General features: G+C 32.5%; 3 protein-coding genes across 4 annotated transcripts; 1 reads left to right on the top strand and 2 right to left on the bottom strand.

The window, feature by feature from the left end:
- Nucleotides 1-2,124: 2,124 nt before the first annotated feature.
- On the bottom strand, nucleotides 2,125-31,245 carry LOC148602252 (acetylcholinesterase-like). The gene is made up of 5 exons (XM_088552737.1): nucleotides 30,990-31,245; nucleotides 18,611-18,706; nucleotides 8,407-9,981; nucleotides 6,384-6,586; nucleotides 2,125-2,991 (listed from the first exon to the last, which is right to left on the bottom strand). The coding sequence occupies exons 3-5, from the start codon at nucleotides 9,954-9,956 to the stop codon at nucleotides 2,873-2,875; spliced, it is 1,872 nt and encodes a 623-aa protein (XP_088408863.1). The 5' UTR covers nucleotides 9,957-9,981; nucleotides 18,611-18,706; nucleotides 30,990-31,245; the 3' UTR covers nucleotides 2,125-2,872.
- An 11,117-nt stretch (nucleotides 31,246-42,362) lies between these two features.
- Nucleotides 42,363-61,857, bottom strand: LOC148602251 (CCR4-NOT transcription complex subunit 9). The gene is made up of 9 exons (XM_088552258.1): nucleotides 61,721-61,857; nucleotides 55,734-55,879; nucleotides 55,083-55,203; nucleotides 53,667-53,754; nucleotides 51,560-51,666; nucleotides 48,033-48,128; nucleotides 46,743-46,841; nucleotides 45,292-45,383; nucleotides 42,363-43,240 (listed from the first exon to the last, which is right to left on the bottom strand). Exons 2-9 carry the CDS (start codon nucleotides 55,859-55,861, stop codon nucleotides 43,072-43,074), a joined length of 900 nt encoding a protein of 299 aa, XP_088408384.1. The 5' UTR covers nucleotides 55,862-55,879; nucleotides 61,721-61,857; the 3' UTR covers nucleotides 42,363-43,071.
- Nucleotides 61,858-65,535: 3,678 nt separating this feature from the next.
- Nucleotides 65,536-91,220, top strand: LOC148602250 (autophagy-related protein 9A-like). 2 transcript variants are annotated; one of them, XM_088551747.1, is made up of 21 exons: nucleotides 65,536-65,605; nucleotides 66,807-66,970; nucleotides 67,846-67,954; nucleotides 69,205-69,348; nucleotides 71,622-71,757; nucleotides 72,796-72,898; nucleotides 73,416-73,515; nucleotides 74,431-74,480; nucleotides 74,856-74,940; nucleotides 76,784-76,883; nucleotides 77,737-77,777; nucleotides 79,027-79,089; nucleotides 79,631-79,705; nucleotides 80,526-80,635; nucleotides 81,525-81,565; nucleotides 82,618-82,752; nucleotides 83,775-83,954; nucleotides 84,934-85,017; nucleotides 85,566-85,632; nucleotides 86,504-86,625; nucleotides 87,107-91,220. In XM_088551747.1, exons 2-21 carry the CDS (start codon nucleotides 66,859-66,861, stop codon nucleotides 87,542-87,544), a joined length of 2,295 nt encoding a protein of 764 aa, XP_088407873.1. In that variant the 5' UTR covers nucleotides 65,536-65,605; nucleotides 66,807-66,858; the 3' UTR covers nucleotides 87,545-91,220. The 2 variants fall into 2 exon arrangements, with proteins under 2 accessions (XP_088407873.1, XP_088407874.1); XM_088551748.1 differs by lacking the exon at nucleotides 65,536-65,605 and adding an exon at nucleotides 65,734-65,873 and having other exon boundaries at nucleotides 87,107-88,322.
- The last annotated feature ends 30,676 nt before the right edge of the window (nucleotides 91,221-121,896 follow it).

Genomic DNA, 121,896 nt, shown 5'->3' with positions numbered 1-121,896 from the left:
GTCAATTGATTTTGAATTACCAGTTACCAGGGAGGACTGCAAAATGCATGGGATAACAGACTAATAAGCAAGACTATATTTGTAGGGATTCTATGAAAACACAAACTGGGGAAGAAACCGTGAAAAATCAAAGTACCAAGAACATATCGATGGTTTTCCAACTTTCCGGTTTTTGCCCTGATATTTGTTATACCGGACTGAGTTCTCCACGAAGACATTAAAATGAAAGATTTCAAACAAAGAAATTTACCCCTAAATAAAGTGCACTTTCCATAATATTTGATTTAATGTCAATCGTTTGAAGAATTTCTCCTTCCTTTCTGATTTTTTGGCTCTGTTTTAAGTGCTTTACTCGTATGATTGCGTCAGATAGCTACAAGAAAAAGTAGATCCTCATGATAAAACATCTACATGATTGGCAAGGTCTGGCCGGTAGACAAAAGTTGCATTACCCGGATGATGAATTGGTTTTCTTTGGGTTCTTCGTTCTGTCTAAAGAGGATATCCTTTCGATCATTTTCTCATTTTATCTTAACCTTTCATTTTCATGATGGAAGTGAGGTCTGACATTAGTAGCCTTGTTCTGAATGATGCATTGCTTATGTAAGCAATGATAAGTGCATTTATTGGACCGTGATATTCGTCAGGAAGAAAGTTTGACTAGTTCCATATTCTACATACATTGTCGAATAAAAAATGAATGATTTCTGAATACTTTCAACGGAACATTTTTAAATTAAGTTTTTGAATTATTATATTTTAATAGACTTGATAAAAAAGAGTAATCAAAGGAACCAAGATTCTAGCGGAAATCAAAAGAATCTAATCCAGGGACAAAGACCTGGCATGGAAAACAAACACAACAAAGAACATAAAGTAACTAAAAAATACATACGAAGTAAAGAAAGTAAATGAGCAACTCGGACTCCACTAAAAACTCGGAGCATGGACCAGGTGCACCGGAAGGGTAGTCCGAGGTAGACTAATGAGGAAAGGAAAACTATGACACGTTGAACAAATACGTTTTCATGGTGCAGATGGATACACCGTAACGGTCCATGAGTTCATGATGACCGTAAAACTTCTGTAGTGATGATTTCGATCTTACAGTAACATAACCCTGTTCCAGAAGTCTAGCTCGATACAAAAAGTCGGGGGACTTAAGACAAGCTCTGGAATAACGTATGAGTTGTGATATGAAAACTCCATACGCAGGTGTTGAAGGTATGTTGCGACGGATGAAAGGAAAGTTGACAATTCTGAATGAAAGGTTATCACGCTTGTCGTAAAGTTTGGACAATACTTTTCCTTTACCATCGATCTGTATCTGTAGGTCAAGATGTGAGGCTGTTAAAAGCTTCTTTGTAATATATGTATTCTTTAAAATTAATATCAATATATACTTACTTTCATTAACTATACTAGTTCATCTATGCTGCAGTTGGCATTGAATGCATACTGATAGTAGTGATATTATATAAAAAACACATATATAACAAAGAAACGTTTTGCAAGTCTTATATTTTAATAAAGGGAGGGAAGCCATATGCATTTCAAAAATGTAAATATGATTTGCATACCTTTTAATGAATACCATAACCGTATAGCGGGTACTTTTTGCGGTTGCAAAATTTTGCGATGTACTCTATGAACAGAGGGGTATTATATTTTTACAGTCTTTATTTTCGTGTTTAGAGATTAAATGGAATGAAAACTATGTAAAATATCTGGACATATATTTAGCGAGTGCTTATTTTCGCGATTCTCCTAACCTCGCGAATATAGCGAGGCTTCGAACCTTTCCAAACTTTTCCGCTATACGGTTTTAAGTATATACAAGAAAAAGTACTATATTTAAAAAAGATACCCAACGCAGTAAGATTTTGTTCTTTTCACTTATAAGGTTCTACATTTCATTCAAGAAAATAGCACATGGCACGCAATTTCAATTATCGATAAGGTCAAAGGGTAAAAAGCGAAACTGTACCGACTGCGTCGAAAAAAAGGTTTACAAAACGTTGGCATTCTATTCGGGTGCATTTTTATGAATTGGCCGACCACATAACAATAGGAACCTTTCACAACTTTCACGCAGCAATAGATCTAAATAATGAAAGCAATTAATTGGTTGGTTTGATATTTTATTTTATGAAAATGGTTTAGTCACAACTATATACAACGCTTTTATCATTGGATGATTTGATATTTAAAGTTAAACATTAATGATCATTGATTCCACGAGTTTCTCTTTATACCAACATTTCAAATGATATCTATGCGTGTATATGTTTCATACCGGATGATTTGTTTTTATATTATAAAAAGTGGTTATAAGAAAATAAGATAGAAGTCAGAATATTGTTTAACCGTTAGGGTCTCATCAATCTGCTACAAAAATAAATATAACTTATGAGCTTATGACAAATTGTAAAAAAAGTTTTATGCCTGTATGAATTCGCTTCTATCATGCCTTTACTATGATTACAAATAATATAAATTTTGCTTTTCATCATTTTGGGAACTAAACAGTTCGATTTAGCCATTTACAAAAACGATCAAGGCAGAAGAATCTGTCGGGACCCCCCAGATCCGATTCAAAAATTTTAACTCCACTGTTAAACCTTTTATTATGACTTTTTTTTCTTCCTCTAACGTTGGCGCATGGAAATGTAGACTTTTTAGTGTCCATTCTGATTTTGTTAGTGATATCAAATTATACATTTACATACAACCAAAAGGGAAGAAAACACTTAGTCAAAAATACTCATAGTTTAAATTTCCGACAAATATTATGAATAGACATTCTGTAGTTTACTTGGTCAAGCATACTAGTAGTTCCGATTGTTTTGAAACAAATCGGCATATTCCTTCCTCAAGGTATTGTATTGCAGGATTGTAATCTGTTTTCATATGATATAATAAAGTTGTCAAAATGATCTGACCAGTCTGCAAATTTGACCTTCCACTGCTTTTCTACTTCTGATGTTTCAGCTGAAAATAAAAGTAGATATATTTACACTTTTATTCAACACAAAGCTTTTAACTACAGAGAGATGAACAATTTGTGGGTAGTGGTCATACAGTAGTCATACAGTGGTCATACAGTAGTCATACAGTGGTCAGTAGTCATACAGTGGTCATACAGTAGTCATACAGTGGTCAGTAGTCATACAGTGGTCATACAGTAGTCATACAGTAGTCATACAGTGGTCATTAAGTAGTCATACAGTGGTCATACAGTATACTTACGGTGGTCATACAGTGGTCATTAAGTAGTCATACAGTGGTCATACAGTATACTTACGGTGGTCATACAGTAGTCATACAGTGATGGGGTTTAATTGATAGAGTTGGTCTTCCAATTATTAAAAAAACAATAACCAGAAAACTTGCCTGAATACCTCAACAATCCAGAATGGATTAGACATTCTTTCAATATTTATTGTATTGTCTGATCCAATAATTGTTTAGGTAACTACAGAAAATTTTTCAGATACGAGTAATTGTCTTGTCTTATAATTTAGGAAAAGACAAACTTTACCCATTGGACATCATCACTGTATGCGCTATGAATCATTACATGTCTTTACATGTATAATATATCTAGATGGTAACACTTGTTATGTTGTGCTTTATAAAAGGTTTTTTTTTCTTTGACGAAGCATTTTGTTTTCATATAATAGGATCTTATTGCCAAGTGCATATATCATCTTTAATCATTTTTTTTTACCAAAAAACAAAGCCTTCTTAACTACAATCTTTCAATAATCAAACTGAAACTTTTATAAATTATTGAAAAGTTCATATATAAACTTAATGAAACAGTCAGACAGCGTGTTTTAAATTGACTTATATGTACTCTGATTTCAAGACTGATCTGCATGTTTCTTTTTGAAATAAGGTGAAGACTGTCTAAACTGAACATCTTTTGAACTTAAATATTGGTTTGGTTTGACTTGTTTTGGACGTTATACCAAATTTGAAGACACATTTAAATTGGTGTAAAGGAAATGTGAAAAGTGTCTGGTTTAGAAGGATTCGGATAATTTACTCAGATCAGTTTCAGCAGATAGCACCGTATATTTAATTTACACATAAGAACACTTAACCTTCTGGTAGTTCATAACTTGAAAAAAAAAAGAAAATGCTAACAAAACTGATAGATCTAGATATATTAAATGATATTACATATAAAGTATTGAGGTACATGTGTTTCGACATTGTCTCACTACAAGATATATATGTTTGGTCATATGTATTCTGTTTCTATTTGGTTTGTTTTCATTAATTTATTAAGGTGACGACCAAGAATCAAACTCCGTTGAAATCGCTAGACAAAGATGTTCGAGCAATTTGGCCGAAATATTTGATATGCTTACCGGAAAGAATTGGAATTATTGATCTAGTTTTTAATGAGGAATTAAGTAACTCACTCTGTTGAGAGTGCAAGGTGTCGGCAAAACAAATACCGAAGCATCAGTTGTGGGAAGATTCAAATACGTCAAAATTCCAAAACATGGCCTAAACGTGAATACATAAAGACGATCTTGTGAGATAAGGATACCTAACATGGCTTAAAATCACAAGATGAAGTCTCAACCATGAGCGAAAAATCCCGCATCGCTTAACATTGGAATATCCTTGTCTCAAAAGTGAGAAAGGTAGACTTAAAGACAATCCTATGGTCATTATGCTACTTTCGCATGAACTCGGTATCGGTATCAGATTTTGCACATGAACTATGTAGAATGTGTTTAAAACCTTAAACCTTTAGTGCCTCACTAAATTAATGTATTCTTTTTCATGACCATCTTACCTTGTTGTTAATCTAGAAAGCATTCACAACTGCTAAAACTGTTAGTAGCAATTATCACACACGTCAAATAGCACAAAAACATGATGTTAGTGGTTCGCCTTCACAAGAGGAAAACTGCAGTTATTAATCTAGCTAACTATGTCATCAATGCTTTTCATCAGCGTCACAACATGCACGGAATCGCTCCTCTGCGGTGTTTAGATGCCATCACAAGATGCAAAATTACACGTACTATACTATTTGTAACTGCTTAATCACATGTTAATAAAAATAATAATATATATTTAGAAAACAAGAACATTTACAATATATGCCATGATTCTTATAAACTTTGAAAACTTCGTTTGAATCACTGTACACGAAGTTAGTGGTCTTATGAGCCATATATGCTTTTGATAAAGTACTACTTAATATGAGTTAAACACAGTTTACAACCGAGCACCGCACGTATACATTTGGTTTTACATTTGTTTTGTCATTGAGAAAAGGACGATAGCTGAAAGGAGAGAGATAGAATAGATAAAACGGTTGTCCATCAAAAAAAGACAATTAAGCGTTCCAGATCAAAATACGGTGAACTATTTTTTAATTATATTTTGCCTTGTTCATGAACTGCATATTTTAATTTTAAATCAATTTAAAGGCTACTTTCACTTTGAATTTACTTCACTGGTTCATATCTGTGGACCTATCTGATACGTATTCCGGTTGGTTTTACTTATATCCGATGCTCGGTATTAATAAATTAATACTCCAACAACTTGTTTTCATAAAACGGTTTAACTTGGCTTACGTCAGTCAATATTTTATTCATAAATGAATTCAAGTAACAACTTTTAGACGGATGTGGCCATTAAAACACACGCAAACACGTTATTTATAGATATTAACGTTCAACCGAATATCCGAATAAAACATATCGGAACTGTTTCCGTATTTACCGTGCATCCTTCAAGATGCAAACAACCAAAATATCACCACGTATACTTTATGTAAATCAGAGCACAACTATTATAGTTTGAGACGCCCTCAAAAGAAATCGAACACCACCTAAGAACTCACTTCAGGACAAGATTCGAGGAAAAAAGCAGTTCTACAACGTGTTTCCATGTTTTATTCATGCAATGGAAAGGCATATGATAGAAGTGGCACAGACGTTCCATACATATTTTAATTTATCAAACCCATGCAAACTTATTATAGGACAAGAAGAAAGTCTGCTCTAATGGAACAAAAAAAAACTTATAAACTAGCAACCAGAAATGTATTCCGCTCGACAAAAGTTATTCACTGAAGAGTCTGTTAAAATTATATTAATTAGTTACCCAGTCACAGCAGGACAAAAAACGTTTGAACAACAATGCCATGTAGTCTTTTGTAGCCAATTTAAATTGGGAAGAGTGATCAAGGGAACAAAGGTTCTAGCGGAAATCCAAATAATGTAATTCAGGGAAACTATCTAAAGAGAAAAATGTACATATAGTCAAATTTTTGTGACTGTGTTTTACTGAAATCATTCTTCGGAAGATCTTTGTTTTAAACATAAACGATGACAATCTTAACATACCTGTTCCACGGATTAATAGTGGTAGATATTCATTCCAGAAAGCACAGTCTTGTAATTTTGGTCCAATGCCTATTGATTTTTTCTTGTTATGTCCATGGACTAAATTTGTTTGTAGTCGGAGGTACTTCCGATCTTCAATGGTGTAAACCGGCCATTCATCCAAGAGCATGATTTCACCGTTTACCTGCTCCTTGTTAGGGTCCCTTAAATGGTATACAATTCGTACAATAAAACGCATAAAATGATTTTTATAGAGATGTTGTTTATATTAATGGATTGTAAGAAGGGACACAACAAACAGTTGTCGAACTTATTTTTGCGTATACTACTTTTGGGGTTTCAGGATATCAGTTCTTTTTCAATTCTATTTATATTCGAAACTATTTCCCGGTTAAATGCGTATACCTAGAGAAGGAACTTATTATTATTATTACATAATATTTTATGTGTCTCTGAAGTGCGAAAAAACCATAAGGTCATGTGATTTTCACTGCTACAAAAGAGTTTAAATTTTACATGCACAATAGTTCGGTAGTTTACTCTTACTTTTCGTAGACTCTTTGAAAGATGTAGTATTTCAATGAAATTTTTTTTATTTGACAAATTATGATTATGATCATTTTGTAACTTAAATTTATCTCAATGATAAACAAAATCAGATCCCTAAAAGGGAAGAGATAAATATATATTTCAATCGACAAAAGAACAGTTATAGAATTTTTCTTTAAAGGAAAAGGAAAAAACGCAAATTAATTTTGTATAAGTATATGTTGGTTTCTTTTTCTAAAGACTAAGTAGGAATTAACTTCGTCTCCATGTAACATCCATTTTGGCCATTAATGGTCCGTAGTTCGGTATTCAAATTATTCTAATACAATGTTAGCCAATAGAAAATTCAATCTTCATAATTTTACAAAAAAAAATCTTTACTCTTTATCGAAAAAATCTGCTTTTCGAACGTGGATCGCTACGGTGTATCCATCTGCGACATGAAAACTGATATGTTCCACGTGTCATAGTTTTCCTCTCCGCTTTAGCCTACCTCGGACTTGACTTTTTATGAGCAACTCGGCGAGTGTGTTTCTAGAAAAGCAGAGGACGCTTACCCTACCGGTGCACCTGGTCCATGCTCTCAGTTTTTAGTGGAGTCCGAGTTGCTAATTTACTTTTGTTACTTTGTATGTATGATTTTAGTTACTTTGTGTTCTGTTCTTTGTTGTATAAGTCTGTTTTCCATGCCTGGTCTTTGTCTCTCGATTACATTCTTTTGATTACCACTATAATCTTGGTTCCCTTAATTACTCTTTCAAATGTTGACAACAGAATACGAATAAAAAATAAGTCTTCGGTGACTGCGACTTGAATAAAAATACTATTATTACATGCAAACATGATAGTTATCAGGGTAAAGAGTTCCCTCGAGTAAATGATTACCCACTGGGTTATAAACTGTACAATTGAGAAGGAGATATAAGCTTTCTATAATTCTATACAATTTATAATTATGTGTCTAATAGAAAGTTCAAATACCCAGTTAAACTTGAAGTAATTCATCTGGTAAGTGTATAATAAGACCGACTATATCGCTTAAATATCATCATTTAATGTGCTGTAATTTGGTTATTTTGTGACTTGATATGAAAATCCTAAAATTTGTGAATTTGATGTGGTTGTTAACAATAACTTCTTTGTAAACGCATTATTTGTAAGAAACCGATATATGAATAATTTTCTAGTATTTTCAGATCAAATCAGTTTCATTGTCAATATCATGTTAATCATATTGAATTTTAAAAATACGACATAAATGCATGAATAAATAGATAAAAAAAAGTTAGCATAAATTAACTGAAATAAAAAGCCCAAAAGCGTTTATTTATATTCTTATTTTTAATTGAAAAAGTGCATGAAATATGCTTTTCCCAAAATCCATTTATATACAAACTGTTTGTGAAGAAAGAGAAAATATGGCCCTCCAAATAACAAATAAAGTCATATTCTGTATACAATTAACTATACATACCCTGTTTTTGCAAAATTGGACCAATACTTCATTATTTTTTTACTTAGTTTTTTCTCTATATGTGTATAATTTTTGGAGCGGTCTAATGGCTCGCCAAACACATAGAATATTTCGTCTCCATGTAATACACCCATCCATTTCGGCCAATAGTGGTTTGTAGTTCTATGTTCAAATCTATAGTGATAAACAGGAATTCCTGACATAGCATATCTATCCGCGAACTCTATTGTTGGGCATGCAAAGTTTTGATCTCCAACCGCTTGATCTATCGCTTCTGCATTTAAAATTTGATTATGAGGGTTTTTCCAAGGAGTGTATTGAAAAAGAATCGCTTCGATTCCAAATGAATTCAACTTTTCCGGAAACTGTGGATAATATTTAAAAAATTTTTTTATATTTTCGTAAAATTGTATTCTACTGATATTGAGAGTACTGGTTGACGGTTCTATTGGAAAGTCAGCACTACCGTAAACCAAGAAATAACTCCCTTCATTCAAATTTGTTCCAATTAGCAATGGAGTCTTTTTAAAATGCTTATTTCGAAACGCCATTTCCGGTGATTCTGGAATCAATACGCCATCTATCATAGCAACAAAAGGAAATTGTGTAATGCCTATAACTATCCCAGGACTGAAATCTTTTAGAGGAAAATCTGATGCATTTTTACTCCGCAAACAGCTGAGTTTTTCACTAACATCGGAAGATTTGCATTTGAATACATTAGCAAGACCTGTTGCGCGGCGGATAGCTTCTGTTCGTGTAACAGTGCCCCATATTGCTTGAGGAGCCCCACTTTGCATGATGGCTCTCTGGAATTTTCCACGACTTAAAGGTGAAAGCAAGTGAAGTCCAACTGAGGCTGCTCCTACGCTTTCACCAAACAATGTAACGTTATGGCTATTGCCTCCAAAATTGTGAATATTTCGTTGGACCCACTCAATGGCGGTAAGCTGGTCAAAATGCCCAGCGTTTCCTGGAGCATCCGGTTCTCCAAATGACAAAAATCCCAGAGAACCCACACGATACTGCATAGATACTACAATGATGTCATTTTCAGCTGCTAAATATTTTGCATTATAAACATCTAAAGAAGAAGATCCGAAACTATATGAACCGCCATATATCCATATCATAACCGCCTTATCATTAAAATCAGAGGTTCGAAGAGGGGCCCAAACATTGAGATATAAACAATCTTCACTGATCAGTGTGTTCGGATTCCACATTTCAGAACCCTTAAAATCCTTAAAATAAGTATCAACGGCTTGAATACAGGCATTTGGAAGTCGAGTTGCATCATAAACTCCCTGCCATTCATCTATTGGTAGAGGATGTTTAAATCGGAGATCCCCCAAGGGGGGTTTTGCATAGGGTATTCCATAAAAAGCATCGACTTGTTTCCCATCATGCACATGGAGACGCTTTCCCTGTATAAGACCTTTGTCTGTCTGTACGATGGGGTTTGTGGACTGGCCCAGATTAAAGGACAAAGTAACTAAAAGTGTCCATATTAATGGACAAGTTACTTCGAATGAAGACTTAAACGTCATGTCATCACTCTGCCAATCAGTAGCTCTAAAATAAAGGTAACAAATGATTACTTTGGCAAATGTTGATATTTTTCCCCACCCCACAAGCACTTCATTTAGTCTTTCACCGAGTTGTCTACCTTATTTTTACAAATTTTAACTTTTTCTATGCACAACACAAAGGAACTCTTACGGTCACTATGGAAACGGGAGGTTTGGTTAGCCAAAAAATGTGGTTTTCTCACCATTCCTCTTTTTCAAACTAGGAACATACCGGTTATGAACTGTTTTATATTAAACATGTACTATTTAATATTTTCTGCTGTTAATTATAATTAATAGAGTAATCAAGGGAATCAAGGTACTAGCGGATATCAGAAGAAAGCATTCCAGGGACAAAGACCAAACAAAGAACATTACATAACTAAAATAATACATACAAAGAATAATCAAGGGAACCAAGGTAAAAGCGGTAATCAAAAGAATGTAATCCAGGCACAAAGACCAGACTTGGAAAACAGACATACACAACAAAGAACATGAAGTAACTAAAATCATTCATACAAAGTAACAAAAGCAAATTATCAACTCGAAATCCACTAAAAACTGGGAGAATGAACCAGGTGCACCGGTAGGGTAAGCGTCCTCTTCTTTTCTAGAAACATCCACCGAGTTGCTCATAAAAAGTCAAATCCGTCGTAGACGAAAGGGGTAAGGAAAACTATGATACGTTGAACAAATCAGTTTCCATGGATACATCGTAACGATCCACGAGTTCGTGATGGCGACCGTGACACTTCTGACTTCAATATAGTCCTTTCCAGAAGCCCGGCTGTAAGAAGTCTTGTGGGATACAAAAATATTGCGTAGTTACGACAAGTTCTTGCATAACGTAGTTGTGCTATAAAAGCTCCATACGCAGGTGCTGAAGGGGTGTTGCCACAGATGAAAGGAAAGTTGACAATGAAAGGTCATCACGTTTGTCGTAAAGTTTGGTCAATAGTTTTCCTTTACCATCGATTTCTAAGTGTAGGTCAAAATATGAGGCTGACTTCACAGTGTCTGTAGTATCTTTTATCTCAAGTTCTTTTAGGTAGATGCGAGGTATCAAGTCTCCGATACTAGGATTGTTTAACGATAGAACGTTACCTATATAGCGGTAACTGAGATTAAAGGATATAGCTTAACGATATTGTTTCCTTCAAATCAGCTATAAAGTCAGCCTCATAAGAGTGTAGGAATATGTCAGCAAGTAGAGGAGCACAATTTGTTCCGTTTGCCGACCGTTTGTTGAAAATCGCGTCCACCACACTGAACAAATATGTTATCGATAGAAAATTTCAGCATTTGAAAACATCTTCTGTATATCTGGAATATGATTTGGAATTATTATTTACAAAGTATAATTAATCTCTACCATAAACTATATAATTATATCTAGGTGTACCATCTTTTTTTTTGAGAAACAACGATGTGTAAAGTTTTCGGGATTTTAACTGACTATGACGAATAGAAGTATACAGTGTTGAAAAATCATAGGTTGTAATGCTATTATATTCTGATAATAATCTTGAATTAGTAGTCTCCAAAAGATCTTTCGAATTTTTCAGGATCCACATTGAATTAATACCACGGGAGTAACAAGTGTTGTGGTAAGACTGGAGACCCTCTTTGACAGCTGTGAGTATAATTGATGGTGCATTTTGCTACGTAATGTTGTATGTATAGATTCTTGTGGAGTCTAGTACATAGACGGTTAATCACAATTATCCAAAAGAGGATAGCGCAGATTTATGGTTAACTATTAACTCTTCTTTTGAGAGTGTAGTTCCAGTATAGGTCTTACCACTGCTATCATTTTCTACCTCTACCTCTAATAATAAGCATTGGATGTAATACGTTTTACAGAAAAAAACAATGTTGTTTTGGGCTTTGTCTGCTGGATTACAACATATCTGTCATATATAGTAGACATATTTTGCTACATCGGGGTCAATGAAAACTGATGTAACATTGGCACTCATTGACCTACTTAAAGCTTTCATTCGTTTCAAAATTAAAAACCCCACGGTCTTTATCCACTCTGACAGAGAATCAATGTATTCTTGTTCTCGTTTGATCCATTTTCTTGCGTAGTCCTCCAATGCATCCATAAGAACTTATTTCCAATTTATGAAACGTGGTTCACGGTACTTGGGATCTTTAGAAAGGATATTACGCAGAAATTCTTTTTCGATGATGGTTAAATCTCCCGTAATGACGTGACCGGAAGGACCATATTTGAATGGAGAGTTTTTGCAAGAACAGTCAGGTGGTTTAGCCTAGAAGTCCTCAATCTAGAGGTTATTCAATAGCCTTTTATAATTAAAAATTTTGGATGCATTGGGTGAAGTACAGGAATTTGAAATAATTGGCGTTGATTTGTCCTTGAAATATGGGGGAAAGTTTGTTGGTTACGTTTTTGTGATGGAGAATGTTAGCCAAATTAATTGCATCTATACCTTTGTTGACAAAGTAAAAGGAATGATCGTTTTCCTTCATCTTGACATTTTATACAAACTGATTTAAGAAATCTGTGGAAATCAATATCCAAAATGATGGCAACAAGTCTGTATAGAGTTGAAGTAGGTTCAGAAACAGGTGTGTCAAGACTTGTTTTGTAAAAGGAGTGTAGTAGAGTGAGCGGTATAGAGTAGAGTTATGTTCGAATGTGATGGTCCAAGAGGTTTTTGTATAAAAGGAAGAAGACTATCTGGAGACATCACGCATCCTAGGTGAGGTACAGTGGCGATGGCCATGACTCCTTTTCCCTTCTTGGACTTTTGTCAAATAAATTCATAACATTTGTGCAACTGTTATATTGGCTTAAAAGGTTTCCTATAATTTTGATGTTGTAATTTCACCCGTAAAGTATTGCAGTACCTAGCCAGCGTATCCAGTATGCTTGATTTTAACAACGATAGTTTTTACTTACAACGGATAATTCTAACAGGTAAAACATGTCAACCGAAACTAGAATAATCCGAAAACATGTCTAAACCAGACACTTTTAGATGAATTTTCATATGAACTTAAGGAGGTAGACCTAGGATAAGGGACACATCTATAACTAATCATTGGAACGTTTGTATTTAGCATTTGACATCAATCTCGTGTAAGCATCAAAGTGACATGGATAGATTTAATTCTGTTTCAAATGAAAGCTTGATAGGCTTTGTTGAAATTGAATATGATACAAACATATCACTGATTTCAAGAGTTATGTCCCTTTCCCTAGGTCTACTTCCTTAAATGTATTTTCAATCTTGGTAACACAAACAACTGCAATCACGGAACTATTTTAAAGCCCAAAAGTGGTTCGGTTTAGAAAGAGTAACATTTGTTGCACCGTGAATTGCATCGAATATTGCTAAAATTTCAGAGTGTCAACTTCACGATCGACATTCTGTTCTTACGCATGCACGTACCTTATATTTACAATTCTTAACATTATCACATGGGAATTATTAATTGTCTTAATTTGGAAGCGTTTATTGTGTATTTCACAGTTACAAACCTAAGTAAACGCTTCTAAACTTTCAAATACAATAACTTTATTTCTTAACTCAATTTTTCTTCAGCCAAATTGAGTGTAAACTTCAGGAGGATCGCAATATTCAAATCAGTGTGAGACCTGATGTAATTGTTATACAAAATACCAGAACAATTCTCCATTTATTAAATCTTGTCCATAAGAAATGGATTCTAATTTGTGTTCCGTTGAGAGAAATAATAAATAGAACATTGGTTGTTGCTGTTATGATGTAGATAGAAAATATCTGAAGTTGTTGTTGACTGCAGAGAAGTAACAACTGTCTATTTGTTATAAATCACTGCGGGAAACATTAACTGGTGAAAGAGATAAGCCACTTCTTGTTATATTAGTGCGAAATTGATTATTGTTACTGATGCTTTGTTAGATATAACTTATTATGAACGTTGGGCAGATTGCAATAAAAGAAAAAAAAGAAGTTTATTGTCCGTTGCTTGGCTTTTGGTGGATGACTGTTTCATTGGCAATCCTACCACATCTCCTATTTTATATGTAGTGGTTAAATGGTTATATAACGATGCTTTGGTAGGTATAACTCGTCATGAAGTGCAGGAAGAATGCAATTAAAGAAATAACAAGTGGCGACTATGTACTGATGCTTTGTTAGGTATAACTCATCAAAAAGTTTAGGCAGATAACAATTAAAGAAAAATAAAAATGCAAGCAGTGACTTTATAATGATGATGTGCTAGATTAAACTCATCATAAAGTTAAGCTAGATTGCAGTTATAGAAGTAAACAAGTGGGAATTATGTACTGATGCATTGGTTCGTATAACTCACCATGAAGATAAGTAATATTGCAATTAAAGAAAAAAAAACAAAAACAAACAAACAAACAAACAAACGAACAACAAATAGTGACTATAATTACTGACGCTTTGTCAATAACAATTCATCATAAGGTACAGGAAGATTGCAATTAAAGGAAAACAAAACAAGTGATGACCATGTCCTGGTGAATTGGTACGTATATCTCATCATGAAGTTTAGGCAGAATGCAATTAGACTAACTATATACTGTTTGTTTGTTAGGTATAACTCATTATGAAGTTCAGGCAGATTTCAGTGAAAGATGTAGTGGTGATCTACGTGCTAATAATTTGTTATGTATAAAAAAAGAAGGCAGACGATGATTTAAAGTTAGAGATAAATAGAAACTTTATATGTAACAGGTTGGGAAAGTATGGAATATCTCCGTCAGTGTGAGGAATTCAGTCGGTTTGAGAGTGAAGTGCAACGGTTAGTATCGACTCTTTGTTTACTTTGTATGTATTATTTTGGTTATTTTATGTTCTTTGTTGTGTTTTTTTTTCTATTTTTTTTTTTTTTTTTGGTTTTTGTTCCTGGATTACATTCTTTTGATTTCCGCTATAACCTTGGTTCCCTTGATTACTCTATGTCACAAGGATAAATCGTACATTATTTGTCTGACTTGATATATGAAGTATGTTTGAAAGCAGTCTATAATTATTTATGATAATTTTTTAAAAAAAATTAGGAAACTGATGTTTAAAGGATGGACATTTTAGCATACTTCATTTTAGTAAAAGAGAGATAAAAAGAGATAAATACAAATATTTGTGTTGGCTGGACGTTAGCCACGCACCGAAACTCGGTATAAATAAACTACATGTTAAAACATCTAATATCAGAAAAGTAAAGAAAAGTAAATTGCTATACCCTATTTTCGAATATGATAAAATTCGGACTAGCAAAAGTTCAGATCACGTTATTCTACAAGGCGCTGGTTCAAATGAAACAGATATAATACATTGTTATACAAACGTCTTTCATCATGTTTCTTAATTATCAGAGCCTATTATTATTGTCACGGCCTATTGTACTAAAAAAAATTACAAATGTAAAAAATTGTGAAAATAATATTTTGATGTAATTAATTGAATCCAATACAATTCTAAATTAATGGTTAAAATATACTTATCTTATTCATTTTACTTAAGTTTAAATCCAAAACTGTACATCAAACTTATATCCATTATTCCTCAAAAGTGTTTTCTTTGTGAAATATTCATATCGTATGTAAAAGGACAGATAGATAGAACACAAACATCAATTATACTCGATTCATTTATCGTGGAACCTGTCTAAACCGAACCCTTAATAATCCAGTTACTTGTCTAAACGACACACAATAAAAATGGCTTCTTGTCAATTAAAATGTACTTTTAACCTTGGTAATTTACGCATATTTGTAAATCGACCCTATTTTAAGCTGGTAGACCTGTGGTAAGGGACATAACTCTTGAAATCAGGGATATGTTTCTATCATTTGCAATTTCACCAAAGCCAATCAAGCTTTCACTTGAAAAAGAATTAAATCAATTTATGTCACTTTGATGCTCACATGAGATTGATGTAAAATGCTGAATACAAACGTTTCAATGACTTTTAAGAATTATGTCCCTTACCTCAGGTCTACTACCTTAAAGTCCAAAATTGGTTTTAGACAGGTTTTACTATACTTGTTTCATGAATAGTTGAGAAAGTCATATTATGGGACTAACAATTATAAACCTACTTAAAATATATGCATTGTCCAAGTGTCATAATATCAATCTCGTTTGTTTTCTAGATAAAATGCTAGCCTAGAGCAACACATTGTGTTTTCAAATTGATAAAGAAATAATTCAAGTAGAAAATTAATAATCTTTATAATCATCAATAAGTTTAATTTGTATCCATAAAAGTTCCACCGTAAATTGAAATGAGTTTTTATTAAAATATTGTTTCGTTTTGATTTTAATCGAAATTTAAGGAATAATTAAATTTAAAGTTTCAATGTGTAAATATGATTTAAAGGTGAAAACGACAAAGATTGACAATTTGATCTACATTTAGTTATTTGTACAGGGAAACTTCATGCTCCACGCAGCAGTGTCGTTCGTGTCCTCTCTTACTAACCACTGCAGACAAGCCTAAAGAAATTCTCTGACATTATTCAAATCAAATGTCCTTTGACAATCGGATAACGTTGTGTAAAATCATTCACATTTTCTAGACTTTGCAAGATTCTTGCATTTTCTGAGAGGGCTGACTGCAGCGTCTAAAATGAATTTTGAACGTCAGACGCTGTTTTGGAGCTTTTCTAAACTGAACGCCTTTTGACTTTACAAATGGTTCCGGTCAGACACGTGTTCTGTTTACCAAGGTCCAACCTAAACCGAACCCCCTTTTTACGGGCAAATGTGTCTGCTTTAGACAGGTGTTCGGTTTACCAAAGTCCAAAACACATTTAAATTTATATAAAGGGAGTTTGAAAAGTGTCAGCTTTAGACAGGGTTTCGGATTATACAGCGCTTTGTTTAGAAAGTTTTTTTGTAGTGTATTTTTCGTATACTACCTTTTCCATATTCCTGATTGTGCTTAGTTCATTCACAATTCCATTTTTGACATTACAGCATTCATACATTTTCTTATTCATAACTCGCTTTTTTAACCTTAATAGTTATGCTGTAAGGCCAAGAAAAATATATGTCTTTCAGGTTACATTGGATGAAAGAGTAATCAAGGGAACCAAGGTTATAGTGGTAATAAAAAAAATGTAATCCAGGGACAAAGACTAGACATGGGAAACAGACATACACGACAAAGTACATAAAGTAACTAAAATCATACATAAAAAGTAACAAAAGCAAGTCAGCAACTCAGACTCCACTAAAAACTTGAAAAATGGACCAGGTGCACCGGTAGGGTAAGCGTCCTCTACCTTTCTAGAAACACCCGCCGAGTTGCTCATAAAAAGTCAAGTCAGGGTAGACAAACTTGGAAAGGAAAACTATGACCCGTTGAATAAATCAGTTTTCATGGTGCAGATGGATACACCATAACGATCCACGAGTTCATGATGACGACCATAAAACTTCTGCAGTGATGACTTCAATCTTGTAGCAACACAACCCTGTTCCAGAAGCCTATTTGTTAGAGTTCTAGTGCGATACAAAAAGTCTGGGCAGTTTCGGCAAGCTCTGGCATAACGTATGAGTTGTGATATGAACACTCCATACGCAGGTGCTGAAGGAATGTTGCCAAAGATGAAAGGAAAGTTGACAATTCTGAATGAAAAGTCATCACGTTTGTCGTAAAGTTTGGTCAATAGTTTTCCCTTACCATCGATTTCTAAGTGTAGGTATATTAGGCTGACTTCACAGTGTCTGTCGTATCCTTTATCTCAAGTTCTTTTGGGTATATGCGATGTATCAAATTCCCGAAATTAGGATTGTTTAAAGATAATGCGTCATCTATATAGACGTATTACCTACCTACCAACCCTATTTGAAAAAAAAATGGGTTGGTAGGTATGTAAGATCATTCTAACTTTAAAAATAATTTTCTAAAGGTATGATATCTTACTTTGATAGTGACCAAATAAAAAAAATGATAGTTTAGCGGCATTTCATACAAGGACCAAGAAAATATGCTGAGGTAGGTAAAAAAAAAAGTAAGTTTGGCAACCTAAAACAGACATACTCTTTTGTCATGGTCTTACAACCCATTAGTCATTCCTTGTTAGAAAAAAAAATCCTTAAAAATTACAATAACTCAATAGCTATACGCTGCACAGGAACAATTCCAACTTATGAAACCACTAAAGTTTACGACTGATTTAGAAAAATATGTTTTTCTGCATATATATTTTTTTCATATTCCTTGGAAACTATTTAAACCGAACCCTGAATTTAAAAAAAAAATTCTAAAGCTGACTTTTTAAAGTTCCAAAAAAGCAGACTTTTTAAAGTTCCCCTATATCAATTCAAATGTATTTTGAACCTTGATAACCTGATCACCTGTCTGAAACGAACCAAAAAGAAAGTTCAAAATAGGTTCGATGTAGACAGAAAATATGAAACACATGTACAGAATATCGAAATTTGAAATATATATAATTGGTATGTTTTTATTCTAAAATTGATCGAAAACCATACTATTATAATATAGCGAATCCTATGGTAAACATAGTAACCATTTTGAATTTTGTTCATGAATATATATTTTTTTAATATGATTTTCATGTTGTGGTGTGTTTCAACCCCTATGTTTACTTTTGGGATAAGTATACATACTATAGAATGGAAAACTCCACAGTGTTAGCGGACTTCTCATTCCATGCCAAAACTGTGATATCGATGTAAACAATGAGCATTGATGATACCCGATACCTGAAACGAAAATTGAAACGGAAAAATATTACAATTTGTCATTGGGTGGGGAAAAAGTTTCTACTTAAACAATTAACAAAGGTTAGTAAAACGTTTCTTCTGCACATGAACATGTGTTATCTATAAGGTGTTTGTATATTGTACCTGTTGTAAATGTCAAAAATTACAATCGACTTACAAAATTAAGGTTGAAAAAAGTGCTAGTTGGTCTTCTTCTGATTGAATAGCCCTATCCCGAGGAACTACAATTAACTGGACAACTGGCAAGACACATAAACTTTCCAATATTGCACAGATATATAAGTTTGAAAGAAAGTTGAAATCTTTTAGTCATTTTAATTACTTAACATTATTCAACAAATAATTCAATCAAGGTAAGACCAATTCGGAAGTTAATTGTTTTACTCCCTAGTATAAAGACGTCTCCAAATGTTTGATAGCATTCCATATTTTATTGAGAATTCAGAAAGTATGTATTTTATTTTCACGACGTAATGAAAGAGTTTGACATAATAAATTTGTAACATTTAAAGCATTGTACACTGGAGTCTTCAGTATTACATTGAACCACCACCAGTGGAGACATATTTATGCAACAATAGAAAATTTATTTAATGCCTTGTAATGTTCATTGATTTGAAAGGAAAAAAGAAATTAAATATGTCAGCAATTCAATAAGTTAACTCTGATATATTCAATACTTCCGGAATAAAAGCGCAGACAACAGGTCAAATTAAAGACCTCTTAAACACGAATACAGTATTAACTAATTGTATTTTTTTCAATTTAATTTCTCCCGGATCTATAAATATAACAAACACCAAGGAGTTAAGGATTTAATGTCGTTTAGAATTTAAATATTGAGTCAAACTTACGTTGTCTGTCAATATTTTTCAGGGTTATTTAAGTAAAGATCAATATTTTTTATTTCTTTTCAAACGATTTTTTGTTTTTCGCATTGTTCGTTTTACTGGGTTTTAAGTTTGTTTCTCGAAATCCCGCGGTGGTATATTAACGGTAAATTATTCAATCTGTCAGGTGACCAGCGTGGATTTGCTACCATGATGAATTGCCACAGCATCCCGTGCTTACGTCAGTAACGGAATTGGTCACGTGATATGAAATGAAACTTATTATGACTTAAGCGTTTTTGTGATTTCATAAACATAAGATGTTTTCTTATGATGTAATAATCGTATCAATTTCAATAAAAGGAAAATATACGCGGTTATAATGTACGCCATAAAAATGGAATTAATTATACTTTGTTCAAATAAATAATAACTTATTGACTATACATGCCAAATCGAACCTTAAATAACCTGAAACCTGTTTAAATCGTTCACTTTTTATATTAGTTAGAATATATTTTAAACCCTGGTAAATAGGATATACACTGAGCACACTTTAAAAACCAAATATGGGTTCCTTTTGACAGGTTTCAACTGTATATGTAACTGATTTGAGTAATGCAACGGTTCATTTTTACAATACAGTTCGTACCAAAAGTTAAATGTCCATGACAAACATCTACTGAATATTAATGACTAGTTGTTTACCAGGTGTTGGTCCAATGTCATTTGTCTTTCTCTGATTTAGATATAGTAGACATAAGAAACATCTGACCGGATGTACATTTATTACAAATAATGAATCAATTCCCGCGGGTGTAAATCAAAGGGAGTTAATTTAGTATTGGCAAATGAATTTATCGCTTAAGAGATATAGTTGGATTTAATTATTCATTATAGCTTATTTCTATGACCTTATCCTCATGCAAACATCTTAACGTTAATAGAAGTATTGGAGATAACTGTCTTATTCATGAGAAGTGATGGACGGGGAAACGATCTGGCCATATAGATTAATTATCCAGTACACAGTTGATAAACAGGTCTATTTAGTAGTTCGGTTACTAGTCTATCAATTTCAAGTGTTTTCCACAAATTGACATTTTGAAGAGAGTGAAGCACTGAGTATATTATATTTAGGAAATAATCGGCATAAGAGGTAAAATAAAAAAAAAAGGTCAAATTGCTCCTGGACAGACTCTCAAAAGACATCAGTTGAACGCAGAACACATGAGTTCAATATTTTATTTGATACATTTTAGTTAAATATCGACACAACAATGGGCTATTGAAATACGTCAAAATTACATGGCACGAATATGGAAGAGTAATCAAGGGAACCAAGGTTATAGCAGTAATCAAAAGAATGTAATTCAGAGACAAAGACCAGACATGGAAAATAGACATAAACAACAAAGAACATAAAGTAACTTAAATCATACATACAAAGTAACAAAAGCAAGTGAGCAACTCGGACTCCACTAAAAACTTGAAAAATGGACCAGGTGCACCGGTAAGGTAAGCGTCCTCTGCTTTTCCAGAAACACCCGCCGAGTTGCTCATAAAGGTCAAGTCCAGGGTAGACAAACAAGGAAATGAAAACCATGACCTGTTGAATAAATCAGTTTTCAGTGTGCAGATGGATACACCATAACGATCCACGAGTTCATGATGACGACCACAAAACTTCTGTAGTGATGACTTCAATCTTGTAGCAATATAACCCTGTTCCAGAAGCCTATTTGTTAGAGTTCTAGCGCGATACAAAAAGTCTGCGTAGTTTCGGCAAGCTCTGGCATAACGTATGAGTTGTGATATGAACACTCCATACGCAGGTGCTGAAGGGATGTTGCCACAGATAAAAGGAAATTTGACAATTCTGAATGAAAAGTCATCACATTTGTCATAAAGTTTGGTCAATAGTTTTCCTACGTTTTTCTAAGTGTAGGTCAAAATATGAGGCTGACTTCACAGTGTCTGTAGTATCCTTTATCTCAAGTTCTTTTGGGTATATACGATGTATCAAGTCCCCGAAATTAGAATTGTTTAAAGACAATACGTCATCTATATAGCGGAAATTGAGATTAAAGGATCTATCCAAATGATATTCTTTCTTTCGGATCAGATCAGCTATAAAGTCAGCCTCATAGGAGTGAAGGAATAGGTCAGCAAGTAATTGAGCACAATTTGTTCCCATTGGAATGCCGACCACTTGTTGAAAAACACGTCCACCACACTGGACAGATATTTTGTCGATTAAAAATTCCAGTATTTTGTAAACATCTTCCTCTGTATATTTGGAAGATGTTTTGAAATTATTTCTTTCACAGTATGAGGAATCTCTACGAAAAATATATATTTATATCTAGGTGTACCATCTTTGTTGGAAAAACAACGATGTATAATGTTTTTAAGTCGGGGTTTTAACTGAGTGTGGGGAATAGAAGTATACAGTGTTGAAAAATCATATGTTTTAATGCTATTATATTCAGATAATAGCCTTGAACTGATTGTCTCCAAAAGATCTTTCGAATTTTTCAAGATCCACATTGAATTAATACCACTACGTAAGTAACAAGTGTGGTAGGACTGCAGACCCTCTCTGACAGTTGTGAATATAGACGTTAAAAGTTTTGAAAGAGGTTTGTTGGTACATTTTGCAGATCCAGCTATGAAACGTTGTTTGTATGGATTTTTGTGAAGTTTAGAAATCCAGTACATAGACGGTAAATCGCAATCGTCGTCCTTGGTAGAGAGACCAAAAGAGGATAGCAAAGATTTATGGTTTTCCACAATCTTTTCTTTGGAGAGAGTGGTAGCAGTATAGGTCTTATCACTTAATTTATTTTCTACGTCTACCACAGATAACAAACATTGGATGTAAAACGTTTTGCAGACAAAAACAATGTTGTTTTGGGCTTTGTCTACTGGTACGACAACATATTTGTCATGTATAGTAGACAATTTTTTTGCTACATCAGGGTCTTCGAAAACAGATGTAGCCTTGGCACTCATTGACCTACTTAAAACTTTAACATTTTAGTTACAACTTTAATTTTGTTACTCCCACTTCGACAATTAAAAAATATTTTTGCTTCGCAAAATTGTCAAAGTATATGACTGTTCATTGTTAACTTGTTATATTTATCTACATTTAGCGTTTATGTCAGAACAAATAACCAACAGCTTGAGGAAACATTTATAATAGAATAGCTCAATCAATTATGATTTAAGTACACAAGGGAAAATTTGAGGGTTGAAAAATGAGGGTCTCTATGCTGTTACACCAAATACCAATTCTAAGTTGGAAATTTCGAAAAGATTATTCCACAAATAGTTATACTTCTTGAATAGTGAGAGTGATGTTAACTCTTAAAATATTTTGTGCATATATTGATGTAAATAATTTGGGTGGTTTTGCCTTTTGTAGGTCCAATTCAAAAACTTCACTTGTAAGGATAATTATCAAAATATTGAACAAAACTTTTTTTTAAAATTATAATTGTAGAAGTTGCAATAACTTTAAACCACATGTCTGGAAACTGATTTCCTTCTGAATCCTATGTACAAACACTAAACTACAAATTTAAAAATCTATGAAAACATTTAAAGTTTATTAAATTGTCCTGTACAAGAGGCCGTATGCAATTATGTAGAGAACAAAAATACAAATTTAAGAAATGCAGACATAAATTTGCGCATGACTGTTTTACGTGCATGGCGCTATAAGTCAATATCATACTGTTGAACGCTATGCCATAGATGTGTTCGTCAAAGGCAATCTATGAATTAATTACACTACTTCCCAATGACAATTAATGGAAATGGAGACATATTCTCACTGATTATAGGTGGACGCTTACCCAACGATTCACCTGGTCCATGCTCCCAGTTTCTAGTGGAGTCCGAGTTGCTCATCTACTTTTGTTTCTTTGTATGTATTATTTTGGTTATCTTATGTTCTTTGATGTGTATGTCTGTTTTTCAACCTGATTACATTCTTTTAATTACCGCTAGAATCTTGATTCCCTTGATCACTATCTCCAAACGCAGTCTTTTTTCGAAAAAAATTATCAGATAACATTCGTTCCTAAGGAGGATATGATATAAACTGCTGCGCTCCACTCGTGCAAGTACTGAACACTCTTCTAAGATATCAACGATCTTCAATGGTGATTTGTGTAAGAAACTAATAAATACAAACATGATTGAAAATCCATATAAAAAAATCGAGAAACAAAATCAGGGAAAAAAGCAAATACATATGTATTTTAATTATCTGAAAACATTTGAAAGCATAGATTGTACGACCAAAATGACTTGTTTCTTTTTCTTAAAGAAGTAATCAAGGGGAACCAATATTCTAGCCGAAATCCAAAGAATGTATTCCAAGGATAAAGGCCAGACATGGAAAACAGACACACACAACAAAGAACATGATATAACCAAAATGATACAACTTACGTGAATGAGCAACTCGGATTCCATTTAAAAATGAGAGCATGGCCCAGGTGCATCGGTAGGGTAAGCGTCCTCTTGCTTTATATATAGAGACACCTGCCGACTTGCATTTTCACCTGAAAACGCTTATTTGTTTTCAAACTTTTCACATACAAGGCAGTAAGATCTTACATTGAACCTGCTAACCGCTAATTACATCCACGTACAAACCAAAGATCTTTAGCATTCAAACGTAAGGACGTTATATCGGTTGTGACGCCTTTCTATAGAAAAGGCAGGTAGGCAAACGATATCACTTATATATTGGAGATAAGAGAGACATTAAAGTATTTTTCAGTACTTTATATGTACAAAAATTATTATTTACAAATTCTTCAAAAGATTCAGACTAGTATGAAAATGAATATATCTGGAAATGTATCTGAAAATAATGTTTTAATGAGTACAATTTAATGATATAAAATTATTATTACATAATTGCACAATTTTGCAGATTTATGAGTTTTACTGTGTCTTAATGGTATATGCTATATACCTTTTATTATTAAGTAGCTGTCTTTGTAAGAATCATGCAAAATCTGAAAAATGTGATGCATCCCCAAAAGGCTACATATTTTTATTTTTGTAATTAAGTTGTTTTATGGGTCAATACTATGAAATGTATAATCATTCATTCAAATCTGCCTGCTCGTAGATAATCAACATTGAAAATTCGATAGAATCTATTGTATTTGAGTGTCATTTACAGAGTTATCTCCCTTAATATTGAAATCTACAGTGCATGATTCGTAGCTGGAGTGCTACTTAAATATTGTAATTTTGGTAGTTTATATAGATTTGATCATCATTTGTTTTCTTTTGATTTTTTAAAACTTCGACAATTTAGTTGCAGTTCAACGTTTTATCCTTCTGTCGTATTGCAAGTGTAAACGCCTATTAGACATTACGTGTTATATCTTGATAATAACGTAAACGTTATGTTTATCACGTACAATAAAACTTAAGCATAGTCTTGCCTTAGAATCCAAACAAAAAAAAACTTAGTTGAGTTCTTATCATATGTCATCAATTATTTTGTCTCTACGTTTTACTAATTTAAATCATTATATAGTGGTCTTAATATTTTTTTTTCTCTCAGGTGTACAGTACTAGTGGTAGTTGACCGAAGTATGTAAGTGAATATAAAATTACCTTTCATATAAATATTTCTAAATTCGGTATGCTGTATCAATCGCAATAGAACTATATTCACAGGAAGATCAAAATCCAAAAAAAAAAATAGATAAATGAGTTATATGAAATATTATGACAACAGCATGCAAAAGCTTTTTAATCACCACTGGTATAGTCACGCCGCAATGGAAGAGGAAGGTTTAGCGCGCTGTAAAACCTCGATTTTACCCACCATTCTGTCTGAAATGCCTGTACCAAGTCAGGGCCGTTGCGATACCAGCTGCTCCGATGGTGTAATATCTATTTTGCCAGATTCATTTTTTATTTGACTAGATTATGAACCGGATTAGTGTTCGGTAATTTTGTCGTTACTCTTATTGTATATAAGAAGTACTGAAAACTAAAGAAACATCGAATAGGAAGCCAAATTCTAGAACCCAGATTTTCCGCCATATACAACACAAGTAATGAAGCATCTATGCTGTAGGGTATTTCTTTATTTTGTGATACAACAAATTTTCTACGATATCATTGGGGTCAGACAAGTCTAACGTCAAGGCCATGTTGAATGCTGAATTATCGTTTATGGCTTTCAATTACATTTGCTATTAAAGAGAACATTCCCAGTAGTATTTCTGTTAATGAATAATTATAAAGTATAGAATTAGAATATATCATATGTATACCTTGGCCTCAATTATACAATGAAGACCATGGTACACTTGTCTGTGTCATTTTCAGTGGCACCATGTTGTGTAAAAGAAGGTCAAAGGTAAAAACAGTCAATATGTCAATAAACTAATCTGTTGGAACTTCCAGAAGTTGCCATTTTTATATAAATCCCTTTGATACAGAAATCACTTGAAAATCGGCGAAAGGTACCGAAACATCAAAAGTACAAGAACAAATTAAGAAACATATCAAAATACAAGTACAAAACAAGACAGAACACACAAAACTGGTGTTGTGGACGGGTAAGCAAGTCTTGCTCTGCTAACAGCAACCCGTCGTCACTTTACACGTGTGTAAACTGCGATGTGTCAAGTTCGATAATGGTAAAAATAAAATATTTATATAGAAATATCGTAACGTAGTATTTATCGTGAAGGCAGATTTACAATACCTCGGCTGAAATTTAGGGCGAAATATAATATAATTACTAGCAATGAAATGCCAATTAAGTACAAATATGTATATTTCTAGAACATAGTAATTTATAATAAAATTGCTGAAAACGAGCATTACGTTATTGATAATAGTAAAATTCTGTTGATTTCCGCTAAAATCTTGGTTCCCTTGATTACTCTTTGATAATATTTTAAAATTTGAATCTATAAGAATTTACATTATAAGGAATGTTTTCTAATTCTTGAACAGTCAGTACGAAATATTCTGGTTTGCAGCAGTTTACACTTATTAAACGCGAAGAATATTTGTGTGTGAGTTTTTGTTCCATTTTTACAATATTGGTTTAAATGCACAGCAAATTTTTCCGACTTTTTTAAAATTGAAATATAGTTACCAATTATCTTCCTTTTGTACAGCTATCAAAAATTTGAAAAAATCGACCAGATTCTTGTACAATGACAATACAGAAGAAACATATATTCTTGTCAGTAATGAGTGCTTCAAATTTGGCCATGGATGGTAAATTTGAGATTTTCGACATGCGAGCTTTGGCAAACATGTTAGCTCAGAATTTTACCATAGAAAGTAAAAAGATATAGTTTGAATCAACAATAGGTTGAACGAGAATCGGTTTCTTCCACGCAATCAGAAGACATACCAAGACAAATCGCTCCACAATCCAACTTGAGACCAGAAATGTTTAGGGGTATTTCTTGGCATAGAAAACTTGAAAAATGTAAAATGGCGTGAAAACTCATGCAGACTTTAATCGTCGACCGATGGTTAATGAGCCACGTGCATTTTTAATCAACGGTTAAGAATAGGAGAAATAATGTGGGGGTCTGGAGATTTTGAATAAGGATTCAGGGTATATATTGGTCAATTTTTGCACTAAAAGTGAACGAAACTAACAATTTGTTTATACGAAAATGAGGTTCAATTCTCGGAACCCTCCCTGGTTACACCAATCAATAGAGACAAGTGGATGTAACAGAATGTTTCGTGTTTAGTCGATGAACATGCGTGGTATATACAAGGCAGGGCTTTACCAGAACAAAAGCATTTGCCTAGGAGAAGTAAATATTGGACAAGCTCCATGCATGGTCAACGACTATCCAACTATTAACACGAAAGGGTCTCTTTCAGAATTCATTACGAATGTCAAATATTCTACAACTTTGTGCTGGTTGTAACAAATATCTAATTGGAGAACAAATTGATGTTAATAAAAGAGTTTTTTTTCGAAGGTAGAACATCAAAGACGTTGTGATTTGTAATTATTGACTAATAGCGGAATCATGATATAGTGAAACAATCCGTGATTGTATTTCTCAGAAATTTCTTTGAGATAATAAAAATTGAAACTGGACCGATATAATATTAGCGATCTATTGGACTTCTTTCTTGAAGCGTATTAATTGTGTATCAGAATAAAATGCTTCTAAACAATAATACGAAAGAAAATTGGTATAATAACACTAATTTAGCCTAAATCAAAACATTATTAACTCTTATAGATCTTATAAGCGGCGCTAAATTATCATTTTCTTAGACAGAAATCAAATCTAGCGTAAGAAACAGATCGTTGACACAGATCTTTTGGTTACTAGAAATAAGACCACCGTATTTAAAGTAGTTAAGACGAGTTTATGGTTCTTCCTTGACTGTACAAAGGAAAACATAATTACAATTATGCGTTGTAGTGAAATTGATTAAAATGAAGAGAACATTTGTAAAAGTAAGATTTCAGGCCTGGGTTTCATAAAAAAATATCAAACTAAGAATTTCCTCAAATCGTTGAGTCTGTCATCAAGTCTTTGATTTGAAGCAATCTTAATGGCCACAATTTGAGTTGAAGAAGACAGGACAAAAAAAAACAAACAAACAAAAAAAAAAAAAACAAAACAAAACAAAAAAAAAAAAAGAAATATACGGGGATGGAGCGACAGCGACAGATGTAGAACATGAATGGCTAAAATATTTCTATCGGAAGTGTCGTATAAGGATTTGATTGTTTGAACTTATAACGCAGACGCACGTCATTAGTTAGGGAAGTGTCGCATAGACATCCTCGTAATAATAACATCACATCGCATTATTAGTACAATTAGGCGAAGTCCTTCATAGAAAAAGCCTAAAATAGCAACCAATTTGAAAGTATATTTCAAAATCTGAAGGTCTATGGCACGTATGTGAATGTAATTAGCGGTAAGAATGTTCGTTTGAGATACCTTGATGTGTTATTTGTGCAAAAGTTAAATACAAATAGTCGTTGCGGATGAAAATGAAAGTCTTTTAAGTTCATATAACAATCAAAATAGTAAAGGCAGAGTTCATAATAAATATGTCGTAAATTGCTTTAGAAACACTTCCCTAGACACCTTTTAGTCCTGAGATAGCGTACAAAAGGGAGATAATTGGTAACTATATTTAGATTTTAAAAATGGCGGAAAAATTTGCTGTGCATTTAAACCAGTATTAAAAAAGCAACACACACACACACACACAAACATTCTTCGCGGATAATAAGTGTAAACAGCTGCAAACCAGAATATTTCGTATAATATTCCTTATAGTTTAAATTCTTATAAATTCAAATTTTAAAATGTTATCAAAGTGTAATCAAGGAAACCAAGATTCTAACGTAAATCAAAAGAATGAAATATCAGGGACAAAGACCAGACATGGAAAATAGACATACACAACAACAAACATTAAATAACCAAAATACTACATACAAGGTAACAAAAGTAAATGAGCGACTCAGACTCCACTAAAAATTGGGAGCATCGACCAGGTGCACAGGTAAATGTAGGGTCCTCCGCTTTTCTAGAAACAGCCGCCGAGTTGCTCATAATAGTCAAGTCCGAGCCAATACGAAGGATGAAAGGAAAACTATGACACGTTGAACAAATAAGTTTAAATGGTGCTGATGGATACCCCGTAACATCAACAACGCGTTATTTTGTTAAAAATGACAATGTCATTTATAATGTCATTTTTCTGATCGACATAGGACACGAAATAGTCATGACGTCGTGAAATGTCACTGATTATGGCGGATCACACCTTGGGTTTAAAATGCACTTTCGCTTATCCAACTGTTTGGGATTATGATGTTAATGACGTCACAGCACCAAAGCAAGTTATGCAAAATAAGTTGGTTTGCGCAAATAGAACCACCCAACCAACCAACCAACCAACCAACCAGAAAGCTTTTTTTTTTTTTACATCAAATTAAATCATTAAAAAATTATATATTCCCCATTACATGAATGTTTGTTGTCTAATGAAAGATTAATTTCTCCTTTCAGTTCCAAATCTGTTTTAAAATCAGGAACAGATGAGACAAATGGATCAACAATCCTTAAGATAAATGTCTGATAAAAAGCAAACCAACAAGCGGGTAGTGTATCTATCCACAAGCTGTAGATCGATCTCGGGAGTAGAATACACTTAAAGGAAGGCAAAGGGAAACAAAACCGTACAGAACTATCAAAAATTTGAAAAAAACAAAACAAAAAAAACCCCAATAATTCAAATTAATTACATGTACATGTACGAATCTGCAAGTTGTTGATATACCTATAAAAACGTTGATCGGTACAGGTGTTGGTACACCTAAAAGCTTTCGTCAGGAAAGTATTGGTACTCCGAAGAATTGGGGTATTTCAGCGCTTATTTCAAGGTGGAGTAAGGTTACACGCAGATGCATTTGTTGCGTGCAACCATATCAGTTGTTGGGCATGGCTTTGTGTTGGTACACCTGAAAACTTTAATCGGACATTGTGTTGGTACAACTTAGAACTCATCGTTACTGAAATGCTGTCAACATGCTTGATATACAACTATCTGAGCTGAGATAGCAATATGATTTTAACTGCACATATTAAAACGGCGGGAAAATGCTGTAACTTGCATTCAAACCAAATTTTTAAAAGAATTTTTTTTAACATGCTGAATACACTTTTAACTGTTTAGGAATTATTTCTGATACATATTGAATGTATTTTCAGAAATTAGAAAATCCACATGCTGTTTATGCGTTGCAAATAAAAATGGGAACTGCGTGGCACTTGCATTTATCTGTACTGAAGTTGCTATCAAATCCAAATACCCATTGCCAAATTAAATGCCGAAACAACCGAGAAAGTATTGAAATACAAATCAAGTTATCTTTGAAACAAGAACAGAAGGAGTTAACAGTAAACAGAGGTGAGAGATGTTTCTATAAACAGGGGAGGAAGGGTCTTCTACAAAGAGGGGAGGGAGAGGCTTCTACAAACAGGGGAGGGAGGCTTCTACAAACAGGGGAGGGGGGCTTCTACAAACAGGGAAGGGACAGGCTTCTACAAACAAGAGAAAAACAAACTTAAATACTATGTTGACAATTGAATTTCAAAACACAGATAGAAAGTGAAGAAAGCAGATAGTAACAAACACTTTATAATTTACTGGTATCTATCTAAATTCTAAATAAAAACATAAATATTGGGTTCTTCGTTTTTTATTTAATTTAGAATGCTTTCCTCGATTGAATTCCAAACAAAATGACATTAAACCAATTTTATACAATTAATTCTTTGTAAATGATTATTAACTTAATATTGAAGTTTTAAAGAAATCCATATCCCACAGTACAAAGCCAGATATTAAATAAGTAAACTTACCAGCAGTTAGATATTTACATCATTAGCTAGAAATTCTATCCGTTTAAGAAGTCCTAACCACATATTAATGCACAAAATCTCTCTCTAACAACTTAAGATCGTTCGCAAAGACTTCTAATATAACCGCAATTAATGCCTTCGATTCTCTCTGTATGTTTCTCCAATTAAGTTGGATCAATAAAGAAATAAGAAGTGCATCGAAAGAGGGTCAACGAAATTACAACGCGCTTCAGATGAGAATTTGGCAGTATCTCCCAGAATCTCAATGAATCATATGATTTTTGTGCAGTAATTTACGCAACAGTCTATAAGTAGATGCATTTGTTAGTAAATACACATCCAGATGGTAAACTTCTTAAGAAAAAATCATGTACAATATGTTTATAAATCTAGACGTTTTGTTGTTTATGAGAATTGTTATCGTGCACCTTGCAGTATACGAACAACAGTAATTGTTTTATGTTATATGTTTCAATTTTAAAATAATTAGTAATTGTCATTTGATAAAAGTCTTTATTATAAATATGGCAATTATGAACTATATAATTTAACCTCATGATAAATAATGCTTAGAAAAATAAAGTATACTGCATGAAGATCACATAACCAAAATAAGCCATCGATGTGCATGCGTAAATGTAATATCGGACATGCTTACCTTTCCGGAGCTCCTTATGCCACTCTCGGTTTTGTTTTTGTGGGATTTTGGATTGCAAGAGCTTTAATTTTCTTTGTAGTCTTCAGTATGTATATGTAATTGCATTTTTTGTCTACATTGTGTATGTAGACCGTCTTTGTTTCCTGTTCATGTACATGAATTTTGCAAGCTCCGAATAGCTTCTTACGTCCAAAATTCACTCTAGACGCTGCAGCCAGCACTCTCAGAAAATGCAAGAATCTTGCAAAGTCGGGAATAAATGAATGATTGTACGATTGGCAAATGACGTTTGATTTGAAATGTGTCCGAGAATTTCGAAAGGCTTGTCTGTAGCGGTTAATAAGAGAGGAAACGAACGTCTGTCGCTGCGTAGAGCCGGTGGATATTGATGTTACTAGATTATTATTCTGCTCTGTTGCTTCGGTATTTTTTCTTGTTGAGGTTAGCTACAGGGTTACCGGGATACGATACTATAATGCATTGCTTATGCTAACCAAAGTTCATGGAGTGTAGCATAGTTCTTGTTCCGGTAAATTTAAAGTCTCCGGGATCTTATTTTATAATTGAAGTTCTCCTTTTTTTTAATTATCATAATTCGTGGCCAAAATATGGTGAGGTGTTAAAGGGCTTTACAGACTTCTGAGACAAGTTTTGGTTAGATGGAGCTCTAAAAAGTCCCACATCTTGTTTTTTTTTCTAAAAGTTTTGTTTTGATTTAGAACCAGACGATTTCTGATACAAAACCTTGTGGTGTCTTGTAAAAGTGTAACTGTTTGGATGACTGTCTCATTGGCAATCATACAACAGTACATTTTTTTGTATTTGAACGTTAAAAATGATGTAGAAGTTAAAATACATGATGTATTTCCCATAATTAGAACTCTGCATTCTGTGAAAAGCTGTTCTGCTCTAAAGTAGCATACTTGATTTTAATTTAATGATTATAGCATATTAAACAAGTACAAAGTATTCTGTTCTTATCTAAATCATACTTTTAAGTATAATTCAAACTAAGAAGTATGCAACTGCAGACATTTAGTTTATATATAACGTCTACGACTTTCACGTGGAATGCACGTAACCATGGTAACATATATTTTGTGTTATATATCATTCGAAATTCAAATGAAAACTCAATTTGCATGATTATGTAATTTTTAAGTGAAATATATCACAAATTGTTTTTCCTCAATGAAGGTGAAATCATGTGAAATTTACATCACAATTCATGTGGGATAAATTTGCCCATGCACAGCATTATCAGGAAAAAACCGTTGCAAGGATTATTTAAAAGGTATTTTACACATCAAATGTAAGATTCATACACTTTCATGTTATGAGTCACAGGACCTCTCCTTATCTTTGCTATGAGTCACAGGACCTCTCCTTATCTTTGCTATGCGTCACGTGACCTTTTCTTAGCTTTGTAGTTAAGAAGAATAAGTCACGGGAGGTACAAAATTGTAACAAAAGTGTCATATCATTGAAAAAGATGCATCGACACAATATGCATGGTGATTTTAGTGATAATGTTTCACTTATTACTCATTACAATAATAAAAAAAATTTGTTCATTTACACTTCTGCAAGGGGTTCGTGTGCTTCGGATGGTCAACAGGTCATTTGCATGAAAAAAAAGCCTGAAATTAAAGTTGCGAATTCGTTAAAACACCCAAGCTGCGGTACATCATAGGAATTGTTGTGAAATACATCTTTGTCCATACCCGACAGACACGGGCATATTGTGTATTTACAATATTTCAAATTGTGACAAAATGTGTACGCGCCACCCTCTCGTCAGTATGAATCTTAGATAGATCTGTACTTATTCTTGATATACATGTGAAAAATTGGCGTCATCACGATTTGACAACCATGCATAGTGGTAGATCCTATGTGGTACGTTTGGCTGGAACTCCTTTCTTGTTGGAAAATCTTTGGTAAATTCGTTCATGTTTGGAATAAAATTTACCATTGATAGCCTGGAACCCACCCTCTGTCTGTTCTCTGGATTTTCCCTCTCTGTATCTGCCAGTGAAACGTATCCATTGTCAGCAATCTAAATACAAACATGAATTATTTACAAAAAACAAAATCATTGTCAAGAAAACACACTAAGGAAAAAAAACAATTAAAATCAAATAAAATCAATCATCTGTCCCATTGCTGACGCTTCGGTATTTCTTGCCGATATTCTGTGATGGCGCTCTACTAAGTTTGATTCTGACAATTTAACCCTTTTCTACAACTACTGAATTTTAAATTAGGCAGTAGTAGAAAAGTATTTCAAACTAATTCACAATAATGAATGTAAATACCCTTATACGTGAACAATATTACCAATGCATTTACCATATTTTATATTCATAATCATTTTTATTTTTATATAAAAAACACGAATATGGATTCAAGAATGTGTGTCAATTTGCAGTAGCGGATTGACCGGGGTGGTTACCGGGTTTGGAACCCTCACCTTTTCCCGGAAATTTTGTTAATTTTATGCAAGGACTGGGCAAAATGCGGAACCCCCATTTTTAAATAAAGGATTCTATCCTCCTTTCCGAATTTTCTGTATCCGCTCCAGGTTTGTTATAATTAACTAAAAGGAATAAGGATATTTATTGCCGCGCATGCATAGTGCATACTTCCGCGAGGCAAATGCTAACAGTATTGTGTTCAACTAATGAGTGTGACATTTACCTCGTGGAAGTACTAACAGAACACGCGAAGAAAAATAGAACGAAATAGTCTATTGTTCAGTTAAATAAGGTATTTGATAACCAGAAATGCAACTTCAATATTTAAAACCGGGGCAGAAATAATTTCACATTTTAGGGGTGTACGCCAGGTCCGCTCCCTTTTAATTCACGGTTGCAAAAATTAATTTTAGGTTACTTCAGACTCGGTTAAGAAAGATTTACCTTATATTCATTAGAATGATGCACATGAAACGAATTCAATATTTACGATTTAGCATTTACGAGCCCAGTAGACAGACTTTTATCAAAGATTATTCTCTGCAATTTATATAGTGTGATATCATCCAAACACACTAAACCACAGAGACTTCATTTCAATACACTCGGGGTAGAACTTCTTGTTGCTATATTTCATTGTGGTTTCCTATTACGATGTTTTTGGTTTTAAGAGTTTGTGAGAATCGGGTAAAATGGGAAAAATCAGAAACATGCATGTCAAAAACCCAACGATCTGACATATATGATTTCAGTCAAGGATGCTTTCTATATTTGAAAAGACCAGTATTTTATCTCTGCATTACTGGTTTTGCTCAGAAATTTTTTATAGAATGTTAGAAAAATGAGGTTTTTGACAGAGTTACCTGCCTTGAAATGTTCATTTTCAGTTCATTTCAATAAGATTGTGACTCAGTGGTCCAGCACGATATTGAAAATCTTGTCTGTCTTCCTTGATTTTGATGAGGCAAATAGTAAAATTGCACTTTCAAAATAATGGGTTTTTTCATACCATGTTTCGTCCACTGCCTAATTCTTACAGGGACTGACACTTAGGCACCTCTTTTATACAATTTGTTTTTGGGATTTAGATCACTCTATGCATTTGGTTCTCATGCTGCTGATGAGAGCACCATACCTTAATTTGAAATACTAATATATTAGTATTTTTCCCTTGTGGCTACATTCTAATGTTACAATGGAAAAAACCGATATCAATATTTTGACTAAAAAAAATTGATTTTATATCAATTTTTTTCGTCAAAATATTGATATCGGTTTTTTCCATTGTAACAGAAAATTTTACATAATTTGAAAGACATTTACGACAGAATTGCCATTAGTGATATCATATATACCAATAACTGGAAGATTGTTCACAATATGACACAGTGAGAGACAGTATTCCACAGCAATTGCTTATAGAATTCTCGTTTTTTTTCAACTTGCGTATCTTAATATATCAACTTTTGATTATTTTATTAATATTCCTTTTCTTATTCTATGACAGATGAAATTCTTTTCCCGTAATTGGAACAGATTTCCTGCTACAATCTGCGTCAATGCGACGTTTATCCAATATTTTCTTTGTAGCTGTTTTACAGACGTTTCTAAATTACCAACAAGATTGAACCAATTAAAGACAAAAATGCCGGTCTATAAAGGCCAAGACAAATAGGGAGTGCAGGCCAAGTCAATTAGATGTTGGTTTAACGTGTAAGCATAAAAACACAGCTATTTGCTTTATGATAACCATATTGATTGATTGGTTGATTATAGTTAAACGTCTTATGGCAAACGTTCAATGCCAGGACGACATCAACTGATCCATTGAACACACCCTGCTTTGTACTAGTTCGACACGCTGAGTCGGATCTTCAGTGTGCTATATGATTTTTGTAACTCATAGAAGCAATAGTCCGCAGGTAGACAAGCCACCCCACCTGGACACATTATTACTACTCCGAGCCAACCAGTTGTCACTCTATCGATTTGACTGCCACGTGTTTCAAGGAGAATCAGTGGCTACCAACTTTAAAACCAGAGCGGATCCAGGATTTTAGATTAGGGGGAGCGCACAGTTAAAAGTTAAAAAATTTGTTAGGTTAAATTTTTGAAATATTTTTCTAGAGTAGTGCAATGTAGATATCTTTTGTGGTAAAATTAATGAGAAATTAAAGTTTCAACCTAAAACCGCCTAAATCTACCCCTGACAACTCATGCTTTGCAAATTTTAGGGGGCCGCACGACCGCCACGCCCGGCCTGAATCCGCCCCTGAAAACCTTTGTTGTGACTCGACCACGACTATTACTAGAGTCTCATTACTACCATACAGCTGATCTACATTACAGTGGGAAAGTTACATGTATGATACAGCTGATCTACATTACAGCGAGTAAGTTACAGCTTATATGTTTCCATGTTGGAAATACGGTAAAACCTGTTTTAACAGAACTTCATTTGGACTCTAAAATTTTGATTCGGTTTAGACAGGTGTTCCGTGTACAAAGGATCAAAATACCTACTTTTAAAATTGATATAAAAACTTTAAAAAATGTCTGGTTTACTCAGAATTTCTGATTTTTATCAGGGTTCAGTTGCCGAGTTTTACCGTATAAGTTTATACTTTTCTTAATTTTTTAAATTTTTAATTGACAAAAAACATGAAAATATTCGAATATTATTAAATTTTCCTGTGTATTCAATTGCAATTCTATGGTATTCGATAATTTGAAATAAAATGAAGGTGAGTGTATAAAAAAAGTCCCGAGTGGTATCAAGAAATGTTAAGTAGACAAAAAATACAATCCTGTTTTCAAAGACGAATTAGTAGTCTATCTGGAACTTAATTAGCGGATTAATATTGAAGATTTGTAAATAGGTCAATGGTCGTCCCCTTCTGACTGAATAGCTTTTTATAAAGATCTATGGAAGCTCTCCAACTTTCAGAAGTGGGCTTAGTCTGCAGAAAAAGAAATATTTGAGAAGCTTTGAAATACGAGGAAACGTTGGTCGGCATTTGCCGATATGTCCTTATTAGAATTTCTCTGAAGTTTAATTAGAATATTGACAGAAAACTTCAAAACTCGTCTAAAATCAATGCCCTTCTTTGTAAAATTGTTTTAGTTTTTAATGACAAGGAGTTATCGATAAAATTTTTGTTCGTTATTTCCGAATGATTTCACTTTCTACTCGGAAATCGATGTGCAACAATAATACGATGAACCGTATGTTTAGCAATGCATTTCCTGAAAACGATTCATTAGGTAAAAGATTTCCTTTACGTCTTCGAAGTTTTAGTCATTAGCAAATGATAGTGGAAACTACATTTAGCATGTCATTTTTCTATCTCTCTCTGAATTCATAAAAAATCGGTGCTAAATATAGGGGACTTACACGACATTTGGGGACTCTATAACAGAAAAGAAATTGATATAGCATGATGTAACCATTTTAAAACATACAAAGTTGAAAAACTAAGCGTATTATTATTCAACTCTTCCATGAATCTATGAATGATTTTCAAAGGGAAGTTTTTATACAATACCAGTTGTATAGATGGTGTATTATCGTTAAACAATCTTAGTTTCGATATTTCGCACCTATCCCAAAGAACTTTAGATAAAGGATACTACAGACACAGTGCAGGCAGCCTCATATCTTGACATACGGAAAACTAATGCTTAAACTACTACAAACGCGATGACTTTTCGTTCCATATTGATAGCTTTCGTTTCATCTGTTGGCAACATCCCTTCAGCACCTGCGTATGGAGATTTAATATCACTACTCATACTTTATGCCAGAGTTTATCGTAACTACACAGACTTTTTGTACCGCGCTAGACTTCTTATAGTTAGGCTTCTGGAACAGGATTATGTTGCTGCAAGATTGAATTCATCACTACAGAAGTTTCATGGTCGTCATCATGAACTCGTTACGGTGTATCCATCTGCACCATGAGAACCGATTTGTTCAACGTTTCCATTTTCAATGGGGTCTGAGTTGCTCATTTACTTTGCACGTATTATTTTGGTTATTTTATGTTCTTTTTTATGTATGCCTGTTTTCCCTGACTGGTCTTTGTCCTTGGAATACATTCTTTTGATTTCCGCTAGCGTCCTGGTTCCTTTGATTTCGCTTTTAAAATAAAAGGAGACACAAACAGACGTATTAGCAACCAACATCTCCTGATTATATACAGGTGATTATATACAGGTGCATGTCTGCAGTGTGATTAAAAGCTATGCAGAAAAAAAAATTATTTACATAAAATCGCATAGCATATTTGTTGAGGAAATAAAGAATATCAGAAAAAGTTGTATTATAGCAGGATACTAGAGAGAATCTTGATTGTTATTGATGACTATAATAAATAACCATAGTGTTTTAAGTTTTGAATGCTATTTTTCATTCTTTATTACAGCATTGAATTTTAAAACGTTACAGCAAGGTATGTAATCGAGTGTACTGAAAATTGGACTAGACCTGGCAGTACTAAAAATGACAGAAATATGCATTACTGAAAATGACTGATATATTCAGTACTGAAAATGTCTGAAATTTCATTACTTAAATTGACTGAAAATTAATTGGAATGTTCGAGTCGACAAAATCGTATTATTTCAGACTCAGCGCATTATTGTACAAAATGCTAATTTCGACCCCTCCGACCATCCGCCAGCAGAAATTTCTATTTAGATTTTTTTTGTAAACTTGACTAAATACAATTTTACTCCGTTCATTCAAAAGTAAATAAACAAAAAGTATACATCGAACTACATTATTTCAAACGCTACTCGGTGGGTGTTTCTGGAAAAGTAGAGGACGCTTACCCTACCGGTGCACTTGGTCCACGCTCTCAGTTTTTAGTGAAGTCCGAGTTGCTTATTTGCTTTTGCTACTTTGTATGAATGATTTTAGTTACTTTATGTTCTTTGTTGTGTATACATGTCTGTTTTCCATTTCTGGTCTTTGGCCTTGGATTACATTCTTATGATTACTCCTATAATCTTGGTTCCCTTGATTACTCTTGATACAGCCATTCAGTGCAATCTCCTTCACAGACCTCCTGATTGACTATGTATCACTCCGCTAGCTTATAGGTTCTGATATACCTGATGTGAAAATTTTCACAGGGCATGAGCACTACTCATTACAAATCAGCCAAGCTGTTTCCGATGCATTTTACTAATTTGCATACAGAGGAGGGGTTTAACACTGAGTGTGGCAGAGGTGTAAAGCCTAGTTATAGCGAATATGCACTCTATGCAGGAGATTGATTTCAGAGAAGCAACAATAAGCTTTTTATTAAGTCGTTTGGTTTTACCTCCAGCTGAAGTAACCTCGAACAGCACTGAAACAATGATTTTATTCAAAGGCATTTACTCCGGGAATATGTATTCTGCATGATGTATTGCTCGGTGTGATCAGATGTAGTTTCGGTTTATCGAAATGTTCCCGGATATAATAAGCACTGCATGTTTACCCCCCCCCCCCCCCGACTCAAACACAAATAGCGAAATAGTCTAACATCAAATTGTCGTTTTTTCGCATTATAAGGTGTTAATCATGTATACTAAGCGAACAATCAATACATTTGGGTTCATCCCTGTTTATATACAGACACAGTCACATATTTGTTAGGAGAAAAAAAGATGGCAGGAAAGGGGTTTCCAGCTCGTGAATTATCTCCAACTTCGATACTGAGCAGTCAACGGATCCGGAAGAATGCCGAGACAGCTTTTGTTACCAATATATTTCAGATATATCCTTCTAAAGCATACGTGTACCAGGTAGTGCCTATCTCATGTTATACTGAAAGGACTTAATTGGTGCCCGTTCGAAATGAGATTGTTTGTGAAGTACAATCTTAAAATAACATTAAACACAGAAATCGTGGCGAGCATCAGTTAACAACTATCTCCATTGTAGCTGTTTTTGAAATTATCCCATTTACGTACATAATGTACGTTCATGTCAAATATTGGAACAAATTAACCTGAGCTGTTATTATTTTAAGAATTGTACTTTACCGAATAAAACACAATATCATGATTTCATTTAATTTGTTCTTTACGTATGCCTAATGAATGGTTAACTCGGAGATGAAGATTACACATCACAAAGGTGTTGAGACTCTTTCTTTAAAAAAATAACTATATACAGTATTAAACTGTGAGAATCGTGAATTTTAGCAGACTTTCAGAGCATGTACAGAAACAGAGCCATATACCGGTCACACAAGAACGACACAGCGACACTAAATACAAACAAACGAACAAAAACAAGACAACCGAAAAAAAAAACAAAAAAAAACAAAATAACTAGTTTGCGAAATTAGAGTTGGCTTGAGTTTTAAAGCATGATGCGCCCCTATATTCTACACTTGGAAGTGTTTATTCAGTAACTAATATTTAATATTGAACATCTAAATGGCTGACAGAGCATATTTACTTTAAAAATCTTTCTCGTGTCAATTCAAATTGACTGATGAGACACAATTCAGTTGTCTGACTTCTGAGATTTATTTAGTAATTTTACACTTAGAAAATACGACAATCAGTTAGCCATGTGTCTTTATAGTTATTACCCAAGGGCGGATATCCAGATACTTTGTTTTTTTCATTGAGTTCGTTACAATTTGGCCTTCAAACTGCAATAACTCTTCCAAATTTGTTGGTTCAACTTTTTTTAACAGGTTGTACTTATTTATTAAATGAGGCATTCAAATTGTCAAATTAGAGTGAAATAAATCATTCCTAAGGGCGGATCCAGAGATTTTGAAGAGTGTTCCAGGCTAATATTTACTTATTTTTTGTCAAAATTTGCACAAAATTCACAAAATTTTCCAACATTAAAGGGATTCGTCACCGATTCCTTTCTCTTAGAATACAGGGGGTTCCTATCCCAGAACCCGCCCCCTCCCCTTTTGCCGGAAACGTTTGTTAATATTGTAACAAAAATTTGGACAAAAATAAGCAATCATAGACTTGAAACCTCCCTTTCCAAAATTTCTGGATCCATTGAACTTCCCTAACTTTGAAATAAATAGAGGTCATTTCTATAAACCAAATCTCCTCCTAATCAAACTTTGTTGAGAAAAATCATTTCTTTACTAAATTCAACATTGCAGCTGGTTAAAAAAGAAAATAAAACAAGAGGCTCCCAGGAACCTGAATTGCTCACCTGGTTGAATTTTGTCTTTCAAGGGCAGTAAATTTAAGAAGAATTTCTATCATAGTTTTCAAGATATTACCTGAAAACTGTAAAAAAAAAAAACAAAAAAAAAAAAACTCATTTTTCCCTTTTCAAGGGCAATAACTCTTGCAAGAAATCGTCTGACAATTTTTATCCCTGAAGACTTTTGTAGTCCTCATAATATGGATCATTTCAGCTATTGAAAGAATTTGGCTAAACCTGATGGTTTTGGAGATATATGCGAAAAACTACTTTCTGACCCCTATGTTCTATTTTTAACTGCAGCCATGTTTTTCGACAAATCAAAAAATCCCCACATCAGTTCTATGCAGGATACTCTAAGGAACATTCATACCAAGTTTGGTTCCAACTGGTCAAGTTGTGTCAGAGAAGAAGATTTTTTAAAGGAATAACATAAAAAATAGCAAAAAAAAAAATGTTTAAAAAGGGCAATAACTCCAACATGGCTTAACAGATTGAAATGAAATTTTGACCACAGATAGATCTCATCACGCTGAACACTTTTACCCGTCAGAATATGGCTAAACCTAACGGTTTTGGAAATATATGTCAAAAACTACTGTCTGACCCCTATGTTCAATTTTTAGTAACTGCAGCCATTTTTTTCAACGGAACTAAAATCCCCATATCAGTTCTATGCAGGATATCCCAAGGAAAATTCATACTAAGTTTGGTTCAAATTGGTCAAGTAGTGTCAGAGAAGAAGAGTTTTGAAAAATTGTTAACAATTACGATGGATGACGACAACAACGTACACCAAGTGATGGCAATAGCTCACCTGGCCGAAGAAATTTAATATATATATAAAAAAAAAATCTCTTTTTTTTGTAAATAATTTTAAAATGGAAAAAGAAACAAGCCAAAATCTCTGGTTCTGCTGATCAAAATCAATTTCCTATTTTTTGAGGGACTTTTATATTTTCACTAAATGTGATGTGGGGGGGGGGGGGTTACTTAGCACAATGTGTGTACCTTCCTGTTCCTAACTTTTTTAGGGGGACAAAAAACAAAACAACATCAACATTATACATTTTTATAATTCTGAAATCCTTTCCTGTTGTCACTCATGTTTAGTACAAGTTTACAACAATAGAGACAACATTGACTACATGTATTTATACATTATATTATTTTGCATCCTTTTTCTACAAAATGGACGAAAAGAACCGTGTATTGTTCTATAAATGTCTAAATTAAATTAAATTAAATCCAAGATCCCAAATATTTGTTTTAAATTTATAAATTAATGACTTAATGCAGTAAGTATTTTCTTTATAGGTTTGATCAAAATATGAATATGCCAAAATAAATTGGTAATTTTTCATTTACCATGAACAGTTATGATACAATAAAAAAAAATAAATTTTAGACAAAAATATGGGAGACAATTCTGTCAAAATATTTTTTTGGGTGCAAAATTTCAAATGAAAATTATTGGAAACAAAATTTTCAGTTTCAACACGAGCTTTATAAACACATGCCAAGTGCTTAAGTCCATACACTGAAGAAGTATTGTTTCAATGTTTAGTCACCTGAAATAATTTGATGCTTTAAAAATGTCAAAAGTGAATGTTTTCACATTACAAGAAATTGTGACAGCAGTTTATACAAACCAATGTCACACTCTCTATCAAATGCTGAACCAACAGCGTCTTAAAATTGAAAGCACCATGTTCTAGATTTTGAACTCTGATTCTTCTATGTGTCCAAAATTTAACCTTTAACCTCTCACTGTGGATGTAATGGCATACTCCTGGGGTCTGGGACACCTGGGGCCTCAAGATTCTGTTGTAATTGCATCAGCCATCTTTTGGTGGAATTATCATCTTTAAGACAATTTGAGAATGTGCTGTCTTTCAGTTGGTCTGGTAAGCACTGGCGTAAGGCTTCTCTTGCTCTAGAATGTAATTAATGGTAAAATGAAGACAGAATCAAACAAGAATCTTTGAGCAAGGGAACAATAACAGGCAGGGCTGCCAGCCAGGGTTCCTAAAAAAAGGGGGGTGCTAGAACATTATTTGCCATTTTTTGTCACTTTCACACATGAAACCGACAAATTTTTCCAATAAAAAAGGGGATGCCAACCCCCTTGATCTACAACTAAATAATTTAAGCAGGTGCCATTTGCAACATGTTCAAAGTGTTTTTTTTTTTATTTCCTCTAAAAACAATGCAAATTTTTGTCATCAAATTTAACCCCAAGGCAAAAAGAAGTGTTTTTTTTTTTTTTACATCAGAGAAGATTTTACAAGGACTACAAACAAAGCGGAAATCGGCAAAATCGGATGTCATTATACAGTAAAAAAAAGAATTGTAACAGTAAAATCCGGATTTAAAACAGCGAAATTTCACTAAAAAGTGGAACAAAATCATCCTTGTTACATGTAATTCTATGAGCGTACCATTTATTTTTTCCCAATTGCTAATTTATATACCTGGAAACTACTGGTATTAAAGATATGTCCTTGTGAAAGAAACAAATACTACTGGCTACCAGAAGCTAAAATCGCTCACCTGCTTCATTTTTAGCCTTTCAAAAGCAATAACTCTAGTAAGGAGTCATTGATCGAGTAAAAACTTCTGTATGCCTTACAAGAATCATTTTATCGATTGAATGTTTTTTCTACCTATCATAATTTTCAAGATATTGGCTAAAAACTGTAAAATGCATTATTTTTCACCATTCAAGGGCAATAACTCTAACCATGAGTTGTCCTACAACTTCAACCCAATAAAGAATTTTGTAGTGCTCTCCAAGCTGAAGAAGGGTCTCACTAACCACTTCCTGGTCAAATGGCCACCCCCCTATGTAGTACCAAAAACACACTGAACCTAGACATATGCATTGTAAGTGCATTATTTGTGTGTATTATGATTAAAAGTAGTCAAAATAAAGCTGAGAATGTGTACTTTAAAATCATACATGAAATTAACTACAAAAGTGTATGAATATTGTTTACATGTGTGAGTAATTTGCCTCCATGCTGTCAGTTAGCAGAACAGGTAAAAATGTGGATTTTCAGTATTATTTATTCAAGTAAATTTTGTAAAGAATTTCTACAATCATGGTACAATTAGCATAATGATTTTGGAAGCCTTATTTTCCAAGCTTCGCAACTGTATGCAACTTTAAGATGTCATTTGTCCTGGGAATTCACAGTGAAACTTTGAAAATTACATTTTAACATGTGAAGTAATGGAAATGTTAGAAGTGGTTAGTGAGACCTATGACGGTCACATTTATTCTCCAATATCTGTTCTAGTTTTGAGACATGTAGAAATCGGTGACTTGACACCTGTTGTCTAAACATAGCAATGGTGGCCATGTTTTATGCTTGATCTATATAACTGACACAATTATCAAAGTAGATACCATAATGATGCTGGTGACCAAGTTGCTAACAATCTACTGAATGATTTCAGAGGAGAAGATTTTTAAAGAAAAGTTAATAATGACTGACTATGACAGACAGCAAGTGATGGCAATAGCTCACATAACTTATGATCAGGTGAGCTAAAAACTGTAAGCAAAGCTCAGTAAAGAACATCCCGGTCTCATAGTCGCAAAAATCACAGGACATTGATGTCAATTCAGTTTGAAAATAAATCTCACAAATGGTATACCTATAAACAGCTACTGTCAAAATATCAGAGAAAACTGTAACCAAAAAGGTGCTGACAAACACCATGGATCATATATACCCCCTGCTTTGAGAAGGGGTATAATAATTTAGTTGGAGATATTTTTTTGCCCATTTTAAGGAAAGTCATAACCCTTGGAAATCTTTTGAACACTTGTGTAAACCATTTCACATATACCTCATGTAAGCCTCAGAGCAAATTGGATTGATTTCATTCTGTTTCAAATGAATGCTTGATAGGCTTTGGTTAAATTGATTATGATACAAACTCTTCACTGAGTTATGTCTCTAAGTTAACAGTAGATACCTAGGATTATCTGACAGTCTCAAGTAGCATCTAACAACATGCTTCAGAAGTCTGGCTGAAGGTTCTTTAGATAGATGTAGTACCATTTTCCCCTGTAAAAATTGAAAAAAAAATTATGGGTTTATTTTCATTTGGTGATAACAATGCAAGCTTATATACTAACTCGATTATGTACAATTAGGTGATCAGATTCCCATCCTTCCTTCAAAATTTTGAGAGAGAAAAGGGGACATAACTCAAAACAGTAAACAAATTATACCACATCATTGTAAGGGGACATAACTATAGAAAGGTAACTACAATATACACCATAATCATAAGGAGACATAACTACAGAAAGGTAAATACCATATACACCATAATCATAAGGGGACATAACTACAGAAAGGTAACTACAATATACACCAAAATCATAAGGGGACATATCTACAGAAAGGTAAATACAATATACACCATTATTGTAAGGGGACATAACTACAGAAAGATAAATACAATATACAACATATTCGTAAGGAGACATAACTACAGAAAGGTTAATGTGATATACACCATAATCATAAGGGGACATAACTACAGAAAGATAAATACAATATACACCATAATAATAATAATAAGGAACCACATTTACAGGCAACACAAAAACTCTTGAAAGGCAGTTTTGAAGTCAATCTAATTAACATTAGACCTATCAATTGTTTCATTCAGTCACTGCATGTAGGATCTAACAACACTCCATTCTGCTCTCTGTTCTGATGACATTTTTCTGAATCATGGGGTTTTTCCCTTTGAAATAATGCTTTCAAATTGGCTGATCAGAACAGAAAGTGGAATGAATGTTGTCAGTGACCACATTTACAGGCACCACAAAAACACTCCATTCTGCTCTCTGTTCTGATGACCTTTTTCCGAATCATTGGGTTTTTTCCCTTTCACATAATGCTTTCAAAATCATGAATTGGCTGATCAGAACAGAAAGTAGAATGAGTGTTGTCAGTGACTGAATGGAACAATTGATAGGACTTATTTTGTCTATATACATGAAATTGTTGAACATATTTGATCAAAATGGCAGGTCACAAAGTGAAAAGCAAGAGAGATATTCACACAGGAAATTGTTGTTGATGAATTTAAAAAACAATAATTGACTTTCTTTGTCCCTGGATTACATTCTTTTGATTACCGCTATAACCTTGGTTCCCTTGATTACTCTTTCAGGTAGTAAGAATAATGGAAAAGTGGTTATGTTGGGAATATTAAAAGTGATTTTTCCCATTCTAAGCCTGTGATTAAAAATGCATGAGAAACAGATTCTCCTCCATAGCTCTGCGGGATTACAAGTTTCTCTACTTTTGATACTAAAATTTCAGATTTACCGGTAAGTAACCCACTCGCTAAAGCTCGAATGAAGAAATCCCCTTGAGACTGAAGAAAAATCTATATATAATTCTTACCAATATCATAGCTACGTGTGAAAATCGTTCATATGTCTGACAAATGTAAGAAAGACCAGTCTCATCTAACAAGATCTTCTGTAGAATAAATGTAGCAACCTACAAAATAAATTAATCAACAAAAATAATATTCACTGACATGTATTTCAGAGGCTTTTGCAAGCCTAAATTCCTAACAGGAGCTCTTTACTATATAACAATAAGGACTGAATTCATCTATATATATAAAATTGTGGAACATATTTGATCAAATTGAAGAAACAGTCAGATCCCTAATGTCTTACACAATTGATGATCTTCTAAATTCAGGAAAAACTCATTGACTTTTTTCCCCACTTCTATTAAATATTATTTGGTGTAAAATAGCAGGTCACAAAGTGAAAAGCAAGAGAGATATTCACACAGGAAATTGTTGTTGATGGAGAAAACCAATATATAAAGCCCCAAAAATGCTCTTACTTTCTACAAATAGAAAACTAGGATTCATTTTGAACAAAATTTCAGATAAAAGTCCGGCTGTATAATTCAGGTACAATTACCAATTAGGAAGAAGTTTTGTTCATGAAAAAAATAAAAAAAATGAAAATGTCTATGTATCAGCTTAGTGGCATTGTTTCGGAGTAAAAGATAAAAGAACAATAACTTCAGTGAGATGCCAATGTAAGACAAAACAGAAGCAATTATTGTTCTTTTGATGGTGAAGTAAAACTGTTTTTGACTACTAGTAGTTAAAGAAATATGGCCAAATACTCTATTTATAGCTAAAAAATTACATAAAGTTACAACAAGTCCAATACCATTCATACATATATTTAACTTCATATGTGTCTGTATGATGTGCCATGGCTATTTCAGGCAAGCTTCTGGGTCTGCCTTGATTGTATTCATCACTGCAGCACGGTAACAGAATGATAAAATTTTTGTTCTGGTGTGAGAGCCTGGTGAAAGAGGAAATCAAAAGCCTAAGCCCTTCTCCTTGACCTTACACTAATTATACACTACCAATACTCATTTTTCTAGAGAGTTCACTGGCTAGGTCCATGATACAAATCAGAGAAGTGAAATTGGATTTAAAAGCCTAAGCCCCTCCCCCCCCCAACCTGCCACTTCCTTCAAACTTCCTATACTCAGTTGTTGAGATTTCATTGCCAGACTCGATGATACATTTACCTACATGTAGGTAGAGCCATATGATTCATGTATAGGTGGAGGTAGGGAAAGGAGTGGAATGGAGTATATCTTATTGCCTATGCCCCAACCTGTTACTTACTTCACACTTCCACTACTTACCGTTTTAGAGAGTTCACTGCCAGACTCCATGATACGGAGACAGAGGGGTATGATTTCTGTCGTTAGGAGGAAGTTTATTACTTCCTGTTCATCAGTCTGCAAAACAAATGAAAACAATTTGATGAAAATAAAAGTGAAAACAAACTATCTTCTCAATTCAATTTGACAAAAATAAATATGATATTCTCAAATCAATTTATAAATAATAAGCAGTTAGCACTAATACAAATTTTCATAGAAATGCTGACAATGGTGCGTTTATCTGTCAAAGTTCTATCATTTGATCTGAAAAATGAAATTTTAATACAATTGATTTAAATCCTTTGCTAATAGATCCTTCATCCTTAAAAAAATGAGACAAAAAATATCAAACAAGATTCTATGCTATAATATTGAACTGTGTGAAGTTCCTCTGATCTGACTGGCAAAGTTAGAGCCATTCCTGCTTCTTTGGGCAATATTGCAGGACCCATGACTGCCAGAATTCAGATTTTCATTGATATTGGTAGCCTTTTTCAAAACTACCTCATCCTTCTTTATTGGGAAAATAATTAGGTGTCATATTTTTAATTTGGAAATTAGGAGTAACCTTAAGAACCTTAAATCTAAAGTTCAGATGATTTATTTAATAGAAGAAAAATAATTAATCAGCTATGTTCTATCAATGGACTTCCTATTGGCAAATAGTTTGGATATTTTTGGTAGCCATTTTTTGGACAAATTGGGAAACTTTCATTAGGTGGAACCAGCCTTATTTTGGAGGTAATACAATATAATGTCATACTGTCATATTAACATATCTCAGACTGACAGCGTAGGAAATGTTTTGTTTTTTTTTGCAAACTCTGGCATAAAGGAACCAACATCTATCATTGGTTTGTATTTTCTATACCTGTATAATGTATCTTACCTTGACTAAACCCAGACTGGTCAGATTTCTTACCTTGACTAAAGCACCTATAACACCCAGACTGGTCAGATATCATACCTTGACTACAGCACCTATAACACACAGACTGATCAGATATCTCACCTTGACTAAAGCACCTGTAACACACAGACTGGTCAGATATCTTACCTTGACTAAAGCACCTGTAACACCCAGACTGGTCAGATATCTTATCTTGACTAAAGGTACGAGGACAAAATTAATTTTGTAGTGCATTTCAACAGACCCATCTTGACATATAAAAAAAATTCCACCGCTTCAGACTCAATAAAACTTCACGAAGTTATTTTTTATTTTTAGCAACTTTGCTCCAGAGACCCCGCAGACATGAAAAGTGACCACTGCCAAATGTTCTAAATTTTGACCTTTTTTATAGAACCAAATCACAACTTCCACATAAAATTACAGAATGAAAAAAATCCCTTGTAAATTTGATCTTTGCCCTACATTTCTGCAGTACATACTATGCAATAAAGATTATGGAAGCAAAGAAAAATTCAGGAAGAAACACACTAAAGAAAAGGAACTATATTCGTATACAATAAAAAGTCAAGGGGAATAATTTTGATCTCGTACCTATTAGATCGGCTTATTTTGAAACTGAAATAAAGGCTTCATCTGTGGAAAGCTTATTCATTTCTGAGTCTAACTGCAAAGTTTTACAGAAATTTGTTGAAAAATAAATAATTTATGGCAAATTTTATATCAATGGTATATGTCGAGACTTCAAGTTTTTGCAGATTGGGTGAAGTGTCCTCTAAGTAGCCTCCATTCACATATTTGACAGATTTTCTCTTTTTTTTCTTTATTTCCATTACATTACATGTTCCTGAAGTAGAAAACACCAGCCAGTCAGGTTTCCATCTGATTTAAGACAGAAATATGTTTTAAGACATGACACTGCAGTATTAGAGCATTTTCACCTAGTGCAGGAGTACTTGAAAAAGAATGAATCAACCCAAACTTACTTCCAAAGTACTCTAGACACATTAAATGTACTTTAAAAATAACCAGAGGCAGTGTTTTAGAGTAAACTATCAGATGGGGTAATTAAAATCAAGCCAGGACCAGGGTTGTAAAACTGCGGATTTTGGTAAATATGCCATTTTCACTAAGATTTCACCCCTACAGCCACAAAATAGTGAAAAGATATTTTAACATGCATGTTTTGATGCTTATGTGGTACATATGAACTCATCTGGATGTTTCTTTTTCATATGAAGTCAGGTTTTTTTCTGCTTTGAGGCTTTTTAGTGTATGACCAGCTCCAAAATAAGTGTTTTTGGTCAACTCAGTAGGGGTTTAAGTGGCACATGTATTCAAAATATATGTAAAAGAATGGGAAATCATGGTTGTTTTTACATTTTTAAGACATTTCTCTCTCATAATCCAGAATTTCATACCAATGCAGTGCAAGGGAGTATTCCAAGAGGTTGAGACAATTGACTAACACTGTAAGTTTGCCAAATGACCTTTGCCGCAGGTTAAAAGCAGATTGTAAATGTTAAAATTTTTACCTTTACCCTGTCTACGGCTTATGAATAGTGTTTATTTGCTGTTATTATGACACTGTGTGTGCAAAAAACTCAAAATGAGACAATAATTAGCTCATTTGCCCAATTTTACCCTGATGCCATAAGCAATTACGAGTTTTACATTGAAAATCCCATAGAAACCCATTTTTGGACTAAAATGCAAAAAAAATGAGAAATGAAGTAGGGTTTTTTTGCCACATTTCATGTTTATTCCATGAATTCTGAAAAATAACCCCCAAAACACATAAAAATAGCATGTTTTACAAAAATGTGACCTCTCTTATAGGTACAAGGACACAATTAATTTCGTAGTGCATTTCAATAGACCCATCTTGACATATAAAAAAATTCCACCGCTTCAAACTCAATAAAACTTCACGAATATGGAAACATGTATAAAAGCAGATATCTATAAGAGTACCAGAAAAATTCACCATCATTTTTTATTTTTAGCAACTTTGCTCCAGGGACCCCGTAGACATGAAAGTGACCACTGCCAAATGTCCTAAATTTTGACCTTCTTTCAAAGGACCAAATCACAACTTCCACATAAAATTACAGAATGAAAAAAAATCCCTTATAAATTTGATCCTTGCCCTACATTTCTGCAGTAAACACTAAGCAAATAAAGTTTATGGCAGCGATGAAAAAATTCAGGAAGAAACACACTGAAAAAAAGGAACTATATTCGTATACAACAAAAAGTCAAGGGGAATTAATTGTGATCTCGTACCTAAAGCACCTAGAACACCCAGACTGGTCAGATATCTTACCTGCACTAAAGCACCTATAACACCCAGACTGGTCAGATGTCTTACCCTGACTACAGCACCTATAACACCCAGACTGGTCAGATTTCTTACCTTGACTACAGCATCTAGAACACCCAGACTGGTCAGATATCTTACCTTGACTAAAGCACCTATAACACCCAGACTGGTCAGATTTCTTACCTTGACTACAGCACCTATAACACCCAGACTGGCCAGATATCTTACCTTGACTAAAGCACCTAGAACACCCAGACTGGTCAGATATCTTACCTTGACTAAAGCACCTATAACACCCAGACTGGTCAGACGTAGATACTCAAAAGGTCGTGTTTTACTGACTGTGTGTAAAAATGGGTACAGGAAAAGTGGTACGTGAGCTGAAAAATGGATTCAATATTATTAACAAATTTTATCATACTTTCATCGATGTATGATGTATATTACACTGTCAATTGTAGACCATAGCATGTCTTGTAAAAAAAAGTTTGGATATTTGTACCCCCCCCCCCTCCCCCCCAAAAAAAAAAAAAAAATTATAATTTTCATCGTCTTGTCAAATCCTTTTTTTTCTTTGTCCAATTTTGAATTGACAAGACAAATCATAGTAGTGGAAAAATTTTCATATCCAACAATTTGATGGAGGTATACAGTGATTATGGCATTCAACTGTCCATTTGTTGGTTCATCAACGTTTTCTTGTTTATTTGATATTTTGACCTATATATAGGTATACCACATTATGTGATCTGATTTTATAGGTATGCCATATCATATGATCTGACATCAACTTCCTGTCTGACCACTTTGTTTATATTTTGACAAAGCCTATATAGGTATGCCATATCATGTGATCTGAGATCAACTTCCTGTCTGAAGACTTTGTTTACATGTTGACAAAAGCTTATATAGGTATGCCATATCATGTGATCTGACATCAACTTCCTGTCTGACCACTTTGTTTATACTTTGCCAATAGTAATTATGGGAACCAAGGTTATAGCGGTAATCAAAAGAATGCAATCCAGGGACAAAGACCAGACATGGAAGAGCAATCAAGGGAACCAAGGTTATTGCGGTAATCAAAAGAATGTAATCCAGGGACAAAGACCAGACATGGAAAACAGACATACACAACGAAGAACATAAAGTAACCAAAACCATACATACAAAGCAACAAAAGTAAATGAGCAACTCGGACTCCACTAAAAACTAGGAGCAATGGACCAGGTGCACCGGTAGTGTAAGCATCCTCTGCTTTTCTAGAAACACCCACCGAGTTGCTCATAAAAAGTGAAGTCTGGGGTAGACAAACGAGGAAAAGAAAACTATGACCTGTTGAATAAATCAGTTTTCATGGTGCAGATGGATACACCATAACGATCCACAAGTTCATGATGAGGACCATAAAACTTCTGTAGTGATGACTTCAATCTTGTAGCATCATAACCCTGTTCCAGAAGCCTATTTGTTAGAGTTCTAGCTCGATACAAAAAGTCTGTGTAGTTTCGGCAAGCTCTGGCATAACGTATGAGTTGTGATATGAACACTCCATATGCAGGTGCTGAAGGGATGTTGCCACAGATAAAAGGAAAGTTGACAATTCTGAATGAAAAGTCATCACATTTGTCAGAAAGTTTGGTCAATAGTTTTCCTTTACCATCGATTTCTAAGTGTAGGTCAAGATATGAGGCTGATCTTACAGCTGACCTTACCTGACAAAAGCTTATATAGGTATGCCATATCATGTGATCTGATATCAACTTCCTGTCTGATGACTTTGTTTATATTTTAACAATATGGCTACTAGGGAAATGGGGTAACTTGAAAAAAGCTTTGCTTTCATGTTTTCTAGTTATGTAGTAAGTTTAGTGCTCCCTTCTCAAACTAAAATTGACACACAACAAAAATTTGTGTTAACTGCACAACAAATCATAATAAGTATTTAAGTGAAGCTACTCAGTGTATTAACAGTCAATAACAGTGCACTAACTTTCTATAAAACTGGATGAAGCTTAGAATGTGGGGAAATGTGAAGCCAAACATTTACACAGGTTCTAGTAGAATTCATACATCAAAGTTGTTTTCAAGTAAGTTGACTGTTATTGTCTTTATACCAAAACAAAAGAAACATTTCATTTTAAGCAAGTAAGTTCAAAGCAGGCAACATTTTTGTAACTTCAAGCAGGCAACATCCTTGTAATTTCAAAACACTGTAATGTTACAACAGAAATTCCATTCAATCCGTGACCATGTATTACTGTAAATTGAAGGTTAGTGCACTTTGACAATTTAATTAGAATATTTTCTGTATAAAATCTCCCATACAGAATCATTCAAGCCTAAACCTCTCCACTTTACCTACAGGTTTTAATCTTACCTTGCAGGAATGCTGAGCGAGTTTCTGGATGTGATGCTACACACTGCAGTAACGCCAGGGCATTACATACTCTGTTGGATTGATGTGCCTACAAAAGAACATAACCATATGATGTACGTTTCACATGTATTGTTAAAAATTGAAATTCATCTTTTTCCCAGTTATATTTGTTTCCCCTAATGAAAGCTGCACACAATGATACTGATATAAAATTTCATATCAATCGCTTTGTTCTTCAGGCCTGGGTTTTAGAAGGTGAAGTGAGCAAAAACTTCTGATGTCATGATATGATGTCACAGTTAATAAAGGTAACAATAAAATAACTGAACACTAATCCTATTTGTAATCAAGTCAAGTCCAAAATAAATCTGACAAAATAGATATTACACCACCGGAACAGCTGGTAACACAATGGTCCTGACTTGGTACAGGCACTATAAATGAAATGGTGGCTTAAATCTAGGTTTTACAGCATGCTAAACCTCCCTCTTAAGAATACTCTCAATTCATTTTTTGTTTTTGGTACTAGGGCCAGATGTAAACATGCAATCATACACACAGTTGTAATGTGTTACTATCTAGCTAAGTTGATGAATTTACAACTGTGACTAAGTCTAAAGGACTGTACAATGTTACAATTTTATTTTTGGCAAAATGCACAAAATCTTAACTTAAGAAATGTAAAAAAAAAATGCAAATTGTATTCCTTTGCATCATAGCCCAGACACAATTTAAAAAAAAAATTATCACTACCATTTGAATGAAATAACGCTATAAAGAACTGATATGTCTTCTTTTTGTTAAGACAGAACAGTTATAAGCATACATGTACATGTATAGCAACTGATTTTATTGTATGTGCAATTCATACCAAGTTTAATTCCAATTGGTCAAGTAGTGTCAGAGGAGGAGATTTTTGAAAGAAATAACATTAAAAATAGCAAAAAAACGTAGAAAAAGGGCAATAACTCCAACATGGCTAAACAGATTAAAATGAAAATTTTACCACAGATAGATCACATCATACTAAACACTTTAACTCCAGTCACAATTTGGCTAACCTAACAGTTTTGGAGATATACCAGGTATGCAAAAAACTACTGTTTTTGTAATGGCTGCCATGTTTTTCAACATATCAAAAATCATGATATCCTAAGGAACATTCATACCAAGTTTGGTTCTAATTGGTCAAGTAGTGTCAGAGGAGAAGAGTTTTGAAAAATTGTTAAAGACGACGGATGCCAAGTGATGGCAATAGCTCACATGGCCTTTGGGCAAGGTGAGCTAAAAATGCTGTAAGAAGAAGAAAACATTTTTTGGTTGGGCGATGGTTTGAATATTTCTTTGTGTGTAGGTAGGGAAACTAACACTATTCTTATTTAGGACTTAGGATCACAAACTAATGTTTTAACTTACAGTGAGGTGTGGAGGGTTAATAGCAGGATATATATTGACAATTTCCTGAAGCAATGCTGCTACTGTTCCAAATGAGTGCCATAGCATAGGAGCAAGGTCTGGCACTACCTCTCTCTTCTTACTGTAAAGAAAGGACAAAAAGGTGTTTTAAAACTAAGAACAATGCACATATGTGTAAAAATGTGGTTAAGTGAAATTGTCAAAGCCCTAATTTGTTTAAATTCCTGCAGAGAACTCTCATTTACATGACTTCATATAAACACTGCAAGTAGTTAAAATACATAAAGTTACATGCAAAAATAAAATACAGACTTAAAAAATGATTGATTTTTCATCTTGAACTTGATGTACATGTACCATCACAATGATCAAGATCAATATTGAAGGGCACCTTGTCTCTGTGATCAGCAGTTGTCAGTTTTCTCCTCAATACTTTATGCCCCTGACAAATGCCATAAATAGAAACTTTGGGTCCATATTATTTCACTTTTTCCGTTTTATTTATATTTTATTTGTATGTAGTTCCTTTTTACCTTTTCAGCATGGCTATTGTTCACTTATTCATTATTCTTAAAAACTGTACGGCTATTGAATTAAACTGACTGCAAGCCAAGGCATTTTCTGTGGTACCAGGGTTAGTAAGTTACAAACCTCAATTCCTGCAAGGCATTTTCTCTGGTATCAGGGCTGGTAAGCTGAATAATCCATTGAAAGATTTTCTCTCTATCAACTGGGGTAGCAGTATTTGGGGTAGAAACAGGGGCAGCAGTGGTGTTCATTTGAAACAGCAGCTGTATCTGAAATGAAATTATTGTACAAAAATATACATTGTATGTAGTGGAACTATAATGTATTTCTGCAAACCAAATTGTGCTGTGTTAACTACTACAGGCCAACAGTCACTATATAAAAATTTCTGAAAAATGTATTTTGGGCCTATGAACTTGAAAGTTAGTTGTGAATACTGTTATTGACTGGGTAAACATGAAATACATGTTATAAATTTATGACATGTAACATTGAACTACCTGAAAAATACCAGGACACAATATCCAAAAATGATAAACCACAGCAAGGAAACTAAAATTATCAAAAGTTTAATTTAATTTAATTTTGTTGTAAGTGAATATAACTGATCTAAAGTAAAGTGGTCCTCTAAAGACAGTAAACATACAAATTTGTCTTTAATATTTGAAGCTTAAACATTTTTTATATCTAATGTTTATAAAGTCTAAAAACTATTTGTAATATAATGAAGTTTGTTACATTTCATCAAAAAGCGGATTTCTTCTCCTGTTTCTGAAGAACATAGTTAACCAAGTTAATGTTGGCCTGAAGACCTACATAGTGTTCCTTTTCTATTTCAAGATCATGGTCACTGATTGTTAATTTTGTTATTGTTTTTCATTTTTTATAATATCCCCTTACTCAGTGTTCTCCCCATGTTTTTCAGATAGCGCTGTATTCAGCGGGCAAGACACTGCGTTAATATGTCTCGTGTCGAAACATGCCACTTTGTATTTACTGTATTACATAAAAATTGATCAGTGTATTAAAATGTACATTTGTACATTGCTGTTCATGTTTACATGAATTATTTGTTGGTAAGTATTTTACCTTTTTCTTCTTTTGCAGTAATTGTAACTTTAATACCATTTATTAAATTTACATTTTAAATTAACAGAAAAACTAAAGACATTCAAATTATGATAAGTTATTCTTCATAAATATTTCCTCTAATTCATACACACCCAGTGTTCTTCAAAACTTTGCTGACAGCAGACCCATTGGAAATCACTATTTTTCATTTTGTTTTGGGGCCTCAATGGCTGATTTGAATGTGATATTCATTTGATTAAGAGCAATCTCAATTAAACTCATTTTCTAGTCTTAGTAACTTTCAATATATTTATAGATTTAGAATATTATCTAATCAGGTACATGTAATAGACTGCTCTGGTTTTAATATTCATGTTTCCAAAAATTTTCAGAAAGTATTGTGGTGTTGACCAATTTGAATGTAGGAAAAAAAGTCCTGGATAACAAGACAGAGGAAAAAAAAGTTGCAAGAAAAAAAGTCACAGGAAATAAAGTCACCATATACAATTTGCATACAAAATGTAATGGTCAGTTATATGCCAGAAAATGGTCACATATCTATAAGAAAAAGTCACAATATATTTTGTTGAAATTTTGATTCCTTTTTTTTCTATTTGTGTTTGTTTGTTTGTTTGTTTTTATTTTTGTTACTTTTTCATAATTCTTTTCATTTTTAATCTCCTGTGTTTTCACCATTTACAATAGAGACATAAGATTTAATTTGAACTCATCCAAATAAAACATTGTTATAAGTGTAAAAAAAATGTTCAATAATTTAATTTTTTGTTCACTTAAATCAAATAATAGTTCACAATTTTTCGTATTTTGATGAAATTTACTTTAAAAAGAATCTATTTTTTTTAGTTATTTTTTTCTAACAACAAGGAAGCCTTTAATTTCCTAATTTAATTGCATTTTCAAAAATTATCACTCACATAATGTTTATGTTACGAATAAAAGAAGATGCCACATACTTCCTGACCAAGGATGACAATACCCAGACTTGATCTATATTGAAATTTGTTTTACATTTAATTTATGGTCATTGCAAATTGTAAAAGCTGCAATACAGAGACCAAATGGCAACAATTCAGAGTCATATGAAACCATAGCCAGGAAGTGGGATTTTTTTTAGTAAAATTACTTTTTCTGGCATTTGATATCATGACTTTTTTCCCTACATGTAATGGACTATTTTCTTACAAAATATATATTGTAACTTTTTTCCTGCGATTATTTTCCGTTTACCACCTAGTTAAAACCGGGAAAAAACATAAATCTTATTCTTGTTATTAAAAGTTGGCACACTAGTCATTTTGTTTTGTTTTTAAATATTATGTTTTTAGGTAGTTTATCCATGACAAAAACCCCATATCATAACTTACAAATTCCCCCCCCCCACCTTTTGTACTATTCTTAGACTTGGGGAATTTTAAAATCTATTTCTCAATTAATTTTCCTGCCAAAAAATGTGCTCTTGATACACAACAACATGGCAATGTAAACAAAAGATGGCCATTTCCTTTTTCTTTTCAAGTATCTGATGGAATTAATATTGTTTGGGAATTTAATATGTTCTTTTATAGGGTAAATTAGCTTCTTAATGTTAAAAACATCATGTGATTGTGCAATTATTCAACTTTGCATATATAAATAGCCACATGCCTTTGTTCAGGCTTGAATGAATTTTTACCATAGTCAGTTTTGATTGGTTCAGTATAAGATATTAGTATCTGATTGACACCTTCATTAAAATTAATTTGTGGCCAGGTGGGGTGACTGATAATCTTGTTGGCAATGTCATAACTTTAATTGGCTTCAGACACCTGTGCGGTCATGTGGTGATCAATGGACCATAGCATGTTTACTGCTATCGGTTGCAAGAGCTAATTACCTTGGAGGATGCCTTAAATGACCTTGGGGCACACGTTTCCTGTCGTAATCGATTTGTAATCCTAAAATTTAATTTTATAGCACAGCACTTGTAGCAATATAGCACAGTATCAGTCTCGATAGTGCTTTAAGGGCCTAGGGAGAACACTGCTTATTAAATAATTTTGTTCTTAGTTTATTGCCATGATCTTGGTTTGGATAAAGTCCAATTAAAAATGTAATTGTTCATGCCAATACTTTTTTATATTTTTTATGTAATGTTTTTAAAACTAATTGTTAATACAAATAATACATGATGATAACTGTTCTGATGTAAGAAAAGCTTGATGAGTTTATTATCACTAAAATATAATCTGGCATAATATGATAACATATTAAAAATAATCTCTATCATTTTTGGGCAGCGACCTAATTCTTCCATAGCACCAGTGGTTGTTGTATTTTTATTAACTTCAAGTAAATATTTACACAGCTTTTTGTGTACATTCTCTTGCAGTTCAGAGCACAATTTTGAGAAATAACAATTGTAAGATTCATGAGTAAGCTTCTCACTTTTAAAACCACCCCAAATTTCACTGGTTTAACAGAGTGATCAAATCATGAAAAAATGTCTGCTCTTTTGTTTTATTTTATCATGAATTATCTTTAAATAAGCTTTATGACCTTTTCATTCAAGTCTTTCTTGGCATCTGTAATATAATTTGTAGTAAACTAAACAAATTTCAGATTCTACATGTAGGTGCTTGCTCAGAAGTCCAAGCACAGGGCTCATGCTACTGGGTGATTCAGGCAAAATAATTGCCCTGGAGTCACTCACTTTGCCCTAAGACAACACAAAAAGTGAAGTGAGGTCGCCCTGTCATTTTCAGACATTGCCCTAGATTGGTACTGTACTCCCTTTCTTAGCTGTATTTTGACCAGAGTTATCTCTCTTCCGATAACAATTCAAACAAAAATGGAGCCTGTTCAAGAAAATAAATTGTACAAATTTTCAAAATCTATCATTTTAATCAGTGTTTTGTTACAAACATTTAAGACAGGATACAGATGAACATTCTTCAACTCAGCTTACAATAATTCATGTTTTACCGTTCACATTTCATTACAAAATGTGCAAATTTGTCATGTAAGTTTTTTTGGACTTGGGATAAACTAATCTCAATAGATAATTCAGTAGAAGCCCGAAGCGTTTCTTTTGATCTTCATGTTTCATAATAGAACAGTAAATTCTCCATTTCGATGGAACATTTATTAAGAATGAAACTAGTTCGTACTGACCACTACAATATGTCAATAAAGTTCCAGTCTTGATTTGTCAGTAATAAATTTTTAACATGATTATTGATACTCTTGACCAACTTATATCAAGAGACTGGACATTTTGAACAAGAAATCATTATGGAGTAAGTGGGATCAGGAAAAAAACAACAAAATGAAAATTCCGACAGAATGTCACTGCCTGAAATTTTCTATTCCAGGGCTGCTAAAAAAGACAAAATCATTAGCACAATGCAATGCAAGAAGCTTTGCTTTGCTCAATCATATATTAATTTTGTAGAATAAATTTGGTAAGGGGTAAAGGTAAAGATTAGAAATTCAATTTCATGAATATATGACACAGTCAATCATTCAGTCAGCAGGCTGATTTCATTTTGTCCAAAATATTTAGTCACTTACATACGTAGCTTAAAGAAAAAGTACATTTATTTCAATAAAAGAAAATGACTACATGAAAATGCTTACTTATATTGTGTGCATTTATGTAACATGTAACACAAATACTTTTAAAAAGCATTAGTAAATGATGCATGTACAAATTAACTTCTCCCTGTTCATCCCTACTTCTCCCTAGTGTCTCTCTGAAAGAAAAGTCTATTTTCCCTGTTTTTCTCGAGTAGCTTGAGCCCTGCAGGCATGAAGCATATTTTGCTATATATGACTTTATATCAGTTTAAATGGAGTTTGAACGTTTAAGTAATGGCTTTTATTTAGAAACATCTATTTTTTTTTCCTTTTCAAGGAAATAAGTCTTTACTGGTCAAGTAGTTCTTGCCATAAATTTTTCCTTCTCTCCTATGAAAGAAGTTCATGCCCAAAATTTAAGAAACAATGTCAGGGATGAATCTATGTCAACCCGTACCTTCGGCAACTCGTACCTTTTCCAACCTTTCTATATATTTATAACAAAATAGATAATGCGTGTAAAATATACATTTTAGGAAATAAAATATACATTTTGGGAAATAAAATAAACATTTTGAGAATTAATACATAGTCTATATTTTTATAATATATATGGCACGTGTTTGTGTGCAAAAATTAGACGCACATTTTGAGAATTAAGATATACATTTTGATTGGGATAAAAATAAAATTTTGAAAAAGAAATAAGATGTTTGTTTGATTGATAGTAAATTAATTAATACGGTGATCATTAAAAAATAAAGGGCCATTCTAATTAATTTATTTTGAAAAAGAAATAAGACGTTTGATTGATAGTAAAATAATTAATACGGTGATCATTAAAAAATAAAGGGCCATTCTAATTAATTTATTTGGAAAATGAAAATAAAAATTATAGGTAATTAATGATTAGCAGGACAATTAAGTTTATATTATGCTACATCAAAGCTTAATGAGTAATATTTGTATATGTAAATGAGACAATATTCAGAGTAAATGTAAATGAGACAATATACATAATAATTAAGCAATAGCATATCATAGCATGAAATTTATATAGAAAGGTACGAGTTTGTTGGGTACGAGTTGACCTGTACCCGTCAGGGATTGCTGATATTTCGCTCTCAAAAATAGGCTATCATACAACGATTTTCATTGAGGAATAGAATTTTGTTGAGCAGATCAGCGATAATTACATGTACTTTGGTCTTGAAAATGTCAAGATCTTCTCTCTGGTCGTCTCTGACCAGTAGAGAATAGCCTTTAAAGTAAACTGAACAAGATTTAACCGAGAGATCCAAACCGGATATGAAAAATATAAAAACGAAAGCAAAACATGCTAAGTTGGACTAAGCCTATTTTCAAAACGACAAAAGGTACTCATAACATGTACGGGTGTAAACAAAGAAAAAAACAGGTATGAGAGTTGTTTCTATAAGTGCATCATGGCTAATATAGCATACAAATTCAGCTTAAAGCGATCCCTGGTCAAAGTAAACGGTTGCCAAAGAACAAACAGAGTGTTCCAAAAGTGTTTTCGGTATGCAGCAGTTTTCCAGGAAATCAATGTCAATTGGGCGTTTGAGATGGAACGTTTTCGTCACATTGATGTTTGTAACATGTTCGCCACAAATTTTTTTTTTTTTTAATAATCAATGAACGAGGCACTTCGTGAGTTTTATGCTGAGGAAGGATATCTGTTATCCGAAATACATATTTAGACGTTGATATATATAATGTGCCATAAATAAACTGAGTGTGTATGAAAGTAAATGGTCTGTGAACACAACTCACTACCTAATCAGGTGAATACCTGTGACGTATAATTTTTTTTTTACCGACAGTAACAAAGATCTTGAACATTGTGCTATAGACACAGGTTGTGTGTTGATCTATAAAATTTTTGGTCGTTCTCTCCGCGGGACTTCAACTCGTACTGCTGTGACATCTATGGCAACACCGCCTGCACAAAGTCCAGCGCCCTAGACCACTCGGCCAGCTAGGGACTCGAGTCCCGCGGAGGGGACGACCAAAAATTTGCATCGCAAATTTGACAGTTCTAACATCGTTGGGAATTTTTTAGACCTTTCTATATCTTCCCTGTATCAATTTGATCCGATGGAGCAGTGTAGCAAATAGAGTCGTCACATTCTGAGACGTTGTATATATATATATATATATATATATATATATATATAGAAAGGTCTGAAAATTCCCAACGATGTTAGAACTGTCAAATTTGCGATGCAAATTTTTGGTCGCTCCCCCCGCGGGACTCGAACTCGTACCGTTGTGACATCTATGGCAACACCGCCTGCACTAAGTCCAGCGCCCTAGATCCGATGGAGCAGTGTAGCGAATAGAGTCGTCACATTCCGAGACGTTTGTATAATATTGATTTGTTGTGACATGCATCATTAATTTGATCCTCTATCCTACATAATAACATCTAAAATGAACTGTCCCGTACTACCATACATCGTGTACTAAGTTACAGCCCTAGATTAATCCTACGATGAGGAATGACCCGGCCAGCGAAAGCTATATTTTTATATAGCCTAGCTGGCCGAGTGATCTAGGACGCTGGACTTAGTGCAGGCGGTGTTGTCATAGATGTCACAACAGTACGAGTTCGAGTCCCGCGGAGGGAGCGACCAAAAATTTGCATCGCAAATTTGACATTTCTAACATCGTTGGGAATTTTTCAGACCTTTCTATACGTTTATGTATTTTCCCTGTATCAATTTGATCCGATGGAGCAGTGTAGCGAATAGAGTCGTCACATTCTGAGACGTTGTATACATATATACATACGATGACGAGGAGGAAAGATTTCGTGCAAAAAAAAAAATGCACATTCCTCTTAATTTAATGCTTGATCATAACTTTGCAAGGAAAAAAAATATACCTACATTTCAAACAAATTAAAGTTAAAACAATACATCCCTATGTTTATCCCGGTTTGCCCACATTTAATTACACCAATTATCAATTAGTTAAATAGACAAGAAATGCCAAAGGGTTTACCGACCATAAGATTGCATAGTCTGTTCAAAATATATAGGAGTCATATATATGTTTCTGCGCACGTGTATATAGAAGATTTCGTTTTCACTGTGTAGTGTCTTCTTTATATAAAAAATAGATGAATGATATATCTCAATATACTTTATTCATACTTCACTGAAGTCAATTACAATTAATTTGAACAATAAATATAACAATATTGAGAAGTAATTTACTATTCTATCAGACAATCATAGCACGTATAAATTATTTTGTATTATTTAAACACAATTTAAGACACATACTGTATAAAACAAAATACATGAAGCACTATACATATCACAAAACAATGAATTTACGAATTATGCATATATCATCACAAAACATATTTAAGTAAGCAATGTTGATTCATATTACAAAAATTCAATATTTAGAATGTCGATTGGATATCAGTCTTTAAATCAAGTGAAGTAGATGGGATGCTGCGTCGGCGTAGTCTACCATATTGATTAGTGGTACCTATCTTTGAGTAGCTGAAGTCTGGTGTCTATCACTCTGTATGGTGGGCGAGCACCTCTTGCTGCGTACCGACTATAAATTAGTAGTAATGTTTAAAATAATCTTCTATTTTTCCTATTTCATTGCTATTTAAATTTTACTTTTAAAATAATTGAATATTTATCTGTTACTTCCACAGACAATAAGAGTCTTATTTGCAGTTTAGGGAACCAAAGTAATTTTCAATTATCTTTCAAAAAAGAAAGTTATGATGATTTAAAGTTGATGTCCCATGCCACTTAATGGATATTTTTGCCAACCAAGACCAAAAGCCCTTGTGGAATTTGTTCCCCATTTATTGATATCAATAATTTGATATTAGGAAATTTTCATATGTGATGAATTTTATGATAAGTGAATGGTTATTTACGTCATGTTTTGAACCATAAACACCTCGATAATTCCGTATCTTACCCTACCGCCTACCCTACCGGTGCACCTGGTCCATGCTCCCAGTTTATTACATTCTTATGATTACTTCCCCTGATTACTCTTTAAGTGGTAACCAACTACACGTGTATTTTGAGTGTCCATGAAATGCCTGTTTGCAAGTTACTGAACACAAACAGCGTGGTGCTCAATATTCCCACAACATCAATTAGATAAAAAAAGCTCATTATGATTATATTTCGTGGAAAGGTTAAGGGCACAATATCAGTTAATTATGGAAGAAGACAGAATTATGTGTAATTACGGTAATGATATTTATTGCAGTGACACGAATTATCATTGTACAAACACTTAAAGTATCTAAATATCACAATTTCGAATATAATGTCAAAACCTGAAATTTTGAATACCTATACACCACTGAAATTGAATGGAATTTAATGAAACTGTCACAAAATATTTATTTAGTATTGAATATATGGAGCTTCTATGATATATCAGATCAAAAGTTTTTTTTGAGGTATCACACAATCAAATGTGGACTTGATCATTCCCTCACAGTTATGGGGAACTATGATAATTGCTGTCATTCTTCAAAACATATTAATTTCTTTCCAATAACTCATTAAACCTCTGTCATTAGATTTCAAGTGATCTTGCTCATTTTAAATCTTTTAACAATATGCAGGGAGGGTTTTTAATCTATATTTCAACTCTCTTCACAACTTGTGTTTTAAAAGAATATTTCAAGGGAAAACAGATTTTTTTTAATATGTAAAGATGAAGTTGATGATGAGTACCATTTCTTTCTTAACTGTAAACAGAACTCGAATTTCAGAAATAAGCTATTTGCAGACATTGTTAAACTAAACCCTAATTTAACCAATTCAACCACTAGATAAACTAAAAAAAAATATACTATATCCAAAAGCTGAACTTTTGCCAGCAGTATATGATTTTTTAAAGCAATCATTAGAATTGCCGGTCAAAAGTTGCACAATTGCATATACATGTATATATATTGATTTTTGATGTCCAATTTGTATTTTATGTTTGTTCTATATATTGAATTCGCTTGACCCATATGGGTGTAATTTGCAAATAAAGTATTCACTAAAACTTATCATTAAAATCTTAAGTGTTTCTTGACTTCGAACATACGAAACTCCGGTTATATAATCGATTAATTATCGAGAATGTTGTTTCGATTATTTTCGATAATCGATATACATTTTTGTATAATGATAATGAGTCCAGTCTCTTGGGACAATGCGGGTGTATTTCTTTTCTGGGACGAGATGAACGGCTTTTCGTAATAAGCGCACAATTGACAACGACTGTTTTGTTTTGATTTGCTCTGTTGATTGATTGACATAATGCACAGAAATAACGAAGTATGTAGAAGCAAAAATATTTCAAGGAAAATTCTACATTTAACACGACAATAGAATACATTCTTCAAATCGATTACATCGTTTAATACAAATTCACTTTTGTAAAGGTCATGGAAAATCAAGATAGCCGCAGCTGTCGTCTGGTAGCACTGACCTATTTTCATAAACTGCAGAAGCAACATCCGCTAACTAACTGAGTTCATTATTTGGTTCAAAACATTCAAATAAAAACAGATTGTTTAACATTGTTGTGTTTAGTTTTCAGCAGGTAAGTGGTATTGAAATCAATATTTAATCTATAAAGAAATAACATTGTATTTTAGCATGCTCTTAGATATTTATTTTAATCATGAAGGTGATTCATGCATGTAGTTGCTATGATTTATTTTAGGTTTTTCCTATTGAGATGGAGTATTTGGAATAGCATTTTGTTATCCTGGTTGTATTACTAATCTCATGATCAGCTTTAATATGTACATGCAGGACCAATAACACAGGTCATGTGTCTGCATTTAAAGTTAATCACTATTATAATAATAATAATAAAATCTTTATTTCAAGAGGGATGCACATTTAGTTTACAAACTAATCTTCCCTGAGGCCCTGGCACACAAAAACTATAACTACTATAAATTAATAATAAACAACACAACACAAAAACAAAAGCTGATTTGACAATACCAAATCACTTTAAGACAATATTATATAGAACATTGAAAAAAGGTGTAAGTAGCAACAATCACATACATCATTTCCAGCATAAGTCATTCCTGACAGAGGGATTTTGAACCATGTTTCAGATGGTCCATCCCTGTTATGAGATCGACATTACCTTAAAAGATCTCAAAGGACAATGGGATATAGCTGGAGCAAAAACTGTCATGTCAGTCCTCTTCAATAGTGGTCATAAGTACCTCAATTTTAGAAACTTCACTTGACAGAAACTCCTCTTAGAATTTTTTAAAGGGTTTCTTGTTTATCAGGTCCTCAATTTTAATTTAACCATTTTTCTGTCTTCTCAACCATTTACTGTACATGTGTAACTCCTTTTAAGAAGACTTTGAACTTAAGAATTTACTAATGCATGTAGTCAACATGTACAAGTGTGTACATGTACAGAGTATTTGTATGTAGTGTTTTGGGGGAATCAATCTCAGCTACAAATCAAATGGTATACATGCAACTCATTTTTTTTTCAAAGCCATGAAAGGTGATGGCTGAAAACTAGCTAGCTGAAGGAATAGGAAAAGATCATGGCAGAGTATGAGACTCAGTACCAACCCCTCTCCACCAATGAGGAGGAGGAAACAGATGAAGCTCCTTCACACCAGGGAGATTTCATGATACAAGTAGTCCCAGAAAGTAGTAAGTAAATCAGATGAAGTCCCTCTCACCAGGGGTATTTCATGATATGAGTTATTCTAGAAAGTAGTAAGTAAACCTGTGTTTAAATTATAATAAAAAAAGAACAGTAAGTTTATTGAAAGTTCATTTATGACATTAAAATAATATACTGCTCACAATGTACATGTCACAATCATAAAGCATTAATCCAGTGTTCTTCCATGCCATTATAGCACTGTACTTTGCAGCACTAGGATTTCTTAGTACTGTGTTATTAGTAATTAATTTTAGTTAGATTGCACTGTGGTATAATTTTGGAGGAAGGCCATAAGAGCTGTGCTGTGCCAGTAAGCACTGTGCTATTTGAAAATTATGGGGAGAACACTGATTTATCATAAAAGTTGTTTTATAGTTTGTGATACAAATGCAAATACATGTATACTACCGTCAACCAAAATTTTAATTTCCCCACTCTTCACAGTGGAGTCACTCATGTCCTCCGCTGTGACTCCATCAAAGTAAAAAACTAGGATAAAACTGCCCCATATTGTTACTATTTTTTTCTGCCCATAACTGAGAAATGTTATTTAAGTGCTAGAACCATTAAATATGCATTGGTATGAAGACAGGAGTTGTAAACTACAGACAATTTTTGAAATAGTGACTACTGTGGAGAGTGGAGACACTGTGACTCCACTCATAATATCCACTCTGTGGAGAGTGCAGAAATTAATATTTGTATTGACAGTAGTGTAACTTGAGCCCTGTCTATCTGATTTGGTAAAGAAAATAGTTCTATACTCTTTTAAATTGTGAAGTGCCAACAGAAAATAATCGATGTTTGACCATGTTTTAGTCTTTTGTCATTTTGGTCTTATGTCATTTACTATTTTTAGCTCGATGGAACCATATAGAGAACTTAGATGATTTCTTTGCCAGAGTCTATACTTACCACCAAAGAGGAGGATTCACTTGTATGATAGTAGAAGATATTTTACAGCTTTTGTAAGTCATCACTTTTTAGAGGTGATTAGCTATAGAATGGCTTTCCATCCAAATATCTGAAAATGGAAGTGTTGATACAATGGCTTTGGAAGGCTAGGGCGGAAGGAACAAAAAAAACATTTGTAAAAAAAGTCATAAATTTCAAATAGCAATTTAATCTCTTGGTTGGTTATACCCAGAGATAAAAACTAGCAGTTGCCAAGTAGCCCATGGCTACTAGATTTTTAGCTGGGGTTCCAAACATTTGGGTAAAATTTAGTTGCACATATAGAAAATATTATATGATCTGGGCTACCAGCTTGTACTTCCTATTTTTTAGTCCTGATTTAATACCATAACAGTGTGGGAAACCATTTTTTTTAAACGTGCCATACTGGCTAGTGGAATATTGATCTTGCTAGCCAAATAGAAATTCAACTGGACAATTTTTTATATTTTTTTGTCTGTACTATCATCTGTTTTCTCTTGGATCTGACTATCTTCTGCCTTTCTTTTTCTTTCTTCAAATATCTTTTCATTTGTTTCTAAATTTATCAAAAACTTTTCCTTTTTTGAATATTCCCTCCCGTTGAAGTTTTTCAAGTACTTAAAGTACTCCATTTCTGAACTCATATTTTAAAAATAAAAGTATATATCAACAGATTCACCATGAAACAAGAAAATGTTTATCATTTGCTTCTTGTTCAAATTTATTTTGACAATTAACAACTAATTTGCAAGGTAATATTTCATAAATTACCAAGATAATTTTGTTTGACTACTAATACGAGATCGAGACCATAGCGTAGGTTTTGGCACATCCCGTTTACCGGAAATTAAAATTAAATTTCCCACACAGCATAATTAATCAATCAATCAATCAACTAATTCAAATATGGCAAATTGATGATAGGAAAGTATTAAGAATTTTCCCTAAACTTCAATCCACAGGCCCTGACCTTATTTTATTATTTTCTTTTTTTAGATATTTCTGGCCTGTAAGTGGAAGTATGTAAGGGTCCTGGACATCAGAGCAGGATCACCAATAATTTGAACCCCTGCTGAGGCTGATCAAAATTGCTTATAGGACCATAAAACTTCCACTTACAGGCCAGAAATATCTAAAAAAAACTTCTCTAAAATATGGTCAGGGCCTGTGGATGGAAGTACATTTGAATCTCTGCTTGGACTTTAGACTACTGATAAATCATGAAGACTGAATTAATATAATTAAATGTATAAATGGTTATGTTTTTTCTTTTTATTTTCAGGCAATTCATGTTTATAGTTGTCTTTTCTGTCTTTCTCATTGACTGTGTTAATTACGATGTTTTGTTTGCTAATGTAAAGTATAATGTTACTCACAAAGTCACAATACCTGAGGCAGTAGTTCCTGTTGATCAGTGTATTTCTGGGTAAGTTGATTTAAAAAACAGCACAACTCAACTGTATATACATTTTACTGTATATAGATGTATGTACATATATCTCAAATCAACACAATCTTAGTTATACAGAATACTAATGGAAAAAAGAACAGATATTGTGGAATGCAACAAATACACCAACATACACATGTATACATTAAGGATGAAACAATTCATTGCAATATCAATGTATCATGATATTTTTGGTCACGATACCATAAGATACATGTACATTTGACTTTTGTTTCAAACAATTGATAAAATCACTGTGCAAATAATAAAGCAGGACATGTCTTGTGAGGAAAAATCCATTAATCTTTGTTATGATCAAAGTTATATCCTCTAAGAATGAAACCTGGCTTCAACAAATTTCTTCATTTTTAAATCTGTTGAATATTGAAGAAAATATATAGGACAACATGCTGTTGTGTATTGTATTAAAACGTATGGTAACATCACCCTTGTATCACCATACATGTATGTATCTTATTGTGAGGCAGGTGTATTGTTGCATCTTAATATATATGTAATTGAAATCCAAAAGGAGTAATACTTTCAGACATTCTAGTTAAATGCTGATCTTGCAGCTCCCAGTTTTCTGTTATGTCGCGTGTGAGTTTAATTAGATTCACTTTCAGAGATCACCAATAGGTCTTCAGTAAATGTAAACATACTTTTAATTATGCTCTGACACCGTAAAATTCACCCAATAATACTGTACATCCAATGCTATCCATGAAATACGTAGGCATACACCATATAGACAAAAAAGATGTTGGCTGCTCTATTTTAATATAATTAGGATTTCAAAGGGTTGTAAAATCTTTTAAGATCTTCCATGCTAGAACAAAACAAGAAATTGATGATATATATCATAAGCATTTAAAATTTTGGCAGGTAAAGGATTTTTTTAGATTTTCCATATGTTTTATCTAAGTAGGTTTTATCCATTAAAAACAGAAGTAAGATTTTTCCAAGTAACATTTTAAGGTGTGTTTAATGAAATCATGAAAAGAAAAATGGGGGTACATTAATGATAATAAGGTATTTATAAGAAGATAGTATAAGAGAATTCCCTATGAAATTGAAGTAAAAAATGTTCACAAATCAGAAATATTACATGATCGCAAAATCAGAAATATTACATGCTCACAAATCAGAAAATTTACATGCTCACAAATCAAAAATATTACATGGTCATAAATCAGAAATATTACATGCTCACAAATCAGAAGTATTACATGGTCGCAAAATCAGAAATATTACATGCTCACAAATCAGAAATATTACATGCTCACAAATCAGAAGTATTACATGGTCACAAAATCAGAAATATTACATGCTCACAAATCAGAAATATTACATGCTCACAAAATCAGAAATATTACATGCTCACAAATCAGAAATATTACATGCTCACAAATCAGAAATATTACATGCTCACAAATCAGAAGTATTACATGGTGACAAATAAAAAAATATTACATGCTCACAAATCAGAAAAATATTACATGGTGACAAATCAGAAATATTACACCGCCAAATGTCACATATGATAATCATATGGTGTATGATTCATATTTTAATCATATGAAAGTCATGTGGTAGTCATGATTATCATGCGATTATCATATGTAAACTGAAACATATGATTATCATATGGTGCTCAATTCATATGATGCAAACCATATGATTCTCATGTGTGACACATTTGCCTGTGTACATATGATAATCATATGGTGTATGATTCATATTTTAATCATATGAAAGTCATGTGGTAGTCATGATTATCATGCGATTATCATATGTAAACTGAAACATATGATTATCATATGGTGCTCAATTCATATGATGCAAACCATATGATTCTCATGTGTGACACATTTGCCTGTGTACATGCTCACAAATCAGAAATATTACATGGTAACAAATCAAAAAAATTACATGCTCACCAAACAGAAATATTACGTGGTCACATATCAGAAATGTTACATGGTCGCAAATCAGAAATATTACATGCTCACAAATCAGAATTATTTACTCATGTGAAAAAAAATCCCTTTCAGTGTAATAAAAACAAAATAAAAATAAACACAATGTGTAATATGAGCCAGACTGTGTGGTCTAGTGTCTAGGTCATGGTTCTGACTAAAACTACATGTACATGTATGTGCGTTTATTTGCTTTACATATATGTATAATTGTGAATTGCAAATGTTACCCTGAGTTCAGATGATTGCAGTTATATTTTTATTTTTCAGATTGGGTGCTGGTATGGTGATGTGTATACTAGTAGCCTTTGCCTTTTGGGTATTTAGACTTCTCAAAGTTATTTACAACATCTTCAAGTACACAGAGATTAGATCTTTTTATAATACTGCATTGAAGATATCACCTGTAAGTATTTAAATAGCAAGACCTGTCTGAATTGAACCCTGAATGAACTAAAAACCTGATTAAACAAGGTTTTGTTTTTAAAGAGGTTTTACTATAATGAATAGTTAAGTGAAGGAGGTTAAAATAAGCGTAGGTCTGAGGTCTAAGGGCCTCAATTCCTGATTTAAGTCCTCTAAAGTTTTATATTTTTGGTCCAGGACCTTTGACCCTTTCCCTGACAATGTATCACAGACTTTTTGTTTTGCCAAATGCACCATTGGTTTGCAAATTGGGGAAAGTCCAGGAACTTCCTCATAAAATCAGTGAGAACCCCCTGGAGGCATACCTAGTTTGTAGCCTCAAGATTTGGTACGATAACCTGCTTTATGATTTGGATGCATTTAGTCCTTTTACATTAAAATTTCTCTGTAATTTTATTGTCAGGGAATTTTTTTTTCACAAAGGCAGTAAAATGATCAGCCACATGGAATGGCAAGTTGTGTTCTGCCACAAATTTTGTAAAATCTTGACATGACTATCCATTTGAAATTGTAAATCATGCTATTTGTGGATATAAATGAAGATAATTCTAGAGAGACTCGTATGTCGATCAGCTGTTCCAAGTGTTTTGACAATAAAGCGCTTTCGTGACACACAGGATTGTTGACATAAACAAAAATGGCAAACAAAAATTGATGAAAATTTGATAAATTCAATTACGGGAGGTTTTTACGGCAGAAACTCTTGAAACTGGGAGACTTTTTTTTTTTGCATGTCAAAGGGTAAAATTACTGGAGACTCCCGCAAAAAAATGTGAGGGTTAACACTTATGCCTGGAGATCTTAAATGCTTCCATGTTTGCAACCAAAACATTTTCACCAATTTTGATTTTAATGAAATTTTACTATCAGGTTCATGTAAATTGACCACTGTTATTACTGTAGATAAGTTTTTGATAATGTTTAAATCATCTCTTTTGGTTAAAAGATCTTAACAAAGTATCAATTATGAATAATTTTGAAATGTGGTTATTGATAATCTCAGTTTCTATTTTTATAGGCTGAGCTCCCCAATTTGACTTGGCATGAGATACAGAGACGGGTACTGGAGGTCCAGAAAGAACAACAAATGTGTATACACAAACAAGAATTAACTGAATTAGGTAGATTTACATTGTGAAAATATCATTGTTCATGGGCAAACAATTTTTGTGGTTTTCATAGTATGGTAAACCACAATATTTATCTCCCATGAGAATTTGCAATTTTTCACAACATACATTTTAATATATTTCAGGAAATTATCTAATACTTACGTAAATTGATTTGATTTGGAATATTATGCTATACTGTTTGACTTGTCTTGGAACTTTCCATCCAATGAGGTAGAATACACTGAGTCTAGTAGTACATGTAACTTCTCCATGAAGGTTGGCTAGCTACACAGAACAGGCTTTGTGTTTAAGTAATTTGGATATGATTTGCAGTTGCATATATTAACCAGGATTATATCATCCACTGAATTTTGTGAAAGTTATATCCTTTTGAACTTTGGAATTGGGGGAGACAAAAAGAGACTTTAATTTTTGTTTTTAGAATAAATAGCTGTTTATATTTCATTCATATTTTGCTTTTCCAAAGTTATTAAAATATTTTAAAACAATTATTTCTTTTTTCCAGATATATACCATAGAATTCTAAGATTTAAGAACTATATGATAGCAATGGTAAACAAATCTGTGATTCCTGTCAAATTCTCCCTACCTATGATAGGCGAATTGTAAGTTCTCACTACTTATAATTAGTAAAAGTTTACAATTTCTACAATGGCTAAGAGAAAAGAAAAGAAAATCAACTGAAAGGTACTTCTAAAGGTTTTGTGTTTTGATTTTAGTTTTAATTTTGCTGTACATTAGGGAACTTCAGATCGGCTGATAATGAAAAAGTTCTGATTTATAGACAAATCTGTAATAAATATCAAGTTAAACTACAATTAGTACATTTATATTTGAAAGCTTAGGCAAAAAAAATATGTCTGTTTCCTGTTACTCTACCTACCATAGTTTTTTGTGCCTACCTAAACATTTTACAGCCATTTTGGCGGAAGCACTGTTGACGTCTAGATTGTTTACCCCATTAACTCAGTGTAAAATGTTTCTGAAAAATAAACTAATTGCCCTACCTACCTACCCTATTTGTTTTTTTGCTGCTTGCGAAAAAAAAAAGACTATTATTTTTTTTTGTCATGCATTTCAGCAGTGCTTTCTGCAGTAATTTGTTTTACAGGGGGATTGAACCCTTTGTTCTTCTGAAATCAAGGCTTTTAGAGTGTGCATCATTTTGGGTTTTTATGGGCGGTACCCCCTCAAAAACAGCTCTTGCAAAAAAATTGTTTCAGTACATAAATGTAAAATTTTCAGAAAAAAAAGAGAGGTACATGAGACATGGAGTTTCAGTTAGAAAAAGATTGAAGAAGCAAGGGTAATTTTTTTCCGCTTTTTAGTGGAATTCCGCTAATTGAAACCCAGATTTTACTGTTACCATTCTTTTTATACTGTTTATTTATTTCTGATTTTACAAATTTCCGTTTGATGACCTTGTAAAATCTTCCCTGAAGAAGATAAAAACAGTAAATGTGTTTAATAATCATAATTAAACATACTTAAGGAGAACATCAAGTATTTCTCTTTTTCAGTGCCTTCCTTAGTACTGGTTTGAAGTATAACTTAGACATCCTTCTGTTCTGTAAGTATTGTGAAAAGTGACAGAAATACCTCAGTGAACAAATGAGTACCTTCAGTAATTCAGCCAATGAGAAATGTTCTTAAAATTCAATCCTTAAAAAGGGACTTGTTTCTAAGGAGCTTGGGAACTGTATCCTGTCTGCATCTTTTTTGTCTGTTATTTTGTAATTTTTCCCTTAGCAGCATGTGATAAAGGTTTGTGTACATACTCAAATAAATGAATATTGACTTCTTTTTTCCATAGCAGACTCATTTTAATGAAATTCGAAAAAAATATTCATTTACAATCTGCAATATATTCAAATTTTCTAGCATTTGCTTTTAGGTTTTGTGATCACATTGAAATGATGGTAAACACATCTGACATGTATTTCAGGGGGCCCATGGTCTCCATTTGAAAATAATTGGAAGTTAAAGGAAGAGTATAAGCACAAACATAGGAGAGAATATCTAGCTCAATAGTAAGTTAATTGTTAACAATAACACAGGAGAGAATATTAAGTTCAATAGTAAATATTTTGTTAACATTAACACACTAGAAAATATTAAGCTCAATGTTAAATTTATTGTTAACATTAACACAGGAGAATATTTAGCTCAGGTATAAAAAAAAATGTTTGGTTCGGGTTTCCCGACCCTATTTTTTTCCCAATATTAAAAAAAAACCGATTTATATAGTTTCCGAACAGAGAATCTCAGCACTAGACAACCTTTGATTTTAAATAGATCGATGTCAATAGACGCTTAATTCAAACATACAGATGATAGGCTCTAGATTTTTGTTATGTCATGGCCGATATATTTTCGGTCTGGTGAGAAAAATGCCAGCATGCAAAGGAAATTTGTCAGTTCAAGACCATCTCCTTGTTTACTTCAATGGAAAAATTGCAGGCACACTATCTGTGCTCCAAGGATGGGTTAATAGAAATTTAACTATCGAAAAATGAAGAAGGACCGTGGACGACGTTGGATGATGATGATGACGAACTGTATAGCTTACCGATCAGGGTCTAAACCTGCAATTAGCAATGTTGTTGAGATTTTGAGTACACTTGTTGAGCACCTTTTACACCACCTGACCACCCACTACAAGGAAAAGTTCTTGTCTGAATAAACATTTGCTGCAATGATCCAATTGAAACAGCCTTCACAGATCTATATTGTCTCAAGTCATCTGCTACTATTGTGGAAGTGTAGATGCTAGTGTCAACAAAGACTTAAAATCACAATTTAAAACTAACTGTACTACCCCTTTGTAAATCTTGTGAAGGAAAAGGACTCAAACCTGCCTGTTTTAGGTCTTTTGGGAAATTATCCACAAAGGCAAAGTGAAAACTGACATGTTTTGAAATAATAAAGTTTCTGAATCTATAGGATCAATTTCTATACCCTTTTATATTTATGATAAATGCATGCAAATGAGCTTCAACAGTCTGGGGAAAATACTAAGGCATAAATGAAAAAAAATCTATCATTAATGTGAAGAGTTTATTCGTGAAATATAACTCTTGACAGTATAGTGTAAACAATGGTTTCACCAAAAACTTTAGATGTTTTGTTGCATTATCAAAAATATTAGTCATTATAATACAAAAAAAAATGCCTACCTACCCTACCTATTTTTTGAAACTATGGAAACAGAACCAAACAATTTTTTTAGGCCCCAATAGTAAGTTTAGTGTTAACACACTAGAAAATATTAAGCTCAATATTAGATGTATTGTTAACATTAACACAGGAGAGAATATTTAACTCAATAGTAAGTTTAGTGTTAACACACTAGAAAATATTAAGCTCAATATTAGATGTATTGTTAACATTAACACAGGAGAGAATATTTAACTCAATAGTAAGTTTATTGTTTAACATTAACACAAGACAGAAAATTTAGCTCAGTAGTAAATTTATTGTTAAACACATTAACACAGGAGATAATAGCTCAATAGTAAATTTATTGTTAAGACATTAACATAGGAGATGATAGCTCAATAGCAAATTTATTTTTAACATTAACACAGGAGGTAATAGTTAGGTCAATACTTAATTTATTATGAACATTAACACAGAAGAGAATATTTATCTCAATAAAAAGTTAATTATTAACATAACACAAACAAAAATATTTAGCTCAAAAATGAGAGTTTTGCTAACATCAACATGAAACAGAATAGTTCTGTGAACATTAACACGAAAGAGAATATTTAGTTCAAAAGTGAGATCTCAGTTAACGTTAATAAAATAGAGAATATCTAGCTCAATAGTAAGTTTAAGTGAATAGAATTAAAGTCCGGTTTTTTATTACAGTTTATCCCAAAGGATTCTGTGGGTTGGTTTAGGAAACTTTATCCTGAGTCCAGTAATATTTCTGTGGCAGATTTTATACTCTTTCTTTAGATATGCAGAGGTATGACTCTAATCTTAGGACTGAAAATACAGGTGCTCTCGATCTGTTCAAAAACACAAAATACCAGTCTGATATAAATATTGTTAATTTCAGTATGATGTACATATTTCAAGGAGTAATCTCTTTACCAGCAGGATCACAACCATATATATTTAGGATTGAGATTGGAAAAATCTACGAAGAGTGCTCAAGAACAAAATATTAATCATAGGAATCTAAATTTAGTACCAAAAAGTTCTACCATGTGCAATACAAGGAATGAAACCTTAGCATGCTTAGTTTAATTAGGGTTTTTAGTCTAATGTAGCATTGTATGTGTTAAATTGATGTAATAAACTGTAAGTTTCAGGGAAATATATTCCAAGTTTGACCTCAATTTTTTTCTTACATGCACAAAATTATTTTTCACTGATGTATATTCATCAGTTACATTGGAATGAAGATAATTGTAATTTATTAGAAGATTTTTCATATAAATCAATTTTGACTTGATTGTTGCTAATTCATGATTGATGCTGTCAAATCTTTAAAGAAAGTACATTTTTCTCCTATTATTAGTACCCAGTGTACATCATTCTGAAATCCCCAAATGGAGCCACATCTGGCATTTAGTATCAATATATTATACCCTACACTTATCAAGTTAGTGGTATTTTGAAATCATCGATGCTGTTTATTATCAACTTCCTGTATGAGTGGGGGTATATGTAGGACAACAATGGATGCATCTCCAGGTTTGTCCAAGAATGGATAATGATGTAGGAACAATTGCACCACTAATATACATGTAGCAAAATATAAATTTAAATAAGATAATATCTGTTTTTAATTGATTATTTTGATTTGTTTTCAGTTAATTAAAAGACAACCTAATGTTCTTGGTACCAGAAGATGGTAATTAATGTTTATTGAACCTAGCTCTCATGGTGTAGTAATCCTGCTTATTTTTGTATTTGACAAAAAAAAAACACCAAAAAAAGTACCAGTTAAATTGATCTTTTGCAGTATAAAATGCTAATTATTTTTCTACTATATCATGAAAATTGATACCTCCTATACTCAGCGTCACATAAATAAGATACTGTTAAAATTTGAATAAAAATATTTTCTACGATTTTATTGACACCTACCGTCATTTAACTTGCCATAAATGACTTGCTCATTCGTTTAGCCAAACAGCTTCTCCCTAAACATTGAATCGTTAAATTCTGGTGAGATTTTAATTCTCGGTCCCAATATTTACATTGTCAAAAGTCGGCCATGTTTACAGTGATCGGGTTGCTAGGAGGTGTTGTTTACGTTTTAATGGTTTGTCCAAAAACCAAGGAACCCAGAATGCATTTCGGCGCTAATTCGGATATCTCAGATTTATTCTACGCCAACACTGAGAAGTTGATCAAGCAGACGATTGTCACTGGGGTTCGACGGGAACTTATGAACTTCGTTTGTAAATAAATCGTCCCGTAGAAACCAACATGGCGGATATTAGTATAGGATTTTCCCGTAAGGATTTGTTATGCACGATTTCAGCCAATAAACGACTCGTTGGAACTATCACGTTATGCATACCTGCAAAGTATCTTCTGATTAAATAAAAGAGAGACAACTCTAGCGGAAAGTCCCAACAGTTTAAAAAATAGAGCTTTAAATCGAAAATGTGCTGTATGTGACGTAGAGTATAATACTTTTATTTCATAATTCCCCAAAAATAGCAACTACGTGTACATAAAATTACGATGTTATGGTATATAGGGATTTTATGACTTATCTCTTAAAGAGTTTTTGCCAATGACAAATTCGAAATTTCACATTATAAGGGCATAGGAAATAATGCTTTTTATACCCTGCTACACAAAGAGGTGAGGTATTATGTTATACCCTCTAAAAAGTGTCTGTCTGTCTGTCTGTCCCTTGACGGTTTCCAGGTGATAAATTGAGAACAGATCTGTAAAACTTTGCACAGTTGTTTAATTCCATAAAATACAGGTTAAGTTTAATTTTCAACAAAATCCATAATGCAGTTTTCAAGTTGAGCCATTTTGATTGTTTTACTATCCCCTTTTTTTTCACCATCACTTAAAGTGTCATTAAATGCCTTATATTTTTTTAAATATTTTTTAACCAGTGTTTATCTTTTTATCAGGTCCAACTATGCTAGACTGTATGTTAGACATTTAAATGAGTTAGACCATGAATTCACAGCAAGGTTTGTACCAGTGTTAAACTTTTAACTTTGATACTTTTGTTGTTTTACAAATTATTAGAACTTATCTCCACCTGCTAACTTTTATCCATAGGTGTTAATCATAGAAAATTCCAAAGCAGGAGATCTTCCTCCTAAAATTTTCCCAAAGCAGGAGATTTGCTGAGATGTATTCACACAAATTGAAGTAATTTATCCCAATTTTAATGTGAAAATCCATATATAAGATGAAAGAAATTAGTGCAAATGCACCTAAATGTCTCCCTTTCGGCAAGTAAGTGGAAGAATGTTGAATTTTTCATGAAATATCAGTAAGCTTCCTTCAAAAAGGGAGAGTTAATACCTATGCTTTTATCTCAATGAAGTAATTCAGTCATGCCAAATGTGTCTGACTAAAGGCTTTGTTAGACAAAATTTCATTTGGTCTGGCAATATTTTCACATTTTCTTGTTGAGCATTGAACTTTATGATCAAGGTCTTATCAAACTTAATTAATTATATTTAATCATGACATACTTTGCTGATGTACAGTTTTTGTTTTCAGATTAAATCGAGGTTATGAAGCAGCCAATATGTATTTAGATACTTTCACTTCTCCACTTGTAATTATTCTTGCCAAGTAAGTAAAGTATATTGAGGAAAATGTAGGGCCTCAAAATTTCAAATAAGGTGGGGGGGGATGGTTTCCAGGCTATTAAGAGACAAATTTTGAAAAATAATGCATAAATTCCCAAATTTTCTTACTAATGGGGCAAGGATTCCCAACGCACAGAACACCACAAGATCTGTGAGAAGTACTGTGTAAGTACTTAAATTTCGTGGATACTAATTTTCATGGATTAGGGAAGAAACACAAATTCATAGATTCTTGAATTCATGGTTTTGAGATTTTCAGTATACATATCAACGAAAATTTCCATTTTGTTGGTAACCAACTTTCATGGTTAAGCATATCCACAAAAACCTTGAAAATTGGTACCCCATGAACAATAGTACTTTCATAGTACATGTTAGGTAGTGAGAATTGAATAAAAAATCTATTCTTGTGACCAACTCTGGCTGACAGTATCCAGTTTTAAGTCCTTTCCTGAGTTCAAAGACTTGCTTTCAATAAGATACAACCATTTATAAATTGATTTTCTTCTCTATAACTGATTTCATGTTCTCTACAAGTGATTTAATTCTCACTGTATTCTAGGTAGACGTCAGGATGCAAAAATAAAAACACTCAAATTTTACACCCACCAAAATTTAGAGTTATTCCTCCTTATGCTACTATATGCAAGATTCAAGGAACATGAAATTACCTAATATGCAAAAAATAGTGAACCATTCTTACAACTTTCAAAAAAAAAAACCAAAAAACAAAAAAAACTCTATACAATACAGTATTTTCTAATTGACAAGTTTTCCATTATAATTGACAATTTCATCCTAAGGTACATGGCTTTCTTTGCGGGTAGTATTGGAGCTGTACTGGTTGTGTTAACTATTATAGATGAAGATGTCCTTGCTGTTGAACATATATTTACTGTGATGACCATTGCTGGTAAGTACAGTTCATTAAGTTAGGTAGTAATCTTTGTAAGAATCATGCAAATTCTGGGATTTGTGATACACCCAAAAAAGGCTCACATTTTCATTTTTTGTCAATAAGTTGCTTTATAGGTAAATATGATAAAATGTTTTAATTGTTCAATCTGTTTGCTCTTAGGAGATTATCCACTTTGAAAATTCAATAGATTCTATTGTAATTCAGTATCATATACAGAGTTATCTCCCTTAATTTTGAATTCTATAGTACATTCTTTGTACATTCTTTGTAATTTATATCTCCTATGGACAGGAATTATATGAAAAGCCACTTGTTAATTTCAGCTTTCTGACAAAATATCAAAAATTAAAATATGTAGTCTTTCCAACCATGAATCTTATTTTACATGGTTCTGATCTGGAGTGCTACTTAAATTTGAGGGTATATTATTGTTCCTTTCATGAAAGAGTGAGAGCAAGGAAACCAAGATTTAAGGGGAAATAAAAAAGAATATACTAATTTTCATGGACATTTGCAGGTATCAATTTTCACAGTTAAAAAAAATGATTAGTGTTATATAGTGTTAAAAATCAATTTTTGTGGGCACTGTTTTTCACGCTTTTCAGTCCACCGTAAAAATAATGAAAATTAATATGTTTATGATATTCGAAGGACAGGGAAAGGAGACACAACAAAGAAGATGAAATAACCAAAATAACATGTACATAGAAGGTAAATGAACTGCCAGGACTCCACAGGAAGCATGAACCAGGTGCGTCAGTAGGGCAAGCGATTTTTGACCCTGAATGTAGCAAAAAATATTCCTATGGAAAATTTTCAACAGTTATAACATTTCAAATAAAGTTATGTTTGTGATATTTTCTAATTTTATTTTATTTTTCAGGTTTAATTGTAACTGGTTGTCGTGTTCTGATTCCAGATGAGGTAATAAGGGCTGAGTAAATAACTATAATATCATCATTAGTGCTGACATTTGATGACTATGTTTAACTTGTACCACTCATGAGTTTTCTTATGGTTTTGGCATTATTGACATTATTGATAATTTTTTGGTTGTTCATGATTATCTTTTTTCTTATATAGAAGATTTATTGTTGCTTTAAGTGTAAGTTTTTGTAAGAATCAGGCAAAATGAAAAAAAAATCAGACACATGCATGTCAAAAACCAACTGATCTGACAATGTAATTTTACTCAAGGATAATTTCTCTAAATGGAAAGATCAATATTTTGTCGCTGTGTCATTGAATTTGTTCACAGAATTTTTCAGTAGAATTTTAGAAAAATGAGGTTTTTTACAGAGTTAACTGCCCTTGAAATATTCATTATAAGTGCATTTCAATGAAATTATAACTTAATTCACCAAAATGATATGGAAAATCTTTATTTTTGATAGTACTAATAGTCAAAATAAATTTTCAAAAAGGTGTTTTTTTTCCATACTATGTTTCACCAACTGCCTGATTCTGACAAAGACTGACACTTAATATGATTCGCATGTAGGTAAATGATGCCAAATTACATGTATGTTAAACATGCATGTATGTAAACAAAATAAAACATGTAAACATTGTCTTTATTGTTAAGCTATCAGGTCGATGTGTGCTGTGACAATTTTGAACTATCAGTGAAAGATTACACAAATGGATCTGTCATATCTGTCTTCCTCAAATGGTACATGGAATGGTTTGATGTGTTAGTCCCCCTCAAAGGATATTTTTGGTGAGGTCTGTTATTCCCTCTAATGTTACATGTAGGGGTCTTTCATATCTGTCCCCTTCAAATGATACATAAATGGATCTGTCATATCACCCTCTTCAATTGGCCCATGGAAGGATCTGTCAAATTGGTCCACCTCAAATGATTTTGAGGTGTATGTCATATCACTGCCTTCAACTGATTTATGGAAGTTCTCTGTCATACAAGTTCCTTTTGAATGATTTTTTTTTCTTTTTGAATAATTATTATTTGTTTTTAGCACATGATCTACTGCCCAGAGGTTCTGATGAGGAACATTCTTGCTCATATCCATTACATGCCTGACTCATGGAAAGGAAATGCCCACAAACAGAGTGTACGAGACGAGTTCTCCCTACTTTTCCAATACAAAGTGGTAAGCTAGATTGATATTATATGCCACCCTAATATTTGGGGGCTATATTGCAATATCTTTGTCAGACAGTGCTTAAATATTTTTTACCCACATTCACTGTTGGTGAAGGAAAGGCTAGTAGCCTCTTGACTTCATGTTTGCATCTATATGTTCTTCTTTGACTGAAAATTTGAAGAATATTTGATATAACCTTTAACCTTTTTAAATAAACCCTTTTTCCTGATATCATGATTGAAAGTTGGGATATCACTAGTGAGGCATCCAGAACATTTTAGAATGGACATTCAAATCAGCATTGATCAGATCTGCAGTAAATTTATTCAGAAATTTGGCATAATTCTGTCTTATTTTTGCTCATCTTTGTCACGGGTAACTGTTGGACTTCATTTATGATTCTTGAAAAAAAAAATCATTTTCATTAAATTCATGAACAAGTTAAAGCCACTAATAAGTCTCCTAATTATTGGTTTCAAAATGACTGGTTATAAAACCTTATTCACTATGGTTCTTCTGGAATGTTTGGCCACTTGACATGTGCTATGGCGTAAATTTTAGTCTGGGATGTCATCAGTTGATATTTGAGAACAGCGTAGGAAGCATCACAATATCACTTTTGACTAATCAGATTTTACCAACAATATGTCACTGTCAAACAACAATAAATAAAAGTGGTGAATTTTTCATATTACTTGTTTATATCACATTGTCCTATGATGTGATATAGCAAAATATTTAGCCATGTAAGAAGTAGAGTAAACGTCCAAGTCGTAGAGAATAATAATACAAGCATTTTTTGGGAGAGTGTCAGGTGCAAAATCACATGTAAATAGCATCATGCCATGTAACTTTGGTTGCTATTCTTAATCATAAAAATCAGTATCAGCAAGATAAATTAGTTTTCGGTATACTGTGAAATCTATAGGGTACCTGTGGAGGATATATTTTGGGATTTCCTTCAGTAAACATGATCAGTGGAAGTTGAGATAATTCATAATTTTTATTCAAACATCTTTATTTTTCAGGTATACCTATTGGAAGAACTATTGAGTCCACTTGTGACACCATTTATATTGTGTTTCTCTTTAAGACACAAATCATTACAAATTGTTGATTTCTTCCGTAATTTTACTGTGGATGTGGCAGGTGTGGGCGATGTCTGCTCTTTTGCTCAAATGGACATTAAAAAACATGGAAATCCTCGGGTTTGTATTATATTTTAATAATTTTGTGTGGAGAAAAATGTTTTGGGTAGATTGAAAATTTTTGAAACTTAAATCAACTGTGTGATAAAGTATTACTGAAATGGAGTTGCTACATGTATTTAATTTTATTTCAATGCTATTTTTTTCTCTTAAATATTTCATTTTGTAAAGAAATTCCCATAAGAAAACAAATAAATAGGCAAAGTTTCTACATAGAGTGTTTCTTTGTAAATATTGTTGAGTTATCTCCCCTGTGTCATTTCATTTTTACACAAAATAACATTTTTTTGAAAGATAATGTGGTAACATTTGGTATGATAGTTGAAGGCATTTGAACTTAGTATTTGATAAAATCATATATTTGCTAGATACAGATAATAGTCAGAATTTAAAGTATAAATTCACCTGCTTTGAAGTTGTATTTGTAGTATAATGTTAATTTTATGTCTAATAAATTGTAAATTACATGCTGTAAAAAAATCTAGTGTGTTGAATTTTCTCCAAATACCAAAAATTTAATATTCTTATTTCAATGGATACCAAATTTCTTTTGATTACCACTATAACCTTGGTTCCTTTGATTACTCTTTCAAATTTTGAATGTTTTTATTTTAGTGGATACCAAATACCAAATATTCAATTTCAGCAGATAATGAATATTCAGTGTTTTTCATTTCTGTGGATACCAAATATTGAATGTTTTATATTTCAATGGATACCAAATATTGAATGTTTTGTATTTCAGTGGATACCAAATATTCAATGTTTTTTTTCTGTGGATACCAAATATTCAATGTTTTTTGTTTTGTTTCAATGGATACCAAATATTCAATGTTTTATAATTCAGTGGATACCAAATGTTCAATGTTTTTATTTCAGTGGATACCAAATATTGAATGTTTTTTGTATTTCAGTTGATACCATATATTGAATGTTTTTATTTCAGTGGATACCAAATATTCTATGTTTTATATTTCAGTGGATACCAAATGGTGGAGAAGAACCAAGTGCTGATAACCAGACAGAAGGTGGCAAAACTGAGCTGTCATTGATGCATTTCCATGTAAGATCCTTTACAACAGTGAAACCTCTCTAAACTCAGCCCAAAATAAACGGGAAATCTGTCTAAACCAGACACTAGATTCTTAATAATACTTCAAATTATATTGAACTTGGGGAACAGGAATTGAATTTATGAAATTTTTCCACTTGCTAAATTTTGCTAGTACTGACAACTGATCCCTAGACAATCATAACGAACAGGAATAAAGCATCAACAGGAATTTACGGCTTTCAGTTGTCTCGTGGCCATTGTTGTTTACTATTGTAAGTACCGATTCATGTCTAGAAAAGTAAAGACAAAATCAGGATTACCGGAAGTAGGTAGGGTCAGTCAGTTTTTTGTTTTGTTTTGTTTTGTTTTTTTATTTTGAGTCTGGGGCACCCCTTAGATCTGCCTGTAACTTAAAAAAAACAGAAAGAAATGTGTTGTTTTGAAATTCAAAATTTAGTTATATTATTGAATTAGTAGATTCCATATGTTCCTGAATTAAATTTGTGAAAGCATTTTTCACACATTTTCACACCGTATTTTTTTTTTGTTCTCTTCAGATGACAAATCCAGAATGGAAACTGACTGGTAACAGAAATGCTTTTGTTCAAAATGTCAAATCTCAAGGTAAGAATGCTTCACAATGCAGATTAACTTAGGGTAAGGGGCACAACTTTTACAAGTCATTTGAACGTTTGTATTTAGCATATTACTTCAGTCTCATGTAATCATCAAAGTAACTTGGATTGATTTCACTCTGTTTCAAATAGAATTTGATTAGCTTTGGTGAAATTAAATATTGTACAAACATATCACTGATTTCAAGAGGTATGTCCCTTACTTTAGGTCTACCTTCTTAAAGTAGATTTTTTAACCAATTTATACTTTATTTATTTGTTCATTGACTAATAGCAATAAGAAAAAAAAATTCACTTTCTTATGTAAATTGACAAAATCAATCACTTTGAAAATGTAGCCATAGTTTCTGAAGTCACAGTTCACATGATATATTACACAATCAATTCTAAAATAAAGATTAAGAATGTGAAATTGAAACTTAGGACTAAGGTAAGTAGTGATTATACCCTACTCAGGGGATTGCAGGGGTATAAAAGTATGCCAATCTATCTGAATGTCCATGCATCAACATGTAATCATCTGTATAGGGCCTCTAGTTTGATTAACATCTTTGTGTCAGTTCATCAACATATTATCACCTGGGTCTCCAGTTTGATTAAGATCTTTGTGTCCGTGAGTCAACATATTATCACCAGGGCCTCCAGTTTGATTAATGTCTTTGTGTCAGTGCGTCAACATATTATCACCTGGGTCTCCAGTTTGATTTTCATCTTCGTGTCACTGTGTCAACATGTTATCACTGAATAACTAAACTATAAAACAATAGGCAGTTTTAAATCTGTTACACATGTATACAAAGGATTCATGTTTTTTGTAGTTAAGAAATGACTGGATGCATATTTTTTTCTTCTACTTTCAGTTCAAAAGGAGCTAATATCACCCAGTCTTATACAGGGTGAAGGGGGAATTATGTCATCACGATTCCCTGGGGTGTCTCTTGGTATTCTACCATCAGTCAATACCACAGGACTTGGACTAGGTGTAAGTATATACTACCTATTGGAAAGTTTATATGGGTGTTTAATTTTTCAATTTTCTCATTATGAAGAAATAAATTTTGCCTGTCTTATTTGCCACATTTTACAGATTTTGAAATAGAGATGTGACTTGTATGGCAAAGTTTTATTTTAATGCTTTTATTAAACTCTTGAAAATTGTCAGCAATTTTGGATACTGTCCATTATCAATTTCCTGTTTTTGTAGGACTATGCCATTTTTCACTCTATGGAATATAAAATTCTATTAGAAAAATTATGGAAAGTTCAGTTGCAGAGATCAAATAGTGGTCTTTTCAAATAGAGAAATCATCCTTGAGTGAAATTATAGTCAGGTCAGTTGGTTTTTGACAAGCATGTTTCTGATTTTTCCTAATTTGCCGGATTCTTACAAAGACTTACACTGAATTTCTTCCAATGCAGTACAACAACAAGGTGTTGAGTATTTACACATCTTTTATTTGCAGTATAACAGCTTGGGCTCGAGTGTCATTGCACAGAGTACAATGTTACCTGGACAGTCTTCGACAGGCCATAGATTGCGTGGTGGATTGTCCCACTGTGAAGGACCTATCTCTGGATCAGGGTCTGGGGTTTATAATAGCATGCAAAGCTCGGGAACTATGTCAAGCATCCGTGGCAACTTTGATGAGGGAACTCTGGAACTGATGTCACATGACATGAGTTATAGTGCCATCTACCTTCATGACATGCAGCACAAGAAGTTACATGGTACGAATCAGTATGAATCTATAGAAGATGCCCAGGCTCGGGCAATGTGGCAAAGGCAAGATAGCAATCAGCCCACTGTCAGTCAGATGCCAAATATTCAAGAGAAATCAAGTGAGGAAGAAAGTACAGAGGAACTTAATACAGACAGACTATATTCATCTGATAAATTGTGAGGAATCATTCATAGTAGTATTCATCTTATTTAGTGCATGAAGTCCTTTTCTCTAATATTTATGAGATTGAATAATTTTATGGAACTTGCAAACTCCAGAGTTTTTTGCTGATGTATTATAAGTGGATACTTCAGATAAGGGAAGTTTTTGAGGTATACAGGATATGATATTGCATATTCAAAGAAGTCATTAGTCATGAGAAACTGAGGTGGAATTTCTTAGTGTGTGTTATATTATACCAGCTATAGGAAGACATTTTTTGGTGTCATTAAAATTTCATTGTTTTCATTGATCAGGAAAAATAATGAAACATAAAGTTTTAGTCTCATTCTGATGATACTAACCAAAGAAATTTATGAAAACCCACAAACTAACACAATTTTCAAAAGCCTTGATATTCATACCCATAAAAAAAGTACTTTCACACCATGTAATGATACCCATTCAAAGAATTAGGCAAACACAAATATGTCTGTTTCCTGTTGCCCTACCTACCTGGACTCAAAACCCCAGCACTGATTTTATTCCTTTAAATTCCGGAAAAAATATGTTTCCCATCCGATGTGGATTGCTCCCACTATGATTAGGATCCTTATTTTACTATGCTAAAACAATCAAAATGGCTGCTCCCAGTGTAGGAGTGTGCACAAGTGTACTGCATGCAATTAACACTAAAGAAATGTCAATTCAGTAACTCATGTATTGTATCTTTCATAATGAAGTATCTAAATCAAGTCATACTGTAATCATTATAGATAATAAAAAATATTTCGCCCTACCAGCCTGGATTTTTTGCCTTGACATATATATATATATATATGTGTATTTGTACACAGTGAAAGCTGTATAAACCAAACTTCTTTTATTTTTGAATTGGTTAGTGTAGATAGATGTTTGGTTTACAAAGGCTCAGAATACATATAAGTTGGTAGCTTGAGCACTGTTAATGTTTAGATTGTTTCCCCAGTATCTTTATATAAAATATTTTTGAAATTTCCCTACCTACATGTACCTACCCTATTTTTTTTTTCTTGCTTGTACCAGGAAACAAGACTATCGTGTTTTTAAGCCGAAGGTAAAATATTTTGCATATTCATTTCAACTAAGTCTATGTGATCCTTAGTTTAGTTATATTAAGCTGTAGAGTATTCAGTGGATCAGGAGAGGAGTTCATGTAAAAAAGGGGTTCTGTGCTATAATTGAAAGATTTTTGGTCCCTTGCTTACTCTTTTTCTTTCTGAAATGCACATATAAGTAGAATTTTTCAAAAAATGGGATCCAACTTCCAGAACCCATCTTCTCCTTGGATCTGCACTTTGTAGTAATTTTGTACATGTATTTTTACTTTGTACTACACTTAACTTGTTCTTTATGAAATGTTCAGTCACTTTACTCTCTTTGAATCTGTTTTTCAATAGTATTTTTTTTTGGTTTTCAAACAAACATGCTTTCTGGTCTCTACAGTGAAGATTGGATGTCAGTGAAAGAAATTAGCAGTAGACCTATGGACAGAGTCTTTGTAAAATGAAGCAGGTCTATGATGAAATTGGCTCAAGATGCTTTAAATGTACAGTGCTGTCTATGTAAAATTACGATGGGTCTATGCTGACAAAAAAATTAGTTTCTAACACCGGGATGTACTGGAAGTACATTCACCCACCTTTGTAATTTCTAGGTTTATAAAAGTTTTACACAAAGTAACAAATATGTGTTTGGTCTAATTTGCAATGCTAGCTCTTTCAAGTAAGTTGATTTTGAATTTGCTAATATCTAAATAAAGAAGTTTGCAAGAAGTGAGAAAAACCCACCTTACTCCTCTTTTTAAGGTTCCATTACTTTTGTACATTAACTCAAAACATGCACTGCCTTTTTATCTAGTTAGAATTTAATGCAAACATGTACACAAAGGTAAAGTGCACAAGACATGTTTAACAATTCTATTCTTTTTTATTTATCACATTTGTAAGGGTTATTAACCAAAATTTGATCACATGTTAGAAGATCCTGAAGATTTGAGGAGTTCATAGAATGTTCCATGCATAAAATGTTCAAGTGTTCTTGACATGAGTAATTACAAGTAAGTATATTAACCTATTTTACATTCTGTTTATTCCCTTTAGAATTTATTACTGTTTTTAAATAAATGTTTAATTTGTGATAGGCAGATTGATACTGTAAACATTCTAATTTTGCGGTGTACTAATTTTTCGCTACTTTTACGGTGGTAATAAAATCACGAAAAATAGTACCAACAAAATAAATTTTAAGTAATGCTTATTATATTTTGAAACCGTGAAAAATGATACACACAAATATGTTCATTTGACAGAATTCACAAAAATAAGCAACCACGAAAATTAATACGTTTTCAGTATTCAAAATTATCAGTGATATCAAATAATGTTTTTGCTGAAGAATGTCTGAGAGTTTAATCATGTTAAATACAGATTTTTTTTTTCAAAAGTTTTTTGTTAGAAGTTATTACATATAGAATATTTTATAATTGACTGCTATCTTTATGATAAAATTACTATAATCAAGCTTTTAAAAATGTTGTCTTAAAAAACTGTAATGTTAATTAACTTGGGCAGTAGTGTTGACTTCCATAGTAGTGCATTTTAGCTTTACAATTTATCTTTGACATTACATATTTATGTATAATTAATGATGGAATTTCACATATTGTTTATATTCTCCAGATGGTGTGTAGGAGTGATATATATCCATGTCTTGTATTTATATGTGAAATGTGTATACAATGGCCAGTCTATTTAATGTTATTAGTACTTGCAATTTAGCTTGATAATGAATATAATAGTGATCAGTGTATTTCTGTTTTGTATAATAATTATGATTCTATGTCTGATAAGAATACCTTGGTAGGCAATGGTCACAATTGTAATGCAACATGTTTAAAAGATAAAATAGTAAAAAAAATTAAAAATAATCAAGGGAACCAAGATTCGAACAGAAATTAGTAATTAAGTGACAAAGACAAGTGTACAAAATATTTTTTTCCAACTCAACCTAAAATCCCAGCCACCCCCTCCACCCTTATGAAGAAAATAGTCTGTGTCTTGTCACGGTTTTGCTAATCCTGCTACATGTCATACATGTATGAAATATTAATGTAGGAAGCACCATCATTTTGTCACTAATGTTGACATTCAGTTCAAACATGTTTTTCTTTTCATTTATTAATTCTGTTAGAGTTAATAAAATGTAGTGTATGGTCCATTAGCCTGCTAAAAGTCAATTATGTTGGGGTACTTAATTAGCTATCCTAAATTATCTTTCTTTTTTTCAAGAAAAAAGATGAACTGCTGAATATTTGAATTTGTTGATACAGTGTGGCCATCTTTACTGACATTTTGTATTTCATTTTCATTTCAAGGGTTAAAAAACTATTTAAAAAAACATTGTTACCTAATGATATTTTACAACTTTAATTTTAATCCTCTGGGAGGTTGATATGTATGCCAGTTTTTATTCTCAATGGTAAGGTACATGTTGTTTATTGCACGGTCATGTTTATTTAAAAGTCATTATTATCAGTTGTAAGTATTTTCACATCTTGTAAGATAATGTAATCCCATATGAATGTATGTTTCTTTTGTTGGAGTTTTCAGTGCTAGAATTTTGTTTAACTATTGGAAATAAAAGAATAAAGAATAAACGTCTTTCTTTTTTCGTACCACGTCTACAATCCATCAATAACAAACTCCTTGTCGTATTTTTGTCATATTTGCAACAAGATACTTTGACAAAATATCACAAAATAATTGGAAACATAAACAGATATTACCATTTTTTTTTACATATATGATGTATATTTTTGTCCATTTGTCTGTACATATTTCGTTCAACAACTCAATAAAAGTTTAGACCAGTTTTTAATATTTTATAGCAATGTTTGTGGTCATGGAGGGAAGACTTTCTTGTGGTTTCCCCACTAAATTCCAACGTACGTCCCTACAAAACCTACAATCTACGAAATAATGGTCGGACTAGTTATTTCTACAGATCATTTGGACTTTTCACGTGAAAATATTTGTCTGTAAACTATTAATTTTGAAAAAAAAATAAAAAAAATGTTAAAAACCTATGTATAAATCTTTCATTGTTCCACGAGTAGAATGGGAACAATCTTTTTATCACGGTACATCTCACTCATTATAACTGTAAAATTGTTTGTTTGAATAATAAATAAGTGATCAATAACCACATTTAATTTTAAAAGAGCTAAAAAGAACTAGATAAAAAGAATCGGCCTTAAGGCCTTCGTCAGTGGCAAAAAGTACTGGACATAACACACTACCCCAAACAAGCTAGATTGGAGAGGTACACAATGTAGTAGATTACATGTATTTCGTTATTCAAGGAATGGTCCGAAATTTTTATGATAATGTTTGTAAAAAGATGACATGAAAAGTACTTTGTTTGTTTAGAATAATACATAATACAGTAACATATTTTTCAGAATAAAATATGTAACTATCAATCTTAGTTATGTTGTCATAAAGACACTTGATTGAAATTCATGTTTTTTTTTCAATACAAAACAATACAGAACAATAAACCACATTTTTTTTAATAATATACACCTCTTGCAATAACCACATCTCAGTTCATTTAGTGTGCACCACGTTATTTCTTAAGAAACAATAAATATAAAACTCAGTCCTTTAAATTATTGATACTAATTGAAAACCCTTTTTAATTAACTATCACGTGATTTCATTCGTGGTAACCTGTGCATGCAATTCTCAGAGAGTATTCGTAGATTTATGACATATATGTTACACAATATTTTGTACGAAGGGTTTCCACAATTGAAACTGGTTAAAATCCGAATTTCATTTTGGAAACATAGCCTGGAAGAACGATCTACTAATTTCATTGATATTACATCTTTGATTTGGAGATGGTTATCAAATCAGTACTTTTGTTTTTGACATATTCTCGATTGGCCTCTGAGTAAAAATTTTAAGTTGTTACATGGATGCTAGTGAATACCAATTAAAACTGAATCGCAAATCCACTTCAACACTTCTGCAATTTAAAGTTAAATTATGTGTTGGACAAGTTCCAAACATTTTCCATGGTTTTTTTTCATAAATCTTGAATGGTAGGCAATTGATATTTTTTCTTAACTGTAAAATTAATCTTCGCGGTATTCTAGTTTTCGCTATTTTGACGTGTGAAAACCGCAAAAATAGTACCTCTAAAATTGATTTTTTTACACTATTTAACTCTTATAAGATTTTGAACAGCGGAAACCGATACTTGCGAATATTTTTCCTCCGCAGCATCCCCGAAAATAAACAACCTCGAAAATAAATACTTTTACAGTACAATGTATTTTCCGACAACTAATTTCAGGTTTCAGGAAAAGCCAAATATGTGCAAGGTTATAGTGAAATACACTTACAGCTCGATGGAAAAGGAAAACTCTTGACCAAGCTATACGACAGACACGATGACTTCTCGTTCCGTATCGCCAACTTTCCTTTCATTTGTGTCATTACAATTTCAGCAACTGCGCATTACAACTCAACGTAAGGTCAGAACTACGCCGCGCTAAACGTCTAACAAATATGGTCCTGGAATAGTAAGTAAGTATATTCTTTATTTAATGAGGGTAACCCAATTAGATTAGCTCTAATTTTATTTGGGCCATCTAAAACACAAATAAAATTTAAACAACTATAAACATTTCTATTTCATATTTATTCATCCCATTAGAGCACGGGTTATATGAAAAGCCACATTTCAATTTCTGTTAACTATGACATTTTGAACAAAGTATCAAAAAATAAAAATATGTAGGCTTTCCAACCATGAATCACATTTTGTATCATTCTTATGTGGAGTGCTACTTAACATAATACATTAAAGATCAACTTATCAAATCGCCTCTCGCTGTATCTAGAGGATTTTCATTTTATAACGAAAACATTTGCTCGAATGATATTTTTCAGTACATTTCATGATAAATTTTTAGAACAAATCAATAATTAAATGCTTATTGAGAGGAGTAGTGATTATCATAATCTTTGTGTGGTCTTATTTAACTTCTTATGAATCAAATGAAAATACATGTAAATTCAAGATGAAAAGATATTCAATAATTAATATAGCAAGTATTTTTTAGTCCCAGGGCCACATGCAGAGATGCAGAACAAAACCAAAAAAAAAAAAAAAAAATCATTATAAAGTTTCATGTTTCATGTGTGTAATCAATTCAAAACGGTCTGTAGATAGCAACATATATTTCATAGAGTTTTCATAGAATTTAAATTACGTTACTGCAGATGTTTGGAAGCAAATACTATATTGGTACACCGAAACGTAATTGCTGAAAGGCAGCAATTGAAAATTAAATGTGTTTTCGCTACCAATAGATTTTTTTCATATTCTTGACTTTTTTATTTAAATTTTGGGCAAAGAGAAGTTTGTCCTCAACCCGAAAGAAGGGTTTACCGTCCGGTTGGAGCAATAGTCAGCAGTAGACCTCAAATTCAAATATCTGACTCATTGAAGCTGCGGAAATTATTGGTTACTTTTAAATAATTTATTTCAAACCATTTACCTACATACAGAAGTGTAAATCGTTCAGAAGAAAAATGTCTACTGTTCTTTTCCCCAATGAGACCACCGACCAGGCTGTCGTGCGTTTTTGTGTCCCTATGAAAAACTTGCTAAAACGGCTTGTATTCCGTATATATAATAAACCACTTTTATGTGTTTATTTATTTTTATTTCCATTATTTTGGGTGGCATTAAAATAATCTGACAAACCTTTAATACGGAGATAAAAATGAACAAGAAAGAAAAAAAATGCAGATTTGTTTTTATAACAAGAGTTTTTTCATGATCTTTTATAGGACATAGACTGCATGACTTTAAGATACTTCTGTATCAACCCCTTCTTGGGAAACGTTTAACCAAACGGAGGAATTACTTTGTTATTTCCATGGAGGCAGATGTCCAGATATACTAAATTTATCCTGTGACAAAAAGACAACTGGGCGTTACCTACAGGTCTATAAGAACAACATGGAAGTTTTGACACTGTGTGAAGTTCAGGTGTTCATTTCATATCAAACACGTGGTAAATATTTGGTAACTTTTAGAGTATTGAGCAAATGCTTATGTTTGAAAATGGCATTTTGTGATATTGTTTCTTTTATTTCTAAGAAATAAATGTAAGTGTTTGTAAGAAAAAGACAAAATAATAATAATAAAAAAAAATAAAAATATGCATGTGAAAATCCCAACGATCTAGTCTCCCTCAAAGATGCTTTCACTGTTGGGAAAGACTTTTGATTGATCTCTGCATTACTGGATTTACTAAGAAATTTTGCTTTAAAATATTTAAAAAATGAGGATTTAGCAGGTTATTTAACCTTAAAATTTTCATTTTCATCGCATTTTAATGAAATTCTAACTAAATTTACCAAAGCTTCATGGAACATATTGTCATTTTTCTTGATTCTGATGGCGCAGATAGTCAAATTAAAGTTTCAAAAAGGTTATTCAAACCATGTTTCACCTATTTGATTCTAAAAGAGACTTACACTTCAAAAATGTCCTGAACCTTCATGATAAAAGGGAATATGTTGAAATTACTTTGGTGTCATTTTTATGCAAAAGAGCATCGGATGGAAGCAAACGTTAACCACATGCTGACTTTATTGTTTTAGATTTCCATGATGCTGCATTTTTTGTATAAAAATAGACAGGATATGTTTCTAATGTAAATATTATTCGAATATATTTTATTTATTACGAGAATGAATATGATGAACACTAGGCATGTATCAAGTTAAGTTGGAGAGGAGTAACAACCATGACCACTAAAAAGTCTAAGAAGCATATGATTTAAGAGACTGAAGACAGCATGAGGATTTGTTTTTAGTGAAAGTCCAGACTAGACATGTCACAATTAAACAGGATGTATGTGCACGGGGGCTGTTTAGGCTTGGTATGTCAACGCAAAATGAGATCTTAAGTGCACTTAAATTAGAAATGTCATATTGTACCCTATGGATGCCTGATGGTAGTAAAAAGTGATAAGAACATAATGACAAAATTCCAAATGCTGTAATTACCAGGGACAGTAAAGGCGACATTTCGGAAGACTAACTTTCAAAAGTGGACTACATATTTATAACAGATTAAACTTACTGTTTTATTTACTGGAACTCCATATTCAGATATAATTCTCTACATTAATAATTGTGACTTTGTCAAATATCATACATCACTTTTAGAGCTGTTACTGGTATGCTTAGTGATGTTGTTCTTATATGTTAAGTATCATCTTCCAAAAATGAAAACAAAACGATGCTACTGAGAAGCATATACTATTAACTTAGTATGCATAAAAAGACAGAAATGTGGGGTCACGATATGACAAAATATAGCCATTAAGCGATGCCATTTCTCCACTTTCCAACGAAAGTTATTTTTGTAAAGTATGCAATAATTTGCAATAAAACGAAAACAAACATTGTTTTATTTTTATATTTTTCATAGATTCATTGATGGGGTACTTAATGACAAATTATGTTTCCAATGTTTCCTATTATAAAAATGATATTCAGCGTTATTAAACAATATTTTGCTTTAAAAAAGATGTGACATTATATTTCCAATATGTTTGATGATGAAATGTTTGTTTAAGACTATTGAGAATATCCATATAAAACATTTCGCTCAAATACAAATATTACTACATGCGAAGATAACTTACTGAAAATGTTACGAATTTATCTGATCTATGAACTACACATGGAGTCATAATATTTGTATTTTTGTAACGAAATGTTTTTGTTCTGTATCATTTTGAGTGGAATCCAGAAAAAAAGGTTACTCCAACATTGACCAGGTATTACTAAAACGAGGACCCGTAATACTGATATTTCCGCGAACAGTTCATCGGTGACAAATAATTATTAAGTAGCACCCCAGAATAGAATCATTAAAATATGATTCATGGTGGAAAGCCTACAAACTTTTCTTTCTGATATTTTGTTTAAAATACTATAGTAAACAGAAATAAACATGTAGCTTTTCATCTAACCCCTGTTCTCAGAAGATAAAATGTACTGTAAAATTAAAAATGAAGGGAGATAACCATGTAAATAATACTGAGAACAATAAAAACTGTTAAATTTTGCAATGTGGATTATCTCATTAGAGCTGACAGATCGAAATGAGTAATTACACATTTCATCATATAGACATAAAACGCAACACTGGATAAAAAAAATAATAAAAAAATAAATAAAAAAAATAAATAAAATAAAATAAAATAAAAATGTGTAGCCTTTTTGGGGTGTATCACATATTACAGAAATTGTATGATTCTTACAAATACTACTACTTAAATTTATATACATCGCGTTTATTGTAGTGTTTCCGTTAGAAAAAAATAAACACCCCTACGGTGTCTTTTGGCTAACTGCTTTAAATTGATTTAAAATGAAATGGTTAAGATGTGTCTTGTTTATTGAAGAAAAAGGAGAGATGTAAGAAACATTTTAAAACAAGTATCTGTCCTCATTTAAAAAAAAAATCTTTTAAAGAATAAGTTGATTGCATCATCATCAGAACAAGAAAGAGAATATTTGAGTTATAGTTAACTAAGCTTCTTTTAATAAAACAAACTTGTAAATTATATTTAATGTTTTTCAAATTAACTCTTTTTTTTCGAATTACCAAGTAAATGACTTTAAACACTTGGTATGCAAACAGCAAACACTCGGAAAATATGACAATTATTAATTCAACTGCATACCATTTTAATAGGTGTAACTTTTGCAAAAAAACTCTGCTATAACTTCTAGTGATAGATACTGAAAATAAAGAAAAAACTCGTCGTGATAGTACTTTATTATGAAATACTGTTTGATAGTTAATTAACGTTCCTTCTATTCATTTCATTAGAAACATGTAGTTACTATACGCGTCATGGCATTTTGCATTTACTTCACATTGTGCCTAAAATCTGCTCACTGACTGTTTTTGTACATAATTGAAAGCAGTATCGCCAACAGAAAAGGCATTTGTGATATTCATTTTTCCATAAACTTACTTTTCATTTTTCGTACTGGAATTTTGCAAGTTAAAGCTTTTTGTATTTCAAAGTTTTATCTTACTCTTTTTGTTACCTTATTTTTGAATATCATTGAGTCAGTGTAATTGATTTGATGCTAAGGTAACTTGTTATAGTGAGTACTTTTAACGTACTTTAATGGTCATTTTGTGTACTATTATAGTTAACTGTGGGTATTACATTTAACTGCTTAATTGTTGAGCTGTACTTTATTTATGTGTGCACTATGTATTGAACATGTAAATGCAATTTAATTGATGTTATTTGTTTGAATATTTGCAATGTTCTATAATTTGCATATAATTGCTAATTAATTTATTTTGTATGCGTATTTATATGTCTCTTAGATCTTATTTTATAGATTGTTTCAATGCCTTCTGTATTAAATATGATTCGACGTTCATGTTTTCTTTGGGCCATTATATATCATCAAGCCCCACTTGGTCACCTATAGTATGACCCTATTTGAAATGTGGAGTATTATATCACAACGTATATCAAGAACAAGAAATGTTTAACAAATTATGTTCCATTCGACTTTTTACATTATTTCATCGATAGATTCAATTCAGTGAATATAAGCTAAATTTATCAAATCAACCAAAACGGAGGTATATGTAGTGCTGTCAATATATAAAAACAACGGAACGTAAAAACGGAGAAACATAGACGACTCCATGTGCATAGTGTATACACCTGCATAAAACAAAATCAGCCACAGAAAAAATAAAGACAAGAACAAAACAAATAAACAAAAACAAACATAGAGAGCAAATACAAAAACAATAATAGATAATAATAATAATAATAATAAAATGATAAAAATAATAACAATAATAGAAAAATATAAGAATAGACATTACACACACACACAAAAAAAACTATAATACAAAGTATAAACGTCAACAACAACTAACGGCTGGAAGTTAATCCTTCCCAACAAAGTTAATAAAATCCTATCATCGTTAAGTTCGAACAGTTATATGATATATAAAGACATTTTGCAAACTGTCACATTAAGACCGATTCGTATAAAAACTTAACGAGGGTTGTTAAAAGTGACCTACGTGTCCACTCATACATTTACCATATATATTATTTGACGTGGGTGAATCTTGAACACAGGTCAAGTTACAATTTTATTTAAGAAATAAATCACGGAAACTCAATGTTATTATTGTTTTACCATGGGCGGGGCATTTATGCCGCATTGTTCTACCCCGAGCGATAGCTACCGAGTATTTTTACGAAATATGATATAACTTTTCTAAAACATAAAGTTTAATATTTTCTTATCAGGTATGAATTAGATGTTTATTCACGCAACTGAAATGAATGAAAACAGCTGATACACATCAGTATGATACGTGTGTTTGTTTACACAATTGAGTTAGACAGTGATTTACACACGCAAAAGCCACACCCAATAAGTCGCCTGTGGCCAGTATAGCAATCGAAAACATTTGTGGTCTCAAAGCCTGTTAAGAACGTCATGTTCGAATGTTTCTTTTTCCATAGGTGGTACATACAAACGGTAACTTGTTCAGGGAGAGTCAAATATAGTTATCCATCATCAGCTCAAAGAGAGGTAACTTATTAACACATTAATTAATTATTTAATTTCAGATGTAACACGTTTTTTTGAAAGGAGTGTTAATACTACAATTAAATTATAATGAACGACTATATAGTTTTCGGGCTTTTTAAAATAACATCAATGCTCGTGGTTAACATGGTACGCAAGTCATCTAGTGTTCATCATGTAATTGAGGTTATATCTTAAGAAAATGAAATCCTTCAAAGGTTACTCAAAGGTGTGTTTTATTGAAATCCTTAATCCTCTTGGTGATTTCTTAAATTATTTACTACTTTATATGTAGGTTACACGCTGAATACACTTGTTACGTTTCAACATCATATCATTCCCTTTTTTCTACAGGTAAAACTCGCAATGATTTATCGTACTATTTGTGCTGTATGTAATAATATAACTCTAATGAATGTGGGTATAATATAAACTTTACTGCCATATTTATAAAACAAAATATACCAATCTATTTAAACCTGCTTTTTAATGCCACCATCTTATAGTATCCTGTAACATGAAATTATTCTGATTAATTATGGCCATTGCATTTAAAGTTTTTTTTCAAACACTTACTATGGTTATGTTATAGCTATGTACTAAACGAAAATAGGCAGTAATAAGAAAGTAGAAAAGATGAATTTGTCATAGACAATAACCGTACTGAACAATAAAAGACATACATATAGAATATAGAGTCAAGGTTAGTAAAAAATATGATAGTAAAATCTTTCTTTCTTAATAGCTTCATATAAAGTGTGAATTATTTAGTCAGATGAAGTGTTCATGTTAAATGGTATTTTAGTCAGAAATGCTGTTTAGATTTATCAATTAAACATGCCATGTAACGATTTATGAATGCAGGCGAGTTGGAAATTTAAGACATTTTCAACTGCTGATGCAAAATGCCTATTCAACATATTTTCCCATTTCATAGAGAAAAATCCCAGTCCGCCCATATAATTACCATAGCATATTTCCTTTCAATGATTTATATTACCAAATTATATTATATTATATATATATATATATATATATTTTAATTCTTCAACATTTAAACTCTAATTTTAATTAAATTTAATACATTTTTCATATCAATAAATACATTAAAATTGATTTCCCAATTATCCTCATTTTGAAATTCAATCCCGTACACATCCCCGTCCCATTTACATTCTCCATCAAAATCTCCCATATATTGTAGAAAAGAAAATGTTCCCCATACAAGTACTTTGTCCTTGTAATTACCCTTTTTCACAATGGGATAAATAGTGACACTTAAACATAGTTTTTACTTTAATTTCTTTGTTTCTGTATTGAAATTTGAGAGACATGCATAATCTGAAATCATATCGTTTAGATGTACTGAATATCGTCTAGGTCAGATAAGCTTTATCCTATTGACAGTCGGGTTGCGGTATTTCAGTAGCATTTTTAAATTTATCATTTTAATGAAATAAATTATAAATATTGCAAGTAAATTTTAACACGTTGTAACTGGTTAAAACTTTTATTTTTTTATAACTTATCTATTTACTGTGACGAAATGTGGCTGAAACTATTCTAATGTGACGTAGAAATATTCAAATCTAAGGAGACATCAAATTTAAGTTGCACTCCAGATAAGAATCATACAAAATTTGATTCATGGTTGGAAAGCCTATATATTTTTGATATTTTGTTGAAAGAGTAATAAAGGGAATCAAGATTCAAAATGCTATGATAAACAGAAATTAACACATGGCTTTTCTTATAACTATTATTCTTAGGAGATAAACAAGATATATATATATATATATATAATGTATTGTAGAATTTAAAATTAGGGGAGATAACTATGTATTGACACTGAAGTACAGTTGGATTTTCGATGCGGAGTATCTCCTCAAAGAAGACAGATTGAAAGGAATAGTAATACATTTCATAATACAGACCTGTACAGCAACTTAATAACAAAAATAAACATGTGTAGCTTTGTTTTGGGTGTATCACATATTGCAGAATTTACATGATTCTTACAAGAACTACTACTTAACATCTAATAAGGCATAATAAAAATTTATGAATGTAGACAAATGTAGACAAATTTTGACATACATATATGTTGCATCAGCTTATGTAATGTACTTCTTCCATCCTTATCTCAGTTATAACTATAGTACAACTGTAAGCACATACAATAAAAGAATTTCTCAAAGTTTTTACACATTTGAATTAAAAAAAAACTGTTTAAAAAAACTTATATTATTAAAATTGTACATGCTTTCATTGTAACTGACATTTATCTGTTTTTGGTATTGAAACTTAGTTCTGACGTCATATCAGTAGAATGTATTAAATATGATGCAAGTGGGATTAGACGTTCAAGTTTATTACATGAACAGGCAGTGTTATGATTTATGACTTAATGAGATTTATATCAGATTTGGTGTTGATTTATCTATATGTAATCTACATGTGGCTCAAGACTAAAGCATGTTACCTAATATTAATGATAATACATAAATTACTTACTGTACATTAATCTTTTTTTTAATGTATACAATCCTCTTGTGTTCACCTATGCATTTATACCTATTGTATTATAATTGCCTCTTTGCCAGTTACTTCCGTGTCGGTAATTTAATCATATTGAAATTCTTCGCATGGTGCTTCTTTGCGCTGCTGAGAACGAGGGAATATATTGTCTCAAGCCTATCATAATTAAGCCTTTTATCCCATGAAACATCACTCTGTACCTTGTGGAAAAAAAGTTTTACACATATACGAATTTTTTACTGTTTTCTTTTTTTTTTCTAATGGTTCGGATTTCCTGTTGAATAAATAAGGATAATAAAAAATTACCGAACACCTATCTAATCCATAATCAAGTCAAGTCCAAAATAAATCTGGAAAAATAGATATTGCATCACTGGCATAGCTGATATCGCAAAGGTCCTGACTTGCACAGACATTTCCAATGAATGGTGGGCTAAATCTAGGTTTTACAGCGCACAAAACCTCCATTGCGATGTGAATAAAGCAGCGGTGATTAAATAGCATGTGCATTCAATAGTGTCATTGTAGGTAAACCAGTGGTCATATCAGAAAAAAAAAAGAATAATTTAAAAAGAAGCAATTATTACTCTTTTTTTAGACGAAACTGAGTATTTTTCAACCAAGGAGTGATATCTGAAAAATGAATTTAGTGAGAAACCGTTTGAGACAAATTTCCATATATCCCTGATTCAGGACCCTGTTTTGTAGATACTTATGGTGTTCAAGGAGATCAGAGTAGTTAATATTTGGTCTAGCGTAGCGATCCAATTATAAAACATAAAAAACCAAATGCAGGAGATGAAACATTATTGCTTCACAGGTAAAGAAAATTTTTAATTTTAAAACTAAAGTCATGGGTTTTTTTTTTATCATAAATAAAATAAGGACACGAATAATTTAAAGAAACAAGAGATGTATACACTTTTTCCCATGCTTTTGTTTGGAAAGAAATACAATTCTTGGCTTTGGCTTTTGTTAGCCGCAGCCATAAAACATTACACGCATTGCACCGTATCCTACCCATGAATGACAAGGGTAAGCGTCCTCTGCTTTTCTAGAAACACCCGACGAGTTGCTCATAAAAAGTCAAGTCCGGGGTAGACAAACGAGGAGAGGAAAACAATTTCTCGATGAATAAATCCGTTTTCATGGTGCAGATGGATACACCATAACGATCCACGAGTTCATGATGACGACCATAAAACTTCTGTAGTGATGCCATCAATTTAGTAGCAACATAACCCTGTTCCAGAAGCCTATTTGTTAGAGTTCTGGTGCGATACAATAAGTCTGCGTTGTTTTGGCAAGCTCTGGCATAATGTATGAGTTGTGATATGAACACTCCATACGCAGGTGCTGAAGGGATGTTTCCTCAGATGAAAGGAAAGTTGACAATTCTGAATGAAAAGCCATCACGTTTGTCTTAAAGTTTGGTCAATGACTTCAATCTTGTAGCAACATAACTCTGAGGCTGACTTCACAGTGTCTGTAGTATCCTTTATCTCAAGTTCTTTTGGGTAGATGCGATGTATCAAATCCCAAAAAATAGGATTGTTTAAAGATAATACGTTATCTATATAGCCGAAACTGAGATTAAAGGATCTAGCTAAACGATATTCTTTCTTTCGGATCAGATCAGCTATAAAGTCAACCTCATAAGAGTGAAGGAAAAGGTCCGCAAGTAAAGGTCCACAATTTGTTCCCATTGGAATGCCGACCGTTTGTTGAAAAACACGTCCACCACACTGGACAGATATGTTGTCGATTAAAAATTCCAGCATTGTGTAAACATCTTCCTCTGTATATTTGGAAGATGATTTGGAATTATTTCTTACAAAGTATGAGGAATCTCTACCAAGAACTATTTAATTGTATCTAGGTGTACCATCTTTTTTTTGAAAAAACAACGATGTATAATGTTTTTAAGTCGGGATTTTAACTAAGTATGGGGAATATGCAGTGTTGAAAAATCATTAGGTTTTTAATGTTATTATATTCAGATAATAGTTTTGAACTGATTGTCTCCAAAAGACCTTTCGAATTTTTCAGGATCCACATTGAATTAATACCACTATGGGAGCAAGGAGTATTGTGGTAGGACTGTAAACCCTCTTTGAGAGTTGTGAGTATAGAAGTTAAAAGTTTTGAAAGAGGTTTGGTGGTACATTTTGCAGATCCGGCTATGAAACGTTGTTTATATGGATTATTGTTGTGTTTAGGAATCCAGTACATAGACGGTAAATCACAATCATCGTCCTTGGCAGAGAGACCAAAAGAGGATAGCACAGATTTATGGTTTTCCACAATCTCTTCTTTGGAGAGTGTGGTAGCAGTATAGGTCTTATCACTGCTATTATTTTCCACGTCTACTTCTGATAATAAACATTGGATGTAAACGGTTTTGCAGACAAAACCAATGTTGTTTTGGGCTTTGTCTGCTGGTACGACAACATATTGGTCATGTATAGTAGACAATGTTTTTGCAACACCGGGGTCTTTGAAAACCGATGTAGCTTGGGAACTCATTTACCTACTTAAAACTTTCATTCGTTTCAAAACTAAAGACCTCACGGCCTTTAACCACTCTGACAGCAAATCAATGTCTTCTTCTTGTCGTTTTATCCATTTTCTTGCATAGTCCTCGATAGCATCCATAAGAGCTTTAAAGTTATAATTCCAATTTATGGAGCGTGATTCACGGAATTTTGGACCTTTAGAAATGATATTATGCAGAGATTTAAACCACATAGGTTGCAGTCTAATCCATATATTAAGTATGTTGATTTGCAACTTAAGTCATCGAGACTTCTTGTATGAAAAGTTTTATTTGTAAGGGAACTGGAGAAGTAAGAGTCGGTTATAAGAATGTTGCATGTTTTGCAATTTTTTATACCACATTTTGATATGGTAGAATGGGTTTCGTCATCGTTGTAGTCAAATATATCAGTTAAAGTGAAGGAACATGGTTTGATAACTTTGAAATATTCAGAATTTTTGTACTGGAATAGATGGTCTGCAGACTGAACGTGTGATTGGGAACTTTTAGTTGAATTAGTCGGGCACTTTCCATACCAGATGTGAGTGTGCTAAGATTCCCATCTGGGGACACCGCATTCTTACAAGACAACAGAGTGTCTGATCTGCTGTCAAGTTCGGACCTTTTTATACTGGGCGACGTCCGAACCAGTTTTTCTTTCATTACTTTTGTTAAAACCATTAATTTAAAAAAAAAAATGTATTACTGGGTTGATGGGTTGATGATACCCTCGGGGACAAAATCCACCAGCAGAGGTATCGACCCAGTGGTGTGAAAGAGTAATCAAGGGAACCATTGTTATAGCGGTAATCAAAAGAATGTAATCCAGGGACAAAGACCAGACATGGAAAACAGACATACACAACGAAGAACATATAGTAACTAAAATCATACATAAAAAGTAATAAAAGCAAATGAGCAACTCGGACTCCACTAAAAACGGGGAACATGGACCAGGTGCACCGGTAGGGTAAGGGTCCTCTGCTTTTCTAGAAACACCCGCCGATAATTTAACTTAATTTAACCGATAAATAGTGATAATTTAACTTTTACTCCACCCTGATACGTACAATCGATTGTTCTAATGTTATTTTGGTTATCTTATTAACTGATTCCATTTGTTCACGAAGCAGTCGGTATAGTTTCGCTTTTTACCCTTTGACCTTAAAGACGCTCTTCCATGGAAACGCAAGTCACCTGATCAAAATTCTATTTCCAGATTGGCCAAATACTGATAACTTAGTGGGGTTTGAAAAAGGAAGTTGAAATTGCCTGCATTGCGTTATTTCCTCATGAAAATTTTAAGTAAAAAGAACAAATTTTATTGCGTCGGCTGTCTTTTTTTAAAGATAGTTCTTGTTTCCATTTACAACTAGGAATACTTTCAGATGACTGTGGAGAGAGTATATAGCATACTATTTCTGAGTAACAATTTTTTTTATCAAAGATCTCAAACAAAAATTGACCTTCAACTCAACTTCGCAGATTGTTTTTCCTACGCATCAATGTATTTTGCGTCATCAGATTTAGAATATGTTTTTGACCATAATTTCAAAACTAACTTTATAGCTCTTGACAATCAGATACCATATTCATAGGTTTCATAATAAATGAAGATTGAATATCCCAAAATATCAACTTAAGGATCAGCGAGTTTGTCATGAAGTTGAAAAAAAAATACAGACAGTTAATATTTTTCGATACTCAAAACCCCCCAGCTGTAATTAAATATTACGTGTCATAATTTTCCTTTCCTCTTACGTCTACCCCGGACTTGACTTTTTATGAGCAACTCGGCGGGTGTTTCTAGAAACACAGAGGACGCTTGGTCTATGCTCCCAGTTTTTAGTGGAGTCCGAGTTGCTCTTTGCATTTGTTACTTTGTATGTATGATTTTAGTTACTTTATGTTTTTTGTTGTGTATGTCTGTTTTCCATGTCTGGTCTTTGTCCCTGGATTACATTTACATTCTTTTGATTACCACTATAACCATGGTTCCCTTAATTACTCTCTCTATAATTCTTTTGAATATTTTGGCCGTTTGATATTCGACATGGTGGCAATTTTAGTAATCGTTCGTCTATGATATAACAAATAGTGTCGAGAGAACAACGTTAGAAATGTCACAATATAACGAGCATATGTATAGTTAAAATACCATGATATGAACATCGTCGCTTTCTACCAATAAGGTTTCATATCATTAGTTTATCACATTGTCAATGGTGTGATACAGTAAATATCTAGCCGTTCAAGAAGAGGATAAAACGAACAAATCTTAAAGACATCTATACATTTAATCAAGAATAGCGCTAATTTGTATGATAGTGGCTGTCTTATTGACGAACAACAGTTATTTCAGTCCTGTTCTTTGAGAAGATGTATGTTTTTCTCAATCTTAAACAACTTCAATTAATTGATCAATCAATGTTTTGGGATGAAAGCATGCATTTAAAACATCGAGTGATGTTATTTGACTGTTGCTGAGAAATTAAAGTTCATTTGATTCTTAAGTATTGAGTAATAGAAGTTTGACAATGTGAACACAATTTTAATGAGTTATGTAATGTTAAAGAAAAAAAACATCATGTTTTATTAGATAAATACTGGATCATACCCATATGCAATGTGGCCGATGCTGCTAGCTAAGTTACATTGAAAAGGAAATATGTTGTCATGAATCAATACATGAAGGAAATATATGATTTCAAACATTCGTACATTATTAGAACCTATGACGAAATACTGCATAAAATTGAAGGGTCTTCTTCCAAAATGCTCAGGAAAAAAGTTATCGATCTTGAACTATAGCTGTTTGTTTGTTGTTTGAGAATAAATATTTCCATCATGTACCGCGTTTAACAAAATGCCATTTTTATATCAACACTGCAATACTTACTTTTTCAGACAAATAATCATAAAGATTGTATCGCATTAGACAAAATTGCTACAACTTCAAAATATAGAATTTTTTACCAATACTTTATGAAACTTTGATATTTTTATTTTCATGGAACAAGGAAATGTGTTCCAAATGATCCATAGAAAATATAGATATTTTTCACATAAAACATACTTTCTTTTCATATGCAGAGCAATATAAAGATGGTATCGCACAAACATTTGAATGTGATTTTATATCAAAACACAAATGGACATTTAGAAGTTGTATATTTCGAATGTATTTATTAAAGCATAATACATATTGGTATAAAACTACATATGAGATGTTAGCAATCACGAAAATATGAGGAACAGACGTACACTGTATAGTGTAATCTATTATTAGTTTCGTTTCTCCAGTTAGATTCCGAAATATACCAATAACAGAGACAGTGGACACAATCGTTTGTTTGTCGGGCTTCGTGCAACGTGTTCCGTGTGGCGTTCGTGTATCGTGTGCTTTGTGTGGGTTTTTCGTGTGCTTGGTATTGGGAACGTTACACATTTTAGGAGGTGTACCTTATCTTCACTTTTTTATGTGTAATTTCTTTATTTGGTTCGCTATATTGTCCATGTAGATTCCCTCTGTATTCCCGTTTAGGCATTTTCTTTTCAGTTTGAAGTATTTGAATTATTCCACTGCAGACGCTATTTTATGGGTTTTGTCTATAGTTATACCCGATGTATACATGCTTGAGATAAGAAAAAATGACTTTAATTACTTAAAATAGACAGTGTTGGAATTTCCCACATCGTATAATAGGCGTCAGCTTTCCATTTGACATGTCAGACAATGGCATTAATTAAAAAAATGTTTTAGCTTTTTTGACTAGACTTCACCTCTGCTTTGGATGGTCATTGAGTCGACAGTTTAAATTATATGAGTATTTAAAAAGAATAAAGTTTAAAGTTGGTGTATATCTTAATAAATAAAAAAAGAAATAAAATACCAATACATATTTTACGCAAATGAAATAGTTGTCATTGTGTGCATGCCATTGTGTACAGTAGAAATACATAAAACTATACTTTTATAAATGACTATATGACTATAGAAACTCCAGATTAATACCTATTTACACCCATAAACATCAATATTCATTGCATCTGTAATGGCATCGTGCGCATTGCAAAAATAATCATGTAAGTAAATTAAAAACTTGCACCATGATCCATTTATTAATCAGTGTCAAAAAGTCTAAAGAGGATGTTTTAATCAGTACTTTTGGCCAAAACAAATATACAATATAGGGATATTTTTCGAATGATATGAAAATACAATTTCAAAAGTATATTTCCTACCAATTCATTACAAAATTATCTCCCTGTCCTTTGTAAATACTGAAATTCACCAGAATAAATTGGAATTTTATCTATAACATTGCATGTTTTTTTTCGACGCAGTCGGTTTAGTTTCGCTTTGTACCATTTGACCTTAAGGACGCTCTTCTATGGAAACACAAGTCACCTGATCGCAATCTGTTTCCCGATTGGCCAAATACTGATAAATTAGTGGCGTTCTGTATTTAAAATTAAAATTGCGTGCAATGTGTTATTTTCTTGATGGAAATGTAGAAAGTAAAAAGAACAAAATTTTACTGAGTCGGCTACCTTTTTTTTTTAAAGATAGTACTTGTTTAATTTCTCAAGTAAGTTTTTTCTAATCAAAATTTGATACTTTCTAGCCCAATTTCAGCCCCCGGATCAGAGGCCCTCTGGCTATATCGAGGTGATACGGCATATGATACGGACTTTGCCAGGTATTGTTCTCTATTTATCATGATTCTGTAATGACCGGCTTATGTCAATTTTTTTAAATTGCTTATGTACGCGGTATTTGTTAACATTTTAATATGTACATACAAAGAGACACGGAGATGAAATAATGAACAGAATAAAGTCTATAGTAAATGGAGATAGTTTCAAATCAGCTTATCCAGATTTAAACTTATTTAGATCATTTTTTACAAATTTTGATCTTTTGGGAATTTTTTTAAACAGTGCAAATAACCTAGTAATACATTTTTATTTCCTATCACAATATATAAATATTCTATTTACTAACAACATATGCAACCTAATATCACAGAAATATCATTTGATTCATGTCTGCATGCATATTAGTTTTTATTCTAAAAGATTTTTCCAGTATATATTACAAGATGATAATCTTTATTGGCTCCTCATGATCTAAGTATCCCAAATGTTGATACTTCTGCGACTAAATAGTATTTCAAATACATTGCATACATGTTTCATTATATTAGTTTATTGAGTTGCAGAACCCTGTTCCATGAAAATAAAGATGGTGGTTATATGAATTGATGTACATATTGTAAATAGATATGCCCATACCTGATAAACTTTGGAACATGTAAGGGTGCCCTTGACACTGTATTATGTGGGAGATTTTTACCTACAAGCAAATGTCGTAATATAAAAGAAATAGTATTAACCTCACAGAAAATATAGTCATCTTTACAAAAAACCTCACACAAATCTCACATTTTTAATGTTTTCATTGGGTGGGAGCCCCCTCCCAATGTGGAATTGTCAAGAGGTATGCGTGCCAGCTCGATTCATATAAATCCTGAGCAGTATAGAAATAACAATAATTGTCTCCAAAATGTTTTAATTAAACTCCAATAATTTAAATATAAATCTCCTGTAAGAGGACTTACTAATGAACCTAAACATTGCCTATTTGACGGACGACAATTCGTAGCTAATCCAGGGAATATTCTTTGAACGTAGTTCATGGACATTACATCTAGAGTAACTTAGTATGACTGTCAAAAAAAAAACAACTAGTTTTCTACACCTCCAGAACTTAGAATAACTGTTTTCATTGTAATATTTAGAACATACACCCTGAAGAACTTATTACAACTGACCCAAGTATGTCATCTATTGACTTGTGCAACATAAATAATCTTCACGAAAAAGACACTTCCCGTGCCGATAAAAGACTGTTGAAAACAAACAAAAGACTACAGTTATTTTGAGAGAAACGACTACATACCCATGTCATGTAAGGATAATATATTAGAAGCGCACCTTCAGCCGCCACATTTCCAACAAAGTTCCTATTATTGTACCGTTTTGGAATTGATTTGATTGGCTAACAAGTGGAACATCAATATTCGTACCTATAATAGAGTTATATAAGTATAAACCTACAGAAGTGGTATCGACAATTCAACAGAAATGGAAATTGTGAGATGGATTATATTATTATTTTGGCGTACACACGTATTTGGTAAGTGCTTATGACTAATAAAAGTAATTTTACTACATGTGCATATGCTCTGCGTAGGTTTCACGTGTGCATTTATTTCTTTACCATTATTTCACTTTTGAAGTTTTATTTTATTTGTACATTTAGCTTTGGTTTTGTTTTTCAATTCATTTTGTGGAGTATCATGGTTTAGCAGTCAAATATTTTTAATGATTTATTATCAAATACAGCTAAAGATAACGGTTTGACCATTGTTATTGCAGTGAATATTTTATGCTGATAAGAGAAATATTTTTGCAAGACCAGACAGGTGGTTTGGCAATGAAGTCTTCAATCCTTAGGTCGGCCCTGCAATACTTTTACTCATCAGCGCTATATAAATTTAAAATGATTTATTTGTGTTTTCACGATGACCTTAACCTAACGTATTATGCATATATTAATGACAATAGCTCACAAGTCGGTGAGCTAAAAAGTTTTTTAAAGTTTAAATTTTATTGCCCATGATTATCTAAGAACGAATTGTTTGAATCAACTTGATAACGATATTACTTTGAAAAGATACTTAAAATATTTCTTTGAGAGGATTTATAAACCGAGACCTTCTCCGACAGTCTACTCACTTAACAAGAAATGTAAAAAACAAATTTAAAAAAAAGAGTTTATCATCTGTTTGTAAACGATTATTGTTTTAAGTGTGGTCAGATAGATCTCCAATACTAGATTTTTTTTTCATTCAGACTCAGATACTTGTGTGTAGACAGTTTCTGTACCTAATTATATAACACCAATTAATAGAAATCGAAGCGTGTAGCTTACGCACTTGAGGTTTGATGTATACCAAGAAGACGTAGATACATTGTGTCACTCATCTAATTTTCTCTTTTATTGTAAAATGAAATTTGTCATTGAGAAAATGATGTAAAAAAGTATTAGATAGTATTTGCTTGAGAATACATGCATACATAATGTATGTATTGACCATGGAATAAGGAGCTCAAGAAGTAACTATATATATTATATAAAGTTCTACAAGATTAAAAGAAATGGCGGTACCTGAAGTCACATGCATAGAAAATGTAATATGTGTTTGAGAATATAGTTTGTAAACTTAATGTGAGAAATTAAATTGTAATTATAAGGTCTTCCAGATTTTCGCAACTTTTCGTAGCTCAGGTTTATCATTTAATAATAGTTTTCCTTAACCAAAGACCTGTTACTATAGAGTATGTATGATTAAATGAGAATAGGTCCGCTTCTACCATTCAAATGCATGACGACTCGTCATTAACATATTAATGGGTTCAATATTAAAAGCAAGTGGAAAAATATCGCATACCCCTCTAGGAATCACCGTGTACATCACTCATGAGATTAAAGAAATTGGTGCATTGTGATTTCACGGATTATCAACTCTAACACGAGCCGGGAAGGTTGATCAGTATAATGTATATTGTTTAATGAGCGTAAATACAGTTTTTGTTTGTAACTTGATTTTTTGTACATATTTATTTTGTGTATAATGATGAAAGTCACATACAAGTCTCTAGTCAGTTGATTGTTTTCATCTGGTCCTGAATGCACTCAGAACTTTTGAGCGGCGTTTAGACGCACAGGTTCAGATCTTTTCTAAAAATGAATTCAGGGGCGGAAACAGAGGGCTTAAAAAAAGTTTCAAGCTTTTATCTTCGCAATTTTGTCCAAAATCGATCCCGAAATTAGCTAAGTTAAACGTTCTATGTTCGTACTTGTACCATTTTGGATTTACTCGAAGATTGCCAATCTTAGACGAATGCTGATTTGAACACTTAGTTAGCTAGTAATGTATAAATGTACGATGTAAAAAATGAAAGGGGAAAGAACATAAATATCAATTATCAATTATCATCCCTGCGTAGTCTTCATGAAATCAACCTAAAGTCTTCAAGTTTCAGCCCTCTAAAATTTGTATTTGTTTTTAAATTCTGGAGGCCATACATATACATGCATCAAGCCAGGGTTTATGTTGAAAATGATAAAATCACTGCTTGATTGGGAAGTAGTTTAGTAGAGCATTGGATGCGCCTTAAAAGCAAGCAAAAATCAGTTGCGTAGAGTACAATTACGGAATTCAAAGATTTCAGTCTTTGATTTCTTTGGATTTGGATATATGAAGGCCCTTTGATTAACTTCATAGCATCAGACAAATTTACAGACTTAGGATGGTAATCAAAGTCAAGTTGACAACTTTGTAACTCGTTGATATTGTCAGCGACTTCTTGTGCACTAGTAGTTTCAGTACTTCACTTTCGCATATGATTTGTATTATTATATATTATTACATCACATTATGCTGTTGAACGGTGTTTTCAGTCATAGCTTCATAGTTACTTAAATATCATACACATGTGTTCTGCGTGTGCTTTTGTGCTTGTTTTGCTTGTTTGAGAACGGGAAGTTTACATTAAAAGATGAAATGATCGGTTATCACTGAACATTACCCAGTTTCCGATTCAGATACAAATTTGAGAAAAAAACTTTTTAAACGAAATCATTACCAACACTTCCTGGTAACCAGTTGGTTTGATTAAAAAAGAACGTTTACGAAAGAGTAATCATATTAAGGGAAAGCAAGCCGAAATCAGTGGCATAGGATATTTGATGATTAGCGTCTTTGAAGACTTCAGTCTTTGATTTTAATCAATTTAGTGCATTATAAGCATTTGTTATCTCTTGAGAAAAAAATGGTTCTTTTTTGTCTTAACACTACTTTTATTGACTTAGCGGTGTTTAAATAGACCTGTATATGTATCATCCAATTTGTTTTTGATGTTTGTTAAACGTGTGTTTTTTTTTTTGTTTTTTTTTTGTTTTTTTTTTTTTTGGGGGGGGGTGGTTGGGGGTTGGGGCTGGCTTGTTTTTAAAACTAACTGAAATCAGGCGAATGCTATAGACAGAATCGGAATTGCGTAAAGACTATTTTAGTTACTACACGGATCAATGAATAATATATAAATTACTCTAAATATCCTTGCACGGGTTGAATAAAAAAAATAATTCACTACAATTATGCAAATTACAAATAAACCAAAAAACAAGTATTCTAGATGCCTTGAAATACAAAGTACAGGCGGTATATGAAACACCACGTCCAAGTTATTTACGAAAATTTCTCAAAAATGTTATGAATTCATCAAGATGAATAAATAAAATAGAACAAAAAGATAGTTATTTATTCTACTCCACCACCTATATCCGTCTGTCAACTTTTGATGGTACTCCGGCGATTGCGTAATGTTTACTTTAAATTGATACTGTAAAATGTTTTTTTTCTTATTTCATGATTTGATTTTACATGTAAATCTTTTGTTAGACTTCCGAATGCAGACCGATTCAAAGTGCATGAAAAAAAATATTGAAATCCCTAGAAATGCTTTTACACATCAATTTATGCAGCTTTACGAGACATTCCGACTTCTGCCGTTTAGTTACGTAATATCCACACATAAACATTATTTATTTATTTAATTATTATTGTTTTATTTTTTTTGAAATGGAAAGATTTACGTAGCAGTCGTTATAAAAATCAGACAGAAGGGGATTCACGCGCGTACAAAGCCCAACGAATTCAGTTCTATTTCTTTTACAAAAATCGTTAGAGATCAAATAACCAGTTTTATTTTTTTCCATTTAGTTGTTGCGTTTTTTTTCAGATTAACATTATATAGGTTGTATATACAATTGGAACTTTGCAAGAGTTATTGTTCATGATTTGGTTTAATCTGGTTGGTTTTAGTGGGAGATGAATGTATGATTTCTTAAAAGTGCAGATCTGAAGGCAGAAATAATTATCGTTATATGAAAGTACAGCATATGTAAACTGAAAAAAGCATCGTGTGTTTGGTGTTTTTCTACAACATTAATCATTTTACCATTGTCAATGTCTGAAATTTATGTGGACTGGTACTTAAGTAGTGTACATTGACCACTAACTTTAGGGAGATTACTCTTTTTTTAATAAAATATTAAATAAATTGGAACAGAGAATTAACCCATTTTACCCCGGCCTGACATCGTTTAAACAACATTCTGAAACATCTGATATAGTCTGAACCGGTACTGGACACGAAAGACTGAATCGACATAATTAGACTGAACAAGACTGGAATGGTTACGGCCGAAGTTAGTCTTAACAGATACTGAACGACTAAAGTAGTCTTAACATTTTTTTGTTCAGACAGGTCAGACTTGTTCAGACCGAAATTGCTGTTTAAGGCTTAAGCCAAAGTATAGGAGTATGAAGTAATCGTCCTTTACAAATACAGCGTAATTTGTTTGTGACTTTTCTTAAATGTTCTGAAAGCATAGTTCTGATTTCCTTACTTTTACAGCGTACCGTAGGAGGAATATTGCACTTTTGAAAGATACAATGCAGAGTACTACTCATTATCGCTGGAACAATGATCACCTATATTCAAAATATGCGAATGATGGAAAATTAAATCAATCATCAAATTACTACCCGTACTACTGTACTCATACTCTTTTATACCAACCAGAACATTGGTGGGCTGTTGACCTTGGGGGCATATATGATATTGACAGTTTAACCATTTATAACAGGAAGGACTGCTGTGGTAAGTACATATCGACAAAAAATAAATACAAAAAATAATTTAAATAAATAAAAAAACAAAAACAATAGAAAATAATAAAAAATCAAAAACAAAAACAAACAAAAATCAAACAAAAAACATAAACAGAAACCAAAAAAAAGCAAAAAACAAATAAAAAAAAAAAAAAAAAAAAAAAAAAAAAAAAAAAAAAAAAAACAACGCCCCCCCCCCAAAAAAAAAAAAAAAGAGAAAAAACAGTGGGATATAGTAATCAAAGGAACAAAGATTCTAGTAAAAATCAGATGAATGAAATCCAGGGACAATGACCAGACATGGAACACAGGCAAACATAACAAAAAACATGAAGTAACTGAAAAAATACATTAGGGTAACAAATGTAAATGAGCAATGCGGGATGAACATGGCCTCAATGTGGACACATGAAACAAAGAAGATTTACGTACACAATATAGCTAACAAATAAAAATATTACACACAAAATTGAAGAAAAGGGGAGACAAGACATCACACAAAAATCTAAAGCACTAGCAACTCCAACAAATAACCGCGGAGGACATCAGGTGCTTCGGAAGGGTAAATATGTCTTACTCTGCCAACCGCACCCGCCATATCTAAATGAGTATAATCTAGCAACAATAATATACTAAAACTATTCTTGAGAGATTAATAATAGATGCAAATGCAGAAGAAAGATAAGTCAGAAATATCTGTCAATTCTTAACACATCTATTGTTGAAAAGCTGTTTATATTGTTAGAAAAGTAATAAAAACAGTAGTAAAAAATCATTCGTATCTGCTGAGAAATTCATCACCACCATGGCATACCAAAGGGTCATTTTGTGATCTCGTACACCAAATTAATGCGGTAAAATTTTATAAATATTTGATGCTAAAATATGTGATTAAATTGATGATAGACACCCGGAACTTTTCAGTCTACTCCCATATTTTGAATCTCCTTACGTCAGCTGGACAATTTGCAAAATACCTAAATTTGCACGAAAATCAGGTACTAAAATTACGATGATGTTAATATATATTTACCAATTCCCATCTCCTACATACATGCATTCTTCAAGTGAAAGTTTCTAATTATCTGATAAAACACAGAATTTGGCTGTTAGCGTTCCCTGATTTGAACTAAAATTTTGCAAAATTTTTTTTCAGTATGTTACGAAGGCAACTGATTTTGTTGACAATGTTAGTTTATGCACTTATAAATTACTCAACCTCAACACATCAAGATAAGGGAAATATATTCTTTTTATATATATGAAAAAATTCTGTTTTGTTGGCTTTAATACAGCTTTACTGTATCAACTTTTAAAGATTCAAAATATATAGTTTATCGTGTTTTTTTTTTAAATAACGATCGTTTTTAGACTCAAGGGGAATATCAAAAGACAGGCAGTAATGTAAAGATTAAAGTTTGTTTAAACTTTATATCGTCTACTCTGTATCGTACACCCTATATTACACTTCTAGACCTAAATCGCATACCCTTTATCACGCCCCTAGACCTATATCGTACACCGTATATCGTACCCGTTCATACAACATGTGATACAGATTTTGACATGTTCAGTTGATATTAAAAGACAAATCATCCGAAGTAGGCAGAGCATAACATAAACACATAAATCAAACAAACAAACTAACAAATAAAAATGTTGTAATCATTTTCATTCATTGTTGTCGACTTTTCTTACTCTTGATTTAATAATTATAAAAAAATGGTCCATATGTGTTATCATATAATTGTTTTCGAATTCGGTCTGTCAATATCAACATGTTTTCTGTATATTTTTTTTTTATAAATTGACTGAATAATGTTGCGATGCATTTCTCTGAAGGCAACTCATGCTTTATCTGTCTTTCGCTGGGTGTAATGAAATCAAATATTCAATTCTTAAAGTATCTTTATTCATTTATTTTGATTTGCGATTGTAGGGCTTTAAAATGACGATAGATAAAAATAGCCAAGGTAAGATTGAATATTTTTTTCCGTACAAATTGCCTTTTGTGATTTTTTAGGACATAGACTCTTTGACTACAAGATACTTTTGTTCCAACCTTATGTCCCATCATGGGGAACATTTAATACAAAACCAGGGACACTTTGTCATTTCCATAGCGGAAGAAGTCCAGATATACTGAATTTATCATGTGACAAAAAGACTTCCGGGCGCTACTTACAAGTGTATAAGAGGAACAGGAATATTTACGGCGGCGATGCTTTGGCCTTGTGTGAAGTTCAGGTGTTCATTGCAAATCAAGGACAAGGTAAATTATGGTGACTTATAAAATTAGTTTTCCAGTTGGACATATTGGCTCGTTCTTTTTTATTCCTTTTCTTTAACTTTAATGATTTGATTTCACATTTCTGTTGCATAAGTCAATTCTAACAGTGGTAAAAGGGAAAAAAAGTCAACATAGCAACAGGTCAATAATCAAACAAAAAATAATTATTGTTATTGCTATTGTTTTTGAGACATCGAACTAAATTTTAAAATGATATTAAGGATTTTCAAATCCCCCCATCTGTTTCATAGAATGTGATTATTGTTGTCCTGAATGACAAATGGTGTAAATTGGAGACAATAAATGTAATCAATAAATTATCTTCTTCAGTGTGTTCCTACGAATAATGAATATACATATGAACATGTTCAACTTAGAATGACATAATAATTTAATTATTTCGTTCGTCAACCCCGGTCTTTTTACGAACAACTCAGCGGGTGTTTTAGAAAGTAGAGGTGCACCTGGTCCATGCTCCGTGTTTTTAGTGGAGTCTGAGCTGCTAATTTACATTTGTACTTTGTATGTACTATTTTGGTTATTTAATGTTTTTTTTTGCCTGTTTTCCATGTCTGGTCTTTCTCTCTGAATTACATTCTTTTGATTACTGCTAGAATACTTTTTCACTTGGTTACTTTTTTACACAATTCACTTCACGGGTTTATTGAGAATGAGTTTTGCGACTTATTAATCGAAAGGTAACATCGTGAGACGTTTCAAGTACCAGTCCATATAAAATTCAGACACTGCCTATATGGAACGCCTAAACTGTCTGGTGAGATACACATTTGTTTATGTGTTGTCAATTTTATATTACTTGCTGTGGTTTTATAATTACATGTGGTCGTTTTGTATTTACATTATGTAGGAACATCTTTACATTATGTCGTTTTGTCTTTACGTTCTGTCATTTCGTCTTTACTTTCTGTAATTTTGTCTTTACGTTCTGTCCTTTTATGATTACGTTATTTCAACATTTTTTAACGTTATGTGGATTTATCTTTACGTGCAGTGGTTTTCTTATAACTTGAGGTCGTTTCATCTTTGCGTTATGTCGATCTCTAAATACTTTATGTGCATTTTCTTTTCTTTACGCGCAGTTATTTCTTATTTACGTGATAGGGCTTTTTCTTTACGTGACAAAAATGTCATGATGATGTGTGACCTCGGAACTTTTTGATCGTGTAAACTTCAAATCAGTCCTTAAAAGCCAAAATAGACGTCACAACGCCGATTAGAAAATGCTGAACGTAATACACTTGGGTAGTCTATCCAGTCACCCTAAAATATTTATTCTAGAGTATTTGTTCTATAGTAAAAATAGTTTATTTGTTATTTACGTTCAATATTATCACATGGGACTCCGTTGATGATATTTTTTTAATTCCAAAAACATGGGAATTTCGACATCCGCGAAAATTTGCATAAATTCGACTCTACAAGTTAATGCGTGACTAAATTTAATTTTCGATATAAATAAACCACCAAAACTAATTTTCAAGAAAGAATTTTCAAAAAAATGTCAAAAACATTACCCCTACCCCTAAAAAACTGGTCTCAGTATCAAACATAATTCTCAATCACAGCAGACCGGCACTGTGAAACTCATATTTTAGGCATTTATAACTAAGATAATGATTTACTCAACATATCTGATCATTTCAGGCTTTTGAATTTCTTTATAGGATTGCACTTACTATAAAATTAAGAGAAGGGGAATTTACAGAATTTCTTTATCACATGTTATTATCTTTCTTCAGAATACCGTAGTTTAATCAAGGGTTTGTGTGAAACAGTGCATGTATAAAGTGCCTAAACGTTCAAATGAGCCCAATATAAATTTTTTAATTTATAAATTCTGACTACGAAAATCTCCACAAGTCACCAACAGACTCCAAGAAGTATCTGCTGTGAATATCCCGAACATAAATAACTCATACTAGTAAGTCATTTTTTACTGAATAATAACTATTCTAGGGGATTTGACATTGAAAACTGTCAATTTAAGCGATTTCTATGAGACAGAGTTCCATTGTATTCATTTCGCTACAAAACCAAAGTGTTACCGCAACTTTCCTGGTATCATTGTAAAGCTGAGACATTTGGCAGCATATTGATACATACATATGTGAATTTACTTCGTCTTGAAGGTAAAAAAGAAGTTAGAAGTATAAAAGACGTAAACAAGATGATCCAAGGACCATAAATAGCTCACCTAGTTATTTTTTCTGTTTTTTCTTTTTCAAGGACATCTAACAAGGAGCTATCCAACAATTTTGATTCAATGAACACTTTGGTAGGACTTATCAGAGGGATCCTTTTATAAATTGAAAGTTTTATTCTATCTATTATAGTTTTCATGATATTGGCTGAAAACTGCCAAAAACATATTGTTTTGTTTTTCAAAGGCAAACAATTCAACAAGGAGTCATCCAACAAGTTTGATCCGCACAAACTTTTGTAGGTCGTATCATAAGGATCATTTCAACAATTTACAGTTTTGTTCTATCTATCATAGTTTTCAAGATATTGGCTAAACTCTGTTAAAAATAAACGTCTGACAACTTTTTCTCCCGGGAGACTTTAGTAAGCCTTATAATAAGGATCATTCCAACAATAAAAACAATTTGGCAAAACCTAACGGTTTTGGAAGATATATGCAAAAAGCTATTTTCTGACCCCTATGTTCTATTTTTAGTAACGGCGGTCATACTTTTCAACAAATCAAAACTCCCCACATCAGTTCTATGCAAGATACCACAAGGAACATTCATACCAAATATGGTAAAGTAGTGTCAGAGGAGAAAATTTTGGAAAGAAATAATTTAAGCAGTAAAAATAGCAAAAAAAAAAATCGAACAATGGCAATAACTCCATCATGCCTTAACAGATTACAACGAAAATTTGACCACAGATAGATCTAAACATAAAAAATACTTTTATCTTGTCACAATATGGCTAAATCTAACGGTTATGGAGATCTATGCGAAAAAATACGGTATGATCCCTATGTTCTATTATTAGTAATGGCGGTCATCTTTTCGACGAAACAAAAATCCCATTTCCAGATCTATGTATGATACCACAAGAACCATTCATACCAAGTTTGGTTCTAATTGGTTAAGTAGTTTCAGAGGAGAAAAGTTTTGTATAATTGTTAACGACGACGGACGACGACGGGACAGGTGAGCATAAAAATGATTTTTGCCTTAACGAGGTAATAAAAGTATCCAAAAATACAAAAAAAAATATTTTATTTTGAATTGATCAGATATGTTGAGTAAATCATTATCTAATTATGAATGCCTAAAATATGAGTTTCACAGTGTAGGTATGCTGTGAATGAGAATTATGTTTGATACTGAGACCAGTTTTTTACGGGTAGGGGTAATATTTTTTACATTTTCTGAACATTCTTTCTTGAAAATTAGTTTTGGTGGTTTATTTATGTAGAAAATTAAATTTAGTCACGCGTTAACTTATAGAGTCGAATTTATGCAAATTTTCGCGGGTGTCGAAATTCCCATGTTTTTGGAATTAAAAAAATATATTCTGACTACGAAAATCGCCACAAGTCATCAATGGAGTCCCATGTGTATAAATTGTGATAATATTGAACGTAAATAACAAATAAGCTATTTTTTACAGTAGAATAAATACTCTAGGGTGTCTGGATAGACTACCCAAGTGTATTTCGTTCAGCATTTTTCTAATCGGCGTTGTGACGTCTACTTTGGCTTTTATGGACTGATTTGAAGTTTACACTATGAAAAAGTTCCGGGGTCACACGTTGTTATGAACTTTTTTGTCCACATCACGTAAAGAAGAAATCACTGTACGTAAGGTTAAATCCACATAACGTAAATATATGTTGACATAATATAATCATAAAACGACAGAACGTAAAGACAAAATTACAAAACGTAAAGACGAAATGACACAACGTAAAGACGAAATGGCAGAACGTAAAGACAAAACGACATAATGTAAAGATGTTCCTACATAACGTAAATACAAAATGACAACATGTAATTATAAAACCACAGCAAGTAATATAAAATTGACAACACATAAACAAATGCGTATCTCATCAGACAGTTTAGGCGTTCCATAGCCTATGTAAAAATATTCATGATTCAAAAACCCTATGAACAGGCATGATTTTTTAAACCACAAAAGCTACATTTTTATGTAAACAATATTCGTTTTATATTCAGGTCTGTACTTTTGAGAAAATCGTACATTTATCTTCGACTAAAATCAACCAAATTAAACAAAATCAAGCAATAACTCTTTCAGAGTGCAAATTTCATGTTCAATCTATGTAATTTTTTTTCTCTAAAGTGCTACAGGCAAATGAAAAACTGGTTATATGAACAGTAAGTATTTCTGAACAAGAAATAAAAAAAGATACATTCTCTGAGTTTTTGACTTGCATGAATCACCCATGTTTGATTATTATAAAGACTGCT

The sequence above is a fragment of the Perna viridis genome, chromosome 11, assembly GCF_037379345.1.
Source record: "Perna viridis isolate PV_CMFRI_1.1 ecotype Kerala chromosome 11, ASM3737934v1, whole genome shotgun sequence".
Lineage (NCBI taxonomy): Eukaryota > Metazoa > Mollusca > Bivalvia > Mytilida > Mytilidae > Perna > Perna viridis.
Note: the sequence above shows the minus strand (reverse complement) of the source record. Positions and strands in the feature narration are given on the sequence as shown.

What these genes read in the sequence shown, in the direction of transcription:
- LOC148602252 (XM_088552737.1), bottom strand. Translation starts at nt 9,956, where the DNA reads ATGACGTTTAAGTCTTCATTCGAAGTAACTTGTCCATTAATATGGACA. An exon ending in TCCAATTTTGCAAAAACAGG is followed by an intron (nt 6,587 to 8,406) that starts GTATGTATAGTT and finishes ATACCATTTAAG; the next exon opens with GGACCCTAACAAGGAGCAGG. An exon ending in ACTATTAATCCGTGGAACAG is followed by an intron (nt 2,992 to 6,383) that starts GTATGTTAAGAT and finishes TTTTATTTTCAG; the next exon opens with CTGAAACATCAGAAGTAGAA.
- LOC148602251 (XM_088552258.1), bottom strand. Translation starts at nt 55,861, where the DNA reads ATGAACACCACTGCTGCCCCTGTTTCTACCCCAAATACTGCTACCCCA. An exon ending in TCGCTCAGCATTCCTGCAAG is followed by an intron (nt 51,667 to 53,666) that starts GTAAGATTAAAA and finishes TCCATTTTTCAG; the next exon opens with CTCACGTACCACTTTTCCTG. An exon ending in AGACTGTCAGATAATCCTAG is followed by an intron (nt 43,241 to 45,291) that starts GTATCTACTGTT and finishes ATTACATTCTAG; the next exon opens with AGCAAGAGAAGCCTTACGCC.
- LOC148602250 (XM_088551747.1), top strand. Translation starts at nt 66,859, where the DNA reads ATGGCAGAGTATGAGACTCAGTACCAACCCCTCTCCACCAATGAGGAG. An exon ending in CTTAGACATCCTTCTGTTCT is followed by an intron (nt 74,481 to 74,855) that starts GTAAGTATTGTG and finishes CATGTATTTCAG; the next exon opens with GGGGCCCATGGTCTCCATTT. An exon ending in TACTTTTCCAATACAAAGTG is followed by an intron (nt 82,753 to 83,774) that starts GTAAGCTAGATT and finishes TTTATTTTTCAG; the next exon opens with GTATACCTATTGGAAGAACT.